This window comes from Stenella coeruleoalba (assembly GCF_951394435.1).
Source record: "Stenella coeruleoalba genome assembly, chromosome: 13".
NCBI classification, from domain to species: Eukaryota; Metazoa; Chordata; class Mammalia; order Artiodactyla; family Delphinidae; genus Stenella; species Stenella coeruleoalba.
Window position 1 is genome coordinate 35,743,215 of NC_137159.1, and position 144,179 is coordinate 35,887,393.

General features: G+C 46.4%; 1 protein-coding gene across 2 annotated transcripts; it reads right to left on the minus strand.

Moving 5' to 3' along the window:
* Positions 1-2,049: 2,049 nt before the first annotated feature.
* Positions 2,050-95,379, minus strand: SLC1A4 (solute carrier family 1 member 4). Of its 2 annotated transcripts, XM_079940696.1 has the most exons (10): positions 95,149-95,379; positions 92,882-93,129; positions 30,012-30,117; positions 15,225-15,267; positions 13,204-13,266; positions 11,442-11,608; positions 8,960-9,193; positions 7,237-7,431; positions 6,800-6,934; positions 2,050-4,984 (listed from the first exon to the last, which is right to left on the minus strand). In XM_079940696.1, the coding sequence occupies exons 6-10, from the start codon at positions 11,579-11,581 to the stop codon at positions 4,756-4,758; spliced, it is 933 nt and encodes a 310-aa protein (XP_079796822.1). In that variant the 5' UTR covers positions 11,582-11,608; positions 13,204-13,266; positions 15,225-15,267; positions 30,012-30,117; positions 92,882-93,129; positions 95,149-95,379; the 3' UTR covers positions 2,050-4,755. The 2 variants fall into 2 exon arrangements, with proteins under 2 accessions (XP_079796822.1, XP_079796821.1); XM_079940695.1 differs by lacking the exons at positions 30,012-30,117; positions 92,882-93,129; positions 95,149-95,379 and adding an exon at positions 25,662-26,721.
* Between the last annotated feature and the right edge of the window lie 48,800 nt (positions 95,380-144,179).

Genomic DNA, 144,179 nt, shown 5'->3' on the forward strand with positions numbered 1-144,179 from the left:
GGAGTGGGCCACCACTCACAAGATCCTTTTGTCACGAGATTGCTTCTCTTACATGGGCTTGGCTGGAGGTCAGGAGGGCCTGTGAGCAGCCCAGCCAACCAGCCCAGGGTGCTCTGTGGCCTAGAGATAAAATGTACATTCATGCTACAAAGTAGCTGGCAACAAACCCTTATGACAGGCACGCTAACAGGAAAACCAACCTGACCAGGGAAGTTGATTAAGGATGTTCCTCTTAACTTCAGCCTCATTGCCTCTGAGACTCATTAACCACTACTTATTAAAAGGAAAAAAAAATATTTTTACAGGGCAGACATATTCCACATGCTTTATGTTTGAGCGTGAGTCAAATCTTTTAACTGCAACTCACCTCCCGAGTTCAGGGCTGCCATGTATAACCATGAAGTCTGCACACTCCCTAACTCCAGGGGGCATCGTTGACAAAGAATATGATGTGCCTGGTGCTGGGCACGGAACCACACAGTGCAGGGAGCAGAATGTTAGCAGACTCAGTTGCCTGGATCCAGACCACATCGTAACTTAACATGTGGTCTGGGTACCTAGACCTTTATCAGTTATACATTTGGGGAAAAGTTCTTCAAATTAGTTGTGTTCTGGTTAATCCATTATTATTAATTAATTAATTACTTTATTTATTTTTGGCTGTGTTGGGTCTTCTTTGCTGTGTGCAGGTTTTCTCTAGTTGTGGCGAGCAGGGGCTACTCTTTGTTGTGGTGCACGGGCTTCTCATTGCGGTGGCTTCTCTTGTTGCAGAGCACGGGCTCTAGGCGCACGGGCTCAGCAGTTGTGGCGCGCGGGCTCAGTAGTTGCGGCGCACGGGCTTAGTGGCTCCGCGGCATGGGGGATCTTCCCAGACCAGGGCTTGAACCCATGTCGAGCATTGGCAGGCTGATTCTTAACGACTGTGCCACCAGGGAAGTCCGTTAATCCATTATTAATCCAGGAATCCAACCCCCCCCTTTTTTTTGCCCCAATAGGCTAAAATGATTGAATCTGTATTTGATGATTAACAAGATCTTACAGGCTCTCCTGTGGGTGTGTGGGGGGAGAATGGAAGTAGTGGGAAGGTGGGCAGTGTTTACATTTTGAACACCAATTCTCTTTATCTGGGATGTATCTATAAAAGAAGCATTTTGTATCTACATATACAAAACGTCCAGAATAGGTAAATCCAGAGACAGAAAGTAGGTAAGTGGTTGTCAGAGGTCCTGGGTTTATTTTCTGGGCTGATGAAAATCTGGAATTAGATTGTTGATGGTTATACAGCTCTGTGAATATACTAAAAACCACTGAATTGTATACTTTGAAGGGGTGAATTTTATGGTGTGTGGATTATATCTCAATAAAGGTATTATTTTTTTCAAAAGTGAAGAGACACTGAATCTCTACTGACCTCAGGACACTAGCTGAAAAAATTTTTTCAAAGAAGGAACACTTCTGAGATTGATGTATGGTTTTCTTTTCCCTCTAAAGGTGGAGCTATATTATAGGAAGGGCTGCAAATGTCCAGGTAAGACCAGAGATCTCTTCCTTCAGAGGCCCCAGGGTCTGGAAACTAAGGCTGCTAGTGGGAGCTTGTAGGATAATCGTATTATAAGAGGTTTCTAAGTTCCCTAATTGTGCTGGAATGCGGTGTCACTGAAAATGAGATGATATAAAAGAATGGGCTGGGTGTGGTGGCAAGGATGGTAGGCATGGGCAACTGTTTTAGGCAGGGACTTTCTCAGTAATTCTACAGATGGGGCATTCTTTCAGCTTGGCTCTAGGCTTACAGTAGATGGTCAATTAAGGCCTGTTGACCTACTTGTCCTAACGAGACTTGACTATGGAGGTATGCCGCAAAACCACTCACTGTTTCAAGATCCCTGCTAGTGCTGAGTGGGAGGTGCCCAGGAGCCTGGACGCTCACCACCGCAAGTCACATCAGTGACTGTCCTGCAGCAGCTCTGACACCTGAGTGGCCTGCCAGGCTTCAGGGGGTCGTGCTGGCTAAACGCTACTAGAAAAAATAATCAATTCAGTCACCCCCAGGCCCTCCCCTAGAAGAGCTCCAGCAGTAAATACCACTTCAAAACACAAGGAGGGAATAAAGGAACATGCAGATCCTAGTAGAAAGCCTGTATTCATTTCTGAGGACTGCTATGTTTTAAGGCAAGTGTCACACATACAAAACAGTCAGAGATGAACAGTATTTACGACAACATGTTAGAAGCGCAGCGGAGACATCTTCAGACAATGAGAAAGTGGCATTTTCCCCAGCCGGGTCACTCCTGGTCTGATTCTTGTTGCAGACAGAAAAACAGGGAGAAAGCCAAGGGAAGGGGAGCAATCACCATCTGGATTTTACAAGGAAGCACCCTGCCCCAGGCACGGCGCTCCCCTCACCGCAATCCCAGGTCCAGGATAGAGGATGCGCAGTCCCTGAGTCTGATTGTCCAGCTCTACTGTCCATGTTTTGTAAAATTCACCTTTAGAAACAGGAAAATCAGGATGCCAAAGACATGCAACTTGCAGTTAGTCCACCTCTGTCCAAATTCAAACTTGCCCGGACTGGAGCTAAAATATACACACACACATACATATAGATGTTACCCGCATGTATACCTCCCACATACATGCTGCATATATGTATGTGTACGTACATAGCCATGTATATATGTGGAAGAAGGAAAGATGAGATCTAATGACACCTGAAAAATAGTGAATGTTTGGGATTTGCAGTTTGGGATCCATCAGTGTGATTGTTTCCCCTTTGAAAACAGAAGGCATCAGCAACAAGCCAGAGGGTCGAGGCTTCCAGGCTCCTCTCAGCCCAGCTCCTGGTCACTCCTGCTTCACAGGAGACGGGAGTGACTTAGCTGGTTTAAAGAGGGCTGAAGGGAAAAGGGCCAGGTCTGCTCCGTGCCCCTTGGTTCTTCCCCGCCCGTTCCGCTCAGGCCCATGCCCCACAGTCTTAATACAGGGGAGCTTCACTCTCTGTCCCCCCTTCCCCCCATTCCAGTTGTGACAAGGGAATGAGCGAGGCTGAAAGTTTGGGAGTTTTAATGGCCAGTGTGCGGTGGCAGAAATGGTGCCTGGGTCTGGGAGTCGCGGGGAGCTCAGGTACCCAGAAGTGTGCTGGGAGGTGGGGTAGCTAATTCACAAAAAGATGAAGGACATCAGGAAGAGGCTGCATTTGATGCTAACAAGAAACTACTAAGAGAACAAGTGACGTGATAACAGTTGCTCCTGCACACAGAACAAAGCCCTGCTCGTAAAAGCTGTCCTCCCCAGAAGAAGGAGCCTCCTGGAGAACTTCGGTATCACTTAGGTAACGGTAAGGAGGGTACGGGGGCGTTCGCACTTGCTATCCAAGAAGCAAAATGCGAAATGGTCGTTTTTCGCGGATTCACTCAGTTTGCCTCACCAAATCCCTCTGAGGTAGGTAAGAGGCAGGTGACATCAGCCCCATTGTACTAATGGGGTAAAGTGAGGCTCCAGGGCTTGCTGCAGGTTACCCCACAGATACACACCAACAGCCACAGAGAAATAGCAGTCTAGTGCCTTTTAGGTTTTCCTTCCCTATCCCGGGCAATGCTTGTTCTCTCCGTAAAGCCCCCTCCCCTAGGTTCAGCTCAAGTCAGTAAGTAGCAGGTGGACCATTTAGCTTATAATTTTAAACTGATGTCCTGGAGGGAAAGGAAACCAAGTCTATGGAAATCAGCCAAAGCTAGGGCATCTGGGAACAGTGGTACCTCACTCCAATGAAGGGGTGGGTTTGTGGGGTTTTTAAAATTTTGTTTTTGCTGCAATGCAGCATTTTAGGGAGGGTCTAGTTGGATTAAAATCTGTTGCTAGACCAGCCAGGGTCCTGAATGTGATGACCACATGACACCTCCCCAGAGGAGGGGGGCCCCTCTCTGGCCTGTTGCCAAATCAGAGTAGATGGGTATAGAGCCACAGTGTTGACATAGGCCCAGGTCATGAAAACAGAAAACCTCCCCAGGGCTGGGGCCAGAATGGGGACATTAGTGTGAGTGTGTGTGTGTGTGTGTGTGTGTGTGTGTATGTCCTGGCCTGATCAGGCTGCTTCCCTTCCCCCTGCAGCCTGTACTCCCCCTCCTTTCTTTGACTTCAGAATATAATTGTTTACTTAGTGCCACTGACCAGAGACCCTAGCAGTGCTAACACCATGGAGTATTTCTAACTCGACAACGTGCAGCGCCTCCAGCCTAGTGACCCAGAAGCCAGTCAGGCCGATGTGTAGACTCTCGACACCTGAGGCCCAGCTCAGTGAATTCCAGCCGCGGCTATGAATTTGGGAATTCTTCCAATTACTATGGCTCACGAGGCAATGCGACAGATGGCTGCCACCCGTCCAGGTCTGCCCGGAAAGCACCCAAGGCTGAGCTTTCCTGGGTGCAGTGAAGCAACATGTGCATTTTCCAAGCTTTAACCACCAGGTCCTGTGAGCCTGTTACTCCCCCCGCCCGGCAGCTCGAGGGTGTGTTTCCAAACAGAGCTGGGGTGTACACAGTTGCACCTAGACATGGTAAGCCAAATGGCAGAGTGTCCTGGTCCTTGGGAACCAGGTCCCGCTGGGAAGCCCAATGCCTGTGCTGAGAAGTAATCCTCAAACCAGTGACTGGGCCAAAGCATTGCACGGGAGGCTAGAAGTCAGTGAAGGCGGTGCCCGGGTCTGCCGACCGGACCGATGGGGCGGGCATCCCCCGCAGGCAAGCTGGAAGCCCAGCCCCCTCACAGAACTGACTCCTTGGACTCGGGGGTGCTGGCCGCAAGGCCGGTGGGGTTTGGGTGTGTCACCAGGGGTGACGTCTCCTCCTCCGACTTGCAGTTGGGGACAGCCTCCACTTTGACCTCACTCAGCTCCTGCTCGCCTCTCTTCGTCGCCTTCTGATTCAGGTGGTGGAGGATGCCTGCACCCAGGGCATCGCCCTCCACGTTCACCACGGTGGTGGTGCGGTCCCTGGGGGGAAGAGAACAGGCAGGCATTACAGCCACCAGGGGGCGGATGTCACCTTGGGCTGAGCCACCAGGAAGCTGTGACACTGAGGGAGAGCAAGCTAGTAAGGGCACAGGGCCTCACTTGATGCTAAAGTGATTTTCTCCAAATACTTTTTATGAAACTAACAGATCCTCAAGAAAACTTGGGAAAAAGAAAAGTACAAAGGAGAAAACAAAAGTCACCCCGCCCCCCCATACTCCGCAACCCTGAGTGAACCAGTATTGACCTCTGGATCTGTTTCCTTCCAGAAATCTTTCAATGTATGCATTTCACGTGTGAGACACCATCGTATAAAAGTTACAGACAGCTGGGATGATCGCACAGATTCCGTCCTGGGTCCAGCTTCTCTCCCACTCACGGTTGCGCTGTGGGAACCTGCCTTCTTGCTCTCACTTTGACACTGCATCTCTACTGAATTGTAACCTCCACATGCTTTCCCTGGCTGGTGGCAAACACCATCTCACAGAGAACAGCGCTGTCCCTTCCAGAAGCTTGTCTTCCCAGACCCCCATAACCATCCCCTATCCCTGGGGCTCAGAGGAAGTATTGTGCCCATTCTGAAGAAAGGGGGAAAATGTGACCTTGCCTGCGGCATTGGAGAAGCTGAGGGCTGTGGAATCAGAGGTCACGGTGGTACAGGGCTCCTGTGACTGCAGGTCTCGCCTGGGCAGCCCGCTTGGCGCCCTGCGTCTCTCGTCCTGGCTAAGTGCCCCTTCGTGCCTGCACTCCCCACGTAGAGGAAACAGCGGGGTGAGGAAGGAGGCAGGGCCTCTGACACGCAGCTCTGGTCCCGTCCAGCTCACCGCAACGTACCATCGCAGGGACTGAGTTCCCTCCCAAGTGCTCTCTAGACAAGGCGGGTCTCCAAGGCACATGACACATTTCACCCCCGAGGAGCTGTAGGGATTCTGAGAAGCCCCTTCAAGTCTCCAGGGCTTGAAGATTTCCAAACACAAAATTTCCAACCACCATGGGTTGAGCCACGAGCCCAGGGCCAGGCTCCAGTGTTTAGGGTATCCCATGCCCAGCTCTGACTAGCCTGGCCAGGGGCGTCTTTCTTCCCCAGTGTTGACTGAATGCTCTTCCTGCATGTGCCTGGAACCCTTCTACGTGCTGTGCACGTGTTAACGCATTTAGTCTCCACCATAACTCTGGTGTAGGTTCTGTTCTTATCCCCATTTGACGGATGGGCAGACCAAAGCACAGATGGTTCATATCATACAACTAGTAAATGGCAAAGCTGGGATTTGAGCCCAGGTACCTGGGCTCCAGTGTTCATTTTCTTATTCACATGCTCTACTGTCCAACATCAGTACCTCAGCGGACCTTCCCTATAAAACAGGTATTGTTTGTATCTGAGAAAGGTATCATGGGACTCAAGGAAGCAACACTCAGAAACTGTTCTGTGTCTTTATGGGAGCCCAGGTAATGGTCATCTGGATCACAGCTCCTTCCGAACTCCGCTCCTGAGCCCAAGCCATGACATTCGCATTAGCTGGGCTCATCTTTCCTCCGCTTGCAGAAATCACTCCTTGGACATTCCAGGCCAAGGATGATCATTCCCGAAGGCTCGCTGCTCCAATGGCTATGACCCCTATGCAGCCACCAATCTCCATAGACCCTTGGGCCCCTAGCTTTCCTGAATGTTCTGAGCAAGTTCTCAGTAATGACATGTTTTAAGTTTCTCTGCATGCCCCAGGCCAGAGTAGTGCCAAGCTTCTAGGGAGCTCATTACAGACCTTCTTTTATTCGGTGCCCTTAGGACTTGCTACTTACACAATCCAGTCCACAGCCAGGATCAGAGAGAGGTCGTGAGTGGGTAGCCCGATGGCCTCCAGGATAATGGCGATGGTGAGGACCCCTCCAGCTGGCACGCCTGCTGCTCCCACACTGGATGCTGTGGCTGTCACTCTAGGGGATGGGACAGCAGGATCAGCCATTAGCCCAGAGGATGAGGGGGCACAGAAACATGCAGAACATGGCAGCCATGGCTTGGAAACTGAAGACCACACAACCCTAGAGTCTGTCAGCTGTGCCCTTCACAGAGGTTCCACTCTCTTCAAGTAATGAATTCACGCTGTTCTCAGTTTACAAATGAGACACCCGAACCATGGTGAGATTGGTATTCATGAAGTTTTTCAAAGGAAATCACAAGAAAAAGACCTCACGTTTTGTACCAGACCTGATGATGAAGGAAAGACTACAGAACTTACAGAATGGTGAAAATCTGGCCTGCTTTCAGCTCCACATTGTTGAGCTGGGCAATGAACACTGCGGCCACACACTGGAAGATGGCTGCGCCGTCCATGTTCACCGTGGCCCCGATGGGGAGGATGAACCTGCCGATCCTCTTGTCTACACCGTTGTTTTCTTCGATGCACTTAATCATAGAGGGAAGGGTTGCAGAGCTGGAAACGCAAACAACCAACCATGAGAATAGTCCTTGCTGCCCAGGCTAACACAGTACTCAGCTCAGACCTGGGAACAGAGCAGTTGGCACCATCCTAGTTTATGGCACTCTCCCCTTGAAATAAGAGAAATATCAGAATTGTTGCAAAGTTTCTGTCACACGTGGGGTTTTGTTAACTCCCAAAGTATTCAAAATTGGACTTCTTAGATTTACCTGTTTTTTTTTTTTTACCTGGATACCCCTGTTCCAAATTTCTCAAGAACCACACCTTGTCTCATGGTACAAAATGTGCGTCTCCTCTCTTGAATATTTTTCCTCCCAAAAAGTAAAAGGCAAACTATGATTTTTTTTTTTTTTTCTCTTAGACCAAGAAGCCGAGATGGCTCTGAGAGTTTGGAAAGAGTAACTGTATTCCTAGATTACAAAGAATAAGACCCGCTCTCTCCAGTGGGCTCTGCAGCTTCTGCAGGGTGTGGCTGGCACAGCCAAGAGTAGGCTTGTTTCTGCCTAAGCTGGAGAAACTTACCTCCTTCATTCTTTCCCCCCACGACCTTGTCATATACATAGCCAGTCAGGATGGGAGGAAACATGCAGTAGGGAGGCAAAAACTAAATGTGTGAGTGAAACGATGTGCTGCCATCCTTTGAAAGTTTCCTTTAGTGTATTTGGAAAGCCCAATTTTTTTGTGAAGGATTTCTAATAATGACAAGGTGAGATAATCCCACAATACTGTGGACTCCTAGAGAGCTGAGCATGCATCCCTCACCAAGATGACTTGGTCTTATTTAGGAAATAATTCACCCATCCAAAGGGAGAAAGAATTGGGCAGGTATCATTCTAGAAACTTCCCTGCAATGAGTTTTTCTTTTTTTAAACATCTTTATTGTAGTATAATTGCTTTACAATGGTGTGTTAGTTTCTGCTTTATAACAAAGTGCATCAGTTATACATATACATATGTCCCCATATCTCTTCCCTCTTGCATCTCCCTCCCTCCCACCCTGCCTATCCCACCCCTCTAGGTGGTCACAAAGCATCGAGCTGATCTCCCTGTGCTATGCGGCTGCTTCCCACTAGCTATCTATTTTACGTTTGGTAGTGTATATATGTCCATGCCACTCTCTCTCACTTTGTCACAGCTTACCCTTCCCACTCCCCGTGTCCTCAAGTCCATTCTCTAGTAGGTCTGCATCTTTATTCCCATGCAATGTGTTTTAAGTAGCTGCTTTCTTTCACTTAGGCAGAGGTCTAATTAGGGTGAAGACCCACAGTTGGACTAAGTAATGGTCCAGTTGACCGCTAAGCAGCAAGAAGAAGGGAACGAGGCAATCCCTCATTCTGGCGATCCTAAAAATCCACTTCCAAAGAGCTGTGGGGCTGGTAGTACAAAAAAATCAGATGACACCAATTTAGAGTCTTCAAGAAATTAAAATATGTCAAGGTGATGGTTGTGCATCCACCACAGGCTCATCTGGTTCCATATTAATACAGCTCAGGGCAGCCAAGGGCACCTGAAACCCACTCACCTGGAGCAGGTGGCAAATGCTGTTGCAAATGGTGTGAGGAGGCCCAGGAGGAACCTGAACGGGTTTTTTCTCGTGAAGACAAAATAAATAAGTGGCAGAACAATTCCTCCGTGAATAAAATGGCCCAATATGGATGTGAAGATATATTTCCCCAGGCTGGTCACCAGCACGATGATGTCCTTCATTTCCACAATCTTGCTTCCAACCAGGAACATGATGCCCACAGGTACGTACCTAGGACATGAGCAAAGGGCACTGGTCAGTAAGGGTGGTGATGCTGGGGCTGAGAGATGTAGGCCTTTCCTGTCACAGAACGCAGGGACTCTCAACTAGGTGGTCTTCACCTCTCCCTAGGATGACCCTAAGGAACAGAAAAGGATGGGGGTATACCGTGCCCATTTTACAGGCCGTGAAACTGAGTAAAATTAACATGATTGCTCATTGTGGGTGACGGAGTCAGGACTAGGACACAGACTTCTTTCCCCTTGGATATTGTATGTTCTTAACAGCTGGATGCAACCAACCATATGGGCTCCCAAGTGGAAAGGCAAGGAACTCTTCAAGAGCAAAGCCTCTGGGGCTGTGAGCTTGACTTTCAGCTTTGCTCAGGATTGTTCTCAGAACTTAGAAACACAAAAGACACCTATTTTGCAGAATTGCTGTGATACAGAATTGAGCCAAAGCTGGGCCTTTTGTGAAGTTTTAAATTCTTTGTGGTTTGGAAAACATGATTCTGTGGGAAAAAGGCATTAACAATGACCCTCTGGGAACACTCTTGGAGCGTGAAGATTTTTTTAATGGCAGGATGGCAGGAAGAAGGAAGGGAAGAAATGAACTATGGGCGCTACAAAGAACAAAAGTCTGCTGTTTTGCATTTAATATAAATTGAGGAAGAATTTTTATAACTATCAACTTTGTTTGTAAATTTTAATTATATACATAATAATGTCACATGGTTCAAATTTTAAAGGGTACAAAAGGGTGAAGTCTGCCTCCCACCTCTGTACCCAAGCACCCATCTTCCTTCCAAGGAGACAGCCAATGTCACTGGTTTCTTGAGTTTTCTTCCCAGAGATATTCTAAGCAGTATTATTATTTTAAAATCCCATAGTAATACATGAAAACATTCTCCTTTCAAAAGAATTAAAACATTATAGATTAGGCCAAAATCTTTAGGGACCATCCTCAAGCCAGCCCCATCCTCTGATAACCACTCCTACTTCCTATGCCTGCATAGGCACTTTTCAGGCAACAGATCTCTCACTGCGGTTAAGACACTCAGCTGGGTCTGCCCTTCCAAATATCTGCTTCTGTAACTAATACATCACATTGAAGGAATGACTGTAAATTGGTTTCCAGATTGAAAACAAATGTCTTAACATACGAACGTCACTTTCTTCCACAGTTTCCTTTAATCCAACCTTTGGGAGGATTTTAGACTAAAAAAATAAGCCAGGAAAAGAACTCGATGTGATGAAAACATGTTTTCCTTTCTGAAAATATTTTTCTCCCTTGAACAACAGCAGTCATATGAAGTGTCATGTTTACAATATAGAGTCAGACTCTGGAATTTTGGGGTGAGCAAGAAAATTTGGTTAAGCAAGATAAACATCACCAGGGGAGGCTCCGAACTTGGCTTCCCACCGAATCTCAAACTTTCTTACCAAATGCCAGGCTTCTCTCCTAAAATCAGTGCAGCTGCCATCCCAATGCCATCTAAGAGAGAGATGTTCTGGGATATTTAAGGGTTGACAATAAGGAAGATGCTTTGTGCACAAAAGGAGAAACTAGTTTCTCAGCAACGAATGGGTAGAAGCTAAAACCCACAAAGTTTGGCTTGAGTAAAACAGCAGGATAAAGCTTACGAGGCATTGGCACTGAAATCGGTATGATTTCTGAGAAGTTACTTTGAGAGATCTTGTCAACTTTTCCCTTGTTAGCCAGAAATCAATCTGATGGTTTTTATTAAACAATTGCCCTTGCATTGATATTACATAAAGAAACATTCACATAAAGGAGAGACCATTCCAAGTTCACATATATGTATGGAGTGAAGATGGATTTTCCCTCCATGTTGTAAAATACTATAGGAAGGGGCCCTTCTGAAGCTTGAAGTCTATCCTTTAAAGTGAAATGAGCCTTATTTTATACAGCAGATAGCAAATTTATGGAATCCGTTGCCCCACAAGATGATATGGGCATCTCATGGGATATGGGATGGTGGTGGGACTCATAGATAAATCCCCAATGATAAAACCCAGGGGTCATTGTGGGTGATGAGGAAGTGATTGGTAACCATGACACATGCCTGTTTCTCTGAGGTCCTTCACCCCTTGTACCAAGACTGGCCTGTGGTACATCAACCACATGCAGAGCACGGGTCCAGGTGGTCCCATAGGGGTGACCTAGAACAGCTAAGTCAGGTTCTTTTCTGGATGGCAGGAGAAATGAGAGAGAGAGCAGGTGGCAGGGTGACACTCACCACATAATCCACGACACCAGCACCATCGTCGCCTCATTGAGGGCATTGAAAAAACGAATGAGCTCTTCTCCTTCAGAGCCGAGTTTCTTCAGGGCCACTCCTAACACCAGGGCAAAAAGGACCAATCCTAAAATGTTCATACCTTCAATTTCGGTGCCAATGGGGATCTGTAGGATCAGAGGGGACAAAGGGTCTAAGTTTACAACAGATGAGTGAGAATTAAAGAATGCATTTGCTCCGTTGTCTCTGCCAGACTGAAACACTGTGCCCGGAAGGAGGAAAGGCTCAGATTTTCTTTAACCCGCAGTGATTTCGCAAATCAAGGGGCAGGAAACTCAAGGGGAGATGGAGTCTGAGGATATGGAAGTCAACAAACAAAATCTTCACCTAGTTGTTAACTCTGAAAGCTGTTCAAAACGGGCATAGGTTGAAGCAGAAAGTAGCGAGCTCATCATCACTGGATAAATTCAGCTAGAGGTTGGACAATCACTTCAAAGGGTTGCTTTTAGAAGAAGAGCTGATTGGTGAAAAGGTCCTTCAGATCAAGAGTCAGTGATTGGAACTCTGCCTCCTAAATGTCAACAAATTCTTTGTTGCTAGGCTCTTACCATAGTCTCCTCACTGACGAATTTCAAAAAAGATGTTCAGAATCAACGTGGGTATTTTCAGGATATTCTTTCTTAAATCACTGACTTAAAATGTACAGGTATAATGTATTCTTTTTTTCCAGCAGTGCTGAATCTCACTACTCTAAGCATATGTTAGAGGAACATTTTATTCCATCACAACACATTATGAAACTCTGAACAGGAAACATGTCAGCGTGGTAAAAACCGAAAGAGCATTTTTACCACTGTTCTAGTCTGAACCCTAGTCCCAGCTCTGATACTGAATAACTTCTTTGAGCTTCAGGTGCTTCATCTGCAAGATGAAGTGAAATAGACTAAACTAATAGCTTTTGACTTTTTTTAAAAAAGTAGAACTTTTCCTTCAATCAAAGAAAGGCTGGTAGGGCTTCCCTGGTGGTGCAGTGGTTGAGAGTCCGCCTGCCGATGCAAGGGACACGGGTTCGTGCCCCGGTCCGGGAAGATCCCACTTGCCGCGGGGCGGCTGGGCCCGTGAGCCATGGCTGCCGAGCCTGCGTGTCCAGAGCCTGTGCTCCGCAACGGGAGAGGCCACAACAGTGAGAGGCCCGTGTGCCGCAAAAAAAAAAAAAAGAAAGGCTGGTAGAACTCAGAGCCACTCAAGCCCTAAGGAGGTGTACTAGGGGGTGGGGAAGGGCAAAGTCCCTCCTTCTCCCCATGGCAGCTCCATGGCTGGACTGAATAATTCTTGAGGTCCCTTGTCCCTTCCAGCTACATAGCATGAAGGCTGGGACCTAGCTCAGTGTCTGGTAAACAACAGGTACTCAAAAATACTTGTGAATGAATGATGGTTATAGTGAATTAAACCCCCAAGACCAATTCTATGTGCAGGGGTAGGTTAAATCACCTATTAATTATATTTCAGAATAGCAGAAGGGGTGTTATAAAATTATTTTTTCTAAGAAAGGGGGCAGTAGTTCCAATTCAATGACATGGATCCACTAAACATGGTAAATGGCCAAAGGAGCAAACCTAACCCGTGTGTTTCAAACAGCCCATTCAAACCCCAAAGTCTTCAGTCCGGCTGAGAAAAACACGCATCGTGTATGCTCCCTCAGTTATGAGGCATTATTTGTGTTATAAGTATTTGCCACAAGTGATCTCACAAGAAGTTTTACCTTTTCACGGGTTATGTTTCCAGTGCTTGTGTTGTGGGTCACCTCTCTATAGTCGGTTGCATACTGTGAACAAGAGAAAGCAAAACTCCCGTCAGTTCACAGCTGAAGACCACCTGGAGGAACCGAGAGGACTGCTGGGCCTCTGGCTACTCTGTCCTTCTTCATTCCAGGTCTTCTGGGCACTCCTCACTTGGCTGGCCTGACAAGGGCCTCTGAGGACTGTACAAAAGTTACTTAAGACCAAGGCAGCATGCACTCCAGACTTCTGGTTTTTTAGGAAGCCAAGGAAATGGGGAGAATTTCCTATGTCCCCTGGTCGCTGGTTTGGAGAAGGTCTGCACACTTTCAAGCTGATGGTTTGATATCTCCAACAGCTCAGAGTTCACCTTATTTGGGGAAACTTGGAATTCGTTCCACGATGCCGAAGTACACTTTTCGATGTGTTATTTTATGTTCATTCATTTATTTATGCTCCACTATGTTCCAGAACTTATTTCAGCCTGACTGCTTTTCAGCATCTGTTTCTAATCTGCCTTCAGCCTCCACTCCCCAGAGCAAAGGCTGGAAGGCAAGACAGGATTTTCGGGCTGAGTCTTCTGGGAGACCACTCATCAGAGGTGAAAAGTCCCTCCAACTTTGGTCCTGCCAGTTGACTTCACACACTTCTGCCCAACGCACACAGTTGTCTCCCTGGGGCAGTATGCATTATCGTTGAGGGGACTCTGTTATAAGACACCCTTCCTGACCCTTCTAAGGACACCTGGCTTCTGAACTGTTAAGAGGAGCCCCTTAGAGGGTTCAGACCCAGAGGCTTGCTTTGAACCGGCCTTTAAAGAGCTCTGGTCTCTCTCAGCTTTGATTATCAAGCTTTCAGACGGGCAGAGATGTTCAGCTGTCCCATGATTAAGGATGGCAGGGCAAACAAAACCCACCCCACACCTTCTGTGCCAGGCACTGAAAGCCCCGCAAACCTTGTATTTTTCTCCTAGCTCACGTTATACATACAAGCCACAGCTATGTTTATATGCAGGGTTTTTTGTTGTTGTTGTTTGTTTGTTTGTATGTTTGTTTTAAAGAGAGGCTGTAAGTAGAAACAGAATAGTCTTGGCTTGAAAAAGGCAATCAGTTTAGTCCATCTATCTAGACCTTTATATTCTTTCTCTATATAAAGCATGGCTGCAGGGGAGTTACTTGAAGAATTGCTAAAATTAGGGAAAAACTGGAAACCACCATCAACAAGGGACTGGTTGAGTAAAATTATGATACTCTCATACAGTGGAATACAGCCAATAACTTATGCAGAAGGATATTTACCAACATGAGAAAATGTTAACAATAAGAGCAGGTTACAGAACAATATGTGTAGCACGGGTACATACTAACAATGTTATGTAGTATAATTATTTTAAAATCATGTGAGTGTGCACATGTATAGAAAAAACATACTGGAAGGATGTATACCAAAATGTTAATGGGTAGCTCTAGGTAGTGATTATGGGTGATTTTTATTTTCTTCTACTTTTTTCCACTTTATTTTTATTTTTTGCAAGGAGCATACGTTATCCTTATAATCAGAAAAAAAGATTAAAATGTATTTTTTAAAAATTCTAGGGAATTCCTTGGTAGTCCAGTGGTTAGGATTTGGTGCTTCCACTGCAGGGGGCACAAGTTCAATCCCTGGTCAAGGATCTAAGGTCCCACAAGCCACACAGTACAGCCAAAAAAAAAAAAAAAAAAAAAAAACCTAAAATATTTAAAAGCTCCCAAAAATGTGATTTGAGGGTATTAGGTGATATGAAAAGATACTGGAACTAGTGGGATATTTCGGAAAAATTTTTGGTTTCTTGTTGTTTTGTTTGTTTTCGCTCCAGGGGTATACCTATAAATTTTAGGCCAATGATACTAAGTGTTGTTAACAACACAACCCTCCCTGTTCCACCTTACCTAACTCTATAGCAGTAATTTATACGTAACCCACCCCTCCCCAAAGTTTCATATTTTTAGCAAAGCATCAAGCTTACCGTACGGAAAGCTGCAACCACAAGATTTGAGGGAAACAGGTTTCTGTTGGAAAAGAAAGCATTTTGTCAGTATTCTTAAAATTCAGCATTCAAAGTGTCCACTTTAAGATGCCCATTCCTGACAGCCTGACACACAGGGTTCCCTCTTTCCCCACGTCCAGCATTTACTGCCATCTTCTGCTTGATCCAAGCACCCAACTGTGCTTCGGCTGCGGGGCCCCAATAGATACTTTGAGTGCACTGATCTTTATCCTCATCTCCCTCGTGGTGCCCCTGGATATTGAGGTAAGCTGTGTCCAAGGAAACCGGAATAATTGCATCACTTTCCTTTCCCCTAGAGGCTAAGCCCTAGTGCAGTGGTTTTCAACGGGGAGTGGCACTGCCCCCTAGTGAAATCCAAAGGAGTGTTTTGTTGTTGTAATAACTGGGGGGCATTCCTGGAACTGGGGGAGTGTGTTCAGGGAGAAGTGCCAGGGCCCAGCCATTTGTTCTGCTAAATGTCTGAATGTAAAGCTGTCCCATTAATGGTGACTCTAAACTCGGAAGCAAGCACCTAACCATTTTGGTTTAGAGCATTCACATCCTGACATTATTTTTATTATAAATTACTCTCCTTTAGTATTTTTTCTTTTTTAAAATCTTATAGAATACTTACATTTTTATTTCTATTTTTAAAAATATATAATATCCCCTTCTACTTATTTCTCCCACTCTCCACCCCCGCCTCTGGCAACCACCAAGCTGGTGGGTTTTTTTATATTACAGTCAAGTCATATTGATGTTTGAAATTATGTGTGTAGGTAAATTCTATTTATGGATTTCATTTCAGGATGAAGGATAGTACAAAATATTTGTTATAAAAGGAGAGCAGTAGAACTGATCCAGTTAAGCTAGATTTTGAAAGCAAAATCTATTCACGCACACAGTTTTTATTGAGGGCCTCCTTTGGGTCATATATTGTACAGATGCTAGTCATGATATACAAGAAAATCCCACTGATAATCCGTTTGTTCTACCCACTTCCTATAAGAATAAGTCTAGAAGAGTAAAAGACCATCTTTTACAATTTGTGCCAATCTTATCCACTCATTCTTACTTCTGTGGTTGAGTTGTTCATAGCACTAGAATCTCTAGGCAACTATTTGCATGCATTCGGTTTCAGAGGTAGGCAGGTCTGACTGTAGCCCAGCTTGGCGAGCAGAGTCTAAGAGGCCTCCTGGTAGTCACACCTTTGTGTAATACCCTCCCCTTCAGTGTGTGTGTCATGGGGGTGGGGGATGGGTATGACTTGCTTCTAGCCAACAGAATACACCAAAGGTGATGGGATGTCACTTTTGTGATTTGGTTCCATAAACTTGTGGCTTCCATCTTGCTAGAAGACACTCTTTATTGCTTTCTGGGCTTGCATATTTGATGAAACAAGCTGCCATATTGGAAAGCCCCGTATGACAAGACATGGAGGGTGGCCTCTGGCCAACAGCCAACTAGGAACTGAGGCTCCCAGTCTGAACCTCAAGGAACTGAATTCTGCCAACAACCACGAGTCCTCAGAAGTGACTCCTTCCCCAGTCAAGCCTTCAGATGAGACCCTAGCTGCAGCCAACACTTTGATTGCAGCCTGATAAGAGACTCTGAAGCAGAAGACCCAGCTAAGCCGTGCCAGGATTCCTGATACCACAGATACTATGGGATAATAAATATGTGTGATTTTAAGCTGCTAAATTGGTGGTAATTTGTTAAACAACAATAGATAATGAACACACCCACCAAAAGGGTTAATGAGACACAAAAATGACTTCATTAGAACACTCAGGAAGCTTCCATAGACAGCCAGCATCTAGAGACTGCAACTCAGCCTTTCCCACCTTGCTTGTCTATGAAACCTGAATTGCTTTTAACATACTTAGAGAATACCCAAAAGTACACGTCTGTATTTAAACAGACAAAATGTGATCTTCTGTTGAATTAACCATTGCAAAACGGTGATCTGAAGTTTGATTCCTATTACAAGCATATTTACATTAAAAGAAAGGCAGAAACAGACTAGGCATTTGTATTGACTATTCTTTAGTGTGTAGATGAATAGCAACTTACATTTGCCTCTTATTTCCATTACAAAGCACCCTTCTCAGTCTTGTAGGAGTACGTTTGGTATCTCATTTCCATTTGCTACACTAGTTAGAAGCAGAAACAGGCCCTGAGCCAAGGTTTCGCCCATTCTGCATCTACCACAGTAGTTCTCAGACTGAGCTGGCCACCTGCTTCTCCCCCTAAGAAGACAGGGAAGTTAAGGAAAGAGCTGGGTTAGAAGCCCTCTGTCTTCTCCATGGGTGACGATTTCCCCTGCAAATACTTCGTATCCTTCAGGAATGAGCTGTTGACCTGCCTGGTGTCTTTAGCATAAGCAATAACCCAATACTGTCTCACCCAGAACGGACCCTAACCCAGAACTTCTAGACCGTTAAACGGCCACCGTTTGGTCAACCTGTTTTCAGACAGTCTACAATATCTAGTCTACAAAATCCAATGGGAACAGAGGGGTATATTCAATACTAGAGTCAAAACAGTGACTCCTGCCAAAAAATCAAGTTCCTAAGATCATGATGTGTTCTGACAGTTTCTTATAAAGTTAAACATACACTTACCATATGAACCAGCAATTCTACTCCTAGACATTTACCCAAGAGAAATGAAAATATATGTCTGCAAAAAGGACCTGTATGAATAACAGCATTATTCATAATAGCTCAAAACTGAATTGTCCATCAACTGATGAGTGGACAAATAACATTATGATAAATCCATACAATGGAATCCTACCTGGCAATAAAAAGGAATCAACCGCTAATATACACAACGTGGATTATCTCAACACCATCGTGCTGAGCAAAAGAAGCCAGACAAAGAAAAGTACATGCTGAGTGATTCCATCACTATGAAACTCTAGAAAAAGCAAAACTAATCCATAGTGATAGAAAGCAAAACTTTCTATCCAAAACCGCCTGAGGCCAGGGATGAAGAGTGGGAATTGCTGAGAAGGGTCATGGGAGACAAAAATGTTCAGTGTCTGGATTGTGGTAGTGATTAAATGGTTTATCTATTTGTCAGAACTCATTGAACTGTACCCCTGAAATGGATGCATCTTTTGTATGTAAATCATATCTCAAAATTGCTTAAAAAGTTAGGACAAAAGATACAGTGCTAACTGCAAAGGAGATCTGACAACCAAAAAAAATACGTACATTCAATGGGATGACTGAACTCTTTTTAGATTACATAACTCAGCTCTCAAATATGGATCCTTTGGAAGGAATCGCCTGCAGGCAGTGAGTTGAACCCACAGAATCATACTCCTTTCCTTCAGTTCCCCTGGTTGCCACAGGCCAGGAGCAGGGGCAGGAGCATGCCCCTGCCCCCACCAAGGGGCAAGGATGCGAGGCTGCAGGAGTAAGGCAAAACATTTTTCTCTACTCTTCATAGTTTGTGCCTTTGGTGTTGTATTTAAAAAGTCATTGCCATACCAGAGGTCATTTTATGTTATCTTTCAGGAGTTTTACAGTTTCGTGTTTTACATTTAGATCTTTGATCCACTTTTTTTTCTTTTTTAAGAAGTATTTTTTTTTAATTTATTATTTTTGGCTGCATTGGGTCTTCGTTGCTGCGCGGGGGCTTTCTCTAGTTGCGGCAAGCAGGCTTTCTGAGTTGCGGTGCACAGGCTTCTCATTGCGGTGGCTTCTCTTGTTGTGGAGCACGGGCTCTAGGCGTGTGGGCTTCAGTAGTTGTGGCACACGGGCTCAGCGGTTGTGGCTCTTGGGCTCTAGAGCGCAGGCTCAGTAGTTGTGGCACATGGGCTTCGTTGCTCCGTGGCATGTGGCGTTTTCCCAGACCAGGGATCCAACCCATGCCCCCTGCACTGGCAGGCGGATTCTCATCCACTGCACCACTGGGGAAGTCCCTGAATTTTTAATTTCATTTACATTTAAACTAGTTAAATTTAAACAGCCACTTGTGGCTCATGTCTATCATATTAGATAGTAGAGATCTGGAGTTGTGAGATCCACAGTCTGGAAATCAGAAGGATCAAATGGTCTTCTCAAGCTTACCTCTGCACAGCACTCAATTTCACTGGGTATTAGGCTGCTTCTAACCATTGAGGCTCTTCATTTTATTTAAATTCTCAAATATGTCATTTTTCTGTTATTTGACCCCGAGAAATTTCCTTGAATTACATAATACCAGGTATACATTAGACCAAAGTTTTTCAAACATTAGTTGGCCATGGAATCAATTTCCTGGCTCTAACCAGCATTTTATAAAAGATGTAATACATTAGACAGAGTAGAAAAGATCAGCATGTATCACACTTAAAATGTTGTTTTGTAGGACTTGTGTTTCAGATTGTATATGTGGGAGTGAAGGTGTCTGTATGTGGATATGCCATTTTTTTTTTTTTAAAAATTTATTTATTTATTTTTGCTGTGTTGGGTCTTCTTTTATGTGCGTGGGCTTTCTCCAGTTGCGGCAAGTGGGGGCCACGCCTCATCGCGGTGCGCGGGCCTCTCACTATCGTGGCCTCTCTTGTTGCGGAGCACAGGCTCCAGACGCGCAGGCTCAGTAATTGTGGCTCACGGGGCTAGTTGCTCCACAGCATGTGGGATCTTCCCAGACCAGGGCTCGAACCCGTGTCCCCTGCATTGGCAGGCAGATTCTCAACCACTGCGCCACCAGGGAAGCCCGATATGCCATTATTTAAAATGTATTTCTCATAGTGGGTCTAAGTCAAAAACGTTTGCAAAAAATGCCACGACTGTACTACTAAATCCAGAGACCCAAGTCAGACCAAATTGGGAGAGAATGAATGGACGAGCCTTTCCGGTGCTTTAGGAACCTTTGGACACATTACTTAAAGCAAGCAGAAAAACTGGTATGACAGAGTGAAGTAAGTCAGAAAGAGAGAGACAAATACCGTATGCTAACACATATATATGGGATTTAAGAAAAAAAAATGTCATGAAAAACCTAGGGGTGAAACAGGAATAAAGACACAGACTTATTAGAGAATGGACTTGAGGCTATGGGGAGGGGGAAGGGTAAACGGTGACAAAGCGATAAAGAGGCATGGACATATATACACTACCAAACGTAAGGTAGATAGCTAGTGGGAAGCAGCCGCATAGCACAGGGAGATCAGCTCGGTGCTTTGTGACCGCCTGGAGGGGTGGGATAGGGAGGGTGGGAGGGAGGGAGACGCAAGCGGGAAGAGATATGGGAACATATGTATATATATAACTGATAAAAAAATAAATTAAAAAAAAAACTGGTATGAGCTCAGGCTGAAGTTTTGAAAGCAGAACTTCTGTTAGTAGTACTGTACAGACTCGTGCAGCTCACACCATGAAAAACTTCAGAAATGTTCCTTCTTCATACATCTGGTGCTATTTGTTCTTCTGATCCTATTGTCAAGGGTGGTATGCATTTCCCTGTTCCATATGAGAAGACTGTAAAACAATTTACTTTGGCTTGGTATATTTTTTCTGTTCCAAAAGTATTTCCTTTCATTTAAGTTCAAAAATTCTTTACTGAATTTATGAAAATTTCAAAGACCCTTCGGAACAGGATACGACACTCTACGTACACCTGATAAATATTTATTATCCCTAGTGCTTATTGTTACAGGTTCAGTTAACAGGGATGTGCCCCTTCAGATCTTGGTACCCCCTACAAGGCTGGGAGCGGAGGAAGGGCTGGGGGTGACGGGCTCACACTATGGAGACAGTGGGGGGTAGGGGAGTAACCTATCCTCTTTCTGAGGCCCACATCCAGTTTTAGATTCCAGCCTGAAAGGCTAAGGCTGGGACCCTGGGGTGGGGGACGTTTGAGGAAATAAGGCTACGAGCAGTACTCATTCTCTGTATCAAGTAGCCCTCAGCTGTCCCTGAGAGGCTGGGACACACTAGAATATCAGCAACACACTCAAATATTAACTCATTTAATCCTCGTAACAAGTCTAGGTAGTAGCTAAACTGTTATTAACCTCATTTTACAGATAAGGCAACTGAGGTACAGAGAGGCTACATGACTTGTCCCTACAACTAGTAAGTGGTAGAGCTGGATTCAAAACCGGGTAGCTGATTTCAGTGTCTGTTCTTCATCACTATCCACACTACCTCTCTGGGTTTATGTTCTTTTCCGAACTATTCAGGCATGGTGTCGAGCTAAAGAATTTTTTTTTTAATATCCTAAGCTGCCATTGTTAGTGACTAGTTAGGCTGAGAAACCTCCATTAATTTGGATCCACGTTAGATTCGCTAAGAGTCTTCATCTTGCCTACAGGTTTCTTCGCACCGACTGAAGAAATGTGTTCTTTGCAGCCTGAGACGCGTCATATTCACCCAGTTCTCGGGAAGGAAGGTAAGTCCCTAGCACCACCCTGTGTGAAAGGAAAGGCTCCAAGCACTGTCCACTGTTGAGAAAGTGAGCGCAAGAAAAGCAATAAAGCCTAGAAAACTGGGCGACAGGCAAAATCTCAATTGCCTTTACCAGGCACGTGGTAGCCCCTTCTGCAAGACAGTGGCCCAGGATCATTTTTCTGGCTGCTAGGGCAGACAGTGTCCCGGGCCCAGGAGCTACCTGCCTCGTTGGCAGATAAGCCTCTGGTTTTCCATTTGAAAACCACAAATATTATCACTCAGAGGAATGTCTGAGGTCAGTCGCCTGAATCCTTTCCATTGACAGGTGAAGAAAACCGAGGTCAACTTTGGAGACCAGACACGTGTCATGCAGGGGAAAAAGAAACTGAGATGTTGGGGAGAATATGTGAGGATTTCTGCCCCATTTCAGAATGGAAGGCTCTTCTGTGTTTAGTTTTGATTTTCTCCGTTTTCCAAATCTCCTACAGTGTTGATTATATTAGTCCAAAACATAGTCACTGTTCACCTTTTCTCCAGGCTCCATGTGATTCCCAATATACCTAAAGGCTACACTAGCTTCAAGTCATCTTGAGGTCCCAAACATCCTTTTCTTCCCACTCACTCTCATTTATTTCAGACTATGAAGAGAGAACCATCCCCATTAACTCACGTGAACCAAAAAAACACAGTTGGTCTGTAACCTTGCCCCATTTATAACACGAGCAAGCCTCTATTGGGTCAGCCCTATTCTTAGATCTTTACAGACATAACTCATTTAACGCTCACCACGATCCTGGGAGGCAGGCACTCTCATGATCCCCATTATAAAGATGAGGAAGCCAAGGCACAGAAAGGTATGGACATGTCCTAGGACCCACAGTCAGTAAACATTGTTAGGGACCAAGAAGTTCCACAATGACTGGGTTCCTGAAGACCTGCTTAGAAGTCACTTTGGGTCACACCCAGTACTGAGTCCCGTACTCTTCCAGGTTCCAAAGCATGGCGCTTGGGCTGCTCAAGGGGAGACCATGACTTTCCCACCTGCCAGCTGCTGTCCACTGTCCTTTCTCAGCTCTCAAAGGGCCTGCTCTAGCCTCACCCCCATGCCCCAGTCTGCTATGCTATTTCTAATACATTGTGTTGGGAGATCAAACCACTTGGCAACGGCATTCTGAATTTCCTAAAAGGCATAATCAGTGTCTATTAGCTTCATTTCTCTCTGACTTGTAGTTCCATCTTGAAAAACTAAATTAGAAAACATGGCAGAGAGATGCAGTGGGAGTTTGGGGGCACTCCACGGTCTGGAAAGGTCGTGGACTTCAGCAAAGCCTTGGTGGCAGCTGCAATCACTCACCTGAGACTTTCCCCACTCCTTCCAGGCGTTTAGGTTCTAGGCAGTTACCAGGGGCAGGCCTGCGGGATCATCGAGGTGTTTGCCCACAGAATCTCATATTCACTCACTTGCCCACAGGCAGAAAGGACTGCGCCCTGCCTTTGCCAGGGAACATGCCTGGAGTCACATAAAACTGGCATCCGTAAAATTGAAAATTGGCATCCATAAAATTTTATGAAACCATAAAATTGGTTTCTTTGACGGAAGCAATTTTAAAATGTTTACCCAGAGAGTCCCCAGACTCAGGAAGCATTTCCATGTGGCTCAGGACTCCATTTCCCCTCAAAAGCTGCTCAATGAGAGTCCAATCCAACCTGCACGTTCGCTTTCCTTCACTGAAGAGGCTCGACTCCTCTGCTTACAAGAAGTGAGCGTCTGCCCCGAGCCGACTATACCCTTACCTGGTACACTTACATGCGCATCAGAACAAACACTTCTGAGATGGGACTAGGCCCGCCAGCATGGCCTCATTTCTATGGCATGTTGACTTGGGGAAGGGAAGAGTGGGAGAAATAGAGCCCTGAACCAGGGGGGATGAGACCCATAGTTCTTCTAATCTCTCTTTTGACAAACCACTCTGTGTCCTTGAGCAAATCACTTAATCTCTGTCTCAGTTTCCTCATACCACCTGCCCTACCTTTATCCATGACCTGCTGGATTAAATAAGCTTGGCCTTTGGAAGCATTATGAAACACTACCTACCCCCAACAAGCTACGACAAATGTTCTCTGGGTCCTTCCCTGTATTTGTGGCCCGAGTCACCGAAAGTCTGTACTTACACTGACCGCTAAGCCATAAGGATGGGTCATTCACTTCAGAAGCAGGAGCTGAAGGGGCTTGTATCTAAAACTAGAAAACCATGATCAGGAAATAAGTCCCTTCTGGGGCTGGTGGAATAAGGTAACCCCTCCTTCACCCCCACCCCCTGCCCCCTGTTTCTCGGCCATTGCCTCTCTCGGAGATAAAAGAATGCTACTAGCGTCTCTATGGGGTACCACCAGCAGGTCAGAGCATCCACACTCCGAGCCACTAATCCCTGCAAAAAAGACTCCCTTAACCCCACAACCTCCCTCCCTGACTGATACGCTGAAGGTAATAAGCCAAAGGTACTCTCACCCTCAGTAGACTTTTTCAGTACCCACTTAAAAGTTAGTCCTCCAACCTTAAGGATCTTTAAAGACTCCAAATATCAAGCTGCTAAGACATTAGACAAACGCTGTAGCTCATCAAAGTTCTAATAGGCCACCTTCACCTGCCATTTTGGTAAGAAGTTTTGGTAAGAACTTTTTGGTCCCCCTCATCAGAGAGGTTTGGCTTTTTGATTTTTTCAGTGTAAATTCCTTTGGGTTTTTTGTTGTTGTTGTTGTTGTAATTTTATTTATTTATTTATTTAGCTGCACCACACAGCATGTGGGATCTTAGTTCCCCGACCAGGAATTGAACCCGTGCCCCCTGCAGTGGAAGCGCACAGCCCTAACCACTGGACTGCCAGGGAATTCCTGTTGTAATTAAATGAACACTCGCAATCTTAAGTGGCAGACAGTCATCACATTTTCCAGAAGGAGAAATTGAAACAGCAGGGAGTCAAGTCACTTTGCCCAGAGTTTGCTGTTTTTCACAGCCTCAGCAATGAGGAGCTTTGCTTCGGTGACTCAAGACAAAACATATGTCCAAGGCTCTGAATCCAGAATTATTGGAAATCTGGAGGGGGAGCCAGCTGAGGTCCTCACTCAGCTGAACCTGGCCATGTCAGTAAATACCTCTAGGCTGCAGTTTTCCCACCTGTGAACTCTGGGCTAATGGAGAAACCAAAAGAGGCTGAGGCTTTGGCCAATCCACAAAGACTACACTACAACTCAAGGGATGAAATGCAACTTCTAAGAGTCACAAAAAACAGGCAAAGCTAAGTGAAGATGCTTCTTTCTCTCTCCTCTCTAGAATTCACATCTTCCCACAAATAAAGTCCCTTAAAACTCATAATACTCTACAATGTTCCTGACTATGGGGATTGACAGCAATCCGTCCCAAGTTCCCAGGAGAGGCATGTTTCTGGGCAATGAGCCCTGCACAACTACCTCCAGCCTTGTTATCCTTGGGTCCACTGACAACTCTTCAAAAAACTGCCAGCTTCCTACCAGCCAAAGGGCTGAAACAGAGGCCACAGATTACAGGCGAGAATGGTCCAACAGGCAAAATTTAACCAATGCTCCCAGAAGCTTTTGGGCACCGTTGGCGGAGAAAATTGGGTGAGGATATTGGGGCATGGTTGGAAAGTTTTCCCTAGTGTGGGCAGCCAGAGAGTGTAAGGAGTAAAGTACAGGTGAGACCGCTGCCTCTTCCCTAACACACTCCCACCTAATGGTAGGACTGGTTCTTCCTAAAAGATGCAGTACCGATCCTTGAGAATGTCAGGTGTGCCCCCGGCTGACGTCTGCAAAGGTGTGGTCAACATGCAAAGCCTCCAGACGTTATTTTGATATTTAAAAAATGTTAAGAGCCACCAGCAGCCAATTAAGAATGAACTCTTAGGAGTATATGAGGGTGTATGAGTATGAACTAGAGTGCATTAGAGAGCTGGAGTCTCCCACTGAGCACTCGGCGAGGTGTTGGCTGGCGGGGAAGGGAGGACGTTACCTGGCCAGGTCGAGGAATGAGTCCACTGTCTCTTTGGGGACCGGTGGGGGCCCCGTCTCCTCCAGACCCAGGTCGCTGGACTGAAGGGTCTGCGCGCCAGATCCAGGCTTGATGATGAACGCCAAAGCGACTGCGAGAGCCGAGGCGCCTAGTGTGGTGAGGCCGAAGTAGGCTATGGCGATGCCGCCCAGGCGCCCGAGAGAGCTGGCATCAAGGGAGGCGGCGCCCGATACCAGGCTGCAGACCACCAGCGGCAGGATGATCATGCGCAGCATGCGGAGCAGCATCTCTCCAGGAAAGGCCAGGTAGATGACCTGTGTGCGGTTCAGCTTGAGCCCACGCAGCGCCGCGCCCAGGCCGGCGCCCGCCACCACTCCGGACACTGTGAGCAGCACCAGCGCGTGGCGCCGTAGGAAGCCAGCGCAGCGCCGCGCGCGTCCGGCCGTGCTCCCCCGCGCGCCAGGCCCCGCTGCAGGCCCCGCCTGGGCGCTGTCTAGGTAGCCGTTGGTCTCGCTGCTCTTCTCCATGGCGCTACCCGCGGCTTCGAGCCGGGGACTGGGGCTCCGGGAAAATACGCGGCTCTCAATGAATGGATCAGGCGGAGCTGCCGAGGTCCGCTAGCTGTGCCTAGCGGGTTCTGGGAGCTAGCCCGCGGGGCTCTCCCGGTCTTGGCCCTGGAGCAGGTGCGGGGAGGGCCAGGAGAGACGCGGGAGAGCGGGCTGGAGCCCCGGGGTGAGTGGATCGCGCCGCGCCCAGTCCTACACGGCGGCTACGGTCCGAAGATGATGTAATGAGGGAGCTCGCAGTTGCGGAGGAGAGGGGGAGCTCTGAGAGACCTGGGCCGGCCCCCTTCACACCCACCGCCCCGCCCCCTCGGCTCTGGCCAATCAGCGCCCGAGAGTCTCCTCCGCGAGCCCCTCGCCCGGCTCCTGGCCACCGGCGCGGGGGGAGGGGCGGCCCGGCCCGGGACGCCTACTGAGGCCGCTGGGGTGCGGGTGTAGCCGGCCAGTCCCGGCGCCCGCAGCCTAGGAGGCCCCGCTAACCGAGGCCCGCTCCCAGCGACCGCGGGGGTGGCGGGGCCTGAGGGACAGCCAGGGCTCGTTGGCACCTGCCGGGGCCGCTCGGGCCGGCCGGGGTCTGGGCCCTCGGGGTCAGAGGGTCGGGGAGAACGTGGAACGCAGTGACGTTCCTTGTCCTGGGGGTTGGGGGAGGGGAGGGGTTGCCAACAAGGTTGGTGCTGTCGCCCCCGCGCGGCCCGTTTTCCGCCGGAGAGCCTGCCCGCCTCTCCTAGGAAGGGTCCTCGCGTGAGGGGATCCTGGGCGCGCTCCTAGGCGCGTGGCTTCGGGCCGCCGGGATAGGCCCTGGGTCGCCAGGCAGCTGTCAGCTGTATGTGAGCTGAAGACCAAAACTCTTCGAGAAGAAACAGAGCTCTTACCACTACCACTTCCAGTCGCGTTTCTACCTTGTAACCTCAGCTGAAACACACAAGCCACTGGGTTTTAACCTTTTCCATACCCTGGGCCCCAGCCATCGTATGAAAATAGTGCAGACAGCAGTTTAGCCAGGCTGAACAGATGGTTCCTTAGAAAATTCCCTGACGGTCCAGTGGTTAGGACTCCGAGCTTTCACTGCTGACGGCTTGGGTTTGGTCGGGGAGCTAAGATCCCACAAGCCGCGTGTCTTGGCCAAAAAAAGAAAAAAAAAAAAGTTCCTTAATGTTCACATTAGATTCGTTTACTTTTTATTTCAAATTTTATTTATTTTAACATCTGCTCTGGTCACAGCAGATATGAGAAAAACCTCTGCAGAGTCGTTTTACTGTCACATTTATTAGATTTTCATATTTTTTCATTCTGCTTTTGAAAGGAATTGTTCTTTTAAGACTTTTGTGAAAGGGAAGCCTTCTTATGTGTGGCCAACCTGAATTAAGGAGGAAGACAATTTACTATAGATCTCTTGCTGAAAAGGAGTCATCTTAAAACATGCCAGCACAGATATTTATGCAAATCAATACGCCTTAGTAAAGAACTTTAAGGAGATGTCCACATTTTGAGACAGTGAGGATTTCATGGCTTGAAGCCAGCCAGCCAGCTGCTGACTGGAGTTTGTAGGGTTTTTTTTGAGGGAGGGGGGTACAAATCAGGTGAAGAGCTTACATATTTTTATCTGGTTTTGCAGAGCAAAAGTTTATTTCTGTGTGCACTGAAGAAAGAGGAATTTCTACAGACACACTCTCTGTTTTGCCAACCAGCCCCTCCCTTCATTTTGACTACCACTTTTATGCAAAGGATTTGCCATTTCCAACTGCCTGCTTTACATCTCCACCTGGGTATCCTGCAGGCGTCCCAACTCAACATGTGCAAGACTGAACTCCTGGGGGCCTTCCTCATGCCTGCTCATCCTGCTGATTCCCCTATTTTTGTTACCAGCATCATTGACTTCCCAGTCAACTCTGCTTGAAACCTCAGAATGACCTTTGATTCTTCCTGGTGTCTCCTCTCACCTGACCCATTCCCAAGTCCCACAGACACTCCTTGCGCAATATTTATCCCATACTCCCCTCCCATCCGTTCCCAAAGCTGCCATACTGGCTCAGTTCTTATTTCCACACTTCTTACCTCAAGTATCAAGATCTTCCCACCTCCAGTGCTCATCCTATATTTTGCCTTGCCCCAGGCCTATCTTCCTAATGAATAATATGCTTGTTAGGATTAGGTTGGGCTTCCATCCAGCAGGGAAAAAAAAAGGCGCAGTGCCCTCTCCCTTTGAGAACACTTCTTAAAAGTGGCACACACTATTTCCTTTCTATCTCATTCACCAGAATTCAGTCACATGACCACACCTAGCTGCAAGAGAAGTTAGGAAAGCTAATCTTAATTTGCACAGGCATGAACCTGGTTAAAAACTGGGGCTTCTGTTACCACAGAAGTAGGAAAGAATGATATTGGAGGACAGCTTCAGATCACTTCTTTTTTTAAAAAATTAATTAATTAATTAATTAATTTTTGGCTGTGTTGGGTCTTTGTTGATTGGCTCGGGCTTTCTTTAGTTGCTGTGAGCGGGGGCTACTGTTTGTTGCGGTGCACGGGCTTCTCATTGCGGTGGCTTCTCTTGTTGCGGAGCTCGGGCTCTAGGTGCATGGGCTTCAGTAGTTGTGGCTCGCAGCCTTTAGTAGTTGTGCCTCGCGGGCTCTAGAGCGCAGGCTCAGTAGTTGTGGCGCACGGGCTTAGTTGCTCTGCGGCATGTGGGATCTTCCAGCACCAGGGCTCGAACCTGTGTCCCCTGCACTGGCAAGCGGATTCTCAACCACTGCGCCACCAGGGAAGCCCCAGATTACTTCTTGTTCAAAAGTTCTCAGGGTTCCCACTGAACTAAAAATATGCTCTTCAACCTGGCATTCAACATTTACCATGATCAGCTCACTCTCCAGCCTTGTGCCCTCTATACATGCAACAAAAATGAGACTGTGCTGCTTCCACATTTTCTGGCCTCTGCATCCAGTTCCAGTTCAGATACTACTTCTCTCCCAAAGCCTTTCTTAACGCCTCTTTGCTCTAACTCTGCCTGCTGCCCATAGCTTTTTGGGCTGGTCCCACACACTTCACAGCTGCGTTAATAGTTAACCCTCAACTGGGAGTAGGGAACTCCCTGCACTGCTGGTGCTTTCATTGGCTATAAGTATGGTGCTGAGTGGGAGAGCAGTGTTTGGAGGTGCCTTATGCCATGCCAGATGCATCTGTCATTGAATTAGCAAAACCTCTCCTTAAGGAGGAGCTGGTCTCTTGGGACTTCTTTCAGGGACTGGCTGCCCTGTAGCAGTTCCGCCTACATATGAGGCAAACCAAGAAACAGGTGTCTGCTCCTGGCCTCCCCAACAGCTGGTAAAGGGTTTCATTTTCTGCCTTCTTTTTCTCTTTCTTTTTTTTAATCCCTCTCCTTTTGTTCTATTACATTTTCTTTGTCTTTTCATAATTTTACATGCCTCCTGCTTGTAGGGATTTAGTATCAATAAATCATATAAACTGACAAATAATATTTATATTATTAATAGAAACATTATTTATAACATAATAAATAAAATAAATAATTATTGATTCCTATATTTAGACACCTTCCCCCACTACACTCACAAGTGTTCTCTCTGGGTTCTAGATGTATAAGTACCAAATTACAGAAATACCTTAAAACTGGGCCAGTCTGACACCACTCACTATCACCACCACCATCATCTGATGCTTGAATCTCTCAATAGGTTGGGGTACTGTTCAGCGAGTATCTCCTTTCTTCTTCCTCCCATTTGGATGGGCGTGTACTTACCCCTTTGACTCTGAGCTTGACCATGTGACCTACCTGGCCAATAAAATAAGCAGAGGAGTAAAATGTTTTTGCAGAGTTGCACTTGGATTCCTGAATATCCATCACCCAGCGTGCCCCAGGTAGATGCTCCACCTTCATCCTGGCACCAGAACAGAGAGGAGTGTGTCTCAGACCAGCCCACAGAGGTTTGCCTTGCCCAGCCCCCTCACAGCCCAGACAACGCACAGCCCCATGAGTCAGAAAAATAAACACTGTTGTTGAAACCCACTGAGTTTTGGAGTCATGCATTATTGTGGCAATAGCCAAGTAATACAAGTCCTCTCTTCGACATCTATCCCAGTTATCTATTACCATAACAAACCACTCCAAATGTTGTGGCATAAAATAACAACCAGTTTCTTATGATCATATATATATTTTAAATTTAATTAATTAATTAATTAATTATTTTTTGGGTGTATTGGGTCTTCGTTGCTACGTGCAGGCTTTCTCTAGTTGCGGTGAGCGGGGCCTACTCTTTGTTGCGGTGCGCGGGCTTCTCGTTGCAGTGTCTTCTCTTGTTGCGGAGCACGGGCTCTGGGCGCGCGAGCTTCAGTAGTTGTGGCTTGCGGTCTCTAGAGCACAGGCTCAGTAGTTGTGGCGCATGGGCTTAGTTGCTCTGTAGCATGTGGGATCTTCCTGGACCAGGGCTTGAACCCATGTCCCCTGCATTGGCAGGTGGATCCCTAACCACGGTGCCACCAGGGAAGCCCTGTGATCGTAATTTTGTAGGCCAGAGATTCAGAGAGAACACAGCAGAGGTTCCCATCTCTGCTGCATGCTGCCTGCAGCCCAGCTGGGGTGGCTTAATGCCTGGAGGTGCCTGGGATGGCTCAGCTGGGGCCATATTCACTGTGATCCTTGGTTCTTTTACACATTGCAACTAATGAGGCTGGACTGTCCAAAATGACTCATTCACACTCCTGACACCTAGGCTAGTGTGGTTAGAACAGCTGGGGCTGGCTGGATATCTCATTCATCGTGAAGAAGAATCAGTTTCCCTCATTAAAGCAATGATATGGATTTTTTACTTACGCGGTGATAAGAATGGTGTTTTTCCTACCTTGTCAAAGTGACTGTTTATCACTCCCAATATACTCGTGTATCGATGGATATTATACATGAAACTGAGCAGGACCCTGTGAGGCTCCTGGGCAAAAAAGCCTTTCTGTGTCCCTCATTTCTTGATAACAGGAAATAGGCTTCCTTCAGCCTCCATGACCTTCCCTGTGTTCCAACGGGCAGGTTTAAACAGTTGCTAATTAGGTAAGGGAGGGGATGTGGAGACAAGGCAGGAATAGTCAAGAAACTATAGAGTAGCCTTGGGGCAGGGTCCCGGTTCCCCCTCAAGGGATACACATAACAATATCTTTGAGCTGCTTTACAGATACTGAAACCTCCACCAGGCGGGAAAAGTTAACAGTATGCTGCCCACAAGCAGGTAGACTCCAGACTGGTTGGAACCAGAAGGTTGATGTTGGCTGACTCCCACTTACCTCACCACCAACCAATCAGAATGTCCACGAGCTGATCACGCCCTCTTTGAGCCATGACTATAAAACTCCTCACTACCCCCTCCAGGTCGGGACTCACAGTTTTGAGGGCATTAGCCTGCTGCGGCCCCCTTTGCCTGGCAAAGTAATAAACCTATTCTTTTCTACTTCACCCAAAACTCTGTCTCCAAGATTTAACTCAGTGTCGGGGTACAGAGGCTGGATTCGGCATCATACACACATGCTGGCTTCTTCTGGTAAAGAGATTATCTCTGTTCTAACTTTATATCTGATGACAGTTTCGTATTTTCCACATTATTTCACTAGAATTGCTAGTGGCATCAAGCATCTGGCAGGAATTATTTTCCGCCAATGAATGGGCTGAAAAAGGAAAATTGTGTCCTTCATCACAGGCAAATTTGGATTCTAGAGTGCTTCTTTACCTTCACTAAGAGACACCAGATATTTTAACTAACGACTATATTAAAAAGGTTAAACTTCAGCTTAACTCTTTCCATGTTAGCAAAACACAGCTTTGCAGAAAATGCAATGTGATTTTCAAAAAAAGAATATTTGCTTTTCACATAGATTACCTAGCAGAGCAAGCAAGGTGAAATTCCAAAATAATAAACAGGTTCTTTTTCTCCCATGATGGACAACTTAGTTCAAAGTGGCATACTGGAATCGAAGTGTGGGTGACTTTACAATCTGTAATCCTCTGGGCTCCCCTCCATATCATCTCTACCCACCAAAAAGAAAAAAGAAAAAAGGGGCCATAAAGATGTCACTAGAACCGAAAGGTCAGGCACAGACTCAGATAAACAATTTGAGTCAACACTAAAAGGGAATTTGGTCAGAGTGGGAGTAAAAGGCAGGGTGAGGCAGAAATAAGATGCCTGTTTCTATGGTTTTAGAGAAAAGCTAAGGCTCTGTGAAGGACATTTTCTACTGAGAGAATTGGTCAAATAGGAGCATTGAAAGAGATGAGTTAAAAGACGGGAAGAAAAGTTCTTTTGCTGTCTGTTTTGTGGGCAAGGGTTCTAAGCATAGAGGTTTATTTCAATGACACAACCAGAGGCTTACTGAGTTGCTTACTAAGAGTAAATCACCCTGAAAGGCCCTTAGAATGAAATACAAAAAAAGGGAGTACGGACTACTTAGGGAGCTGACTAAAATGCACATTCCTGAGCCCAGAGGAGGGCCTAGAAATCTGCATTTCAACAAGCCAATCCTTCCCTCCCACATCCCCCTACCCCCACCCCAGATTATTCAATTCAAAAGTATTTATGAGGTCATTAACAGAATTTGGAATTAAAGAGAAGTCCAAGATAAAGTCTAGGACTGGGCCTTCAAAACCTGCCACTCAAGTTCTTCTGAGTATAATGTTAAGGGGTAAGAAGCAGGTGGGATTAGAGGGGAGGGGCAATGGTTAGGGTACAATTAGAATGAGTTAGAGTTCTCCCAGCAATTTATTACTCCTGGCACAAGAATTCCCTGAAATCTGTTTGGGAAAACAGCCATAGACAGGTGAAAAGATAATTAACCTTCCAGGTAGAACTCAGTGATCCCCAAACGTGACTCTCATCAGAGTCATCAGAAACAGTTTTAAAAGGATAGATTCCTGGGCTCCAACCCTGGAAATTCTGTTTTTTGTAGCTCTAGGGTAAGACCCAGGCATCTATTTTTTATTCTTCCTGTTAATAGATTAATGAGATAGAACAACTAAATGCAATGGGATCTGGATTAAAAGATAATTTTCAGACAGTTAGGCAAATTTCATGTAAACTGTATGTTGAACTTAATGTTGAGTTTGTCAGGTGTGACAACAGTGTTCTCAGTACTAGGACAATGGCCTCCTTCTTGGGAAAGGATGGAGAATTATTTAGGGGTGAAGTGCCAGGGTGCCTGCCCACCACTCTTGGATGGCTTGGTAGAGAGGAAACGTGTATATAAAGAGAGAATGTATCGATAGTGTGGGAGGCAAGAGGTTAACAGCTGGTAAAACTAGGTGAGGAGCATATGGGTGCTCACTGTTTTGTTCCTGAAACTTTTCTGTAGGCTCAAATTTTTTTCAAATTTACGAAACGTTAATTTTTTTTTTTTTTTTGCAAGAGAGAATAAACAACGGAAAGGAAAGCCTCCATCCTTCACTTTGTTGCACAACAGATTGAGCAACCTTAGTAGGAAGGCATGGGTTACAGGGGCTTGGAGCAGAGAGGTCACTGTGGGCTAGCACTGTGGTTCTCCACTCATTCTCTGCGGCCACATACATGACAAGTGATGCTTACACACAATGCCCACAGCCACAGGTGCACCTCGACTTTGATGTAGTTCCTGGCTACCAACTTGTAACACAACAGATTTTCCTGCTTAAGAAAGAATGCAAGTAAGTGATATTATCCTAGGGATAATTTTGAATTACTCAAATTTATTTTAAAAATAATGTCTGAACTTCTCTACTTTTGTGTGGAAGGTGTTTGAAAATTCAATAAATCACTCTGAAGTACAAAGAAAATGTAGGTTATTTGCTATCTATAACTGATCTAATCTTTGTCATGGGCAGTCACAGCATTGGGTCATTGCAGGGAGGAGAAAATGGCTTTAACTTGACAATGAATGTAATGGAAACCTTAACCAGTTTAAATAGCCTTGTGTGGATAACTCAGAGTCTTTTGGTAAATACTCAGAAATTTCAGGCTTCCTTTCTACCAGTAAATGACTCTACCATGATGTGATTATTTTAAGAGGGGTTACAATTTTTAAAAAAAACTGAAGAGTGGTACTTCATTAATAAGAAAAATGCACGGACACTGTGGTAGATTACAAAAATAGTCCCATTCTTCACCTCTCCTTGTATCCCGACCCTTTGTCACATTACTTTTCAGGGTCGTACAACTCCATCTGGGCTCAACTACATGATTTTCTTTAACCAGTGGGTATAGCTGACCCTAGGCAAGCACAAATTTGAAATAGGTTTATACATTGGGCTTTTCTCTTGTGCCTGTGCCCTTGCCATCAGAACATACCTGGGCTAGCCTGCTGGAGGATGAGAGATGTGTGGAGTCCAGCTGAGTCCCAAGTCATCATAGGGGAGGTCATCCTAGATCAACTACCAGCCCGTCAACCCCGGATATGGGAGCAAGCCCAGCCAAGGTCAGCAGAGCCGTCTGGTTAGCAGCCCCGAAGCCTGCCCCCAGAAGCACAAACAATAAACTCCTACCGTTGTGTGCCATGGGGGTTTTGTGGTTCTTTGTTACTATGTTACTCCAAGTCCTCTAAGAAGCATATGCCAAGCTAGGATAAAATGTACAAGGATTTGATTGTGGAGACACTTCTGAGAGAAAACAGAGAGGGAGCGGAACTAGCAGAGCTGTCAGAGGGCAATGCAAGTCTGACCCCAAGTGAAGGAAAGAGGGAAGGAAGGTTGGGTGGAAACATCCTAGCCTCTCGTGCAGCCAAGAAAGGTCAGCAAGGCTACCAGGGAACCTCAAGGCAAAGTCAGCTGTGAGAGGAGTCTCAAGCCTTCCAGGAACAGGTTGGCCTTAGTATCCCACTGTGCCCAGCCATTGGCTGGAGAAACCTGTGGGACACATGGCCTTGGCATAAACTTGGCAGTGGATTTCAGAGCAAACTAATTGGCCAAATAGTCCAATAAGTCTGCAAGGTTTTTTTCCTTGTGCTTGCCACGGTTACACAGCTTTATTGGTTGACTTTAATAGAGACACAGAGACTCTAGTTACTTATAGAGCAGCAGTTTTTTTTTTTTTTAACATCTTTATTGGAGTATAATTGCTTTACAATGGTGTGTTAGTTTCTGCTTTATAACAAAGTGAATCAACTATACATATACATATATCTCCATATCTCCTCCCTCTTGCGTCTCCCTCCCAGCCTCTCAATCCCACCCCTCTAGGTGGTCATAAAGCACGGAGCTGATCTCCCTGTGCTATGCGGCTGCTTCCTACTAGCTATCTATTTTACATTTGGTAGTGTATATATGTCCATGCCACTCTCTCACTTTGTCCCAGCTTATCCTTCCCCCTCCCCGTGTCCTCAAGTCCATTCTCTATGTCTGCATCTTTATTCCTGTCCTGCCCCTAGGTTCTTCAGAACCCTTTTTTTTTTTAGATTCCATATATATGTGTTAGCATACGGTATTTGTTTTACTCTTTCTGACTTCACTCTGTATGACAGTCTCTAGGTCCATCCACCTCACTACAAATAACTCAATTTCGTTTCTTTTTATGGCTGAGTAATATTCCATTGTATACATATGCCATATCTTCATTATCCATTCATCTGCTGATGGACAGCTAAGTTAGAGCAGCAGTTCTTAATGTGTGTGGTGCTGCCTCCTAGAGGACATTTAGGAAATGTCTAGGGGCATTCCTTGACTGTCCTCATGACTGAGCAGGTACTACTGGCATTTAGTGGCATGGGCTAAAGATGCTAGATGTCTTGCAAATCACTGGACCATCCTGCATGACAAATCATCCCGTGTGTTCTTCACCAATTTCAATGCTCTATATGGGGAATAATCTGTTTAAAATGATCTGAGCCAGGGCTTCCCTGGTGGCGCAGTGGTTGAGAATCCGCCTGCCGATGCAGGGGACACGGGTTCGAGCCCTGGTCCGGGAAGATCCTACATGCCGCGGGGCAACTGGGCCCGTGCGCCACAGCAGCTGAGCCTGCGCTCGAGAGCCCACGAGCCACAACTGCTGGGCCCCGCGCGCCTGGAGCCCATACTCTGTAACGGGAGAGGTCACCGCAATGAGAAGCCCGCGTGCTGCAACGAAGAAAAACCCCCGCTCGCTGCAACTAGAGAAAGCCCATGTGCAGCAACAAAGACCCAATGCGGCCAAAAATAAATAAAATAAATTAACACCCCCCCCCAAAATGAATAAAAGGAAAAATATTTAAAAAAAAAGATCTGAGCCAAGAACCTACTTCTTTTTTACATAGAAACATCAATTATTCTTTGTCCAACATAAATATGCACTGCCTTTCTAAGATTACAATTGCCATGACATTGAAAAAAGTTGCTTTGTTTCAAACTTTACTGTGTTGGTTACCCATATTACGAAATCATGCCACCAAGCAACGCTGCTTGTGGTATTCAAATCTCCAATGCCATGCTCCTGAGACATTGAACGTTCGTGGCTGTGTCCACCGCGAGCAACGTGCAAGCGTATGACTATTTTGTTATGTGCTCTGTGTGATTGTTCTCAGGTATTTACTCACAATGAAATAGATACTTTATTATATTGATTTTCCTTAAATTATCTGGTAGACAGGCTATATTACTTATGAACTTCATTTTAGAATGAGAGAAAGTGCTAGGTCTGACATGTTAAGAGCCACTCCTATAGAATGAGGGTCTATAAAAAGATTACGAAAGAGGAGGGAAACGTACCCCCATGTTCATAGCAGTATTACTCACAATAGCCAAAAAGGAGGAAGCGACCGATGTCCACTGACAAATGAATGGATAAACAAAATGCTGTGGGTGTGTATACATATATATATAACAGAATATTAGAAAGCCTTAAAAAGGAAGGAAATTCTGACCTGTGCTATGACATGGATGAACGCTGAAGACATTATGCTAAGTGAAATAAGCCGTTCACAAAAGGACAAATATTGTATGATTCCACTTCTATGAGGCACCTACGGTAGGAAAATTTGGAAAGACAGAAAGTAGAAGGGTGGTTTCCAGGGGCTGGGAGGAGGGGGGATTGTGAATTATTGTTTAGAGAGTACAGAGTTTCAGTTTTGCAAGCTGAAAAGAGTTCTGGAGATTGGTTGCACAACAGTGCGAATATACCTAACACTATTGAAGTGTACACTTAAAAATGGTTAAGACGGTAAATTTTATTTATTTTTTAAATTAATTAATTAATTTATTTATTTTGGCTGCGCCAGGTCTTAGTTGTGGCATGCGGACTCTTAGTTGCGTCATGCATGCGGGATCTAGTTCTCCCACCAGGGATAGAACCTGGGGCCCCTGCATTGGGAGCACGGAGTCTTACCCACTGGACCACCAGGGAAGTCCCAACATGGTAAATTTTATATTATGTACATTTTATCATAATAAAAGAGAGAGAGAGAGAGAGAGAGAGAGGAAGGGAATGTAATTCCAGCCTAGGTCAGACTCTGAGTAAAATATAAATGGATACTAGTAAGTAATAGTGTCCATTAATGTTATATTGATATTTAAGTACATAGGTTTATATGACAGTATGTATATATTTGATATATTAAAATTGATAAGAAATGATATGAAATTTGAAGAAACTAGTAACTCAGAAAATATTTTATACTAAAACAAGACTCTTTTTTGAGAAAAGAGGACTTAAAGAAGTTGGAGTTTACACAGATATAGAAAACAAACTTATGGTTACCAAAGGGGAAAGGGGTGAGTGGGAGGGATAAATTAGGAGCTTGGGATTAACAGATACACATTACTATATATAAAATAGATTATAGCACAAGGAACTATATTCAATATCTTGTAATAAAGCATAATGTAAAAGAATATGAAAAAGAATATATCTGAATCACTTTGCTATATGCCAGAAACTAACACAACATTGTAAATCAACTATAATTCAATTTAAAAAAAAAGAAGTTGGAGTTTAATTGGAAGGTCCGGGTGACCTCATGACCTTTGTGCTGGTTATCCACTATTGTGCCCCAGTCCAGGCCACCGTCCTCTCTGTGATGTTCGGGCTGAGCCACCCTTCCCAGTTTCCCTGGCCAGCCGGCTTCCTGTGGTTCTAGTGGGGACTGGGAGGGTGGAAGAAAGGAAAAGAAGGCTGTTTTCTTGTTCCTGCCTCCTGTCGGGAGATGGCTAGCGGTCCTGGACAGCTCCAGCTCCGCTTCTAGCTTCCTTCCGCCGTCCCAGCCCCAGTCTCGCGCAGCCCCTTGGAGGTGCCCCCGTCAGCGGGGCCACGTCTTCCTCATCACTCGGAGTCCCACCCACCTGCCTCTTCATCCAGGACCCAGCGCACACCTGTGGACAGAGGCCTGGGTGTCAGGCCTGCCCAGCCCTCCTCTGCAATTCTGGTTTCTGGTAACACCACCCCTTCCCTTCTGATCCCCAGCCCAGTGGCAGTTGTGCCCTCAGTTATTAATCTCTGGTTTACCTCAGCATGCCTTGTTTGCTTTTTCCCCCCAGCTACCTAACACTTTTGTAATTAATCGTCTATCTTATGTCTCTCCTACTGGAAATTCCTAGTGTGATTTCTGTTTTCCTGACTGGATGCTGACTAATGAAATCTTTTAAAGATACACCAAATCTACCTGTCAATAAAGTGGTCTAGTAGTGATGCTGTCTCCACCTGTGTTCCTAGGGAGCAATCTGGTATCCATCCCTAAAGCACCCAGATTATGGTCTCTAGTATGACTTTCTGCTAAAAGGAACCAGGGCTCCTTGGAGAGCAGCTGAGTCTATTATTCTATGTTTGGGGCAGAGAAAGCAGAAGTGGGTTAGAAAATCCTACTGTTTTGAAAAAGCACAAATGCTTGCAAAGATCTCTGGGACTCCCATCGGTCAGATTGTGACAACCTGAACATTGAAAAGGAAAAACAAAATTCTATGCAAAACATGAGTACATAATGACACTTAAAAGGAGCAACTAAAGTATAGTACATTCAAAGAAAGGCAGTTAGGAGTTTCAGGTAGTGTTTGCAGAAAAAGCTCTTTATGCTAATGCAAACATACACACGCCACAGTCAGATTTAGTTAGCACCTAAGTAGTACCAGTAAAATCCAGGAAGTTAACAATTTAGCTCAGCCAAAAAATGCTTGGACAAGATTATCCTGGAAAAAGAACTCTGATCCTGTGTTCCAGTCCCAAACAGTAATTCATATATTTAGTATTTGACCGATTATTTTAATAAACATTTATTGGGTGCCTGTTATGTGCACCATGCCAGGAACCTGGGGTACAGCAGTGAAAACAACACAAAAATATCTGTCCTCAGGAAGTTTTACGTTTTAGGTGAGCGAGATCCGTATGCAATAAGCCTAATAAAAAAATAGACTACATAATAGGTTAGAGGGTGGGAAATGCTACGGATAAAAGAAAAAGAACAGGGTAAAAAGAATGAGGAGACCCTGAGGTGGGCAGTTTGCAGGATGAAACAGGTAGGCCTCACTGTGAAAGTGAGATATGATAAAAACTTGGAGGAGATGAGATGGGGAAAGAATATTCTGGGCCAGGAGAATAGCTAGAGCAGAAGCCCTAACTTGGAAATTTACCTAGTGTGTTCAAGGAACAGCAAGGAGGCCAGTGTGGCTGGAGTGAAATGAATAAAGGGGAGACTGATGGAAGCTGTGTTCAGAGAGGTGTGGAAAGAATCACACTGAGTAGGGCCTGGCAGGTCATTATAAAGACCCCGGCTTTTATCTTGAGTGAAATGGAGCGCTGCTGCAGGGTTTGGGGCATGATTTGAATCGTTTAAAATGATCTGCTGCGTTAAGAATAAGACTGTAAGGTGGACTTCCCTGGTGGTCCAGTGGTAAAGAATCTGCCTTCCAATGCAAGGGACGCGGGTGCGATACCTGGTCGGGGAACTAAGATCCCACATGCCACGGGGCAACAAAGCCCACGCGTCATAACTACTGAGTTCACGCTCCTCAACTAGAGAGTCGTGTGCCGCAAACTACAGAGCCCACGCACCCCGGAACCCACGCCACAACTAGAGAAGAGAAAACCCGCATGCCACAACTAGAGAGAAGGCCGTGCACCGCAACGAAAAGCCTGCGTGCCGCAACGAATAATCCCACATGCCGCAACGAAGATCCTGCGTGCTGCAACAAAAGACCCAACGCAGCCAAATAAATAAATAAATATTAAAAAAAAAGAAAAGAAAAGACTGTAAGGATGCGCTAGAATAGAAGAGGCGAGACCTGTTGGGAGGCTGTTGTAATTATCCAAGTTGAGAGGTGATGGTGACTTAGGTCAGGGTGGTGGCACAGGAGGTGATGAGAAATGGTTCAGTTCTGAATATACTTTGAAGGTAGGGCCGAAGGTGTTTGCTAATGAATTGGACATAGGATGTGAGAGAAAGAGAAGAGACAAGGATAGCTCTGAGGTTTCTGGCCTAAGCAACTAGAAGGACAGAACTGACCTCCCCCTGAGGTGGGGAACGCTGAGTGCAGCACGGTTTTTAGGGGGGAAGTTAAGAAATTCAGTTGTGGGCTTATTAGGTTTGAAATATCTGTCTTGACATCCCAGTGGAGCTGTTGAGTCAGTATCTGGAATCTGTGTCTGGCATTCAGGAGACAGGTGTGGGCTGATAAATATTAGGATGGGCAAGGCTAGGCTGCAGTAACAAAACTCCAAAATCTCACTGGATCAACTCAACAAAAGTTGATGTCTTATGTGTAGGGCTCTGCCCCATGTCATTTTCACTCTGAAAGTCAGACTGATAGAGGCTCTACTTCCTCTTGCTGTGGCAAGAGGAAGAAAAGAGCTGCAGAGTCTCACAGCAGCAATGAAATGCTTCTGCCTTGAAGTGGCCCATAACTCCACTCACATTTCCTTGGCCAAGGCAAGTCCCATAGCCACAGTTAACCTCAAGTTGAGGGTAAGGAAGTACAATTTTCCTGTGTTTCTAGAAAGAGAAGAACCAGAAATAATGAGTGAGCAACATTAATGCCTACCAGAGCTCCAGAAGTACAATAGGGAGTCATCAGCATGTAGATGGCAGTCAAAGCCACAGGACTGGATGAGATGACAAGTAAGTGAGTGCAGAGAGAGAAAATGAGAAGTCCCAGCGCTGAGCCCTGGGGACCTCCAACATCCAGAGTCCATGACCTCAGTTGCTATAACAACTAAGATGGCAATTGTTTTCGCCTTCGTTATGTGAGTAATCTGTAACTCCAGGGTGAAGTAATGAATCAACAGCATTGATACCTTAGTGTCCAACTGTGCTTAAGTACAGCAGCAAGTTTTAAAGATCTTGTGCTGCTTGTTCTTTACGATGCTCTAAGTGATTAAGTTAATCTGATTTATTTATTAAATTTGTAAATCTATTTTGATTTACAAGAGTAACTTGAGTCATTATGAAGATTTTACTTTTAAAATGTATAAGTCTGCCGCTTGATGTTTGAAGTTGTTGAGAGAATCAGATATGTCATGTTGGTGACTGTGGTTTGAAATCTGTAAATGAATTTAATTAGTCAAGTTTGTAAATGTTTAGGGAGAAAGTAATGTCAAACGTATAAGCTTACTGAGATTAAATCAAACAGAAAGAGAAAGTAAGTGTTCCTGGGCATATCCAGAGAAAACTCTAATTTGAAAAGATACATGCACCCCAATATTCATAGCAGCACTATTTACAATAGCCAAAACATGGAAGCAACCTAAATGTCCATCATCAGATGAATGGATAAAGAAGATGTGGGGTATATATATGTGATGATTAGCCATAAAAAAAGGATGAAATAATGCCATATTCGACAACATAGGTGGACCTAGAGATTATCATATTAAGTGAAGTATTAATGAGTCAGGGAAAGGCAAATAGCACATGATACCACTTATATATGGAATCTAAGATATGACACAAATGAATTTATTTACAAAACAGAAGCAGACTCACAGACAGAAAGCCAATTTACAGTTACCAAAGGGGAAAGGAGGGGAGGGATAAATTAGGAGTTTGGGATTAGCAGATACAAAGTACTATATATAAAATAGATAAATAACGAAGATTGTATAGCACAGGGAACTATATTCAATATCTTGTAATAAACTATAATGAAAAAGAATATATATATATACATATGTGTATGTATACATACATATATATAACTGAATCATCTTGCTGTACACTAATGCAACATTGTAAATAATAAAAAATTTTAAAGAGAGTATTTTTATTTCAACACAGAAATTGCTAGATTTGTAAATAAATAAAATCTGTATGTTGAGCTTAGAGGCTTTAGGAAAAATACAGGCTCACAGGTTTATAAGCTAAAACAATATTAATGAAAACATGAGTAACAGCTGGTGTTCTTTTCCACACACAATAATACTCTGGGGATGCTGAAAACCTAATCAACCCTCCTCCTCCTTCTAGCGTTCCTCATGATGGCACTGAGGGGCTCCTAGGTGACTGAGAGCACCCAAAGGGCCCCTGCTTCTCCGTCTCTGGGGGTTGTCTCAAGGCTAATGTCCAGCCCATCCCAGCCCCTCCACAACTGACAGTGTTCTGTCTGGCCTGTCCTCCATCATGATGGGTGTATGTATTTTCTGATGGGCTGGCACTGAACTAATTTTCGACATTTTGAATACTGTTAGTTATTTGGGATCATGGTCATGTTCCATGCCATTTCCTTTGGTCCCCAAATCATCACATGCTGAAATTCTGTATCCTGATTTGAGGTCTCCTCTAGATAGCCAACTCTTCTAGTACTACAGAGTTGGCTCGTGGGCATGTGGGAACTTCTGGATCCCCTGCACTTCTGGGGATAAGTGGACCAACAGTGAGATCCTTTTGGCCAGGACCCTGTTTTATTCATCTTCCTACTCTTGGCACTTCGCAAGTTGCTGGGAGCATTGTAGACACTACTGTATAGTATAGGGGCTTGCTGAGCAGGGTAGCGGTAGAGTGGGTGGTTAGTTGAACAGTATAGCAGTGGTGTAGCTGTTTTTGAATAGTATAGTAATATCGTGTAGTGATTTGTTCAACTGTGTAGCAGTACGGAGTGAGAAGTCAGGCTGTATTTATAACCTTCCTGGTCACTTATTAGCTGTGTGATCTTGGGCAAGTTACTTAACTTTTCTGTGTCTCATTTTATCCTCTAGAAAATAGGGCTAACAAACTCATCAGGTTGCTGAGAATTAAATGAGGTATGTACATAAAATAATTAGCACAATTCCTGATGCATTGTAAAATGCTTAATAAACATTAACTAAAATAATAGTTATATAACATACTTTTATTATTTTGTAAAATAATAGTTATATAACATACTTTTATTATATTTTGTGTGATCTAGTTCAGTTACTTGAACTAGTTAATGTGTCAGAATAAAGAGGGGGAAGACAAACAATGCTCCAAATCCTATCTGTACCAATGAAAAACAATTTGATGATACTATATATCGAAAACCCTAAAGACTCCACACAAAAACTACTAGAACTGATAAAGGTATTCAGCAAGGTAGCAGGATACAAGATTAACATACAGAAATCGGTTGCATTTCTTTACACTAACAATGGAATATCAGAAAGGGAATGTAAACAAACAATCCCTTTTAAAATAAAATAAAATAAAATAAAAAGTTAGAATAAACCTCACCAAGGAGGTGAAAGAATTATATCCTGAGAACTACAAAACATTAATAAAGGAAATTGAAGAAATGGAAAGATATCCCATGCTCTTGGATTGGAAGAATTAATATTGTTAAAATGGCCATGCTACCCAAAGCAAGAGACAGATTTATGGTGATCCCTATCAAATTACCCATGACATTTTTCACAGAACTAAAACAAATAATCCTAAAATATATATGGAACCGTAAAAGACCCAGAATTGCCAAAGCAATCCTGAGGAAAAAGAACAAAGCAAGAGGCATAACCATCCCAGACTTCAGACAATACTACAAAGCTACAGTATTCAAAACAGCATGGTATTGGCACAAACACAGACATATGGATCAATGGAACAGAATAGAGAGCCCAGAAGTAAACCCACACGATTATGGTCAATTAATCTTCAACAAAGGAGACAAGAATATATGACGGGGAAAAGATAGTCTCTTCAGCAAGTAGTGTTTGGAAAGTTGGACAGCCACATGCAAATCAATGAAGTTAGAACACACCCTCTCACCACACACAAAAGTAAACTCAAAATGGCTTAAAGACTTAAATATAAGACATGACACCATAAAACTCCCAGAAGAGAACATAGGCAAAACATTCTCTGACATAAACAGTACCAATGTTTTCTTAGGTCAGTTTTCCAAGGCAATAGAAATAAAGCAAAAATAAATGAATGGGACCTAATCAAACTTACAAGCTTTTGCACAGCAAAGGAAACCATAAACAAAACAAAAAGACAACCTATGGACTGGGGGAAAATATTTGCAAAAGATGCGACAGACAAGGGCTTAATTTCCAAAATATACAAACAGCTCATACAACTCAGTAACAAAAAAAACCCCAAACAACCCAATCAAAAAATGGGCAGAAGACCTAAATAGACATTTCTCCAAAGAAGACACACAGATGGCCAATAGGCACATAAAAAGTTGCTCAACATCGCTAATTATTAGAGACATGCAAATCAAAACTACAATAAGGTACCACCTCACACCAGTCAGAATAGCCATCATTAAAAAGTCTACAAATAACAAATGCTGGAGAGGGTGTAGAGAAGAGGCACCCTCCTACACTGTTGGTGAGAATGTAAATTGGTGCAGCCACTATGGAAAACAGTATGACAGTTCCTCAAAAAACTAAAAATAGAGTCGCCATATGATCCAGCAATCCCACTCCTGGGCACATATCCAGACTCTAATTCAAAAAGATACACACACCCCTATGTTCATAGCAGCACTATTTACAATAGCCAAGACATGAAAACAACCTAAATGTTCATTGACAGATGAATGGATAAAGAAGATGTGGTATCTATATACAATGGAATATTACTCAGCCATAAAAAAGAATGAAACAATGCCATTTGCAGCAACGTGGATGGACCTAGAGATTATCATACTAAGTGAAGTAAGACAGAGAAAGACAAAATACCATATTGATATCACTTATGTGTGGAATCTAAAAGACAACACAAATGAACGTATCTTCAAGGCAGAAACCAACTCACAGACATAGAGAACAGACTTGTGGTTGCCAAGGGGGGTAGGGAGGGAAGAAATGGGAGTTTGGTATTAGCAGATGCACACTATTATATATAGGATAGATAAACAACAAGGTCCTACTGTATAGCACAGGGAACTATATACAATATTCCATGATAAACCATAATGGAAAAAAATATGAAAAAGAGTTTCCGTATAACTGAATCACTCTGCAGTAGAGAAGAAACTAACACATTGTAAATCAACTATACTTCAATAAAATTTTTTAAACAAGAATTTATAAAGTGGGAAAAAAAGAGTTTAAATTCTTGTTCATGTTATGCTTGAATAATGTAAGGAAGAGTCCAGCAAAACTACCCAGTGTAACAGAGGGGCAGGTTAGACATTTTCTGGTGAACTTGCCAGATCTAATTCCTTTTGTTCTTTCCTCTTCCCTTCGCATTCTGGCCCAGCTTTTCTGGCCCCTTACTGCCTCTGAGAGTGCTGGGGGGTGAGTCACCACCCACAGAAGGCACTTGCAGAAGCTGCACCGTGAAAGGTCAACATTGGTGGATAGGAAAAGGACTGGGCACTTGGTGCTACTTGGCAGCTGACCTTGGCCCTTGGCAAGCCTCCCTGGTGGGTTTGGCATGTTGTTGAAGCGGGCAGGTCATCCTGAATCCTCTCCACCCTGCACCCTCCTCCCATACTCAGGGCCAGTGTGAAGGTCACATGTTTCTCTTTTGAATCATTTCAGTGTTTAGGCTGCCCAAGTCCAAGCTAACTGCGGACACTGTTACGAACTGGAATCAGATCCCCATCTTGATGTGAAAGGCAGAGGGATTCCATTTGGCCGTATGTGGGGGATGGTTAAATCTGCAAAGCAGCCAAGGTTAATATCAACAGCAATAAGTCATATGGATGATACATACCCTTAATGTGATGTGATGAGGATGACACTTTACTTCTATGGTTCTCCTCTCAAAAACTCACAAACCTGTCTAGTCATGAGAAGAACGTCAGACAAATTCCAATAGAGGGGTATTCTACAAAACACCTGATCAGCACTCCTCAACACTGCCAAGATCATCAAAAACTAGCAAAGCCTGAGAAATTGTCACTGCCGAGAGGGACCTAAAGAGACAGGATGACTAAATGTTGTGTGGTGTCCTGGATGGGATCCTGACCAGAAAAGGACGTTAGGTAAAAACTAAGGAAATCTGAATAAAGTGTCAATATTGGTTTATTAATTGTGACAAATGTACCATACTAGAGTAAGATGTTAAAAACAGGGGAAAGTGGGTGTGTGTATATAGAAACTCTCTGTATTATCTTCACAATTTTTCTGTAAATCTGAGACTATTCTAAAATTAAAGGTTTATTTTTAAAACTTTGTGTAGGAAAGGTCTGCAGGACAACACCTTAGCCTGTTAACCATGGAAAGGGGTGCTGAACCCCTACTGTGTGCAGGGTTAGGGCCTGGAGAGACTGGGGTAGATGAAACGGGCATGACTCTCCCCACAGAGTCTACAGTCCACCAGGGAAGGACTTTGTGCACTTCCATACAATTGGAATTTCTCTCAACGGATGTGACCTACTTTCATAACCTGCTTTGTTATGAATTAAAAAAATACAACAGGACGCTGAATAAAATTAATAAGTAGTGGGCTCTCTTTACAAGGGTTAACCTGGATTTCCTAGGCCACATCAACTCCTCAACTTCTTGGACTATGATTTTTAAACCTTTTTTTGGTGAGATTAGAGGGATAGTGTTTCCCAAACTTACTTAACTTTGACCATGGAATCCATTAAAAATGATAGTGTATTGACAGAACACTAGCAGGCGTGTATTTGCTACAACGAAAGCTGGTTTGAAAGAAGACGGGGTAAAGGGTCTCACAGATGAATTTCCTTCAGAAAAAAAATTAAAGCAAAACATCTTTTTACTTTACCTGTTCTTATAAAACTTTTAAAGCAGTTTGCACGTATTTCATATCTTTTGTATATTTGTTTTAAAATTTTTGTATATTTTGTGTCTTTCAGATATTTGTGTTTTAAATATTTTTGTGTCTTTTAAAAATCCGGGCTTCCCCGGTGGCGCAGTGGTTGAGAGTCCGCCTGCCGATGCAGGGGACACGGGTTCGTGCCCCAGTCCGGGAAGATCCCACATGCCGCGGAGCGGCTGGGCCCGTGAGCCATGGCCGATGAGCCTGTGCGTCCGGAGCCTGTGCTCCGCAACGGGAGAGGCCACAACAGTGAGAGGCCCGCGTACCGCAAAAAACAAACAAACAAAAAACCAAGATGTCGCCATTTCATTGAAATATGGGAATAGGATAGAATGAATGCCAGGGTATTGGTTAAGTTAGAAAATGATAACTGGTGGGTGGCAACAAAGGAGGACACAGTAAAATGATCAGAAGCATAAACAAAGGAAAAGGATGTCTGAACCAACACTGCTCTGGGGCCATTTCATGTATGGGAGATAGTTTAATAATCTCACCTCCTGTATTGATGGCATGGATGTTCAAGGTGATGATGCATCCCCATCAACAAGAAACTGAATAAGTTTCTTGTGGCGTGTTTAAGATGGCAAGGAAATAGGCGAGACATTTTAGGGGGAAAAATTCATCCAAAATGACTGGATCTTCTTTTTAAGCTTTAGGGCTTTGTGGGGAGTAAACGTGATCATCCAAATTGCATCTCACATCACATCCCCCTCCAGATGAGGGGCAAATGAGGTGGTGGTGCTGGGGAGGGGGTTTGGTTCAGCACATCAGTGAATTCAGACTCGTTTGGGGTTCAAGGCTTATCAAGTTCTTGCTTCAGCCCCAGTGCTCTGTGCTCTGTGGGCCTTCCCTATGCGTGTGTGGCTTCCTGATTCAGGCAAATGAAGCCTGCCCAGTGATGGGGGCCTTTGTGCAGGAATGGAGAGAAACCTTCCTGTTTTGTGCCTTTTACATAGAGCGTTATCATAATATCAGACTCTCAGATGAGGGGATGTGATTCCAAGTGGAGTGTTATGCTGACCAGGACTTACTTATATTTCCTTACTCAGCAGCTGATGGCATTTTTAGCCAATACGTTTCTGAATTCCACCGTTGACGTTTTGGTTCTTAGCCCCTCTGAGGAATCTCTACTGAACCATTTCTTAAATATTTTTCAACTATTATCCAATTAGTATCCATCATAGTTTTAAGAAGATTTGAATCAAGATCCATCTTAACCTATTTTTCTTTGTTACTTAGTTATCTTACCACATTTGTTATTTCATATTGACATGGTATCCCATAAAACAGCAAACCTTTAAACCCTTAACCATTTTTCCAACATGGCCCACATATCGAAGCTATGAATAATGATGACTAGCTTTCACCAGGTCCTTACAATGTACGAGGGATCAAGTTTTATACGACTCAATTTTCTCAACAATCCTATGTGATAGACACCTTTATGATCATCCTGTTACAGGTGAGAAAATTGAGCCTTGAAGAGATTAATTAACTTGCTCAAATCACAGCAAACAAAGCCCATGGGCCAAATCTAGTCCTCACCAGTGGAGACTGCTAGAGCCAGCTAGCACTGCATCCCCATCTGTTCCTCTCCCCCGTCTACTCCCAGAGCCTGCCTCCCTGGCTGGTGGTCATACCTTGCTGCTCTGGGGTCTGCTGATTACCATCTATATATACTGGGGACTCTACTGCTGGTAACCGCTGGACAACAAGCAGTAGAATTTCAGTTCAGAAGGCAGTGGCTCAGCAAGTTGTCTCATCTCCAGTGTGGTGCCCCCAGGGGACACAGCCAGGCTCTCTGGGAGGCAGGGATGGGGGCAGAGTGAAACTGACAGGGCAGCAGCCCTGCACTCCTTGCCCGAGGCCAGCAGCTCTCCTTCCCTAGAATGTCTCTGCTCACCACTGAGATGGCTCACCCCAGGCAAACCAGGAGGGGTGCGACAGGAATTTGCTCTCTTGTTATATAAGTACCTACATAATATACTCAATTTTGCTTCTTCGTCCCCAAAGCTTAAATATTTACTATCTGGCCCTTTACAAAAAAGTGTGCCTATCCCTGCTTTAAATCATATCAAGGAAGTTCTGCCATTTCACCTTATTGATTGTGGGCAACAGTTTGGTCCAGGTTTCAGTCAACTAACAAAGCAAACTGTTAAAACTATTTCTAGCCCCTTGAGCTAACATTGAATCTAGAATCTCTATATACTGAGCCCCTATCAATAAATCCAACCACATCCAATTGGCAAAATCATGCAGTTCTGTTGGTGTTTATCACCCCTCCCCATGGATCATAATTTCACCTTCTGGGGCTTTGTTTTGTTTTCTGTTTTTTTTGCGGTACGTGGGCCTCTCACTGCTGTGGCCTCTCCCGTTGTGGAGCACAGCCTCCGGACGCGCAGGCTCAGCGGCCATGGCTCACGGGCCCAGCCGCTCCGCGGCATGTGGGATCTTCCCGGACCGGGGCACGAACCCGTGTCCCCTGCCATGCTGGGGAGAGTCCGCCATCGGCAGGCGAACTCTCAACCACTGCGCCACCAGGAAAGCCTCCTTCTGGGGCTTTGGAGACTTGAGTTTAGTTATAGATCTAAGATGGAGTGGTGATGGGGGTTAGGCCTTTTGGAGGCTCACTACAAGATCTTCAGGCAACAGGAGAGTAACCTCTCAGATGGTGAAAAGCCTTCTTCTATGGCAAAGAAGGCTCTGCAGAATATGGGGTTCAAGGTCCCCAGCTTCACTGGAATCTGCTCGTATACCCCCATCCCAGTTGTCAGGGCCCCATTCCATCCCAATCAATGCCTAACTTTAACAAAAGAGGTACTACACTATTGGGGATACAATTTGTGTTGTAATTCAGCCACCCACAGGATTAGACCTTGGTTTTAGTTTCCTGGCGATAGGAGATTAGGACTTCTTTAAGGGCAGTCATTGGAGCTTCCAGGTTCTTTAATGTGGACCTTGGAGCTGGGAATTTGAAGTCCAAGCCCATCATTTTCTTTTCCTATGTTCTCCAACCCAATTAGAAGAATTATACTCCTTATTTCATTAAAAATACTCTATGGCATCAGATACTGCATCACCCAGAGCCTTGCCTTCTATAGACACCTTTTTTTTAATTTAATTTTTTTTAATTGAAGTATAGCTGATTTACACCTTCTATGGATATTTGATTGCAGGTATCTAAAGGTAATAATTTTACATAACTGTCTTGCCACTGCAGGCCATGGAGTATCAGTGCCCAGGGTGACTGAGTGTTACCAGGCCTTCTCCCTGTTTACTCTCCTTCCCCAGAACACCCTGAGTTCCTGCTCTAGACTTTGACGAAGTAGTTAAGTCTAAATTCTACCAAATATTGGGTTCTGGGAACATCATTCTTTGTGGGAACATTTTTTAAGCCCAAAGCGTTATAGGTGGTGCTGGAATAATCTCCCATGTCTTATTAACTTCTAAGGTCCATCCTTGGGAGGGACATCTGAGTCTGGAGTGACTAAGGCCCCAACTTTATCCAGGCATCAAAGACCTCTTTGAATGACCCTGAGCAGAATCTAAAAGTGAGGAGGGATTTATCTGAACTTTGGTTTCATTTCAGGATTTTGGACTTTAAGTCACAAGGCCATAATGATTTGGTTTTAGACTCTAATTCCTTTAGAATTTAACTTAATTTTGGACTTAGGTTCACTGGACCGAATTAAGTGAATTAATTTTTAAGAGAATTATTTTTACCCAAGAAATTGATAATGCCAGGAATGTTTAGTTCAGATTTGGGCCCTCTCTATTTTTTGGCATGTAATTATTGCAGCATCTTTTTGTGATTATTTAATCTCATTGCAGAAACAAGGATAGACAGTATTAGAGAGCATGGCTGGACATAATTTTAGAGGGGAAATGGAATAAAGAGTGAATTTTCAAGCCGTGGGTACAACTTGACTTTGGAGCATGTAGCAGATTATATTTTATAAAAATGACCCCACAGTGAAGTAAGCCAAATACAAAAGGAAAAATATTGTATGATTCCACCTACACGAGGTACTGAGAATAGTTAAATTTACAGACTAGAGGTTACCAGGGGCTGAAGGAGGGGGGCATGGAGAGTTATTGTTCAAAGTGTGCAGAGTTTCAATTTGGAAAAGATGAAAAAGTTCTGAATATGGATGGTAGTTATGGTTCCACAACAATGTGGATGTACTTAATGCTGCTAACTGGAAACTTGAAAGTGGTCAAAAAGATAAATTTTATGTTATGTATGTTTAACCGCAATAAAAATAAAAAAAAAAGGGGAAAGAAAATGGTCCCGTAACACTATTTCCAGTCCCACGTGCTCTTTCAGAACCTTGCTACTCTCCCATTAAGAGGCGGAGTTTATACGTGCCATGCCCTTGAACTTTTTGTGTTCTGCCTCGTGACTGCTCTTTTGACTGCCTTGGCCAGAGGACAGCAGAAGTGATGCTGTGCAACTGCCGAGACTCAGTCATAAAAGAGGTTACAGCCTCTGCCCAGTTCTCTGTGTATTTCAACCTGCACCTTTGGAGCCCTAAGTGTTGCCAAAGCCACCCTGCAGGAGGGACCACGTTGTGAGTCACACACAGATAGAAAGAGATGCCCAAGAAGCCCCAGCTGTGTGAGTCTTCCCAGCATAGATGCCAGACACATGAGTGAGGAAGGCTTTGAGATGACTCTGGCCCCAACTATTGCCTGAGAGGGACCCCAAATAAGCACTGCCTGCCAAGCCTCATCAACTCAGAACTGTGGGAGAGAATAGTACTAGATTGCTGGGTTTCGACACTAAATTTGGAATGGTTTATCAGGCAGCAACAGATGACTGGAATATGGTTGACTTAACGTATTCATCTGACCCATCCCAGAGCATTTGGGGGTAAAATGTACACTGCCTGTCAGCAGTCCTGGGAGGATGCTCAGAGGACCGTGAAGTATCAGAGGTGGGGCATCTAGCTAGTTTGCTGTTTCTTCTTTCCTGCATAAGAAGGGGGTTGTCGGGCTTCCCTGGTGGCGCAGTGGTTGAGAGTCCGCCTGCCGATGCAGGGGACACGGATTCGTGCCCCGGTCCGGGAAGATCCCACATGCCGCGGAGCGGCTGGGTCCGTGAGCCCGCTGAGCCTGCGCGTCCAGAGCCTGTGCTCCACAATGGGAGAGGCCACAACAGTGAGAGGCCCGCGTACCGCAAAAAAAAAAAAAAGGGGGTTGTCACATCCCTAGTTGATGGCAGACTTGATAGAGAAACCCAAAGCATTGGCAGAACAGAGAGCCAGATCTTATTATGGGGGCTTCCAAGTTTCCTGTGCAAGCGTCTACCCAGAGCCACACTCCCGGCCTTTCTTCCTCCCACAGTCTTCCTCTCACAAGTGACATCTGGTAGGTGGCTCTGAGAGAAAGCTCTGGGTGTGCTGGCCCCTTCCCTTCCTCTTTTCGGAGACGACTGTGTTCTGGCCGACATCTCTGCTGTGCAGCGTAAAACATTCACCCAGCTGGGTCCCAGACTGGGGAACACGTCTAATTCAGAGGTTAAGCCTTCGTAAACCCACTTGGCCAAAGACCTTAGCCATGTTATCTTAGTGGCTTTATGGATAATAAGAGTGATATTTTCATTTCCATCTGCCAGACTCCTGTGTGTGTATCTCAAATAGTTTAAAACTCAAGTCTAATAGGGAGAAAAGAGGGATATTATTTCTTTGACTTCCTAAAACCCTAATGATCCCTATCTACATGTCAAAGTTTTCTCCATCCTGTAAGGGCCAGACCAAATGCCATCCCTACAACCCCTCCCCCTGAAAGTAGACACGAGCTGACCTTGCTCCAGCCTCTTGCTGTCCTTCCTTGTCTCCCTTTCTCCCTTTCAGTTACTTGTCAAATTCGGCTTTAGAGTTAGCTGTGTACTTATTATACCTCACTACCTAGCATAGGTTGTTCTCAACATCAATGGTTGGGTTTTAAAATACCTAAACTCTTTTCACATGCTAACTGACACTCCCAAACTGAGGTTTATATGCCAAATTCAGACCCTCCTGCATCAGCTGATAAAAACAAACATTTCCAGCTATCACACGGCAGAGTTGCTTCCCAGCCAATTGTTCTGTTCTGCAGTTTCATCATTTTTGTCAGCATGGCAGTTTGGGGACAATTACTTCAATATTTTATTATATTTGCAGTGTTTATTTTATAAAACTAATATAAAGAGTGGGAAAATGAAAATGTTCATCCTGCTGATAAAAAAATAAAGAGCTCACACTTGATTCAGTTAAGGCAAAGATGGAGATTGTCAGGTATACTGAATGCTAGGAAGAGTTAACCTTGCTGTAGATATTTGTTATTTCTGGTAGTTGACTGTTGTGTTAAACTATGAAGGAAAAGAGAAAAAATGAAAAAAAAAAGTTTAACATGGTATATTAGTCAGCATTCTCCAGAGAAACAGAACCAATGGGATGTATGCATATACATAAAGAGAGATTTATTTTAAGGAATGGCTCATGAGATTATGGAGACTGGCAAATCCAAAATCTGCCATTCAGATGTGAAGGCCATCTGCTGACAGGATTTATTCTTGCTCAAGGAAGTTCAATCATTTGTTCTATTCAGGTCTTCAACTGATTGGATGAGGCCCACCTATATTAGGAAGAGCAATCTGCTTTACTTAACATCCACAGATTTCAATATTAATCTCATCCAACAATACCCTCACAGAAATATCCAGAATAATGTTGTCCACATATCTGGGCACATGGCCCAGCCAAGTTGACACATAACATTAACTATCACACATGGTGGGTATATATCCTCAAAATTATGTTCGAAAGACAAGGGATATTATACTTCTCAAACCTCTGAGAATATTTAAATATTATTTTTGTATAGTATTTTGAAATTCCTGGAAATACACACATTTTGTATATTTTAGCATAGTTTTAAGGAGAAAAAAATTAAGGAACTGCCTATAAACTCTTTGTTATATAAAATGGGGATCATTTGGGTGTAGATCTAGGTGTAAAACTGTTTGTGATGTTTAGCAAAAGGCTATTAAATCAAAGTGATTGTTAATGAATTTTATCAACAACAAAATTTTTTTAATGAGCACTGGGTTAACCGGAACCTTCAAGTAACCACAATTTTTTTTCTAAACTCTAAAATTATGGGAAAAAGCAAGTCACCTGACAATAAACTCAATTAGGAATATAACTAAAACAAATGAACCCCAAAGCCAACTCACAGTGCTGGTGTACGTCACCACCTCAGCCTGTGCTCCTCAACTGCGATGATCAACACTTACATCATAAGGACCCTGATTAAGAAAAGGCAAGAAGTTCTGGAGACGTATGGTGGAGATGATTGTAGAACAGTGTGAATGCACTTAATGCTATAGAACTGTACACTTAAAAATGGCTAAAATGGGGGCTTCCCTGGTGGCGCAGTGGTTGAGAGTCCGCCTGCCAATGCAGGGCACATGGGTTCGTGCCCCGGTCTGGGAAGATCCCACATGCCGCGGAGCGGCTAGGCCTGTGAGCTATGGCCGCTGAGCCTGCGCGTCCGGAGCCTGTGCTCCGCAACGGGAGAGGCCACAACAGTGAGAGGCCCGCGTACCGCAAAAAAAAAAAAAAAAAAAAGAAAAAAAATGGCTAAAATGATAAATTTTATGTTATGTATATTTGACCACAATTTTAAAAAAAAGAATATGGTGAGTCACTGACTTTCTTGGCTTGGTATGTATTATTCCTGTTTGTTAGTTAAGACTCCTTGGTTGTAAGCTACAGAACCAGTAACAGCTAGCTTGAGGAAAAAAAGGAGAATTGCAAGGATGCAGGGGGTATATCTCAGAACCCAAGGGCAGGAATACTAAGAGATCTCGGAGGACTAGAGTCAGGAACTGGAAGGCCATTGGGACTCTTCCTTGTCTCTGCTTTTCTCCATGATTCTACTTCATCCTCATTCTCTCAATAACCTGGTTTCTCTGTCTCTCTGGCTCACAGGATGGAATATGCTCACTGCCTTCCTCTCTCCATGACTCCCAAGTTGACTTGACCTGTTATACTCCTGTGTTGAGAATACCTTGCAGTCTCTCACTCCTAATTCCCTATTCCCAAGAAAGGGAAGCTGATTGGCACATCCTAGGTCAGGTGACCTCCCCTGGTCCAACCAGCCCTGGTCAAGGGGTGATGTAAACATGGCCAGTTCTGAGAGAGTAGCTGCTGAGCATATACCTCAAACAGTGTCTTAACATTTGGGAATAACCATCCCACTAAACCAGATCAAGCTCTTCCCTCAAGCTCTTGGCACACAGTTACATTCAGTTTAGTGAACATAGAAGAATCTACAGTGGTATGAATTACATGGTTGGGAGATGTGTCAGGGTCACTTCCTCCTCTACAGCCAAATCCTCCATCTTGGGAGAGCCTGTTACCTCACTCACCATGGCCAAAGACATGGATGGTCTTGGGATGTTCTGTTTCCATCCCAGTCTTCTGTCAAGCTCCAGCCCTGAGGGAGCACAGCAGATGCTCCGTGTTTGACCCTCATGTTCTAAGGCATTGGTCCACAGCCCTGACCGCTTGCCCTACTTTCTCTGAATCTCACAGACCACACACGGCACTGACAGACTTTCCTGTGGTAAAGGGCATCCTTTCCATTTTGCCTGTTCCCAGGGTGTGTCCCTCTTTGTTCCCGGCCAAGGAGAGAGTCTCTTTGCCTCCTCTGAGGGGTTTGTTCTCTGAGTCTCTGCAGGCTCCTTCCCTGTGGCCCTTCCCGCAATGCCTCTGAGTTGCCAGGAAGTTACAGGGTCACATTTATCTATGGTCAAGTCTAATAGGTGTATGTATGGATACCAAGGGGGAAAAGGGAAGGTGGGGTGGGAGGAATTGGGAGATTGGGATTGACACATATACACTCTTGATACTACGTATAAAATAGACAACTAATGAGAACATACTGTATAGCACAGGGGACTCTACTTAATGCACCGTAGTGACCTGAATGGGAAGGAAATCCAAAAAAAAGGGGATATATGTGTATGTATAGCTGATTCATTTTGCTGTACAGTAGAAACTAACACAACATTGTAAAGCAACTATACTCCAATAAAAATTAATTAAAAAGGGGCTTCCCTGATGGCGCAGTGGTTGGGAGTCCACCTGCCGATGCAGGGGGTGCGGGTTCGTGCCCCGGTCCGGGAGGATCCCGCATGCAGCGGAGTGGCTGGGCCCGTGAGCCGTGGCCGCTGGGCCTGCGCGTCCGGAGCCTGTGCTCCGTGGCAGGAGAGGCCACAGCAGTGAGAGGCCCGCGTACTGCAAAAAACAAACAACAACAGCAAAAGAAATTAATTAAAAAAACAAACAATACTGTATTGCATATTTGAAAGTTGCTAAGAGAGTAGACCTTAAAAGTTCTCACCACAAACATATACAAATGTAACTATGTGAAGTGATAAATGTGTTAACTAACCTTACTGTGGTAATAATTTTGCCATACATATGTATATTAAATCATTACATTGTGCACCTTAAACTTACAAAATGTTATATCTCAATAAAGTTGGGAGAAAAAAAAGTCTCATAGGTATAAATTTTCTTCACAACACTCCAGTGTGAAAACATCATATTTCTTCTTTTTTAAAAAAATCCAATTAATCCATCCAGCTGTGAGACCTGCCTGCCAACTGATGAGAAGCCCAATGTAGCCATTACTGGAGCTGGCCCCCGTCTCCATGGGACCAGATGGAGATCCTGGAGCTTATGTGATGCCAAGAAGCTGTGAGGACCCTGATCCTTGGTCCAGGGGAACGGTCGGCAGTACAGTTACACACTTTGCTGCAGGACACAGCTGCCAAGCTGGTCCCACCCTTGCTAACCTGAGTGGGCTCAGGGAAACTCTTTAGGACTTAACGGGGCTCACAAGGAACCTCCTGCAGGTCTCAAGGCCCTCAGGGCTTTGGAGAGGGCGTATGCAGGCCTCAGTGCTGTGGCACCCCTACTTCCCCCCTGGTCCTCCATCTCCAGAGCACTTGTCTCTCCTCTGTTCAGGTCAAATCCACCCTGTAAGCTTTGTAGCCTCACCTCACCCCCCTGTGACCCGAACCTGAGCTTTAGAAAACGAAGGCCTATTAATTGTTTCACAAGGCAAGAGAAGCTTCTAGTTTCAGGATGTAGGCATAGGGGTGTGGGCAGGCAGAAATGTGGGTACGATTTATTCTTCGATGAGTCTTGGAAACTGGACACTATTGATTTCTTCATCAAGAGAAGCTACCAAGAAACGTGCCACTCATCTGCACAGCCTCACAGTTCTCCCACCCTAGAAAGGAGAGAAAGGCGTCCACCCAGATCACAGACCGGTGACTGGGAGGAGGAGACCCCCTCACAGAGTACCTCACCTGCAGCAATCACCGGACAGCATCAGTGTCAGGGTGAGGACCCCCTCACCATGCAGCTTCCTACACGAAGTGGTGAGCATGGGAGTTATTTTTGGACAAAGTGTCCTAAGTATGCAGTGCATTCTTTATAATCATTGTCTATGATGGTTAAGTATTAAATCGTAGTTAGTACTTGTTTCAACCCATAATAAATGAGAGGTATTACATGGTGCATACAACCTTCCCCAGGACGCAAAAGACTTGAGTTTTCAAAATTTCTATTCCAACTCCTCTAAACTGTAAGCCCACAAAAGTCAGCGTCCCCAGTCTTAATCACCTCTGTCCTCCCACACTCAGACACCACTATAGGACTCTGTAATGACTCAGTGAATTGACTTCTTTCATTTAAGCACCCAAGTGAAGATAAAAGATAAAACCCTTGCCCACCATTTCCCTGTGGACCTGTGGGGAGGATGCACCTGTGATGTTTGTGTCTGAAATGAGGACGGAGGACACACTGCCAGGGGAATTCCATGAACAAGTGGTTGGGGAGTGTCTGTAATCCTTCCAGGGAGTAAAGAGTTAGCTCCTGAAATAAGCCCACTGGACACGGGCAGGTCCAGAATTGAGGCCAGTATCCATCTACCCAATGGAGATGATTTCCTCAAAGAGGGAGACCCATCGTTTCTCTCCACCCTGAGATATCCATCACCATCTGAACTCTCACTCTCCTAGTGTTTGCTATAAAGACTTGGCAACATTTTTACTCAAAATTCACTATCTGAATCAAAAATCATCCCATTATAGAAAAGAATTTGAAAAAGAACATACATAACCGAATGATGAAATATAGACACTCGCTACCCTAAAATCTCCAGCATATTTTTAGAACAGAATACATTCAGATAATCCACGATGCCTGTGCTGCCAACTTGCAGCCTCCTGGGGAATTTGTTGGGAGCTACCTTCTTGCCCAGCAGGCCCACATTTGGGACTGGACACTTTCTGCTGGGTGATCTGGGCTGGGAGAGAACAGCAGCCTGAAAGGGACTCCACAGCCCTGCAAGGAAAAGATTGAAAAGCCACTGCACTCTGCTGCAAGGCTAAGAAGGCCTTTCATTGCTAATGAAAACAATTTGGAGAACTTGGCCAGGAGCCTGGAGCTGGAGGAACCAGAGCCATGGGTAAGTTATTAAGTGCCCTATAAAAGCCCCACTGGGCAATTTAGAGTCCCTGGCTCAGCTATTGGATGAATCCATGGGGCCTGAGGAGGCATCAGTGCCCCAGCCTGGATGCAGGTTGGTGTCACTGGGGTCAACACCAGGCCAGGGAAAAGGAGAGAAAGAAAAGAAAGTTGAGAGAAAGCCATTTTCAGCTTTAGGCTGTCAAATGGGGTTTCAAACATTTTGGAGAAATGGAGCAGGGTAGAGAGCATTTATTTGCTCAAGGAGTCAGGAATCCTCACCTCTCTTACCCAAGTGTCATTTTCCAGAAGTCATCACCTACTTCTTGAGTCACGTCTCGAAACTAAGGTTTCTTCTTGGTATTAGTTAGAAGATGTGCACTTTCAAGCTTTCCCAACCCGTGAGAGGAGCTAGATAGAGGTTCTGGGAAATGAGATGGGGGCCTTTCCACCTGTGTTTCCTTAAAGGCTGTAGTATTCATGCTGACGTTCCTTTCTCCTATTTATTAGTGCTTAGTCTTTCCACTTGTCAAGTGGAGTGTTTAGCTGTCAGTCCTGACAGCCTCTCCCATTTCTGGCAGCGCCCGGAAAAACACACCAAGGCACTCAGCTCAGAGGCAGGGAGCCCCCCCAGCTCGGAGTGATTTCCAAGGCGGGGTCCTAACCAGAGGCTCCTAGAACTGTAGGGTCAGGAAGGACCTTTAGAAAATCCACCCCTCCCCTGGCACACAAGGAGACTGAGCCAGAGGGCTGGGTTGATTTCAAGGCCACCTTGCTGTTTGCTCTTTCCTGCTCCCTAGCCCAACCTCAAACTTGACAGTGAGGAAGACCTGTCCTATCCACTGGCAGGAGGGTGTTGTGGGAATCAATTCAGTCTGAAGGATGAATGAATGACTTGAATATTGATACAGAGTGGGAGTCTGTGTTGTGAGCTGTCCTATCCACTGGCAGGAAGGTGTTGTCCTATCCACTGGCAGGAGGGTGTTGTGGGAATCAATTCAGTCTGAAGGATGAATGAATGACTTGAATATTGATACAGAGTGGGAGTCTGTGTTGTGAGCTTCTTTGCATGATTAGCTCCCTGAAGGTAGGGGTTTGTTTGATCCTTCACTGATATCCCCAGCTCTTAGAACAATGGCTGACACAGCAGGCACTCAAAAGAATGTATTGAACAAATGAATGGGAAAAAAGAAAAAACATGGAACTATAGAGTTTAACAACTGGAGGGATCCCTAGGGTCAACCTCAAATCTTGGTTGATAAGCCCCAGCAAGGGTTATGCTTCTCTTCAAACTACTGTAGCCTCAAGGGTGGAAAAGTCAAGCAGGCCTCCATGATGGAGATTGATCAAGTCTCACATTCAGGTTCTCTTTCTGCTTTGCTGTGACATGAAACTCATTTTGAAAAACAAAACAAAACAAAAATTAAGCCCTAATTATTAGCTCTTTTTTTGGCACAGGAAAAAAAAATTCCAATCCAGCTCTGAGCATAACATGTCTGGTCATATTCACTCTTAAGTTAAAAAAAAACAACAACAATAAAACCCCCCAACTTTCTTGGCATTCCATGTCCTTATCCCAGGTTCATGGAGCAGTCAGAAGACACATAACATTTGTGAACATCTTCTTGGTCACAGCGAAAGCCAGCTTGGCCTCCCAAATGTTTCTCCAACATCTGGGACTCACAGGCAGGTCAGCTCTTGGCTAGAACAATCTGGGTGACAACTGTCCATCAGAAAAAGCTGCAGAGGTCTTAAGGTCCCTCTATCACACGGCTCGCCACAGTCCTCCCCCCTGATAATGAGAGACCCTCCCCATGTCCCAGCCCAAGGACACCTACTAGAAAGACCCTGCTCATTAACTGACCTTGGACACCCTGCAGACCACAGGGCCTGTTGGGAGATGGTGTGGGTGACGAAACTGGCAGGCTGTGGGCTAATGGCCAGGGAAGTTGCACATCTCCCTCTGCATCTCCCTCTGCAGCCTCTGACTGCCCTTCCCCACGCTCAATAGCACGAGGGTCTGTTCGTGTGGCACCCCTGGCTGCTCCATCCTTCCCCTGGCTCTTCCCTCAGCACTGGAGCCCTTGTGTATGTTGTGTGAGCAGAAGCAAAGGTGCAGAAAGATGGTTGTCACCCGTCAACAGTCGTTACCTTGGGCAGTGCTGTAGGGGGGTGGGGCAGATGGAGATGATTAAACTTTTCTTTTAGCCATGTCTGTGTGGCTCGACTTGTTACAACCAGCATCTATTACACATACAATTTTTTAAATCCAGTAAAATTAGAAAGCAAGTTGCAAAAGGATACCTGTCGTATGATATCATCTATATAAAATCCCAAACTACAAAAACTATGTACTGTTTATAGAGCTATACCTAGGTAGTAAAAGCCCAAAACCTGCCCAAACACTTCAACTGGATCTGTGACATCTTGTTTCCTTAAAACAAAAACCAAAACAGAAACCTCAAAACAAATATAGAAGGTTAATGTTCATTGGAGTGGGGGATGGGTACTTGGGTGACTGTTACAGTATTCTTCATAATTTTCCATATGTTTGAAATACTTCAAAGGCTAAAATTTTTTTTTTTTTTTTTTTTTTTTGCGGTACACGGGCCCTCTCACTGTTGTGGCCTCTCCCATTGCGGAGCACAGGCTCCAGACGCGCAGGCTCAGCGGCCATGGCTCACGGGCCCAGCCGCTCCGCGGCATGTGGGATCTTCCCGGACCGGGGCACGAACCCGTGTCCCCTGCATCGGCAGGCGGACTCTCAACCACTGCGCCACCAGGGAAGCCCCAAAGGCTAAAATTTTAACTACAATAAAGGGGAAAAAAAGGACTCAGTTTACTTTATTTGTAACTTATCATCTTAGCAAGTCGCTATGCATCCTCCAGATATAAGAGAGAGGGGAAGGAAAGAGGAAGAAAGGATCACAACAAGTCTGGGAGAGCTAGATTGCTCTTCTGATTTTCCTTATTCTTTGTCTTAGTCAGTTTGAGCTGCTGTAACAAAATACTATAGACTGGGGGGCATAAACAACAAATATTTATTTCTCACAATTCTGGAGGTTGGTTAAGTCCAAAATCAAGGTGCCAGAATAATCTATGTCTGGTAAGGGTCCTCCTCCTGGTTTTCAGATGGCCACCAACCTACTCTAAGCTCTTCTTATAAGGGCACTAATCCCACCATGGGGGCTCCAACCTCACAATCCCATCTAAACCTAATTACTTCCCCAAAGACCCACCTCTGATACCATCATATTGAGGATTAGGGCTTCAACATATGACTTTTGGGGGGACACAAACATTCAGTTTATATTATTCTTCTACAGTGTTTTATTTGGCAACAAACAAAGGAGAGAGCCAAAATTAATGTCCTCTGGCTAAATGGCTAGCTGGCTGGCTGGATGGATGGATGGTGGAATCTTGCCTTCATCATGAAGGCTCACAGAGGCCATCCCCCAAGGCTGTGGAACTGCTCACTGCTCACCTCTGGTTCTAATACAATGCATTCATGAAACTGAGCCCCTTGTGCTTTTGCCTGTCAGACCACAAGAACCTACCTGTGCTAATAAGTAGTTGGAAGACAAAGAGCACTTGCTACCGATTACCCTCCTTGTGCAGTGGGGAGGGGGAGGGGTGAATATTCCTTGTCCTTCCCCCGTCCTGAGTGGAGACCTGTAGCTGTGGCTGTAGGGACCCAAGGGGATGGTGGCTCCCCTGCTCTCAGAGGATAGGAAATAATAATGAACTGTGTGGCCATTCCAAATGCACTACCTCAATTTTTTTCCTCCATAACAAACAAAAAAAGTCCCCGAGAAATAGCTGGCAGGGCAGGTGTTCTACATCCCCTTTTCTTGGGGAGGGGGCGCGTGTAACTTGGATACAGGGAGTTGAGGGCCTGGCTGGGGTCACAGTTAAGAGCGTGTCCCCTGGCTCAGAGAGCAGAGTACCACTGGGCTCTAGAAGCCAGCCTGGAGGGGAAGTGCCCAGCCTACCAGAGCAGCCAATGTTTACTAAGCAGTTCCTATGTTCCAGGTGCCGTGCACATCGGCTGGTGTTTAATTCTTGCAGCAGCTTTGAGTTAGGCGGGCTGTGTGGCTGGGAGGTCAGTTGTGCACATTACGAACGACCCTGCTGAGGGAGGTGGAGACTGGGCTGCAGAGGACCAGACTCCACACTAAGGATCCATCCACTGGGTGAGCCGGAGCTATCTGGGGCTTTTAATAGAGCAGTGGCTTAACCCAACTTGATTTTTGGAGAAGTCTCTCTGGCTTCGGGGTGGAGAGTGGATTGGAGGGGGCAGGAGTGGAGGCCGAAAGGCATCTGTGAGGTTGCTGCTGTGGCTGGGAATGAGCAAAGGTGGGGAAGACTAGAGCTGGGACCTTGGCAAAAGGGGATGGCTCCCAGGTCTGGAGTGGGAAGCAGCGTGGAGAATCACCGGGGAAGGGAGCCGGGTAGGAGGCAGCAGCCAGACAAGGAGGAAGAAACCACTGACAGAGAGGGGGTCTTGCGTAGGCTCGGCCACCAACTAGTCTTGGGACTTTGGGCGAGTCACAGCACCCCTTTGGGACTCAGTTTCCACTTCTGTAAAATGATGGGGCTGGATGCAGCCTCTCCCACTGCAATGCCTCTGGGTCCTGGTGCCCTGTGCCGTTGGGAGTGCCAGAGAAACTGCCAGGGTGGCAGGGAGTGGTGAGCACCCAGGAGCCAGTTGGCATCCCGGCAAGCAGACTGGCAATGCTAAGGCAAAGGGCAAGCAAACGCTGCCAGGCTCGCCCGTGTGGCCAGGACACTGAAGTCACCACAGCAGGGTTCCAGCCGGGCATGGGCTGGGCCATGAGCTGCATCCTCTCTTTACATAACCGTCTTCACAACAGCTTGTTCTCTCAGTCGGGTGGTGCCAGGCCTCTGATCGAACGGCTTTTGCAGTTCCTCACTGTCAAGTTTGAGGTTGGGCTAGGGAGCAGGAAAGAGCAAACAGCAAGGTGGCCTTGAAATCAACCCAGCCCTCTGGCTCAGTCTCCTTGTGTGCCAGGGGAGGGGTGGATTTTCTAAAGGTCCTTCCTGACCCTACAGTTCTAGGAGCCTCTGGTTAGGACCCCGCCTTGGAAATCACTCCGAGCTGGGGGGGCTCCCTGCCTCTGAGCTGAGTGCCTTGGTGTGTTTTTCTGGGCGCTGCCAGAAATGGGAGAGGCTGTCAGGACTGACAGCTAAACACTCCACTTGACAATACACATTTTACATATTTCCAGCTGTATAGCCATGATAAGTGTCTTAAATTCTCTGTGCCTCAGTTTCCTTGTGCCTGCAGAGATAAACGTGGTGGGGCCCATTATGGCCCTCTACACTGGGGATGGTAATGCTACCTACTTTGCTCTTAGGAATATTAAGTGAGAAAATACTAGTAAACCTTTAGCACAGACCTAGGCATACTGAAGTTTGCAGTTACTGATAGCTATGACCATAATTACAGCTTCGCCGTCAGTACTTATGGAGCGCCTGACACCACGCCAGGCTCAGGGGACACAGTGCTAACCTATTAGCCTGGCACGCAGGGCCCCTGCCCTCAGAGTTACTGTCTGGAGGGGAGGCGGACAAGTTAACCCGTATGCATTAACTAGTACAGGTGCACTCTGCTAGGCATGCAGGGGGTGCTGCGGGAGCACATACGAGAGGCTGAACCCCCAGCACTTACTATGGTCTTTTCACTGTTAAGCTCCACCCAGTGGAGAAACAGATACGTGTCACCCAAGGGTGGGGGGTGAGACAACGGGTTTTAGTCTTAGAAGCATGAGGCTGGGAAATTAGTGTTCCCATGATCAAAGGTGGTGGTCCGGGCCAGGGTAGTGGTGTTGGAGTTGGAGAGAGGAGGACAGGGAGAAGGGACAGGACCTAGTAACTGAGTGGACAGTGGGGACAGGGTGTGTGTGTGCTGGTTCTGTGTGTTCACAGGAAGGTCAAGGATGAGGCCCAGGTTTTTGACTGGCAGGGGAATGGTGAGGCCATTCAGTTCCACTTCCAATCCTCTTCCAGCCCATAAAGTACTATAGTGATTAATTTCATGTGTCAACTTGACGGTGCTCAGATGGGCCATGGTGTGCCTAGATGTTTGATCAAACATTATTCTGGGTGTGTCTGTGAGGGTGTTTTTGGCTGAGATCGACATTTGAACCAGTTGACTGAGTAAATCAGATTGCCCTCCTAATATGGGTGGGCCTTGCCCAATCAGATGAAGACCTGAATAGAACAAAAAGGCGGACCTTCCCACGAGTAAGAGGGAACTCCTCCTGCCTGACTGATGGAGCTGAGACGGGGATCTTTTCCTGCCTTTGGACTCCAGCTGAAACATCAGCTCTTCTTGGGTCTCCAGCCTGCTGACTTTCAGACTAGAACTTACACCAACAGCTCTCCTGGGTCTCCAACTTGCTGACTGCAACTCTTGGGACTTCTCACTCTGCAAAACTGTGTGAGCCAATTCCTTGTAATAAATTTCTTTCTATGTATACATACGCATCCTACTGGTTCTGTTTCTCTGGAGAACACTGACGAATACAGGTACATTTGTGAAATCTAGAAAAAGGGCCCTCTAGGCAGCTGCAGCCACTGACAAGGTGAAGGCCTGTGAGCGGAACAGATGGACCCCGTCTCCCTCACTCCCTCCTGGCTGGGAGCACGGCACAACCTGCACAGACACACACAGTGTTCTGGACACCACGGACTGAAACAGGGGACAGAGAGGCCAGTTGATGTGATGAGTTTTAAACATGTTGGTTTTGAAGTGTCTGAAGGTAATGGTGAGACTGAGAGGCTTTTTTGGTTTCTTTTTTTCCTTTTTTTAAATTGGGGTGCAATTCACACAACATGAAATTAACCATTTTAAAGTGTACAATTCAGTGGCATGGAGTACATTCAGAATGTTGCGCAATCAGTGATGTGACAGACAGGGCTTACTTTCCAAAACATAAAAGCAGCTCATACAGCTCAATAACAAAACAAACAAACCAACAAACAACCCAGTCAAAAAACGTGCAGAAGACCTAAATAAACATTTCTCCAAAGAAGACATACGGATGGCCAATAGGCACATGAAAAGATGCTCAACATCATTAATGAAAATCAAATGCAAATCAAAAGTACAATGAGGTATCACCTCACGCCTGTCAGAATGGCCATCGTTAAAAAAAAAAGTCTACAGGGCTCCCCTGGTGGCGCAGTGGTTAAGAATCCGCCTGCCAATGCAGGGGACACGGGTTCAAGCCCTGGTGCGGGAAGATCCCACATGCTGCAGAGCAACTAAGCCTGTGTGCCACAACTACTGAGCCCACGCGCCACACACCACAACTACTGAAGCCCATGCACCTAGAGTCCATGCTCCACAATAAGAGAAGCCGCTGCAATAAGGAGCCCACGCACCACAACGAAGAGTAGCCCCCGCTCTCTGCACCTAGAGAAAAGCCCCCATGCAGCAATGAAGACCCAATGCAGCCAAAAATAAAAAAAGATAAATAATAAAATATTTACTAGAAAGTATGTTTAAGAATAAATAAATAAAATAAAATAAAATGCTGTTATGGAGACAAGATGAAAACAAATTCCAACCCATTCAATAAAATTGCTGTATACTTTAAAAAAAAAAAAAGTCCACAAATAGGGACTTCCCTGGTGGCGCAGTGGTTAAGAATCTGCCTGCCAATGCAGGGGACACGGGTTCAAGCCCTGGTCCGGGAAGATCCCACATACCGCGGAGCAACTGAGGCCGTGCGCCACAACTACTGAGTCTGCGATCTAGAGCCCACGAGCCACAACTACTGAGCCCGCATACCACAACTACTGAAGCCCAAATGCCTAGAGCCCGTACTCCACACAAAAGAAGCCACCACGATGAGAAGCACACGCACCACAACGAAGAGTAGCCCCTGGTCGCCGCAACTAGAGAAAGCCCACGTGAAGCAACGAAGACCTAACATAGCCAAAAAATAGATAAATAAATAAATTTATTTTTTTAAATGTCTACAAATAATAAATGCTGGAGAGGGTGTGGAGAAAAGGGAATCCTCCTACACTATTAGTGGGAATGTAAATTGATGCAGCCACTGTGGAAAACAGTTTGGAAGTTCCTTATAAAACTAAAAATAGAGTTACCATATGATCCAGCAATCCCACTCCTGGGCGTATATCCAAAGAAAACCCTAATTTGAAAAGATACATGCACTCCAATGTTCACAGTAGTACTATTTACAATAGCCAAGACACGGAAGCAAGCTAAATGTCCATCGATAGATGAATGGATAAAGAAAATGTGGGATAGATATACAATGGAATACTACTCAGCCATCTAAAATAATAAAATAATGCCATTTGTAGCAACATGGGTGGACCTAGAGATTATCATACTAAATGAAGTAACTCAGACAAAGACAAATACCATATGATATCACTTATATGTGGGATCTAAAATATGATACAAATGGACTTATTTACAAAACAAACAGACTCACAGACATAGAAAACGAATTTTTGGTTACCAAAGGGGAAAGGGGGGTGTGGGATAAATTAGGAGCTTGGGATTAACAGATACTACTATATATAAAATAAACAATAAGGACCTACTGTATAGCACAGGGAACTATATTCAATATCTTGTAATAACCTATAATGAAAAAGAATATATATATGTGTAAAACTGAATCACTTTGCTGTACACCAGAAACTATCGTAACATTGTAAATCAACTATATTTAAAAAAAAAAAAATGTTGTGCAACCATCACCTCTACCTAGTTCCAAACATTTTCATCACCCACAGAAGTAGTCACTTCCCATTCCCCCCTCTCCTCAGCCCCTGGCATCCATTAATCCACTTTCTGTTTCTATAGATACACCTGTTTTGAATATTTCATGTAAATGGAATCACAGTTTGTGACCTTTTGTGTCTGGTTTCTTTTGTTTAACATCCGTTTGTTTGTTTCTTTTGAAGGCTGAGGAGATGATGGAAAGGGGCCAGCAGAGGTGGGAGATGTTGATAACACAGGAGAGAAAGAGGATATAGCCAATAGAAAGCGACGCTGAGAATGCACCGGAGGGGGTGGGATGAGAGGAGCCCAGCAGGGACTGCCTTCTGCACGAGTGGGGGGACACCTCTGTCATGGAGGGAAGGAGAAGGGCGTGGGGGAAGATGCACACATGGTCATAACTATAGGTTTGGCAGCAGTGGAGGGGATTTCCATCTGATGGTTTCTATCTTCTCTGTGAGAGAAGAGGTTGGCCACCTGCTGAGAGGCAGAGAAGTTGGAAGGTTTGAAGAGAATGAGGATGATTTGAAAATATTTGCTATGGGGAAAGGGGAAGATCTTTCTTGGGAAAAAGAAGGACTTTTCCAGGCAATGTTGAGGGACCGGGTGAGGTTGGGGTTAGTGAATTCATAGTGACATTAATCCGTAGTGTTATCTAATTTTATCTACAGATCTCAGCAACCTGGACATGACAGGTGTCTACATGTAACACTTGGAGCTATGGCAGCTATCCTGTAACCATGAGGACACAAGTTTAAGAGCTAAGCCAATACACTGAGGATGGCAGAGCAAAGGTTGGTTGTAACCTCCAGTGTACTCTGCATACAGTAATTGGGATGTTTCTGTCCATAAGTCAGATCTTATTGTTTCTCTCCTTAAAGTCCTTTAATGACTTTCTGCTTCTCCAAGAAAAATTCCAAGTTTTTACCTTAGTTTGTAAAGCCCCACTTGATCTGGCCCCCTGCTGCCTCTCTTGACTTCATCCTTCCACTCGCTCCCACTCCCCCTCCATGCCACCCTCTGGCATCCTTGCGGATCCTTGACTTTTTCCAGCACATTCCAGCCTCAGAGCCTTTGCCCTGGCTGTTCTGCTTTGCCTGGGATGCTCTCAGCCCAGATGCCTGGCTTGTTCCCTCATTTCCTTCAGTCCTGTTTAGATGCCACCTCATCAGAGAGGCATTCTCTGGCCACCCTCTGGCACCTTCATCGCTCTATTCTCTTTTCTTGCTTTATTGTTCTTTGGAGCCCATGTTGGCACCTCACACTGCACAGACTTATTTGTTCACTTGTTTATTCACACACACACACACACACACACACACACACACACACACACACACACACGAATGTGAGCTTCCTGGGAGCAGGCCTCTGTTCAATCCCCCAGCACCTAGAACAGCGCTCGGCACCTAGTAGTTGTTCAACAAATCTTTACTGAATGAATGAATGAATGAAAAGAAAAGGCCAAGGTCCTTGATGACTAGTATTGAGCCACTGCACTGACCCTGGAGCCACCCAGGCCCACACTTCTCATCACACGAGAGAGTTGCCAACTGCCAGGATGTAGGGGAAAGTGGCCAAGGCTGAGGCAGAAGGGACAGGGCACTGGGGACCGGGGTAAAACTTGCCCACTTCACCATGACCTGGTCTGGCTGGCCAGTCCCAGCCCCCATAGAGAAACTGAAACCAGAAATCTAGCTCTTAACCTTGGCACCTCACTTATACAATGATCCGCATACTTGGTTTCAGTAAGAGAGAAGTCTCACACTTCTTCAACCAGGACAAACCCCTGTCCCCAGGTACACCAGTTAGGTTCAGTTGCAAACCACAGGAACATGGAAATTAGTGGCCTACACAAACTGAGGGTTTGAATTTCCTACCATCACAAGTCTAGGCTAGAGAGGCTAGCATGCAGGTCAGGGCGGGTACAGCCACCCTCATGTTCTCAGTGACCCTGGCTCCTTCCGCCTTTCTGTCCCACCATCCTGAGCATGTGGCCCTTAGTCTCATGCTCCCATGATGGCTGCATTCCCTCCAGCATTTGTCCACAGTCCAGGGAGGAAGGGGGAGAAGGGCAATGGAGCAAAGCCACAGGCCAGGAGAGCTTTCCTAGAAACCCCACTCAGTGACTTTAGGTTTGCATCTCACTAGACAGAACTATGTCACATGGTCACCCCAGCTGCAAGACAGTCCACGTACCTGTCACTCCAAACAAAACCAGGATTCTGTCATGAGGAAGAAGATGAGAAGAGATGGTGCGTAAGCTGGTGATTTTCAAACTTGAGTGTGCCTCAGGGTCACCTGGAAGGCTTATTAAAATCCAGATTTTTGGGCTTCCCTGGTGGCGCAGTCGTTGAGAATCTGCCTGCCAATTCAGGGGAGACGAGTTCGAGCCCTGGTCTGGGAGGATCCCACATGCCGCGGAGCAGCTAGGCCCGTGAGCCACAACTACTGAGCCTGCACGTCTGGAGCCTGTGCTCCGCAACAAGAGAGGCCGCGATAGTGAGAGACCCGCGCACCACGATGAAGAGTGGCCCCCGCTTGCCACAACTAGAGAAAGCCCTCGCACAGAAACGAAGACCCAACACAGCAAAAAAAATTAATTAATTAATAATAAAAGAAATCCAGATCTTTGTCCTTCCCCTCGTCCCCAACCAGTTTTCCAGTTGATGCTGGTGACAGGGAACATACTTTGAGAACGGCTGGCACCCCAGCGCATAGCACTGTGAAATACGCAGAGAGCGTAAGTTCACGCTGAACGCTGACTGGCTTAGTCACAGAGTGGTCGCCATGGATTTTCCGGGACAACGTCACTGTGGCTAATGTGTCAGCTGGTTTGGCTTTGCGTTACCTGCCATCCTCCCATTTCCAACAGCCCATCTGCCTTCCCCTGCAGCCCACACAAGAAACTGCCTTCAGAGCCTCCTGGCCAAGCCTGAGTGTGTCTGCAAAGACTTTTAGGTGAGGAGGCACTGAATCCAACTCGCAGGTGCCTGGAGACGTCAGGATGGGCTGCTCCCTGCAGACCTTCCTGAGAGGCTCCAAGCTGCCCTTTTGACAGGCGGGTTCTTCCGGAGAAGTGCCACTGCCCCTGTCATTCACGTCTGCAGAATTCATCGTTACATTTCACCGTCAGCTTCTAGTGACACGGGCCACGTGAATACCTAAACGTCCTGCAGCTAGAAAAGTCTCCCACACAGACGTGCCCACCTCTGCTTTTGAGGATGAGGATTTTTATTTTTAATTGAGAAAAAAAAATCACATACCACGCAATTCACCCTTTTAAAATACGGTCTAGTAGCTTTCAGTACATTCAGAGTTCTGCGGCCATCACCACTAATTCACAGAACATTTTCATCATCCCGTAAAGAAATCCCATTTACTGTCCCCGCCCCCAACTCCTCCCCCCACTCGCCCCCCTAGAGACCTTCTGTCACTAGGGACCTGCCTATTCTGGACATTTCTTTTAAATGAAATCATACAATATGTACTCTTCTGTGCCTGGCTTCTTTCACTTAGCATAATGTTTTCAAGTTTATACATGTTGTAACATGTAGCGGCACTTCATTCTTTTTTTATGGCCAAATAATAATCCATTGTATGGATATACGGCATTTAGTTTATCCATTCATCAGGTGATGGACATTTCAATTTTTTTCTACTTCTTGGCTATTACGACTAATTCTGCCATGAGCATACCTAGGAGTGGAATTGCCGGTTCTCAGAGTAACCCTGTGTTTAACTTATTGAGAAACTGCCTGACTGTTTGCCAAAATTACTGCACTATTTTACATTCGCATAGCAATGTGTGAGGGCTCCAATTTCTCCACATCCTTGCCACCACTTGTTCGTACCTGTCTTTTTGATTACGGACATTCTAGTAGGTGTGAAACCAAGGCCAGATTAAAGTCTCCATTTTTACACAGAAAAACCTAGGCCTGCAAATAAACAGGTCTGTGAACCAGCCACTGACCAGTGAATTGGAATACAAGAACATTATTCATGATTTTATCACCACCAAGTGATGGTGTCCCACATAGGGGACGTGGACTAGCTTGGTTCTTCTTTTCCATGGAAACAGTCATCCATTGAGTTGCATGGTGTTCCTTCCTTGACATGATGTTTTCAGATGAAAAAGCTCTCGTCTCCTGCAGCGACCCAGAGGTAGGTCTCTTTGATCGGTTTTGCATTGTGTGCTTCCTGTCACACCAGGGTTGAACAAAGACCCAGAAAGCCAGGCTGGGACAAGAGGCTGCCTGCGTCACAGCCCACGTACAGCCCCTCCGGAGGCCAGGCTCCCTTGCAATCTCCAGCCGGCTCTCCTGGTTGACCAGGCTTCTCTGTGAAAAGCTAGTAGAGCACACACAGCCCCGGACAGCATTTGGAGACTAAAGGAAAACACACACAGCGATAGAAATAAAACCTGGCAATAACTGTATGCGGATCTATGTTTCTTAAACTTAAAAAAAGCTATGTCTTCTTTAGAGCAACATAAAAACCTCAAGGCCACTCCCCACCCATGATTCTGATACATTGAGAAGCACCTCTCGTCTGTGTTTCCCCTCTTCCAAGAATATTTTATTGAATTTTATTTTCTGTACTTCGGCTATAAAGATACATTTTCCAAATATAAAATTATGCTCTAAACTTGAATGTTCCTTTAAAAACACCCATGTTTTTGCACGCATTGGAAGTATTCCCCCCAGGGATAGGAACCCTGAGAACCTTGGAGCTCCAGCATAGACGCTGACCAATGGGTGATTTGGCATATTGATTCAGGGTGAAAATTTGGAGCCCAACAAACATAGTTTCAAATCCGAGTGCTGCCATTCAATAAATGTGTGGTCTTGGGCAACTTCCATAACCTTTCCAGATCTTTCTGTTCTTTCTTCATCTATAAAATGGGAACACCAACTACAGTACTACCTATTCCACATGGGTCACCAGGAGAAGCTAGATCAGATAATGCATACAGAACACTTAGCACCCGGCACATAAGGCACACGCAAGCAAATGGTAGCCACACCAAAACTTGTTGCCCAGCATAGAATATAACCAGTGACCACATGGAACTGAGAATTTTCACAATGTACTATTTTCACATCTTTCTCTGCTTCCTCTTTTAAAGAAAAGGCCTCACACCCACTTGTTTTTCTAGAAGAGGACGACTGTGGGCCAAAAAGAGGTTAAGAAGTTTTGCAGGAGCTCTTCATGGAAACAAGGCCAGGCCAATAAAATACTGTGTCAGCTGAGTCACAGAACATTGGAATGACAGATCTACAGGACTGGAAGGGACCTCAGAGATCTGTCACTCTCACCTGACTGATGAAGACACTGAGACCCAGAGAGGTGAAGATCCCACCTCCTCAGTCCCAGGGCCAGCAGCGCAGTCTGGGTGAAGAGCTCCTCCCAGAGTTGTGCAGTGCGCGACCACCACCTGTGCAGCCACGTGGCCCTGCACATCCTCCCCGGGGCACAGTGACGGAATAAGGTGGTCCAGTCAGAGGGCATCTCAGGACTTCTGGGAATGTTGGCACAATGACTCCCACGCTTTTCCCACTCCCTGGAATAATGAAGCCCAAGAAGCTGCTGGTACTGTCGTACAGCCACAAGGGGAGAGCCTGCCCGAGGTCATGTGGAGGTCAGAGATGAAAGAAGAGAAGATGGCTTGGTTCAGTCCCTACAATCCAACCATGCCTGAATGTAGATCTGCCTCATAGACTGCTTTCTGCTCAATTGTTTGAGCCAGTTAGTGTCGGTTGTTCTGCCACTTGCTAACTTGCTATGACAAGTTATAACAGAGGGGTTCAAAGTGCTGTAAAGATCTAAGGAGGAAGATTTCAGATCACAAAAGCCTTCCTGAGCCACGTTACATCAAAGGAGGATCTGAAAGGAAGAATGGGATGTGGACATGCTGTGAAGGGAGAGTCAATTCCGGGAAGGAAAAGACCTTGAACAGATGCCTGAGATAGGCAAGCCTGTGGTGCGGAGCGTTCGGGGAATTAGATTAAGTCAATTTGGCTAGAACGTTGGGTACCTGAAGGGAGTAATGGGAATTAGATTAAGTCAATTTGGCGAGAACGTTGGGTACCTGAAGGGAGTAATGGGAATCAGATTGAAGATGTACGTTCCTACCAGTCTGAAGTTTGTTCTTTTGTGTGCAGATAATTAGGAGTAGAGCAATCAGGGTTGGGTTTCCGAATGAATTCAGTAAAGGAGAGAGATGAGAACGAAACGAGAGAACTGTTTGGGAGGCTATTTGTAATTGTCGATGCAAGAGAGTCCATGGCTTCTAGGGTGCCCATAGTCCCAATTTGCCCGGAACTAAGGCATTTTCCAGGATGTGGGACTTTTGGTGCTGAAACTGGGACAGAGTCGGGCAAACTGGGATGCTTAATCACCCTAAACCATAAAGGAAAATGTTGATAGATTTCATTGAGTGAAAATAACATAGGACTAAAAAGATAGGAAACAGTCTACATACATCAAAATTTCAGTATTTTTCTCCAGAAGAAAATTAAAATAAATGAAAATCCCTTTTGAGACTTCCTGATTCCTATCATCCAACCTCCCCGTACCCTGGATACCACCAGCACCAGGAACCTCATCACCTCTGAATTCCCAAATTTCAACATCCTACTTTAACCAAAGCCATTCATATTTTCAGCACTCTCTTGTCCTTTCAGAGCCCTCCAGTACCTTCATTGCTCCCCTTTCTCCTTTCTGTCTTCACCCTCTTCTTTATCTAGCCAAGACTACTGCATCAACCAACTCAGTCAATATTATACCTTTTGGTCCTCTGCCCTTGGCAAAACTTTGGACTCTGGGTCAGTTCCACCATCGATCCCCCTTCTACATAAAGACTGTAGATAAACCTTGGATGAAAGCTCAATGCTGCCCACCAATGCTTCTTTCCCTTCCTCTCTCCCACTTCCCCACTCAACTCTTCAAGCCCTGCCCTACCACTGATGTGGCTGTGTGACCTTGGGCCAGTTGTGAGGGTTAAACACATTTACATGTGGAAAAACACTTAGCACAGTGCTTGGCAGGTGATAAGTACCCTGTAAGTGTTAGCTTTTACTCACACAAGGATTTCAACTGCACACTTAGAAGGGTTGAATCAGTGTCTCAAGCAGTGTAGGTCACACCACTGGGGTGTTTGATAAATCAATCACACGGGGCATGAAATCACTGTGCAAAATTTTACTTTTGCAAAGATTTAACCAGACATTTCATCAAGGAAGACAGAAATAAGCTCATGAGAGGCTGCTCAACACCATTAGTCATTAGGGAAATGAAAATTAAAACTACAGTGATCTCCACTACGCACGTATTAGAATGTCTAACATTTTAGAAACCAATCTTAACCAAGGATTGGCAAAGATGTGGAGGAATTAGAACTCTTACGTGCTGCTGGTGGGAATGTAAAACGTTTGAGAAAACAGGTTTACAGTTTTTTTCATTTTGTGGCAATGTCTTAAAATGTTAAATATACACCTACCATAAGACCTAGCCATTCCCCTCCTAGGTATTTAGCCAAGAGAAAAGAAAGCATACGTCCACACAAGATGTGTACACAGATGATCATAGCAACCTTAACTGTAATAGCCCAAGGCTGGAAACAACCCAAATGTCTCTGGACAGGGACATGGCTGGAGAAACAAATTGGGTACATCCATGCTATGGATATAACCCTCAGCAATAAAAAAGAATAAACTATTGATACAACAACATGGATAATTTGCAAAATTATTATGCTGAGTGAAAGAAGCCAGAAGAAAAAAGAGGACATACTGCATGATTCCATTTGTATAAAATTCTAGAAAATGCAAACTAATCTATAATGACAGAAGGCAAGTCAGTGGTCTCTTGGTAAATAGGAGGGAGGTGAAGAGGGACAGAAGTGAGTAATTACAAATGGGCTTGAGAAAACTTCTGAGGGTGATGGATGCGTTATCCTGATTGTGTTGGTGGTTTCATGGGTGTATACATATGTCAAAAGTTATCAAACTGCACACTTTAAATATATGTAGTTTATTGTGTGTGAATTATACCTTAACAAAGCTATTTAAAAATTACTTTTGCAGGTGAAGAGTCTCAGCTTTTAGGAACACCAGTTGCAAAAAAGGGAACCTGGGGCTTCCCTGGTGGCGCAGTGGTTGAGAGTCCGCCTGCCGATGCAGGGGACACGGGTTCGTGCCCTGGTCCGGGAAGATCCCACATGCCACGGAGCGGCTGGGCCCATGAGCCATGGCCGCTAAGCCTGTGCATCCGGAGCCTGTGCTCCGCAACGGGAGAGGCCACAGCAGTGAGAGGCCCGCGTACCGCACACACACAAAAAAAGGGAACCTGGCTGACTTAGATGTGAAATGAGTGCCACCTTATTGCTTAAACACCCCAAACTAGTGAAATAAAGAGACTGGACAAAAATCCATAAGAATAAGAATGTACAATTACTGTTTGGAAAATATTTCTTATAAGTTATTTTATAATTGCATCCAGAATAAACCCTTAAGATACATATTTTCCAGTGCTAAAATATTTGCCCTTTGAACAGTCCTGGATGGATTATTAATATTTCCAAACAATGATTATACATTAGTTTAACAATAGGATTAAGAGAAATACATCTCTAAAAGAAAAAAAATGAAACAAGCACATGTTCACAATAGAAATTAGCATTAATTTAGTAAAATTAAGATTAGGATAGTCTATGACTCCTTGAATGGAAGCCATTTCCTGGGGTTTCTGCCCACACTTAAATCTTTGAGTCTGAGGCAAACTCCTCCTTTGATTTAATTCAGCCTTTCACAAAGAGCAGCAGCTGCTAAAGAGCTCCTGGCCGCGTGAGACAAATTGTAAGTAGATGGCTGCTAAGAGACTGTTTTTCCCCAAAGGGGAAAGTGTGCCAAACCTGAGTAGGAGAGGGCGGCCAGGAGGAGAGGATGCTCACCACAGAGCAAAACAACGATAAGGGGGAAGTGCCAGGCCTGAGTGTCCTACAGAGCCCCTGGAAACTGGCACCAATGTTTCCTATAGAAGGAGAGTGAGGGGCAGAGATCACAGTCACCAGCCAGCCCTGTGGCGTCGGGTGAGCCACCTGGCCTTTCCATGCCTCGGCTTCCTTGCCTGTCAAATGGGGACGCTGGCACCCATCTCACAGGGTTGCTGAGATGCTCAAAATTGCCAAGAACTCTGAAAGTTTTTAAAAAGCATTTTACAAATTAGCACCATCTGGGTACCTATCAAAACCAGAGGGAACTTGGAGAAATTAAGTCTATATCAAGCTTCTCCAGCTTTTTCAACAATATCCCAGCAACCAAGAAGGCTGAACTTTCATTCTGCCTGTAGCGTTATGAAGAGAAATAGGTATTTGTCTTGTTTCCCAATCATACAAACTCCTGCCCCTCTAGAGACCTCAGTCCACTCCTCTGGTCCCACCCCCATTATGTGTTTAAGTAGATTCTGAGACTGTACTCAAGGACTGAATTGTGGTTGGTGTTAAGGTCTGTCTGGAAACTGGCAGTCCGTAAGTTACCCCTCCTCTCTTTCCTCCCCAGAGCCGAAGTCACAGCGCCCACCTCTGGCCCCCCGCTAACCGCAGCCCTCAGGCCGTCCTGCCCCATCTCTGGCATCTGCCTGTACCAGCATCTGGTATTTTGTTAAGTTAGCAAACAAATCCCTACCCAGTCTCATTTCTGAGTCTCAGTCATCAGAACTTGCCCGGGAGCTCCAGACTCTTAGGACGGGGACTTTGCAACACTTTGATTTCCAGACACTGTTCATTTCTCCTGTTCCGGCCAAGGGAGTGGAGTCTGGCCCTGAATCCTGGCCAAGTACCCAGGCTGTTGTCCTCTGTGAGCAGGCGTGCCTGGTGAGCCGACGTGACGGTTGAGGACCTCGGGATAAAGCAGGTTTCTCAATCTCAGCACTGTTGACATTTGGGTGCAGATAATTCTTTGTCGGGGGTGGAGGGAGCCTTGCGCGCTGCAGGATGTTTAGCAGCATCCCTGGCCTCTACCCACTAGATGCCACTAGATGCTCCCTCCTCCGGAACTGTGACAACCCCAAATGTCCTCAGACATCGCCCAAATTGTCCCTGATTAGGAACCACAGGGACAAAGCTTCTCTGACCTGCCTCCTGGAGCCCCTGTTACTCTGGGTTAGAGCACCCTATGGCCCCTTGAACACCTTCCACCTCCGGCCAGGGAGCACAGCTCCAGAGTCTGATTGGCTGGCCTTCCGCTCTAAAGGACATTTGTTGAAGTTTTGGCCACCCAGCCTCTGAACTCCCTTCCTGGGTGATCCTATCCAACATGAGGCGGAGGCAAAGATCACATTGTGGAATGCAAAGACCACTGCTGAGGTCATGGCCTCTCCCAGCTTCTCTTGTGGTGAGGACAGTGGCTAAGGCTTGCACCTATCCAGGTCTTCAGAGGATGAAAATGCCTTTTTGTTTCAACAATCCTTGTTAAAACCCTTCTAGAACATAGGCAGCTTCCAACTCACAAACAAGGCTTGTAAGGGAGCCTCCGGAGCATAGGCTGCCATGGAAACTTCTGGAGGAGGCATGTGTGTTAGTTTCGCGTGGAGTTTGGAGGACCTGTGGATCCAGAGAGGGAAGAAGGATGGACCTGCTTTACAAGCTCTGACTCCAAAGAAAAACGATTCCTCTCTAGCCCACTGCTTTCTAAGGAGCAATGGAATAAAGGAAGCACAATGGTGGTGGTGGGCAGGGGGATCAGTAGATTTTACTAAACAAAAATGAAGAATGGCTGAACATGAAACAGTGCTTTGAATAAAATGAAACTGTTCATAACCTGAGAAATAGTTGCAATAAATATAACATGCAAAGGTTTGAAGCCTTAAGGTATATAAAGAATTATTCTAAGAAAAACATCAAAATCTCAATGAAAATAAAGACAAATAACACATCAGCTTATTTGCTGAAACGAACAAACAAAAATACAAATGACTGGTAAACCTAAGAAAAATGCCTAGGTACATGTTGGGCTGCACCCCGCGGGCCTCCAATCCCTGTAGCTCTCTAGCCTCGAGACTGAAGAAAGAGCCCAGTAACAGAGACATCAGTGATCTGTTGGACGGGGGATCTTACACAAAGGGTCTTGGATCAACACCCCACCATGTGCAGCAGAAGGCGGGCAGGACATGGCAGCAATCTTCACTACTTGGAGAAAAAGCTACCATTGATAGGGGGAATTGATGTCACGGGGGCTCACCAGGTACCAGGAGCTAATTAAGCCCTCTAATCTGAGGATTGAATAGTCATGTGAGTGAAGCAGGGCCTGGTGGAGCAGGGGATGTACAGAGAGCAAGAGAACGCCCTTTTTTTATTTTTTTGCTGTACGCGGGCCTCTCACTGTTGTGGCCTCTCCCATTGCGGAGCACAGGCTCCAGACGCGCAGGCTCAGCGGCCATGGCTCACGGGCCCAGCCGCTCCGTGGCATGTGGGATCTTCCCGGACCGGGGCACGAACCCGTGTCCCCTGCATCGGCAGGCGGACTCTCAACCACTGCGCCACCAGGGAAGCCCAGAACGCCCATTTTGAATGGCGTACCCAGAGGGGGACGACAACAGCATCTCAGTGTAAACTCAGCAATCAGACTCATTTTACAGTGAGGCCACCATTGTCACCCAGTCCACAATCAGATGCCCTTTGCTCAGACTACAGACAAGATGTAAGATGTGTAACAGGCACAACACAGTGAAGATCATGACCATTAAGCAAAATACAAGAAGTAACAGCATTCTGAGATCATACCACCCCTGCCTGTGGTTTACGTCCTGGCCAGCAGTACTATACCACCCATCCACCCTCTGTCCCCACAGCCCGTGCCGGATACTGGAGAGGCGGTATGATATAATGATGCTTTTCTCAAGTAGGGACCTGGGATTAATTACCTTAGTAGTCTTAAGTGGGCCTGGGTAGAAGACAGGTGAAATCTGTTAAGTCCCTTTCTAATCTTATTCCCCATGGGACAGCACCCATGGGCAACAGGATTAGAAACCGAAACCACCGGGGACTTACCTGCCAGTTCCAAGGCCATTTGTAATACTTTCCCCTGGGAGTAGATCCTAGGGCAAAGGCAAAAGTGAGTTACTGTCCTGACAGATAGTTGGCAATGGTCCTTCGGTGGTCAACAGTTGAACTCGGATGGTATTGACTAGCTGCCTTTGGGTTAACATGGTGTAGGCACTAGGACAATTGCTCCTGGGATGTCCAGTTATAGTTCGTAGGGTTTGAGTTAGCCTCCTGTCCGCATGTTGACAGAGAGTTTCTGTTTCCGTTGTTAAGTAGTCCATTCGTCCTTTCCATTAGCCTGGCAGCAGTGGGGTTGGAGGGTAGGTGGAAATGCCCGTGTAGATCATTTTTATCAGCCCATTCCTGAGCTTCACGGCCAGTAAAGCGGGTTCCTTGGTTGCTGTTGACGTCCATGGGGGTCCTGTATGTCTCGCACAGCTCTAGACCCTAAATAGTGTGTGTTTGTTTGTTTGTTTGTTTTAGCATTGCTGGACAACTTGGGTAGGCCTTCTGTAACGTCTTCCACCTGTTGTAACACACTGTAGACTGGACATAGCTGTTGTTCCACTATGTAGTTGCTCTGTCCCCTTCCACAGCTGGGACCAGAAGCCCAAAGTTACTTTATTATTATTTGGCCATTGCCACAGGCCCCAACCAAACCCTTCCAGATAACTGGCCATATCCAATGCACAAGCCTGTCCCTGAGTTAATATACCTAAACCTTGTGTCTGTGATTGTTTAGGGGTGGTGAGTCAGGGGCCTGCCTGTCTTTTGTAGATAATCCAGGTCCTTGCATTTGTCTGTATTCACCAGCAATCTGCGTGCAGTCAGAGGAGCCACGTGCCTAGGGCTGCTACTTTGGAACTGGAGAGTCTCTGAGGTTAATAGCATATCATCGATGTAATGGAAGAGGAAGACACCTCTCACAGTAGACAGCTGCCACAGGGCCCCACAGGCTAGTGGACAGCCATCTGGGGATCACCCCTACAACTTGCCATTCCCTGTCCTATTTCCCGACATCTCAGCACTCATGGGAGTTTCCTCAGCCTCCTGGCTCGTTCACCAATTTTTGGGCTGCACCCTGCAGGCCTGCAAGCCTTGTAGTTGCCCAGCCTCAAGACTGAAGAAAGAGCCCAGGGACAGTGACAGAGACATTAATGATGTGTTGGACAGGGGGATCTTACACAAAGGGTCCTGGAGCGACACCCCACCGTGCGCAGCAGACGGCAGACAGGACATGGCAGCAGTCTTTACCACTCAGGGGAGAGGAGGCTTCCATCTACAGGGGGAATTGACGTCAGGTGGGTTCGTCACTTATCAGGGACTAATTAAGCCCTATCTCACTTTCCCCCATCACATAGAAAATAAGAACAAATACAGCGCTAAGTGTGGGCCATGCTGGGATGAGTCTGGCCCGGCAACTGTGCAGGAGGAGGGTGAATTGTGCCACTGCCTGGAGAGAGGCTTGAGCACATGCATTATGTGTGGCCAGAAGAATGTTCGTGTTCTTTTCATCTGGAAATTCCTCTTCTAGAAAAGGAGGAATAACCAGCAATGCATTTCAACTTAGCACACTGGATTTGAGGACAGGGGCTGCAGCCAGACTAACTAGTTCAAATCCTGGCTCTGCTCTCTCTAGGCCTCAATTTCCCCATCTGTTTACCCAGGGATTGTAAAATGTTTTAGGGCTGTTATCTAGACTAAATATTTGTTAATACTTGCAGAGTACTTACAACAGTGCCTGGCACGTAGTGGGCACTGGGTAAGTATTAGCTATACATGCGGTGTTATCTATGATAGCAACATACACACACAAAGGAAATAAATTAAATATCCCATATTAGGAAAACAAATAAACCATGGTACACTTATACACTAGCATTTTAGGAAGGCATCGAAATATCAATAGTATTTTAAAAGAGTATTTCAAGACATGGTGATGATGAAAATAAGTAAGCCTCCCCACCATAATGAAAAGAACTTTATGTCGGATATTAGAAAAGTTAAAAAATTTGAATGAACATCATGATCTCCACCCCATCCTTTTTTTTTTTTTGCGGTACGCGGGCCTCTCCCTGTTGTGGCCTCTCCCGTTGCGGAGCACAGGCTCCGGACGCGTAGGCTCAGCGGCCATGGCTCACGGGCCCAGCCGCTCCGCGGCATGTGGGATCTTCCCGGACCGGGGCACGAACCCGTGTCCCCTGCATTAGCAGGCAGACTCTCAACCACTGCGCCACCAGGGAAGCCCCCATCATTTTTTTAATAGACTTTATTTTTAGAGCACTTTTAGGTTTACAGCAAAATTGAACAGAAAGTACAGAGATTTCCCATATACTCCCCGCCCCCATTCATGCATGGCCTCCCCCACTATCAACATCCCCCACCAGAGCAGTATATTTGTTACAAACGATGAACCTACATTGACACATCATTATTGCCCAAAGTCCATAGTTGACATTAGGGTTCACTCTTGGTGTTGTACAACCTATGGTTCTTTACAAATGTATGATGACGTGTATCCACCATTACAGTATCACACAGAGTAGTTCTGCCACCCTAAAAACCCTCTGTGCTCCTCCTATTCATCCCTCTCTTCCCCCTGGGATCAGGCAACCATTGATCCTATTACTGTCTCCTTACTTTTCCAAGAACGTCATATCGTTGGAATCTTACACTAAGTAGCGTTTTCCAACTGGCTTCTTTTACTTAATAATATGCATTTAAGATTCCTCCATGTCTCCTCGTGGCTTGATAGCTCAATTTTTTTTAAGTCAAATAATATTCCACTGACTGGAGGCACCACAATTTATTTTATCCATTCACTTACTGAAGGACATCTTGGTTGCTTCCAAGTCTGGGCAATGATGAATAAAGCTGCCATAAATATGTGTGCACTTTTTGTGTAAACCTAAGTTGTCAACTTATTTGGGTAAATACCAAGGAACACAATCACTGGATCAAATGGGAAGAGTATGTTTAGTTTTGTAAGAAACCTCTGAACTGTCTTCCAAAGTGGCTGTACCACTTTGCATTCCCATCAGCAAGGAATGAGAGTTCTTGTTGCTCTACATCCTCACCAATATTTGGTGTTGTCAGCGCTTTGGACTCTAATAGGTGTGTAGTAGTATCTTGTTGTTTTAACTTGCAATTCTCCCATGATCATGATCCCTTTTAAAAATTAAATTTATAATGTATCTCTTAACTTTTTCAGATGTTTGCTTTATTTTGTTTACTGAGATTCTCCTTGTTTTATATAGAATCTCTCTTCAAGAGTATATTTTACCTTGTTTACTATTATTCCACCTGCTTTCAAAATATCTACCTGTCTTTCAAATGTCAAATAAAAGTTTGTTTACTTCTAAGTACAAGACTTCCCTCCTCTGCGAATCCCAACACCATTTCTGGAGGAGTGTCTGTTGAGGGTCTTGGGGGGGACCCTTTATGTAAACGAGGAGTCAAAATGTTGGGTTTAAAACTGAGAAAAAGGGGCTTCCCTGGTGGCGCAGTGGCTGAGAGTCAGCCTGCCAATGCAGGGGACACGGGTTCGTGCCCCGGTCCGGGAAGATCCCACATGCTGCGGAGCGGCTGGGCCCGTGAGCCATGGCCGCTGAGCCTGCGCGTCCGGAGCCTGTGCTCCGCAACGGGAGAGGCCACAACAGTGAGAGGCCCGCGTATCACACACACAAAAAATAAAACTGAGAAAAAGTAGTTAGCACTTTTAGGTTGCTGGCTCTTCCATTCACTTCTGCCTGCAGAATTTAGTAAACTGCAAAAGTCACATTTCAAAATATTCTGAGATTATGGTCTTATTTCCGTACAAATTAGAAAATGACAAGTGAAAACAGCACAGAGAGGTAAGTGACTTGTTGGAAGGCCACACACCTGGTTGGCGATGAGTTCCCAGCTGGGCCACCTGCCTTGCCTCAATATATTTGTTCTGAGCCCTGATACCTGGGGTTCAGAGATAAACACAAGACTGATCTCAGGGATCTGGGTTTCTTTCCAGAACCTCCTGCCCTACCAGGCCCTCAATGAGCTGTCAGAACTATCAAACAGTTCAGCTACAACAAGAGTTAAATGGTGTGCTAGGCTGGAAGAATTGACCTGGTTTAAATATTGGCAGGAAGGGCAACAGGGGCTCAGCTAAGGTTGTCTTCCCTTTGTTGACCGCTGACCTAGCAAACAAACAGTGCTGGGCTGTAAAAGTCCTGAGAGCAGCGGGTAGGGTTTTGCTCCCCACTTGCCCAGAGCAGGGATGATCAATATTTGTTAGCTGTTTGAAGGAAGGTAAAATTAGGCACAGGTGTCTTGGCCATGCCTCTTAGCCATTATCTGTGGAGCTGTTAAATAAATAACCCAGTGAAAGGGGCTGAGCCCTGAGACCTAGGGGCTTTGAGACAAAGGCAAGGCTGACCCCACTGGCCCAGAGGTCTTGGTTTCTTTCCAGAAGGTCATGAGTCTCCGGCAGTAGTTCAGGGAAGCTGCTGGCTTCTGTAACTGGGCATTATAGGGAGATCACAGAGGCTGTGACCACTTGAAAGGCTTGGACAACAAAATCAAAACGGGCCCTGTTAGCCAAGATTTCCCAGCAAGGTTCAGCTGTTTACTGGTGCTGAACTAGAAAGAGTTGAGAGGAGCCCAGCTGCCCTGCGGGGAGGTGGAGGCTGTTGGAAAAACCCATTTAGTAACCACTCAGGGAAGCCCCCCAAGAGAGGGATTTAATTTTCCTTAGGTCTGAGGTCAATGGCTGCCACAGGAAGTAAGGGACAGGATTTAAACAGTAAAATTACTGACTGTACTAAATGGCTACAGATCACCAGGCATTTGCATCTACAGTAATAACCTCCACAACATGTCTGTGAATCCAACAGGGGAAGGTCGTGACTTGCCCAAGGTCACCCAGATGGTCAAATTGAGAGCTGTGATTCCAGGCCATCTGCTCCACTACAGAGCCCAGCTCTTCACGATGCCAACTTCCAATGATGAGAACATGACTTAGACTCTGTATCAAGACAAAGGGAGCTTTAAAAGATAAATGCATAAGAAGACAAAAGGAACACAGCTTCTCAAAGAACAGATTTGAAATATTCTGCTGTGTTCATAACAATTTTCTTCCCCACCTTGGAAGACTGGCATTGGTTCTATCCTCCCTGACAAGAGTTAGCCCCTGCCATGGCTCATCAGGCTCCCCCAAAGATACTCCCACACCCCCCAGTTCTGGGGGGAGGTTTGTGCCTCCCTCCCTATAGCAGATCGACTAGGGAGAATCTAATGAAGTGGGGAGATGGGTTGTTAATTCTACCTTTTCCTAAGTGTTTCCTGATTTGCCTTAGACACAGACTAACTTCTTCCAAGACCAGTGCCACTGGTATAGCATAATCGTTTATGTAACCTTGAAAATGGTGCAGTGGTTTTAAAGTTATGTCCAGTTGTGTTTTGGAGTTAAGTTTTATTTCTTTAAGACCCTCACAACATTGCACAAAAAAGCAGTTGCTGAACCATATATATGGTATAATACCATTTCTATAAAAAAAAATCTCTATATAATTTCATGTATTTTCATAGGAAACAACTGAGAGGATGCTTAGTAAACTGCAACCACAGTTAGCTTCAGGGAGCAGGTTCACAGCTCTGCTGTGTTTGTGTAAAGGGCCCTTACACTTCTTCCTCCCCGTACTTCTATATCGTTTGACATTTTTATAACAATATGAATTATTATTTTAAGATTTATATACAGTAAAATGCACTCTTTTTGGTGTACAGTTCTATGAGTTTTGACAAACGTGTAGATTTGTGTAACCACCATCACAATCAGAACCACATGATCCAGCATTTTCACTTCTGGGTATTTACCTGAAGAAAACAAAAACACTAATTTGAAAAGTTATACGCAGGGGCTTCCCTGGCGGTGCAGTGGTTGACAGTCCGCCTGCCGATGCAGGGGACACAGGTTCGAGCCGTGGGAAGATCCCACATGCTGCGGGGCAACTAAGCCCACGCACCACAGCTACTGAACCTGCGCTCTAGAGCCCATGAGCCACAACTACTGAGCCCACGTGCCACAACTACTGAAGCCCGCATGCCTAGAGCCTGCGCTCCGCAACAAGAGAAGCCACTGCAATGAGAAGGCCGCGCACCGCAACAAAGAGTAGCCCCCGCTCGTCACAACTAGAGAAAGCCCGCATGCAGCAACGAAGATCCAACACAGCCAAAAATAAATAAATAAATAAAATGTATTTTTAAAATAAATAAAATAAAAAATAAAAATTTAAAACTAAACAATAAAGAATATAGTCCTATCACCTAAAAAAAAATCCCTTTACAGTCAACCCTGTCTCTATCCCAACCATTGGAACCAGTGAGCAGTTCTTCATCACTCTAGTTGTGCCTTTTCCAGAACGTCACGTCAATGGGATCTTACAGTATGCAGCCTTTTGAGCTTGGCTGCTTTCATTCAACATAATTATTTTGAGGTTCATTCATGCCATTGTGTGTGTCACTAGTTCATTCCTTTGACTGCTGAGTAGGATCCCACTGGATGATGTATGCAGCTTGTTTCCCATTCACCTCTTGAAGTATATTAGGCTGGTTCACTGTTTTTGACAATTATGAATAAAGGAGCTATAAACACTCATGTGCAGGTTCTTACATCAACATAATTTATTTTGGGTAAATACCTAGGAGTAGGATTGCTGGGTCATATATTAAGTATATGTTTAATTTGATAAGAAATTGTCAAACCACTTTCCAAAATGGCTGTCCCATTTTACATTATGAAATAAAGAAATGTATGAGGTTCCAGTAGCTCTGCCTCCTCTCCAGAACTCGTACTTGATATGATAAGTGTTTTGGATTGTAACCATTCTAGTAGGTGATAACCTCATTGTGGTTTTAATTTGCATTTCCCCACTGAGTAATGGTATTGAGGATTGTTTCGTGTGCTTCATTTTTTTGCTATCTTTCTTGGTAAAGTGTCTATTCAATTTTTGCACATTTTTTTGAATTGTTTGTTTTGTTATAGTTGAGTTGCATTACTATTTTTAAGAGCTCTATTGATACTAATTGACATACAATATACTGCATGTATTTAAAATGCATAGTTTGATAAATCTGTCATAAGCATACACCCATGAAACCACTGCCACAACCAAGATAATGGACATATCCATCCCCCCCCAAAGTTTCCTCATGCCACTTGGTAATCCTTTTTCCATTCCTCTTCCTGCCAGCACCCACTCCCCAGGCAACCAGTGATCTGTTTTACGAGGTAGTTTGCATTTTACAGAGTTTTATATAAATGGAATCATACAGTATGCACTTTTAAAAATCTGGCTTCTTTCACTTAGCATAATTGTTCTGCGATTCATCCATGTATGTATCAATAGTTCATGCCTGTTTTATTGCTGAGAGTATTATTTCACTGAATTGGATACACCTCAATTTGCTTATACATTCACCTGCTGCTGGACATTTTCAACGGTTACCAAAACAGCTGCTATGAACATTCATGTACAAGTCTTTGGGCATATGTTTTCATTTATCTTGGGTAAATATAATACAATAAATACCCAGGAGTGGGATGACTAGGTCATACAGTAAGTGTATGTTTCACATTTTAAGAAACTACTAAACTGTTTTCAAAATACTTGCATCATTTCACATTACTCTCTTAATAAAAGTTTTTTTTAAATGGTTTTACTGGTATTCACTGATCACTGTGTATAAACTTTCCTCAGTCACAGAATTTAGGGTGAGAGTTGAGAGAGAGCTAAGTTCTTTCTCATAATAAAAGGAAAGAATTGGATGGGTGGTGTAGGGTAGGGCCTCCAGATGGAGCTAGGAATTTGGGCCCTGATGGCAGAAACACAGAAGATTAAAAGACCCAGTGACTGTGTAGCCACAGTCACTTGGGAAGAACACAAATGTCTCCTGTGGGATTTTATGGCTGTGTGAGTTGTAAGCTGTGCTGTATAAAGACCTCTTCAATCATCTGCCATGAAATCTCCAGTGAACTCTGTACTGCTCACCACTGCTTTTGAGTAAGTGAATTCTGTGGGCCAGTGTTTTCCAAACTGCAGATAAACACCTATTCCATGACTATTATTCTTCTCTAAAAGATTCACTTTCACCAATTCATTTCATCTTTGTCTCAATCTTAAACTGATAAAGTTTTTTAAACTACTTAAATTAAAAACATGAGTCCCTGAACTCCTGACTCACCTCACGGGCCACCAGGGGGACTCACTACACACTCTGTGAAAGGCTGTCTTGGGGTACCGGGGAGGTTAAAAAACCCTTCCCTCTACTCTCTTCGGTTCAATACATTGGTCATTTGAATCAAACTGATTAAAGAGAGATTAATAGGAGAAAAGATTATTTTGCATACATATGAGGGCCTTACAGAAAAAAAGTGAAAACCCCAAAGAAGTGGTTAGACCTGAGGACTTAATATACCATTTTAACAAAGAGTAATAAACTGTGGAGAAGTAAGTAGACAAAGGAAGGAATAGGGGTTGGACTTCTAGGGGCATAAGTTGTGGGAAGGTAAATATATGGGGGAAGCTAATGGATTATAATGGATAATAGGGTTATTTAGTAAGGTTTGTTATGTTCAAGTTGGTGCTTTCTCCGCTGAAAAATCTTCTCCTCTCTGGTGATTGAGTCCTTCTCCTCTTTCTGGTATTTCTGGAAGATTTATGTTACTTTAACAAAGGGAAAGTTATGCCCTGCTTTTAGACAGACAGCTAATTGTCTTCAGTTAAAAACAATCCTTGCCAAAGTGGCATATTTTGGGGTGGCATATTCTGATCCCCTTCAAGGGAAACTTGAACAAGGCTCAGAGCCCAGTGGCTGCATGAGGGGTGTCAGCAGCAAGAGATAAGAGGACAACTGCTTACATACACTTCTACTTATGTGTGTTCTATTGTGAGTATGTGACCGAATGCAAGTTCGTGTGCCCGACGCACAGTGAGGCCAAACAAACCAAAACGTCTGTGTTTGGAGCAGAGTGAGGTTTATCTGAAATTCATCAGAAACCTGCACTTGTCAGAAAGTCCCTCCTATGACTCTTCCTGACGGTGAAGCACTTTTGCAAAAGCATCAGAGTACAACGATAACTGTCTATAAACAACCAAAAGACTTTAAAAGACATGGTTAAACACCTGCTTACAATGTAATCGATAAAGAAACGAACTATGACTGTTAGCATTTTATCAGGACATACCAGGTGTTTAGAAATTCCATATCATTTTTAGAACAATCTGTATTAATATCATTTATCCATAGAGTATAACCTGAGAAGGCTTATCATTCATTTGGTAAGGCTTTCCGCGTAATTTAACATTACCAAATAATCCTAGTTAACTTAATCTCTCTCTCTCAGATGCATCAAGGGTCCTCTGAAGCATCTCAAAGTTAGCTTCAGGTCAAAAGAAATTCAGTTAGAATTTGATATTTGGGAAGTTTGTCAAAAATATCAAAGAGGTTTCAAAACACTTGGTCAAATAAGATCACAGGTCACTGTGAAACAGTACTTAAATTCACTTAACCAAAGTGGCAAAAGATTTCAAAAGCAAACACAGATCACTTAAAGGCAAAGAACCTCACACAATCTGTTATTGAAAGCAGTATTCCAAGAAAACTTTGCTCTCTTAACAAAGTTCTCTCTCTAGTCTTGCACCAGCCTACTTTTAATAACAAAATTCATTTACCTAATTAAATTTAATCCAATCTTGGCTAATCCTGACCATGTACAAAACTCTTTTCTTAAGGTTCCTTTTCCACAAACTTCCCATCACTTTCTGTATCCACATTATATGTCCCCCTCCCCCGCTTTTTTTTTTTTTTTTTTAACCATCTAGAAACAACCAGGTCTAGGACAAAATTACTTTCTTTTCCCTTAACAAAATGCAGTTCCATTCCTCACACTCTGTTTTACTGAAAACACACATCTTACTTTCCTAACATATTGAAATGTTTCTCTTGTTTTAGTAGATTTAATCACATATAATTTTAACCCTTAGAAACCTTAATCTCCAGCAAAAAACCAAGGAGCAAGTAACTGTGAGCTATCTGTCACACCAGCATTTCCTGATTAGAAAACGTATGCTTTAGTCTTCCTCTCCTAAGAAGGCAAAGGTGGGTAAACTTACCACCCAGCAATTAATGTTCCAATATTTTATCCTATCTGAAATGACCCAGATAGTCGATGAATTCTCACCACTCAACTTAATTTAGTTTCAAGTTATCAAGTTACTTTCCTTGCTGACAAATTCACAACAGCTAAAATAAGGTCTTATTTGACCTCTAGTAAACCTAGGTACAACAGAAGTACTATACTTAACATGTTGACACTAAAGACATGTCAATATTAGTCAAACCAACAAGCTTAAGCTAGCTTCGATACCAGATGTTGATTCAGCACTGAATATCTCCCAGATCACTTGAAACTAAAATTCATTCTGACAAGTTTCTTTTTTATTTCTGAGAATTTAGATAAGCACTTAATTTCTTTTAAGCCAATTAAACAGAACTCATCCACGAACCAATCTTGGCAACGCCACTTTGGAGCCAGAGACACCTCGTATTTATATATCTATTTAGACAGAGATCTTACAATTGTTCTCTGTTCACTCATACCTAATTATTCATGGACAAACAGCAAACCAATGCAACGCAGAATTGCAGGTCTCTCAGGGTCACAATTCCCTGACTCCAGAAAGGGAAATTCCCAACCAGTCCTCTGCCATAGAAAAAGCCAATGCAATAGGGAAGGATACCCTCGTGTTGTCAGAGACCAGAGACGTCTCAACCAGCCAACACAAGTACTGATATACACACATAGACAAACAACAAATATCGTCCCACAAACAAAAGATAACACAAGGTGTAGCCCCCAAATTCCACTTCAACTCCGAGATGGAGGCTGCCAGAGTGTCCTGGCTCCCGAAAGAGAATGGGCCCAGAGTGGCTTGTAATGAGCCCTGGATGGCTCACTCCCTGAAAGTGAAGTGAGCCCTAGATGGAGCAAGTAGAATTTTCCCATCCTGCACAAGCCAGGACGATACACACAAAAACACAAACTACAAATAAGGTATGGTCACACAGAAAATCAGAGGAGGTGTAGTCTAAACATTCCACTTCCACTCCCAGACAGAGGCCTCCAGATTGGCCCAGCTCTTGAAAGAGAATGAACCCAGAGTGGCTAGCCCAGAGTGGCTCACTTCCCACAAGAGTGAGCCCAGAAGGAGTGGAGAGAATTCCCAGCCTGCATGCATACTGGAGCTACTCACCCCAAAGCCACACCGAAAGTGAACTGTAGCTTAGGACGTTCCTTGGCTCCAAACGGACTTGGGCTGAGGCGGCCAGTGCCTGCCACGGAGAGTCTCTCTGAGTTCCCCAGAGCAAAATGAGCTCCGGCAGCTGCTGGGGATTCGGGGAAAGGGCTGCTCCTGGCCAGGGTCGACTTGCCACAGGCATGAACTCCTGGGCTGGCTCACCAAAACTGTTACCGAATGCAGGTTTGTATGCCCACCCCACGGTGAGGCCAAACAAACGGAAACGTTGAAATTTGGAGCAGAGAAACGTTTACTGCAGGGCCAGGCAAGGAGAATGGGTGGCTCATGCTAAAAACCGTGAACTCCCTGATGGTTTTCAGGGAGAAGTTTTTATAGACAAAATTTGGGATGAGGGTTGGCAGGGTGTGTGACTTTCTTCTGATTGGTTGGTGGTGAGGTAACAGGGTAATGCTCAGCCTGAAGTTGCCATCCTCCACCTCAGTGGAGGCCTTAGTTCCTACAGAAGAGCTCAAAGGTATTGTTATGTGTATCCCTTCAGGAGGAACCAGGATCCTGCCCCAGGGTTGCACTATTGTTTCTCGACTGCTCCTTCTTTGTTTCTGCACCCCTCCCATTCCCTGATTAGCAACTGTTTGAATCTGCCCTTTGGAACTCAGGGAAGGTCCAGGAGGCTGAATGAAGCCTATTTCCTACAAACAAGAAAAGGGGGACATGGAAAGGCTTTTGTGTCCAGGAGGGCCCCACAGGGACCTGCTCAGTTTTCAGGATGTGGCCTCCTAGTGGGCACAAGCCCATGACGTTGGACCTTCGGCTTTCCAGCCCATCAAACCTTGGTGCTGAGCTTGGTACATCACGCGTGCTCTATACACCCTTTTCCAATAAATAGCAGAGCTCACAATTCGTAACCAGGCAGTAAGTGGTCAGTGCCACCTCTGCAGAAGCCCTGGCGCTGGAGGAACTCAGAGGAGGGACCCAGGCTTTTTTCCTATGACTCCTTCTCGTGACATGCACTCCAGTCAGCCCATATCAACCACTGGAGGGGCCCATACGATTTGTCTGCACTTCCTCTGTGATATCCAACACTCCCACCAAATCCAGGCCCCTGCTATTTCCACCTATTTCTGGGGGGGGAGTGACTCTGCCTTGAACTGGTGGCACCAGGCAAGGAGCGTGGTCTCTGCAGGTTTTGTGCTCAAAGTGGGGCTAAGTTTGCTCTGAGCGTCTTAATCACCCTTCTTGGGCCAGCAAGGATTATGAGTTATGGCAAAGGAGGGAGGGGGCCTATCACCTGCGAAGAAACTCTGGCTCCCAGCTAGCCTTCCAGACCACGTTCCGACTAGCAAGTACCTGCCACGGCCTGAGGGTACTTTGAAAGGTTTCTGAGACAGCTGAGGCCTCATCGCGGGAAGGGGTGAGGGCAGTGAAGAAGGCAATGGGGGGTGGGGGGTGGCGATTTGGACTAAGTTCCTTTGGAGTCACGTCTTTCTCTAGAACTGGGCTTATATAATTTGTTGCTTGAGAGCTTTTCGAGAGTTTAGAGTCGTGGTTCTCAAAGGGCAGTCAGTCTCTGGGTCAGCAGTCTCCGCGCCACCTGGGAACTTGTTTGAAATGCAAATTATCAGGCCACCCCAGACCTCTGGAGGTGGAAGCCAGCCCTCTGCGTTTTAAAAAGCCCTCTGGGTGATGGTGATGTAGGCTGAAGTTGGAGAAACTGTAGAAAGTGACTCCTTAAAAACATTCCCCACCAACCCACTCCTGATCACCTCGTCTCTCTCTCACACACACGCACGCACGGACGCACTTGACTCGGAAAGAGCCAGAGCGTACATCTGTGAGATGTGGAGCCCGGGTCGCTCCGAAGCTGACTTAAAGAATCGCAAGGCGTACCTCCCCCTGCTTGCCAACAGGAGCCCTTTGCTTCCGCCACGACTTTCACACAGTCCGTATTCAACTCGCTGTGCCGACCTTGCTTTTGCATTCCAGCGGGGCACAAAGCTGAGGCCTGTTTTCCCATTGTCTGTCAGATGAATGCTTGGATTGGTGTCCGGCTGCCCGCTCGTGCTTGGTAATCCGAAACAGAGACCTGGAAGTCTCGGGGCCAATTCAGGCTTCCTGCCGGGGAGCCAGCTGGAAGCCTGTTGGAGAAGAAAGGACGTTGGTGTCACAGCGCCACCCTGTGGCGGGGAGGGAAAGAGCCACTCTGCACGGCGGTCTGCATTGGGCTTGGAGTCTGCAGAGACCTTAAACCTCATCAAATCCAAACATAACAAAACGCCCATTTAAAGAGCATTTACTGTGTGTTAAGCACGGTAATCATTGCCTCAGAGTTTCCTACGCGGTAGATAAGGTCACACAGCTGCTAAAAGTGAGCCAGGCTATGAGTCCCCAAAAGTCTGTAGAGAGGTGACACAACTAAGTACCAATCTGTCCTTTCATGCTCTTCCAAGTTCCAGTGGGGAATGCTCTTTATAGCCCTGCTTCTCAAACCCACAAGTGCAGGCAACACCTGGAGATCCTGTTACAATGCAGATCCTGATTCAGCAGATCTGGGCAGGCACCCAAGATCCTGCATTTCTAAGGGCTCCCAAGTGATGCTGATGCTGGATCATGGACCACACTAAGAGGCAAGACCCAGAGCAGTGCTGTCCGGTAGAACACGGAAGGCTCTAACCCCACGCTGTCCAACACTTTGGCCACTAGCCACCTGTGGCCATCGAGCACTTGAAATATGGCTACTGCAACTGAGAAACTAAAATTTTCATTAATTTCAACTACTTTAAAAGTAAATAGCCCCTCTGTGGCTAGTGTATCCCATACTGGACAGAGCAGGGTCCCTCATGAGGGGGGGCTTAGGCTAACTTGTTATAGAAGAGCCAAAATTCCATGGCAGGTTAAAGCAGGATTATTGATTAACAGATTTTTAGAGCCATGGGAGATTAATAGACTCCAACCTTGAAGATGTGGTATATATATACAATGGAATATTATTCAATCAAAAAAAAAGTGAAATTAAAAAAACAGTGAAATAATGCCATGTGCAGCAACATGGATGGACCTAGAGATTATCATACTAAGTAAAGTAAGCCAGACAAAGACAAATATCATATGCTATCGCTTATATGTGGAACCTAAAAAAATGGCACAAATGAACTTATTTATAAAACAGAAATAGATTCACAGACAGAGAAAACAAACTTATGGTTACCAAAGGAGAAAGGGGGGGAGGCATAAATTAGGACTTTGGTATTCAAATATACATACCACTATATATAAAATAGATAACCAACAAGGACTTACTGTATAGTACAGGGAACTATACTCAATATCTTGTAATAACCTATAAGGGGAAAGATTCTGACAAAGAATATATATACTCTTCTTCAACATGGCTGTTGCCAGGAGGCCACAGGTGGGCCTCCCGATAGGGCTGCTCATGACAACTTCGCCCCCGCCAAGAGCAAATGATGAGAGAGCAAGAGAGAGGGCCTAGGATGGAAGCTGCAGCCTTTCGTAACCTCAACATGATGTGCTGTACCATCAATCCTGCTGCATTCTGTTGACCACAGAGTAACCCTGTTGCATTGTGGGAAAGGACTGCACAGGTGTGAGTACCCAGAGGTGGGGGCCACTGGGGGTCATTTTGGAGGCTGCTCATCACAAATATGAAAAAGAAGATAAAATTCACCTGAACCCTCGCTCTCCATAAACGATCACTGTAGCACTGAGAGGTAATTCCTGTATGTGACACGTATATTTGTATGTGTGTGTATGGCAGATTTTTTTTCTGACTCTTAACTCATATATTAGTCTCTGTATTTTTCCTCCATTTCCCTTTCAGCTGGAAATCCAGGCTTTGTTTAACCTCCTTCCTGCATGGAAGATATGCACTCAATTTTTATTATTCTACTGGATACCCTAAATTGCAAACATGCTTATTTGATGCAACAAAATATAAAGTGAATCAATGTCTTTATTCTCCTCCTAAACAATTCAATGATATTAAAACATTAAATCAGATCATTAAGCTCCCATTTTATAATTACTGTTGTCTAGTGGTTTAGTCCTATCTCATTTTTACATATCCTAAATTAGTTTTATAAATCATTATTATTGTTTTTAGATTTACCCCCTGGTTTACCTGTTTCTTTACTCACCAATGCTTCTTTCATCCCAAAGCAAGATGAAGTCTTGGCACCTGAAGGTTTCTTTCTTTCTTCCTTTCTTTTTTTTTTCTTGAAAGCTCAGCATTTCTAGGAGTTTGTAACAGGAGAATTTTCAAATCATCTAATTCCCATGTTGCTGGTAATCCCTTTATTCAAGTATTGTAGCAGGGCTAGTATACTTCTTCCTTTTGAAAAACTTAAACCCATTGAAGAGATTATGCGTCTGAAGGGGGCAGGCTGGAGAGAGGTCTTGAGGCAGCAGGGAGTTAGGGATGAAGGGAAAAAGGAAAGGCAGGTATTTGAGGAGGGAGGTGGCAAGACCTCAGAGGTGATACTTCAGAGGGTGGGTCTGAGGAAGCCAGTCTCCAGGATTTCCAAGATTCCTGCACCCAGGCCAGGCACTAAAGCCCACAGGGACCGAGTGGACAGGGGATGGGGAGGGCTGCAGTGGGATCTGTGTGTATATATGGTCAAAAATCACAGAAGCATACTGGTGTTTTGCTGCTGTGGACCACGGATCCCAGCACAACTGTGGTGATGGGGACACCTGAGAATCACTGAAGGCAAATTCCCATCAGGACAAGTGAGGGTTAGGAGGCAGAATTAAATTGAGTAAAAGGAAATAAAGGACTTAAATATTTCTTGCTCATATAGTTTGCAGGCTGAGATTCATACGTGCTACACACACACACACACACACACACACACACACACACACACACATTTAAACTGTAGTCTAGTTGTACTTTTGTATCCTGCTTTTTCACCTAGCTTATATTACGGACATGATGCAATGTGATTATCTACACTCCCCAACCATGTCCACAAAGTTTCCATGGAGAGAGCCATACATCAGGGGATGCCCTGCTTCACTGGCTGTGAGGGCAAAGTGCAAGGTCACATTCCTTTCACTCTTCAAAGACCCAACGCCCCCAGAGAATCTATCAGGAGAAGCCCTTTCTTCGATCCCCGGGAGTCCTCGGCCCTATTATAACCTATTATAACCCCGTGCGTCTCAGCCCAGCAGGAGAGGCCTGTTCTGGTGACTCTCACCTGGAGGCTGGGACACCTTCTCCTCCCCGGCTAGTAGGTGGCTGCTTCTTGGCTGTCACAAGATGTCACCAGCGACTTAGCAGGTGGATGCATTTCCTGTCCTTAAGGATGGCAGCGACCCAGGCTATTTCCTCAACCCTGAAATGAAGCTATTAGTTACCATTACAGGTTTTCTGTGAATTCAATGTAAAAAAAAAGGTTAAAAGTATTGTGATGATCACTAAGTCTGACACCCATGTTCTCATTCTCCCCCTTCTGGAAATGTGGTGGAATTGCACTTCCTTACCCTCTCAAGGCCTCTTTGAGTTTTGGGAGCCCAAGAAAAGTGGGTGAAAGTGACCCATGTCACTTTGACCCTATGAGCCAATCCATAACTTGTCACATTTTCCATCTTCCTACCACTGCTGCCGTCGCCATTCCACATGGTGGCTACTGCATCAGCTGTGGTCCCTGAATGAGGCCCATGGAAGTGAGGCCCCAGCCACCTCAAGATAGGCAGGTGGAATGAATATAAAATAAATCTTTGTTGTTCTGAGCACTGAGATCTGGACATCATTTGTTACCACCTACCCTAACTGGTTAAATTTTTTTTAAAGGATGAACCTACTCAAGGTTACAGAGGCTTAATATTAAAGCAGAAGAGAGGAGAGGATGCAGACTATTTTAGGGTTCTTCCCCATTCCTCACTCATTGACAGGGGGTTACAGCTGCCTTGAGACAGAACAGCTTCAATGCCTGGACATTGCGTAGAACACTCTCCTTTCCACCCCTGGGTGAGTCCAGCTAATTATTTTGAGGACATCTCTGCCAGGCCTCCATCTTGCCTGTGAAATCTATGGCCCTGGTGGAGATCTGGATTCCCATTCTGCCCTTGGGCTTTACGACAGCCTGGGCACCATGCCCGTGGCCTTGGTGGTGTTGACCTGCATCTTCTTTTGATCCCTCTTGCTGTGCTTCTTGGCAAAGTGCATGTTTCTGAGGAACTTGGGTCCATGCCCTTACGAGATTCAGATCTTTTTGATCAGGGTTTCTTGATGCCATTTCTGTGCTATATGGGGAAGGGTTGTACATGGTGTGGTTCTTGGCCTCAGCCATGTCTGCAAGGAAGCCAAAGGCTCCTGAAGCACCTTGAACCAGAGGAGAAATGTAACTTCTTTTTTAAATTAGGAGGAAAAAAGTGAACTTTTAAGTTGGACAAAATATTTTCATATATAATATTAAAATGATCACTTTTGGGGACTTCCCTGGTGGTCCAGAGGGTAATACTCCGTACTCCCAATGCAGGGAGTCTGGGTTCCATCCCTGGTTGGGGAACTAGATCCAGCATGAAACTAAGAGCCCACATGCTGCAACTAAAAAAAAAAAAAAGATCCCACATGCCACAACTAAGACAGAGCGCAGCCAAAATAAATAAATAAATATTTTAAAATAAATAAATAAATAAAATGATCACCTTTATACCAACCCAGTAACCTCCTTCTTCTATAGTAATAGAACCTCTGCGCAGGCTCAGCGGCCATGGCTCACGGGTCCAGCTGCTCCGCGGCATGTGGGATCTTCCCAGACCAGGGTTTGAACCCATGTCCCCTGCATCGGCAGGCAGATTCTTAGCCACCGCACCACCAGGGAAGCCCCAAGCCTACTTTCTAATAATAAAGGGGGAAGAAGGTTCTTCACTTTTTTGTGTGTAATGAATTATGAATGCGTTCCAAGTTCAATCGGAAGAAACCAGGAGAAGGAGAGGTTGAAAGCAAAGAGTGACCCAGGACGATGGTTAAGTGCAAGGGCACTGAGAAGGCAGGACGAAAGGGAGTGCAGAGCCCAGGTGGAGGGGCCTGGCCCTGATGGTGGGAGGGACACCACTCCACTCGGATTAAGGGGAATGGCAGATGAGGGGATCTGCGAGCAGGAGACTTGAGATTTGGGAGCAGGAAGTTGAGGCAGTCCCTTCCTTTTCTCAGGGAAGCAGGAGGGGAGAGAGAAGTAAGAAAGTCAAGCCGGGGGGCTTCCCTGGTGGCGCAGTGGTGGGGAGTCCGCCTGCCGATGCAGGGGACGCGGGTTCGTGCCCCGGTCCGGGAGGATCCCACATGCCGCGGAGCGGCTGGGCCCCTGAGCCATGGCCGCTGAGCCTGCGCATCCGGAGCCTGTGCTCTGCAACAGGAGAGGCCGCAACAGTGAGAGGACCGCGTACCGCAAAAAAAAAGAAAAAAAAAAAAAAAGAAAGAAAGTCAAGCCGGGAGAGTTTATGTAAGTGTTCAGGGGTGGGAGAGTGGGCCCTGCATCCTCCCCATCGCTGTCGTGTTGCGTTGTCTAAAAGTACAAGAACTAAAAACCAGACACAATTTAACTCAATCTGTCAAGTACCACACAAGGCCATCCCTGAATAGGACTGGAGAAGAAGAAGTTTTTTCTATGATTCGATCATTAAAAACAGGAATATAGAACAGGTTGGTGGCCTATCCAAAAGTTTCAAGCCAAAATGTATTCATTGTCTGTAGTTATCAAATTAAAATAGATCCTTGTGATAAAAATATCAGGATAACTGAGACCCAAATAAAACACACAAATGTGGCCATTTCAGCTGTGAATCAGGCACGGCCAGACACCACGCTAAGCTTCTCACATGGCTTAGCTCTCGATCCTGTGAAACAGGTATTTTCATCCTTGTTTTATAGATGAGAAAACTGAAGCCAGGAAAGATTAAATAACCGCCCTAAACCATACAGCTACCAAAAGAGGAGGCCAGAATTTGAACCAAGATGGATCTGACTCCAAAACTCCGCTCTTAACCACTGCCCACTGCCTTCTCTTATCCCAGGAGGAGTGTGCCAGGACCTGTCAGTCCCAAAGTCTTGCTGGCCTTCTAGAAAGCTATGGAGACTTTATGGAAACAGAACTTCTGGAGGTTGGCCTGATATCTCAGAGTGGCTAGTTGAGAAATCAGGTTAGACACACCCTCTACTCCCTCACCAGCCCAGCAATTGTTCTACAGTAAAAGTCACCTAGCTGGTCGGCGGCCTTGCACTTTCTTCTAGTGGATGTCATACCTGGTGGCCAAATGAACATCAATAAGTCACGGCTTTTGTCATGTCACTCTGCTACTCCCCACTGACCCACAGGATAAAGTCCAGACTCCTTGACCTGGCACTCAGGGATCCCCCCCTTCCCCAATAATCTAGGCAGGCTACTGCAGTTAGGAACAAATTCAGCTGTATGTGATAGAAAACCCAAAATAACCATGACGTAAACAAGAAAGAAGTTTCTCCCTAGTACCTAAATGAAAGTCGACAGATTGGCAGTCCAGGGATAGTACAGCAGCTCCACAGTTATAGGGGTTACAGTTTCATCACTACATCATTTCTAAAGTGTGGCCCTTGTAGCCGTTGTCTCAGATAATGCTAGAGGACCAGTCATCACATATATTTCCCAGACATCAAGATGGAGGAAGGGAGGAAGAAGGGTTAAGGAGGAACTTGTTCTATTTTAAGAGGTTTTCCCAGAAGTTTCTACAAAACATTTCTGCTTACATTTCATTGGCCCACACCAAGTCACATGAAAACACATAGCTGAAAGGGAGACTGGGGCAAGTAAGCATTGTTGCAGGAAGGCTTTAACTAAGGAATAGGGTAGAACCGATATAGGGGTTGACCATAGCAGCCTCTGGCATTTCTAGAGCTGCCCCATCACTAGGTGCTTCCTTGGGAACCCTCTCCAGCTGTCTGGTCCATTCCTGTCTCCTCAATATGAGCCATGCAGGGACTCCCTACCCCGGTCCCCTGGGAGCGTCCCTATCCCTATTTCTGTGTGCAGGTCAAGACTTGATCTCTTTCTTAAGCCTTTCCTGGCCACCCTGACTTCCGGTGACCTTCCTTCTTCCTTCTACAGGATCTCTTGGGAAAGGAAGCAGAGCAGTGGAAAGTGCCTAGACTTCAGAGTCTTGTCGTGGCTCTTCTCCCACCCCCTGTGTGATCCTGGGCAGTTTATTTAGCTTCCATGAGTCTCAACTATCTCTTCTTAACTTCAACAACCTGGAATAGGGTGCATAGTGAGGTAAGGTCTGAATTAATTTTTAAGTCACTGACTCCTTCTCAGTACAGTTAGGAGAGAGTCATGTTGGAGCAAGGCTTTTTTTTTTTATGAGAGGAGCTGCTATTTGCCCCTTTTAGTTAAAAATTTTTTTTTGGCAAACACAGCCTCCCCTGCCCTGGGTGTAAGATCTTTGTCTTTGACAATTAAAAGGAATAACAGGACCTTTGCTTGATTTAGCAAGGCAACCCTTCGCTAAGACCCCTTGTTAGGCAGAGTTCTGAAAAGGGAGGGACGCATTTGCAAAACCATCTCAGAGTCTTAAAGGAGGGAAGGAACGAAGACCCCTTTACCCCAAGCTCTCTGAGATTTAAACTTACAAAAGCTCGTTGGGATGTCATCGACCAAAGTCTGAGAGCAGGAAAGGACACCCGGGGCCACAAAAGGGGAAGTTTGAGGGAGGTTATGGGGATTCTGGGATGGTGACCTTCATACAAATACATAATGGCAATCCAGAGGCAGCCACCCTGGCACGGGGTCAGGCTTTGGGAATACATATGTGTACTTTTTTTTTTTTTTTTTTCCTTTGGCTGCACTGTGCAGCATGGGGGATCTTAATTCCCAGACCAGGGATTGAACCTACCCCGTGTGCAATGGAAGCACAGAGTCTTAACCACTGGACCACCAGGGAAGTCCCACATATGTGTACTAAGAAAAAGTATTGCCACCTTAAAAGCTGGAATGTGGCACTACGGTGGCTGGCAAGGGACCTGTACGGGCAAGGGCATCGCCAAAATCTAGAGCAAGTGCTGTGCTGACCTACGCAAAACCAGTCTTCAACAGCGACACCTTGTGGCGGAAATCGAAACAACAGCGCTGGTGAGCTGGTATGGCTCATAGTACTGACCTCTTCCGACTAAAAATATAGGATTCTTGCAAAGTTTAAAGGGATGGCTCAATAGGTAGATGATTAGATTTTCCACTAATAAAAGTAAATGGGAGTTATTAATGGTAAAAATAAGAAATGTGACTACATTTGTACCCCAAAGGAGACATACATCATACTTGTAGAGTGTCGCCCCTGGGTCTGTCTGCAGAACAGGAAACAGAACTTGGAGAGAAGGGTTTCAGCTGGCTGTCTCTCCTGGGCTGCCTGCCTTGTTGTGTGCTGTCTCCCAGAACTTCTTCGGCTCCACTTACAGCCTGGCTTCTGGACCTTGTGATCCCAGCAGTGACAGGGCAGGGAGCATAGGACGGCCCCAGAAGGAGGAATCAGCCCCAGAAGCAGTCACTAAGTCTCCAACTAATGGAATCCTTTTCAGGGTAATGAAATTGCAGTTAATGCAACTTGTGGCTAGTTCCTCTCAAACTGTGGCGTCGTCCGTTTGTGGCTTCTTGTCATACCCCTGGCAGGAAAGGCCGCTTCTCTGTAATCAGATTGTAGAGCCATGGGGCCTCTTCTAAAACAGGAAGCAAGCTCTTTTTAGAGCGTTCATTTTATTTGTTGTACATTTTAGCAGATTAAGCACTTAGGCTTGGGATTTTTTAAATATTTATTCTTTGGGCCAAAGGAGCATTTTAATAAAGCTAAGTTCTTTGTATAAAGCTTCTCCAAACCATGACTTATTAATTCCTAAAGAAGCAGCACGTGGTCCTCGATTACTGGCAGCCCCTCCTTCTACAGGACGATACCAGGGAGAGCGCCAACAACAGCAAAGGGGCCCCGAACGGTGACCCTTGCACTGAACTGGCCCACCAGATGTGTTTTGTTCGGGACATTTCACGTGAAAATCCAGATTTATTACTCCTTTTGGACAAATGGGCTTGAATTCTCAGAAGGCAACAAAGGGCAGCTGCAGCCTTCCGAGGGGCGTGGTGGGTGTCCTGTTCTGCCAAAGCTGCCGACACCCCGATTGTCTTACGCTTGCCCATGTACACGAACCTGCCTGGCTGCCGTGGGGATTTGCATTTGCTCCCCCTTGGCTGGCGTGAGCTGTACACGAGCTTCTGAGCTTCTCTTGTACTGCTCAGCAGACAGCAAGAGCCTGGAAGACAGGAGGCGTGTTCTTTTCCTGCTCTATCACTAGCGCTGAGCACGGATTCTCGGTAAATGTTGGATAAAAGAATAATGGAGTAAATGGGCAGATATCCCCTGTGTGCCTACTGTGTGCCAGGTATGGAGCTAGGCACCAAAGGGCCACAAAGGTGTTATAAGCCATGATATCAAGGAGTTTAGAGCATAAAGCGGTAACAAGATTGTGTAGGGGGTGCGTGTGTGTGTCTGGTATTTTAAACAAACACAGTGCATAAGCAATCAGAAGGACAGCTTTGCCAGCCCCTGATGGAAACTCCAGCAGGGCTCTGGACTGTCCCCCCACTCTAGGGAATGGCAGTGTTACAGCCCCTAGCCCCTTTAAGGCCCAACCACAGTCACCTGTGGATAGAATGTTCCTCCTATATAATCAAAACTCTGAACTTGATGTGGCCTTACCTTTTCTTCCATCTCCCCGGCGACCTGAGCAGGGAGGTGGTGTAGCTTTTCTCCTCCCCACCCCCTTTCCCACCAGCAGGCCAACAGGGTTCCTGCCCACAGGGAGAAAGGGCAGAATCCAAGATGGTACCCTTGTCTCCAGACCCCAGGGTCCTCTGAATGGCAGGTGGGTTAAGGTAACTCTTGAGCTCATGGGCACTCTGGGGGTTCCTCAAAGATCCCCCAAACTGGGGGCTTACCCCCAGTTCCCAGGACTCTGTCACTGCAGAACATGGAATCTGGAGGTTCCCACTTCTTTTTGGCTGCCCCCCTACCATCCTGACCATATTGGATGGGATTTAAGATGTTCCCACAGTGGCTTCCTTGGACACTTTTCTTGGTCTACAAGGAAAGCAACACTCCCCTTGCTGTGCCCTGGGTGGAGGGCAGTTCCTTCCCTCTCTCTCCCTGGCCCCAGGCTGCTTCAGCTCTCTCAGGCAAGCATTGATCTGGCCCTGGTCCATAGAGGCCCCCAGCTGCAAAGACCCCACATTAAGCTCTCAAGCAACCACTGAAGCCCAATTTCTCTGGGCTTGAGGGGAAAGAAGTGACACTCCCATTTGGTCTCACCTTTCTCTCTCCAGGTTTACAGCACAGCCCACTCCTAAGAAATTCTAAAAAAATCCTATCAACCATTTTATGACCAGGGAAAGTCCAAAGGTCTGGAAACCTAAATTCTGCATTTAATGATCTCTTAAACTCACCTTAGGGTCTGATATCTCTTTAACAAAATTGTAAAAACCAAAGAAGAAAGAGTTCCATTTAACATCCCATTCTCATAAATAACAGGTGCCCTTAGAAGGCTCAGACAAACACTCCTATGAGAGCCTAAAGGAGCAGAAGGTTCCTTCCATATAGGGAAAGAACCAAGAAAGACTGCCTGGAGGAAGCAGACATTGAACTGGGCCTTGGATAAACAGAGGTCAGGGAGGAGAATAGCCCAGGGGAAGAAACCAGCATAGGGAAGGGCCATCAATGGTGTCCTAAGGGATATGTCCATTGCCAGGAACAGATGCTCAAATTACTTCAGAAAAAAGGGGTAAGTGTTAAATGTTCCCATGAATACCTTCAGAAAAGTGGTTCTCAGAGTGTTGTCCCTGGACCAGCAAGCCGCATCAGCATCAGAGAGAACTTGTAAGAAATGCAGATTCTCAGACAGCACTCAGAGCCTCTGAATCAGAAAAGAAACTCAGGGGTCAGTTAGCATTCTTTGTTTGAACATATCTTCCAGGTGATTCTCATCCACAGGGAAGTTTGAAAACCTCTGCCATGGAGAATTTCTGGAAGGATATGCAAAGAACTAATAAGAGGGGTTATTTCTAGGGAAAATAACGGGGTGCTGGAGCCCAAAGGTAGAGGGTGGGGGAGATTTCGTAATTGGGTCCCTTGTGCATGTATGTCTATTCAAATAACCCAAGAATCATGAGACTCCCGGCCCTCCCATCTACTTCCCTCACCCCATAGCTGTCCTAGCACCCCGCTCCTCACACTGCCTCTCCCCCAGGCAACTTGGCTTGCTTTTCTCCTCTCCCCATTCTTCTCTTGTCTGGTCTTTATTACTATGTCTTCTAACCCTCATAAGGAGAGTTGAGGGAAGGAGTAGAGAAACCAGGCTAGCACTTACAGAATTCTCCTTGAGGAGCTGGAGGGGCAGGAAGTCTATGCACCCGAGCGTGCTAATAATGTCTGTTGGGTTCCCCTCTACTAAGGAATTAAGAGAAAGCCCGTCTCCATCCTCTTTCCAGTAGTCAAACAGGCATTGTTTTCTTCTTCCGTTGTGCTTTTGTTTCTGTTCCACTCTCCTCCTGACTCAGCCCTCAGAAGCCTGAGCTCTCAGCCTAATTCCAGCCACACAGAAACCGTGGAGAGGGCTGCTCAGCGTCTGGAAGATGTTTTGCAGCTGAAACATGTCGACCAAGAAACACAGAAGGCTGCGAATTAGAAGAGAGCTTCTGTGGAATTAGGAATTGCAATTCAGGAGATACCGGTTCAGGTAAAACCAAAAGAGTGTTCCAGGGAAGAGAAAGAGTCAGGGGCTTATAAAGGTAAAAGGCACCGGGTTGTTGAGTTTTAAGAACTAGGATTGACCCTGACGCAAGAAAGGAAATATTTGTCCTTAAGGGATAGGTTGTCATGGGTTATTTTAGGGTGAGGGTCTGATAAGTATCTTGAGTTTCTGGAACATGGGGCAGATGTTCTGGATGCCTGCGTTAAGACAATAAATGGTCAGAGCTCAGATTCCATCCAGGCCGAGGCGTGTGTAAATCATACTTCTTCCACGGTCTCTCAGCTCCATTTTAGAGAACGCTCTTAGCGACGCTGACTCTACGTTGACTTTCGTCACACAAACAGGAGCAAGAAGAACCTTCTAACAGGTCACCCACACCCCAAAGACAGCCACATGGAAGTGGACGATGTGGCAAGAATATGTATCCAGGGAAGTAGGGCGAATGCCCATGGTGCCCAAACATCCCTGCTGATCCAGTGAGTGGCCCTTGGCTTGTGGTGTGGGACTGAGTTTACAGATACCACCTCCACCCCAGGAACTCAGTACCTTCGATGCAGTGATAAGCTAGTAAGTTAACTTTTTTTTTTTTTTTTTTTTGCGGTACGCGGGCCTCTCACTGTTGTGGCCTCTCCCGTTGTGGAGCACAGGCTCCGGACGCGCAGGCTCAGCGACCATGGCTCACGGGCCTAGCCGCTCCGCGGCATGTGGGATCTTCCCGGACCGGGGCACGAACCCGTGTCCCCTGCATTGGCAGGCGGACTCTCAACCACTGCGCCACCAGGGAAGCCCTAGTAAGTTAACTTTTAAAAAAGTCCTGATTAATGGTGTTTGCCAATTCCCGTTGTGTAAATACTCATGCCTCAGCCAATTTCAAGTTACCGGTGTGAAGCGCTGGGAAGAGATCCACACAACAGAGGGCAGAGTTAGCGGGCTTCCCAGAGGGAGTGGCTGAACCACATGCACCCCTGGGGGCACAGAACTCCACTGCTGGACAGGACTGATGTGTATGGCGCCCAGTGCGTGTCCCCTAGGAAGAGGCCAACATCTCTGTGTTACCTTCCAGTGTTGCAGAGAGCACACAGCAAGCCTTAAGAGTCCCTGACTAACATTGTTGAAATGTGATATTCATTAGCACAGCTGATTTTATTGATTTTTTTCTGAGATCTATTATTTAAAAAAAAGCATTAGTTATGGTTTTTCCCTTCTCCAGGATTAGTCATGCAGTGAAGGATCAGAAGAGGTGTCACTCATTACACATGTCCTAATATGAGTCGAGTGGGTACATTGTTATTAACAACACTCTTAACCATCAGTGTTGATAACAGGACTGCTCCCTGCCAGGCCCGGTGGTAAGTGTTTCACTCACGGTGTCCCAGCCGGTTCTCTCAACAGCTTCTCCCCGTGGGAAGTAGGTATCTGTATTTCACCAGCAATTGTAACCTGTGTCATAATTTTATGCTTGCCTAAAAAAGAAAAAGAAAAAGCCAATTAATCGACACAAGAGTTTCTTAGTACTTACAAGTTTTATTTTGTACTTACTGAAAGAGCGAGCTCTTTGAGATTTATTTAAAGATATTTGCCATACATCACTCCTGTGCATAGATAAAAAGCAAAATACCAGTGAAATAAATTGGTTATGGTATTTCCAAACTTCCTCACACTTGGGGTCCACTCTTCTCGTCACGCTTTGACTCAGAGTCATGGTGGCCTGTTTTTCCCCACATTGTTGTCCTGGGTCCCAAGAGCTTGTGACACAGCCTCATTAAAAGGAGGCTCCACTACTGTCTCTGGGGTTTTCTCCCTGGCAGCTGACTGCTGGTCAGCAAGTTTTGACGTCCAGGCAGTGACAACAAGGTCCCGACTTCAGCCTGCCTGACATACACGTTAAGACACATCATGGGCTTCCCTGGTGGGGCAGTGGTTAAGAATCCGCCTGCCAACGCAGGGGACACGGGTTTGAGCCCCGGTCCGGGAAGATCCCACATGCCGTGGAGCAACTAAGCCCGTGCGCCGCAACTACTGAAGCCCATGTGTCACAACTACTGAAGCCTGTGTGCCTAGAGCCCGTGCTCCGCAACAAGAGACGCCACCTCAATGAGAAGCCCGCGCACCGCAACGAAGAGTAGCTCCCGCTCACCGCAACTAGAGAAAGCCCGGGGAAAGCAACGAAGACCCAACGCAGCCAAAAATAAATAAATAAATTCATTAAAAAAGAAAAAAAAAAAAAACTAACGGACGATAGCAAGCGTTGGTGAGGATGTGGGAAAATTGAAAACCTCATACATTGCTTCTGGGAATATAAAATAGTTGCTGCTGCTGTGAAGAATACCCTGGCAGCTCCTAAAATGTTAAGCAAAGATCTACCATATGACCCAGCGATTCCACTACCTGAAAGAACTGAAAACATAGATTCACACAAAACCTTGTACGTGAACGTTCCTAGCAGCATTATTAATTACGGTTAAAAAATGGAAACAACCCAAATGTTCATCAGCAGATGAATGGATAAACCAAAGTGGTATATCCAGACAACAGAGTATGATTTAGCCACAAAAAGGAATGAAGTCCTGATACGTACTGTAACACAGATGAATCTTGAAGGTATTCTAAGTAAAAGAAGCCTGTCACAAAAGGCCACATACTGTACGATGCCCTTTATATGAAATGTTCAGAATAGGCAAATCTATAGAGGCAGAACGCAGGTGAGTGGTTTCCAGGGGCTGGATCGGGGCTGCGTGGGTGGGAACGGGAACGGATCGCTCACAGGCACGGGGTTTCTTTTGGGGATGATGAAAATGTCCTGGAATTAGACAGTGGTAATGGTTGTACAACGTTATAAATATACTAAAAACCACTCATTTATACGCTTTAAAGTGGTAATTTTATGTTATGAGAATTATATCACAATAAAAAATCATTTTAATAAAAGAACTGATTTACTTCTCCACCTACACTCCTTTGGGATAATAAAAATGTAACTGGTTGCCCATCAAATGGAAAACACTGATGTGGACAAGACCCCTCGGGCAGGGGCGGTACAGAGGCCGAGCTTTTAAAATTCACACTCTGTGTGATCTCCAAGGACCTTATGAAAGTGGTGTTTGTTTCTATTTCCTTACCTCCAGTCACTTGCCCTATTTTGATAATGCTCTAAATTACAGGACCCAGAACTGGTCTTTAATTACAGAGTGCTTTAATAGGGCTTTGCTGGCAAATACCATAGAATTAAAGGAGCCACTAATGAAATACAGCATCGTTTTATCTGTGCTCCGGTGGCAGCCTTTAAGACGCAATTAGTACCATGCAAGGTATTTATTTAGGATTTTATCTCATTTATTCATTCCATCTCCGAAGGAGTGTTGTGCTTGCAGCTGTTTTTTACTCCTTCACACGGCAATTTTCTCACTTTCAATCGACTCCTTTCTTCCCTCTTAGACTCCAGGGAACCAGAATGTCAGCGGCCTAAGGGGCTGATTAAGGGAAGCCAACATCTTAAAGATTTTCACCCATTCCGCCCCCTGCTCTTCCCTGGCATGGAGCGAGGGGAATCAAGGTAAAACACTTGATGGGCGCCCAAACATCACCTCCAGGAAAGCAGCACATCTCCTGGGCGAAGCATGACAAGGCCTGTCCAGCCTGGTCCCTCCCCTGCATCCCAGCTCCAGGCACACTCGTCATGCCGACTACTCCCCACTCTCAGAGGGGACCAGGCACTTCCTCGCATCTCAGTTATGCCTCAAGTGCCCACGATAGTGTCATATCCTCTGTAAAGCCCTCTTGACTCACCCTCCCACCCTAATCACTCAACCTACCTTCCCACCCCAGACAGAATCCATTCCTTCTGGGTCCTATAGTCCATATCCAGTAATTCCCATTTTGGTCCCCTGATAGGCTGTAAGCAGTGTGTGTGTCTTCCCCTCCATGGTGGGACCCTCGAGGGCAGAGGAACGATTTCATCTTTGTATGCCCCAGTGCCACAGGCCACTGCATGCTGCACACAGGAAATGCCCAACAAATATTTGCTCTATGAAATCATTTCAGGCCTTTCCTGTGCACAGGAGCCCTCAATCAATCAGTGTCTCTTAAACATCCTCCTGAAGACACTGGGTTTATTTGGCTATGGCCTGCGTCTAGGCTGCTTTGGAACAAGCAGGATTTGACCAGTTGCACAAGTGCCCACAGCGCTAGGTGCAGTGGACATCACAGAGACCAGGACAACATGGTCCGGCTTGCAAGGAGTTCGTAATCCAGCCGTGGGAGACAAGTATCCGTACTGAGAATGACAACGGGGGAAAGCTGGCTATTTTGAACTCACCTGCCTTGTAAGGCGAGCAGACTGTGCCCGATGGGGGCCCTTGGTTCTTCCCAGCTCCCTGAAGAGGCCAGATGTGCAAGTTTGAGGGAAGGAGCTGGGAAAGCTGAATTTTTTCCACCATGAAGAGAGAAAAAATGGAGCTCCCCAAGGAACCCATGAGGGAGGGGATCAAGAACAGAGTTGGGAGGAGGGAAAGGAAAGCAATGAGACAAAGTGGCGGAAGACTGCAGCGTGAGCCCGCCTCACCAGGACTGTCTACGTGAAGGGCTGTAGAAACCAACGACGGACTGAGCTTCACACCAGCCATGACTTGGCAGAACAACTAAACCGCTCTTAGAGGTGGGAGCCCGTGAGGCAGAAATGTCCATGAGAAATGAAAACCTCTTCCCTGCTTCCCCAAATTTGTAGAAATGGGGCGGGAGCTTTGGATAGCCATTGACGTTGGAATCCATGTGTCTGTGTGTGTTTGGTGTTTCGGGGGGATCAACGTGATTTCATATAGAAAACTTCTTTAAAATCTCCCAGATCTGCTCCCCCATAACCTCTCACCAGAACTGGTCCAGTAGCACCTCCAACTGCAACCACTAACCCAGCTCCCCACTAACCCATTTCCACCTTGCAGCTAGAGCTCAGGGCAACCATGTGATGCAAATCTGATCATGTCACCCTCTTCCTGGACTCTCCCTGCTTATACCTTGTAATGACTTTCCACTCTTCTTGGGGTAAATTTGGTCCTGAGGGTCAGAAAGCCCCACCAAATCAGGCTTAAAATACAAGGCAATTTACTGGCTCCCTAACAGGTAACTGGAGTAGAGTAAGCTTCAGGCACTGCACGATCAGGACACTAGCACCATATTCTGCTATTCTCTTAGCTCGGCCTTCCTCCATAGGTGTCAGCTTTATCCACAGCCCAGCTTCCTTTCAAACAGCATCAAGTGGAACACCCCCAGGGAAAAAAAAAAAAAGAACATCTTGCCCAGCCACGAAATAAAATTCCTTCCCTTCAGCCTGAGTGAGCCAACTGACACCATGTACTCATTCCCGACCAAAAAAATTCCTAGTGATATGCCTCTCCGCTGAATCCTTTCCTTCCCTGCTCCTGGTGGGAAATGGGTCCTTTTGTATAAAAACACATTGAGGGCTTCCCTGGTGGCGCAGTGGTTGAGGGTCCGCCTGCCGATGCAGAGGACACGGGTTCGTGCCCCGGTCCAGGAAGATCCCACATGCCGCGGAGCGGCTGGGCCCATGAGCCATGGCCGCTGAGCCTGTGCGTCTGAAGCCTGTGCTCCACAACGGGCAAGGCCACAACAGTGAGAGGCCCGCGTACCGCAAAAAAAAACAAAACAAAAAACAAAAAAAAACCCCACATTGAAATGATGCTAAAATATACAATTGGCATTAAACCTAGAAAGTTTTACTTTAATGATGCTCAACTATGAAAAAAATGAAAGAACTAACTATCAACCTTAAAGTTCTCCACTGTCCTTGATGAAGGATCTGAGACCGCAAGTCCCCAGGACCTTGAACTCAAGGTAGTGAGGAGTAAGGGCAGAGGGCTAGAGCCTGGAGAAGGGAAGACAGCAGGGGACCAGGGGCTGCTGGCCTCATAAGAGATGGATTTTGAATGGATGGGATAGAAGAGATAAGAAAATGTTGCTGTAGCGTCTTCTGCACCCTGGGTGGGATCTCATTCGGCTTAGTTTTTTTTCTTTCTGAAAATGAACTTAGCCAAAAAAAGAATTGAAATGAGGGACTCAAACAGCCGCCGAAGTTCAGAACAACATTATCCACGGTAGGCAAAAGGTAGAAACAAACCAAATTTCCACTGATGGATGAACGGATACACAGAATGTGTATATACGTACAATGGAATATTATTCAGCCTTTAAAAGGAATGGAATTCTGACACATGGAGGAACCTTAAAGATGTGCTAAGTGAAATAAGCCAGATACAAAAGAAAATACTGATTCCACTTACATGAGATTCCTAGAATAGCCAAATTCATAGAGACAGAAAGTGGTTGCTAGGGGATGGGGGGACGGGTACAGAATGGGGAGTTACGTGTAGAGTTTCAGAATATGGGAAGATGAACAAATTCTGAAGATGGACGGTGGTGACAGTTGCACAACGATGTGAATGTATTTAATGCTACTGAGTTGTGCAGTTAAAAATTGGTTAAAATGGGGCTTCCCTGGTGGCACAGTGGTTGAGAGTCCGCCTGCCAATGCAGGGGACGCGGGTTCGTGCCCTGGTCCGGGAAGATCCCACATGCCGCGGAGCGGCTGGGCCCGTGAGCCATGGCCGCTGAGCCTGCACGTCCGGAGCCTGTGCTCCTCAACGGGAGAGGCCACAACAGTGAGAGGCCTGCATACCGCAAAAAAAAAAAAAAAAAAAAAGTTGGTTAAAATGGCAAATTTTATGTTATGTATATTTTACCACAGTTAAGAAAAAGAACTTAGTTCATCTTTCCAGGCATTGGGGGCACAACAAAGGGGTGACAGGAGATTCTCAAAGAATGACTGTTGGTTGATTGGGCTATCTGGATAAAAGACACATTGATAGGGATACACTTCCCTTTCGGTTCCATGACGCTGATCAGGATGACCAAGATGATGAAGAGACGCGGGCCTCCCACAGAGGAAGCCTTGAGGCAGCCCAGAGTGAGAATGGACGCCTCCCACCCCTGCACAGACGAATCCCCAGCACACCCAGTCCCTCCGAATCAGGGCAGGCTCTTTTTGCGATGGGTGTGTTTCCCCCTTCTGTTCTCTGCAGGGAAGAGGCTGCAGGGTAGCGGAGGGGAGGAGAGGAGGTAGGGGGAATTTCCTTCTGTCGGGCAGGAAAATAACGCAAGGAAACAGAGCTATCCCTACTCTGTGAATGGAAAAGGTCTCTTTCAGACCTCCTTTTAGAGAGTCCCCTCCTGCCGTCTTCCCAGAGGGATGATGGAACACCTGTCACCAGTTGGGTCTGACTCATTCGTTTATCATCTCTCCCCACCCCTCTCTCTAACCCCCTCCCTCCAAACCCACCCACCCCGAAAATGCCTATGCGCAGTTGACTATTTTAAGAACTGAATTCCCTGTCGGCATGGCAACTTCGGCTGTACCTCTTGTCACTGCTGCCTGGATGGAAGAAAAGCCACCTTTCACCAGGATTCCTGCAGCCAACAGAAGAGATGGTTCACAGCTCACACATGGCCACAGGGTGGACATCTAGTTTCTGTCGCATATTCTCCTTTGTGTGTTTGCTTGTTTTATAGCCCTTTAAGAATGTAAAAAAACATTCTTAGCTGACTGGCCATACAAAAACAGGCCCTGGGCCAGAAATGGCCCAAGGACCGTAATTTACCCAACCTTTGTTTAGGACAAGAGCAGCAGGTGTTCTCACTGCCTGGGTTTCTCATTGTGGAAGTTTTAAAGGTTGTGAAGGGTGAGGGGGCTGCTGGGGAAAAGATGGGAAGGCGTTGTGGAAGGACAGCGTGATTAATTGATTTTTAAAAATTTCCCCCTACTATCTATACTTTATTATACTTTAAAGGTTTATTTATATTCTTCTTGTGCTTCAAAGCTAAAATGTTAGGCTATGCCATTTTCACCATAGCCCTAATAAGGATTAAGGCTTACAATCTATGAGTTCCTCTTGTAGATAATGGTGTTTATTTCATAACCTCTTACATTCTTCACAAAGACCAGATTTTCTTCAAAAATGTTGAAAGAACATTTTGAATGTTTCTTTTCTGTTTGAAAATTTTTTAGAAAAAATTTTTTAATTTTAATTTAAAATGAATTATTACACAAATAGGAATACTAAAATAAACTCCCATGTACCTGAAGGGCGTTTCTGTGTAAATTAAAGAAACAGTTTCTACTTTCTTAAAACATGGATTGAAAGGGGGAAATGATACATTTGCAAATAGTATTTGTATGGAATCCAGTTCTAGGTCATATCTGAAAATGACTATTGGGGGCAGGGGTGGGAGAAACATCTGTGGGAATGAAAAGGGGATCATTCTTTGATGGTTACCATGGAAACCACTAGGTTAAGATGGTTGAGTTTGCTTATGGGGCAGTGAGGTTCCTGCTAACGGACTCTGGGTCAGAACTGTAGGAGAGCCCTTAGGCTGGTCCCCAAGGATGCCTTGCTGTCTCTGAAGCTCTCTCCCAACCCCCAATACTGTTTGAGGGTACTCTCATTCTGAATTTCTAGGGTTTGATGAAAAGAAAGACACTGTAGTGTTTCGTTCCTCAATTTTAGAGCTTTGTTTTGTATTGAGTAAGCTAGGGTCAACGTGTTCATCTGCATACCCACTTTGAGGTGTTCTGGGATTTTATGGTAGACCACTCCTGTCCTGTTTATAATAGGAGGGCCCCTATGTCCCTGGAGAAAAGCCCTAGGACTGGTGGGGGTCTTGTGGTATTGATGCCCACCTCAGAATGCGGAAAGTACGACCATGAGCCCCGGAGGAGCAAGGAATCCAACTTAAGCCAATGAGATTCAGAGGGTCCAGACGCATTTGCCCTCTCCTGAGAGAATTTGACCCCAACGTAGAATATCCCTCAGTCGCCAATATCCAGAGCTGCTTTAGACATCAGATAATTTGCTCTTAGGCATATCAGTAAGAAGTGGAACTTTGTCATCGGACTCCTTGAACTCGGATCCATTATCTCTACCATGGCGTACTCTGTCACCTAATGGCATCGGTGGTGGGGAAGGAATCCACAAGACGCCTAGCATCCACAAAGGGCAGGCACAGAGGCAGAAGCGGGCTGGAATTAGTCACCAAGGGATAAACGTGCGCAGAGTGACAAACAAGAGGCCGCGGAGGACCGACGTAGATCCTAAGCGATGGGGCCACAGCGCATCGATCCCCAAACTTGAGGATCCCTAGGGCGCTCCCGCAGCTCCAGAAGGAAGAGCTTGCACAGACGAGGCACGGCCACCAGGGGGCGCGCGGGCCCCGGGATCTCGGGAATCTGGGGCAGCGGGAGGGAAAGAAACTGGAAGGCTGGCGCAATACCTGCTTTCTCCCCAGGATGTAACTGGCAAACAGCAATGACAGGTATCTCCTGGGCAGCTGCTTGCCCGTCCGTATCTCCCACAAAATCAGAAGCCCCTCGAGGGCAGTGACTGTGTTTTCATTCCCTTGCTTCCCCCGACTGCACATGAGTTCCCTTGTCCCCATCCTAGGTTTGCTGAGTGTTAAAGGAACACGTTCTTACCCTGGAAGGTGGGAAGGGGGCACCTGGAGGAGGGATGCTTTGAGGCAGCTGTTTGAGACATGTCAGATGGTCACCACGGTGAACTCCAACAGTTGGCGCGGAAGGCGAGCTTGTACACTTGAAAATTTGGGGGCGGAGCCTAGGGGACGGGCAAGAAATAAGACAGTGGTTCTCAAACTTCTTAATCTCAGGACCCCTATATACTCTTAACATTACTGAGGGCCTCGAACAATGTTCTATTTACCATATTAGAAATTAAACTGAAAAATTTTAAATATTTACTTAAAATTACAATAATAAATCCACTACATTAACATATATATATTTTTTTAAACCTATATTTTCCGAAACAAAAAAAGTTAGTGAGAAGTGTGGTTCCATTTTACATTCCTGCAATTTAAAAAAATGTTTAGCTTAATAAAAGACAGATGGATTCTCTTATCTGCTTCTGGACTCACTCACTATCGGACTGAGTTTTTGCAAAGCACATAGCTTCATACATTCACGAGAAAATGAGAGTGAAAAAGGCAAATAACATCTTATTATGAAAACAGTTTTCATCTTGCAGACTTCCTCCCCATTTTGATGTTAAATAGAATATAACTTACATACAGTGTAATTTTTGGATAAGAATTGAGAGGCTTTTTGTAAAAGGAAGTTTGCCTGAGGTGAAGGTTGAGGGCTGAAGGCCAGATTGCCTTCAAGTTCACCCACTGGAAAGATGTGGCCTCCGTGGCCAGTGGTAACAGAAAACAGAGCCTCAGCCAGCATAGACACACGTGTATTGTGTGAGCGTCAGAACCCTGTTATAGCTGACTTTTCACTGTCTGCTGTTCTGAATTGCAGAGGGCAGAATTGTGGCCGGACTCCCTCTCTTGAGGCCAAAAGCATATTAGAAAGTTGTTTCTCCTTGGGGACGGGCTTGTTTTCCTAATTCAGATACTCTGCTAACTTTGAACCCACTGGGGGGTTCTTATCAATTCAAAAATGTTTCAAAACAATGGTCCCCCCTCACCTCACCTGTTAGAACTGCTATCATCAAAAAGACAAGAGATAACAAGTGTTGGAAAGGATGTGGGGAAAAGGGAACCCTTGTGCACTGTAGGTGGGAATGTATTGAATAAATTGATAGAGCCACTATGGAAAACAGCATGGAGGTTCCTGAAAAAATTAACAATACAACTACCATATGATCCAGCAATCCCACTTCTGGGTATATATCTAAAGAAAGTGAAAACAGGATCCTGAAGAAATGCCTACACTGCCATGTTCATTGTAGCATTGTTCACAACAGCCAAGATATGGAAAGAACCTATGTGTTTGTCAACAGACAAATGAATAAAGAAGATGAGGCATATATATACACAATGGAATATTATGCAGCCATGAGAAAGAAGGAAATCCTATCATTTGCAGCAAGATGGATGGACATTGAGGGCATTATGCTAAGCGAAATAAGTCAGACAGAGAAAGACAAACACTGGATGTTATCACTTCTATATGTGGAATCTAAAAAAGCCAAATGCATAGAAACAAAGAGTAGAATGGTGGTTACCAGGGGCTGGGGTGGGAGGGTTGGGGGAAGATGGGGAGATATTGATCGAAGGGGACAAACTTCCAGTTATAAGATGGATTAGTTCTGGGGAATCTAATATACAGCATGTTGATTATAGTTAATGAGACCATATTGTATACTTGAAAATTGCTAAGAGAGTAGATCTTAAACGTTCTCACCACAAAAAACAAATACTAATTATGAGATGTGATGGAAGTATTAGCTAATGCTTTGATGGCTAATCATTTTGCAATATGTAAGTATCAAATCAACGTGTCAAACACCTTAAACTTCCACGATGTTATATGTCAATTATATCTCAGTAAAGCTGGAGGGGGCAGTGTGGAACGCCACCACAATGGCCCCAACATCTCCATGCCCTAGGCCTGCCCTGGGGTCTGTGCAGAATGCCCCAGTCTCAATGAAGAGGCAATGTGGGGAGACTTCCAGAGTCAAGTAACAGATCAGGAAAGCTTCTTCCCAGTTAATTCCCTCCTGGGACACCTAACCTGAGTGATGATCACAGTCATCCTAGGAATGTCACAGGTCCCACCTCACATCCAGCAGGGGCGGAGGCTGGCTCTTAAAGCGCCAGGTGTATTCTTGAACCCCCAGGTTTGGGAGCCGCTGGCCTCCTCTATCCCCATCTACCTATTCTACAAGGGCCCTCAGTCCTTAGGCACCTTGGGGTCGCTAGGGGCATATATTTAAAATTTGGCGTTCCCTGGCCCAATCTCTAGAGAGCCCAATAGCTGGAGATTAGATAGACCTGGGATGGGCCCTAGAACAAGTTCTAAACAAGCAGCCCACTTCATGCTGCTATAAGTGGCCCAGGACCACTCTGTGCCTCAAGGGTTTTTGTAGCCTGTGTGTTACAGTCTGAGTGTCACAAAGAGACTTGAGGGCCCAACTCAGAATCAGTGCAACCTTCGCCTTACGTCCCTTATCCTTTGAACAATCAGACCCCTTCTTGGGAACTGAAATTTAATATCCAGCGTTTAAAATTCTCATTTGATGAAGGTGACAGTCTTCCCCCACAATCCCAGGATGATGTGTTCCAAGAAGATCCTAGTCTTCTCAGACTCCAACCGGGCTGCGAGCACTGCCCACTCACCTTCTCCACACTTTACTACCACCCTTCTACTACGGCATGAGTCGATGTGTTTGTGGATGCATACACATCCATCTTTCAAAAGAGCCAGGTTAGGGCTTCCCTGGTGGCGCAGTGGTTGAGAGTCCGCCTGCCGATGCAGGGGACGCGGGTTCGTGCCCCAGTCCAGGAAGATCCCACATGCCGCGGAGCGGCTGGGCCCGTGAGCCATGGCCGCTGGGCCTGCGCGTCCGGAGCCTGTGCTCTGCAACTGGAGAGGCCACAGCAGTGAGAGGCCTGCATACCGGAAAAAAAAAAAAAAAAGCCAGGTTAAAGGTGCAGCAGGCAGGAAAAAAAGGGGGGGCAGATTTATGAACTCAGCTTTCTTCATACCAGGAGCCCCACTCCCACCTTCTCCTCCAATTCGGTAGAGGATATTTCAGTTCCGTCATCACAGAAGGAGCTGCTGCTCCCTCTCTGCCCACCCCCTGACAGGGCCACTGGTTAGAAGGGCCACCTGCCTGACTGGCTCACGGATTTCCTAACGGGGCTCCTGGACTCTGGCTCCCTCAGGACAGTCCATGGCCCCGGATCTACTCTGCAGCCAGCCTTATCCTCATTCTCATCCTCATTCTCTGCCTTTGTCCCTGGCTTTCACATTTACTCTGCCTGGCACACATTAGTGAATATTAACTCATTACATGAATCGCTTAAAGCGTCAAGTTGCAGAAAGTAGCTTTATTTTCCCCTCAATTGTGTCTAGGCACACACAAACACACACTTAGGAATGGAATTGGGTTTATGGTGACCTCTTTTTTTTTTTTTTTTTTGCGGTACGCGGGCCCCTCACTGTTGCGGCCTCTCCCGTTGCGGAGCACAGGCTCCAGACGCGCAGGCCCAGTGGCCATGGCTCACGGGCCCAGCCGCTCCGCGGCATGTGGAATCTTCCTGGACCGGGGCGCGAACCCGTGTCCCCTGCATCGGCAGGTGGGCTTTCAACCACTGCGTCACCAGGGAAGCCCTGTGGTGTCCTCTTTGACCTCTGGGCAGCCTAATTCATTTTCTGCTGTGGTCTGAACTCTGTGGGAACCCTCAGCGGAATCTGGGGCTCTTCACCATCAGCTTGGGGAGACTCGATCCTGGGGGAGACTTGATGGAAATGATGAACGTGCACAGATCAGGGCTAACTCCCAATTCTGGACACCAAGGCAGGTCCCATGCCAATTACACCTGCGTCCCTGGGTGGGCCTGGGCTTCCCCAGTGATTGCAACTGGCAGCCAGGTTGAGGAACGCCACCCAACCCAATTCTTGGGAACATCTTCCCTTCTGCCCTAGTGGCCTGGAAGTCATCCCCCCAACAGATGGCTTCACCAAGGAAAAGAGAAACTATCAGAAGTCCTTGAAGTGACATTCCCACAGGAGTTCAGGACACCCCAAAATACGCCACTTTGTTATTCTGATTATTTTGAGCTGAGGGCAGTTAAAAACCAGCAAAGGTGGAGAGAGGCTTTCTCCAAACCCCCCTCATCTGCCTAAGACAGATCCTCTGAAAGGAATTCAATTGTCATAAAATCTCCTCGCTGGGAGTTTCACCAATCAGGGAAGATTGTCACAGGAGAGGACACTAGGAGTCCACACAACACCCTGACAAACTTTGTCACAAACTATCGTATCTCCCATCTGTTCTTCAAAGGGCCCATTCATCTTGCCCCTAAATTGCCCCTTCCCTATAAAGACGGTATATAAGCTCTCAAATGTCATCACCTTTCTGGGTACTCACGTCTTTTCCTGTGATGTCCCTGTCCGCGTAACGTTAGAAATCCACAAGTGTGTATACCTTTTCTCCTGTTAATCTGCCTGTTGTAAGTTTATTTCAGAGACCCAGATATCGAACCTAGGGGGGTAGAGGAAAAGTCTTTCCTCTCCTACATCCTCATCCATTCCTTCCTTTTTTCATCAGATATTTATTGAGCACCTACCATGCTAAGTTGTCGGCTAGGTATTAGAGATACTAAGTTGAAAACGGAACATGGGTCAGGCCTCAGGAGGTAGAGTGGAGGGACCGGACACTAAGCCAGCAGGGAAAGTTCAGCCCGCTCCCCAGGATCCTGGCCCATCGCAGAGGGAGGGAGGACGCTAGGAGCGACTAAGGATATTTCTGGGAAACAGGGCTCATCCGTGGCAACTTCTCAGCACCTACGGGAGGGGCGACTTCAGGCACAACACGGTTCTGTGTCCTGGGAGCGCCAGCATCTTTTAAACACAGGCTCTTAACGTTATTCATATTATGCCTCCTATGCTCTGTAGGAGGTGGTGCTGTTGCCTCCATTGTACAGAGGAAGAAACTGAGACTCCGCGAGATGAATCAGCTTGTCTGAGCTTGTCACCTCCAGTCTAACTTCAGAGCCCTTTTTGTAACAGCTCTAGAGAGACGGGCTTCACTGAAGGAGCTGGTAAAAACGGACAGGGCCATTTCCCTGGCATCTCAGTGCGGCCCTGGAAACACCAGGTGTCGTCGGCAGAGCTGGCAGCTGGGGGTGCCGGTGTCAGCAGTGTTGGGAGAGGGCTTTGGGGCAGCTGTGGAAGGTGGCGCTGGCGGCCTCAGCAATCCTGGCGGGCGGGCAGCCAGCCGTCCCCCCGCGGCACGATATTTGATATTTATTGAACATTTACGGTGTGCCAGACACTGTGTAAGTACTTAACGTGGATTAACGTTTTTAATATTTACAACAACTCCCACTTTTACGGATTAGGAAACCGAGGCCCCAGGAGGCAAGGTAACTTTCCCTGGTCAGCATCTGATAAGTGAGAAGCCAAGGTCCGAACCCAGGCACGCTGACGGCTGGGCTGGTGCGCTTCGGCGCTGCGCTCTGAACATCCTAGGGGAGGCTCAGGGATCTAATATCTTGACGTGTTTACTTATCAGTAGCGTGCCCGAGGGATAGGAGGGCCAGTGTGTGGATCGCAAAAATGGCTACAATACTTTGCAGCTCCTTCCACCAGGAGCTGAAGTCCGTTTCCCACCTCTTGAGTTTGGCCTGGCCTGGCGACTGGCTTTGACCAAGAGAGTGTGGCGGGAGTGAGGGCGGCCGGTTTCCAGCCCAGGCCTCAAGAAGCCTTGTGGCTCTGCTCTCCCCATCCTTGGAAGCCCGCTGCTACAGCAAGCAGCCTGGGGTCGGCTGTCCTACCTCATGAGAGGGACGTGGCCCGGTCGCCCTTTCACCCTAGCTGACAGCCTGCTGACCATGAGATATGTGGGTGAAGCGGTCCTAACCCATCCAACGACCTGCCGGCTCACCACGGACACACACGCAGGCCCCGCAAAGCCAGGCTAGCTAGACGCTGCCCCACTGACACCCACAGAGTCAGGAGCCAATAAATACACGTTTCTTGTTTTAGGCCGCCGGGTGGCTTGTTGTGTAGCAATAAACACAGCAGAAAACACCTCAGAGAGAAGGAAGGTATGAAGTTGGAGGAATTCCCACCAGACAGTATGAGTAAGTGGAAACCCTTCAGGCAGGGAAAAGAGATTCAGAGGAAAACAGTGAGGGCCGGGGGAGCACCTGCCTGTTTCCTCAGAAACCCAGCACGCTCACCCCTTCCAGCTTCCACCAGGTGGAGGAGAAGCCATTCTCTTCCGAAGAGAAACTCCAGAGAGAGAAGCAGCTGAAGCAGGAGTACTCTGCTCCTGTAGGGAGGGTGTCCACAGTCAGCCCAAGGCGGCTGCCTCTTGGCAGACACGCTGGCGCTGCATGTCGAGCAGACGGAGAGAACCCAAGACAGTCCTGTGGACCTGGGATCCCGGGTGTCATGGAAGGGTTCCAGCTGCTCCACTGGAGGAGCCCCGATCCAGACAATGAGCTGTGTGAGCCTAAACTCAAGCAGCGGCCGTAAGAATGAGAAGAAGCGGGGAAAGGGGAGAAGCGTTTAGGAGGTACAAGGAACAAGAAAACTGGGGGCGAATTGAAATAGGGGGAAAGGTCAGTGGGAGTGGGGCAGCCTAAAATAACACTGCTGTTCAGAGTACAAAAGGATGCCCCGGGAGATAACAATAGGGGGAAAAAAGATTCGATGATACTTACCAAATGTCATCATCATATAAAATTTACATATTATGGTATAATCATGCCTTTTGGTGATGACAGTGGTGATTTTTGGACATAGCCTGCCACTGGCCCTTGTTTTAAGGATTACCCCTCCTTGAGGCATTTGAATTTTAAAGAGAATCAAAGCCTTCGGGTAAGGGATGACGCTGTATTCACAGGATTTCAGGCAGCCATTGAGAGTAGAACAAGGGTTTTTCTTTTATGTTGGCTCCTTCCCGGGGCTCTTGGCCTGGGCACTAGTCCCGGAACCACAAATATCATTTCCCAGGACCTTGGCGTCGCAACACCTTAAACTCCCTTCCTCCCAAGTTTTCCCAGTGTTTCTCAGACTTGGGGAAGCGACTCTCCCCGCTCCGGAGCCTGGGGGTGGGGGCGGCCGATACCCCGCACGGCCGCCAGAGGGCGCTGCTCCGTCGCCGGGAGCGCCGCGGCCGCCTGGGCGTGTGGCCTGGGGTGGGCATTTTTGTGTTGTTTAAATGCCAGCATTGATTGCTCACTCCTTTCCCAAACATGTTTCTAATTTACCCGGTATCTCGTCTACGTGAAAGCCTCAAGAACAACAACAACCAAAGAATGCACACTTTAGTTACCGGGTGAGCAAAAGGGGTTTGACACCAAATGCAGTTTCGTTCCAGAAACCTCTGGGACTGGGGCAGAGCAGCCAGCAAGGGATCTCCAGAGGCTACTCACCGGTTAGGACAGAGGCACGTGGAAACAAACACACCGAACCTCGACCCTGGATAGGTTCTTGCTAGCACCCAACAAGCCGGCAGCTTTCCGCTCCAGAGGACGGGTTCGTTTCCGGCTAAGTTCAGGAGCTGGTGCCCGAAGAGGGTGCCGCGCGGGACCGCGGAGAAGCCACCCGCGGCCCTGGGCAGGCGGCGGGCTCCGGCATCCCGCCTGGCCCTTGGTTGCATTCGGCGTCCTGGGGAGCAGAGGCGCTCGGATGCGGATGAGGGGGAGGGACGGCGGGCGATCCGGGAGCTCGGGGCAGCAGTACCCGCACAGGGTGAAGGCGGGGAGGCAGGGGCAGGGGGACGAAGAGGGGAGCAGAGGGAGAGTCCTGTCTGATGGGGGTGGCAGGGACGGCCCCTCGGGCTTGGGTGAAAGCCTGACCGCCACAAATAGAAGTTATCAGCGAAGAGACCTAAGGATGCGTTTGGCTGCAGGGAGGTCTCTAGGAGACAAAGCTCCTAATCCCGGGGTGGGGGCTGGGATGGGAACCCGGGGCGGGGGGTGGGCTGGGGGGAGAGGAGTGTCTGACTGACAGCTGTTTTTCGGACCAGAAAAAAAAAAATCCCCTGGCCCCTGGGGAGATTGCTCAGTCACTTTTCTCCTGCAGGAAGCTGCTTCTTGTTGGAGCCTCCTGGGATTGGCAGAGTTAAAATCCTTTAACCCAAGATGCCTTGGGCCTTTTGTTCAGCTCTGACAATGGAATTGGCTGGGAGAGGCTGGGAAGGCAAGGAGCTAGGTCTGGGGTGTATCCGTGGGGTGGGCGTCTGGTGAAGCTGTGTTCAGTCACAGGGTGAAAAAAAGCGATTTGGTCGCGTGTGTGTGTGTGTGTGTGTGTGTGTGTGTGCGTGTGTGTGTGTGGTGTGTGTACGTGCGTGTGCGCGCGCGCGCGCGCGCGTTGGGGGAAAGTGTAAGGAGGCCCAAGGCACGGGCACCAGCTCATTAACACGTGTGTATGAGTACCTGCTGTGCAGCTCAGCAAACCTTTAATTACCCAGGGAGAACTTCCAAAACTGAGAACTCAATATTGGTCCCTAAAAGGTTGGATAATGGGTTTTTCTTGCATCTCAATCCCAAGGGACAGATCTCCGACTCCCCTGGGCTCCCAGATTCTTCTAGATGTTTTGTCTTCTAAAATTCTGTGCTCCCATGGGACAGCACTTAGTTAAGGACACTCAGAAATGTAAATCTTTCTATCATGTTAATCATCTTTAAATCTTTGCTTTGAACCTATCACGTCCTTGAGTCCTAATCGTCAGCAGCAGCCACTCCAATTCAAAGGACTTGGAGTGACAGTCTGCAAGCCCTCTCACTATGCAGAATCTTCTCCTCCCATTCCCCATGTGCATCTTCCCCTGTAGCCAGCCTGGCCCCTCAGGGTCCCTTGGTATATCTTGAATTCTCCAGCCTCCCTATCTCTGGCCCTGCAGTTGCCTTCCTGGCCATCTAGCTGGTCACTTCCTTCTCCATTCAGTTCTGGCCTCAGTCGATCAACATGCATTCACTGAGAGCCCCCTAGGTGCAAGGCATCTATCCCCTGGAATATATCAGAGACTAAGACAAATGCCTGCCCTTAAAAGATTTTTTTTGCCTTAATGGGAGGGAATAAAGCCAAACAATTTCACGTGTTGATAAGTAGCTAATCAATGTGATAGAGTTGTGGTGGGGTGGGGTTAGTGGGTGCTGCTTTATTTGGGTAGGAAAGGCCTCTTTGAGACCTTCTGGGCAGGAAGAATGCTCCAAGCAGAAGGGATAGCAAGTGCAAAAGCCCTGAGGCAGGAATGCACTCCGTTACATTCAGGAGGCACCATGAAGGCCATTGTCCCTGGAGCAATGTGAACAAGGAGATTTCAAGGGCTCTTGAGACATAGGCAAGGACTAGACCATCATGTCCTCACGGGTCAAAATAAGGAGTGTGGGTTTTATTTTGGTTGCAGTGGGAAACCTTTGGAGGATTTTATGCCAGGAGAGAAGAGATTCCACTTACCCTTTAGAAAGATCACTCTGGCTGCTTGGCAGAGCAAGGAGTAGGAGAGAGGAGAAGAGTGAAGCTGCAGTTGCAGACGTCCTGGCAAGAGGAGGTAAAGGCAGGGTTGCGGCTATGCAGATGGTCCTATGACAGAAGAGAAGAGTCAAGGATGACACCTCCATTTTTAGGATAACTGGGTGGACAGGATGCCCATGTTAATCGGGAAGGGTAGATCAGCCGTTCCGTTTTGGCCATACCAAGACCTATCAGACATCAGGTGGATATGTGTAGACAGGTTTGAGTCTGGAGTTCAGGGGCATCTGTTCTTCAGATTTAAATTTGAGATCTAGCATATATATGGTATTCAAAGCCATGGGCCATGGGACAATTCCACTTCGGGAAAAAGTAAAGCTAGAAGAGAGAGGGATGAGACTGAAGCCGCTCTAATATTTAGAGGTCTGGTAGCGGAAAAGTGAGCAGGCGATGCTGAGACAAACAACCTGTGACGTTGGAAGAAAACCAGAAGATGGTGATTCTAAGGAAACTAAGCAAAGGAAGTATTTCAGGAAGGAGGATGCATCAATTAGCTAGGTAAAAAACAACCATAAAAATCTCCATGGCATGTAACAGTAAATATTTATTTTACTTATGCATCTGGGAGTCGACTGGAGGTCAGCTGCATGAGGCTGACCTTGGCTGGGTCTGAGTCTTCTCTAGATACATGTTCCTCATCATCCTTGCACGGGTAGGCCAGTTAGGGCAGGTTATCCCCTGGTGATAACACTGGCACAAATAGGCAGGTGGAAATGCCTCCTAAGGCCTAGGCTTAGAACTGTACCATGTCACTCCTCCCACGTTCCATTGGCCAAAATGGGTCACGTAGCCATGTCCAAAGTCAAGAAGCAAGAACATATACTCCACCTCTAGTGCAAAGAGGGACTGCAAACTCACATAGGATAAGAACACAGAGAGGAGTGACAAGAATTAGGACCAATAATTCAATCTACCATGGAGTGGTCCAACATGTTCGATGCCATTGGGAGACCAGACGAAATTGGGACTGTAAACTGGCCATTAATCTAGTCGAGATGTCAGTCACTGGCATCCTCCTGAGAGCTATTACAAGGGAATGGTAAGGACAAAAGCCCAGCTGGAGTGGGTGGAGGTGAGAGGAAGGTGAGGTGGGGAAGTGTGAGTATATAGACAACTCTCCCAGGACCATCTGCCCAGCAGAGGGGCAGAAAAATGGTGCAGGAGGAAACGGGCTAAGGCTAATATGTTTTTAGATTGAGGGATATTAAGTCCTGTTTGACTTCAGTGGGAAGGATAGAGTAAAGAGCCAGAAATTGATGGTGCCTGAAAGGAAGGGAATACTTGCGCTGGTGAAAGGGAAAGGGGCCCAGGGCACAGATGGAGGGATTGGCCACAGCTGGGTGGAGGGAATGCAGAGCTGCAGGCATTCTGGTGGCTTTGGTGGGAGGAAGAGCAGGAAGTTGGTCTGTTTATACCTTTTCTCTATGAAGGATAGTCCCAGGCCAGGCTGAGAGTGAAAGAGGAAGGGGTGTTGAAAATATGAGGAAGAGGAAAAAGTGTGAAATTGTTGCATGGTGGAGAGAGAAAAGGACTTTTCTAAGAAACAGTAGTGGGATTGTCCAGCAGTTCAAATGCCCATTGGAAATTTATGGTCATAAATTTGATGTGAGTACATCCACAGTAGCTGGGTAATTTTCTTTTCTTTTTTTTTTTTTTTATAAATTTACTTATTTATGGCTGCGTTGGGTCTTCGTCGCTGCGCACAGGCCCTCTCCAGCTGCGGCGAGCAGGGGTCACTCCTCACTGCGGCACGCAGGCTTCTCATTGTGGTGACCTCTCCTGTTGCAGAGGGCTTCAGTGGTTGTGGCACGCAGGCTCCAGTAGTTGTGGTTCGCGGATTCCAGAGCGCAGGCTCAGCAGTCGTGGCCCATGGGCCCAGCTGCTCTGCAGCATGTGGGATCCTCCGGCCCCAGGGCTCGAACCCGTCTCCCCTGCATTGGCAGGCGGATTCTCAACCACTGCGCCACCAGGGAAGCCCTAGCTGGGTAATTTTCTTCAGCGGTGTTCAACTAATCGGTTGCAGGTGTGAAGTAACCAGGTTGATTTAACCACAGCTGGGCATTCACCAGGTGAATACAACGGAGAGAAACTGGTGTAAGGAGTTAAGAGTGTTTGCAAGGGAGATTTCTCATGCCGGATCATGGAATCTCAGCTGGCTGATAAGTGAAGACCTGAGGGGAGACAAATAGTGAAAAAACAGTAGAGCGATGGACTGGAGGTCTCAGGTGGGAGAGCCAGTAGACTGGAAGGACCAGAGTGAGTGAGCTGGTGGGCTGGCAGGTAGTGGGATCTTTGAATCTGAGATTTTAGAGATGGTGTAGATATTCACGGTTCCCAGGTCTAGGGTATGACCAGGAGACGAGGATGGGGCAAGAGATGTATTGCTAGGGCTAAGGTAGTCAAGCGACTTAGGGACTAGGGTGTTGGGCGAGTCATCAGAATTGATGCTGAGGTCACCAAGAATGATGACAGTGGAGGAGAAAGAGCCCAGTGCTGAAATCATCAAGGGACAGAGGAAGTAACCAGAAGGATAATAAGGTGACACTAATGAGAAGTGGTGGGTAGCAAGCTCTGTTGCCATGTATTCCATAGGAGCTGGGTTTTTGAAGGAAGAATAAGAATCAGATTGGAAGCTTCAATGGTGAGTGAGGAGACATCTCCAGGCCCTGAAGCATGGCCTGAGGAGCAAAGAGCCTCTGTTGGAGAGGGCTGTGGAGCAGCAGTCTAGTCAGGGGTCAGACAGCCTTCAGGAGGAAGGAAGTGAAGGTCCCAGCCTTGGAGGGGATGGAGAGTAGAGGCTGGGGAGGGCGTGGGAAGGCAGGGAGGGCTGGGGATGGGGCCGAGGCCAGTGGCCCTGAGGCATGATAGGATGGCTCTCCCTGGCCATTGGTGGCCCCCCGGGGAAGGTGTCGGGGCAGCCACAACTGGCCCCTTTGGGGAAGCTTCCCAGATTACCCTGCCTGGAGGGGGACTTCCTTTTCCAGGAACCCCCATAACTTTGGTTGCTCATGTTTCTCCGTTAGGCCATATCATCTACTTCCTGGTGTCTTCATCGTTCTTCTTCCGTGTGGATTTCTTATTTCCTCAATTAGAGGCAAGTTTGGGCAGAACCCCAGCTATGCCATTTTTGCACGCGCTCCAGGCCAGCACAGCACCTGATACATAATGGGCCTTCAGAAATGTTTGTTACAGGAGTTGGATACAAATGCGGTAATGGTTTCCCTTTAAGGCCAAGAAAGGGGCCTGTCCCGGGGGTGGGGGGGAGGGTCCTTCTGCCCGGGGCCCCGCCCCCTCCCCGCCCCCACCCCACCCCCACCAGGGCCAGCTGCAGCTGCCGCCCCTCCCCCCTCCCGCAGCCGCAGCCGCAGCCGCAGTCGCTGATCCGAGTAACCGGACGCCTGGGCCCGCTCCCCCTCCCGACCCAGGGCTCGGCGGCCAATGGCAGTGGCCCGAGCCTCCTCCGGGAGCCGCGGGGGCCCTCCCGGCGCCACCCGGCCAGGCTGGGGCACCCGGAGCGAAGGCCTGCCCGGCTGCGAGCCCGGCCTCCAGCTCCCGCTCGCGGCCTGTGTTCTCCGTGCCCTGCGTGCTCTGCCGTACGCCCGGCCCAGCCCAGACACACCCGATCTCTGCCCCGACCCGAAACGGGGAGGTCAAGGCTGTGAAAGGGGATTGGGCAATCGGCGCAGAGCCGGCACCCAGAGGGCCAAGCCGGGACCCATCCCCAGCCCGGGGAGTCTGGACACTCAGGTTCTTGGGCGTTTGACAGGCTGAGAGACCTTGGGCAGTGGTGGAATCTCTGAGCCTCAATTTCCTCATCTGTGGCTGAGGCTAGTCCCTGTCCACCTCTTAGTGGGGCGGTGTGAGGACCTATCCAGGCGAAGGGTGTGCAAGTCCTTCTGTATTAGCCAGAGGACAGGCCGAACCCAAATCATTGGGACCTGTCGCCACCGGCCCTGCAGCGGATGAAGACTGCAGCCCCGCCTCCCCACCATCCGGGTCTCACCCACCATCCAGGGAATTCCTGGGTTCAAGGGAAGGGCCTGACACAACTTTCCTTAACACCCCAGTCTGGGCGTTTTCTGCAGCTCTTCACTCCCAAGGCAGAAGTTGGCTGGTGGAGTTTAGCAACCCCCAGGGAAGGGAGTGGGAAATAAATGCTGGGCTGGAAGGATGGAGCACAGGCACCTTTCCAACTACCTATTTTATCGCCTGTGCTTACTAGAGTGGAAGACGTGTAAAGAGGAAGCTCTCACCAACAATGCCTTTTTCCTCCTCCAGTGATTACGACTACACACTCGTGCCTGTTACCTGCCACAGGCTACAAATACTCAAGTATTTATCTGTATACCTTTGCTCCTGGTACCTTAAACAAAGCTAAGGAGAGCTCAGAAAATGCATTATAGTCCGAAAGCAAAGAAAGAGAGGAAGTCTTTGTCAAGGATGCATTATTTTAACATTCCTAGCTTTCCCACATCATGGCAGGGCGTGGGTCACCTATGGTGATGAGGACACAACAGGGGTGCCCTGAATCTTTGCTTCCATGTCCAGTTCCTGAACAGGCTCCCAAGTAGGTTCTGGAACCTGCAGCCTTAGCTCACACCATTTCCCGCACTGGGCTGGCAACCCTCGGGCACCTTGCCAGGGCACAGTGTCACGTGGCAAACTGCTCTCTCTTCCCTGGCACTTGGACTCCAGGGCCCTGCACCCCATCAGGCCCGCTGCCCCAGGCGAATCCAAAGGCAGGATGTGGTCAGGGAGTCTGGGGGGGGGGTCCTTAAGTGGGGAGGGGTAGAGGCGCTCACCAGCCCAGGCCTGATGTTCTGCGGGTTTCTTGAATTCATTCGCTTCCAGACCTTTTCAGCCTTGCCAAGCCCTGTGTGAAAGATCAGAACAGCTGGAAATTTCTAGCAGGAGAGTGCCAGGTGCTGAACATGTCCCGGTCTGACTTAGAAACAGTTAGGGGCCGGGGCTGTTTGGGGTTGGCATTCTTGCCTTTGCCAGACAGGCAGGAACTGCTCTCTCTTGGAAGGAACTGCCACCCCCGAGCCTGGGCTGGAGCTGCAATAAACCCAGGACACCGGGCTGGGGACGGAAACCAGGAGCCTCCAGCCTCCCAAGCCCCAGGAGGACACAAAGGGCCTCCTCTCCGGGCAAAGCAGAAGGGGACGGGCTGACCAGGGAGGGCCGGACCGTCACCCAGTCAAAGCCAGGCGGCTGCAAATGAAACACAGGCCTAGAAGGCTCCAACAGGCACTCTGTCTTTCCCAGAGCCAAGAAATCCTGGCTAGAAACTTGACTATGGAGTAAGGCAAGGCACCGGGAAATACTTGAAACCAGGCGAGACCCCTGGTAATGTTGGACTCCGGACAAACAAGGGCTGAGCCAAGTGCTTTTCCCCCACCTGGCCCAGACACAAAAGCTGAGCTGGCCAGCGAAGACCCAGGGGAGGTGGCAGAGGAGCAGGGGAGGGACCCAGCAGGAAGAGGAAACCTGGCAGCAGGGTCATTTTTACCCTGCTCAGACAGCAGAGCTCTCGCACAGCAAGTCTGCAGAGGGGAGAGTTCCCACTTGGCTTCACACAAGGCCAAGGTCACCCAGGCCTTCTGGAGGCTCTCACGAGGGGCTCTGGAAACTGCAACGCAACACGCGGCAACCAGGACCAGGCTGCAGGAGCCAGCTCCCGTGTGAAGGAGGGGAGTTGGTAGGGGCAGCTGCTGAGGAAGCCCAGCACCCCGCCCCCAGCCCCAGGCTGTGGCAGGACTGAGCTTTGCCTTCAGGACTAGCTCAATCCTTACATTGCAGGCTCAGCCTGCTTCATTTTATTTTATTTTGAAAATTTTATTTATTTATTGTTATTTTTAAGAATAGATTTACTTATTTATTTGGCCGCACCGGGTCTTAGTTGCTGCACGCGGGATCTTCACTGCCCCATGCGGGATCTTTAGTTGTGGCATGCGGGCTCTTAGTTGCGGCATGCAGGATCTAGTTCCCCGACCAGAGATCGAACCCGGGCCCCCTGCATTGGGAGCACGGAGCCTTAACCACTGGAGCACCAGGGAAGTCCCAGCCTGCTTTATTTTAAATGCATCTACATAGTAGCACATGTTATGGGTAAACTTTATAAACCTACTAAGGAATGTTCTTTTATTCACATTTCTCGTAATATGTGAAGGGAGGGTTACTTTTTAGAAGTTCCAAAATTAAAGAGAAAAAGAGAAATCATCCTGTGTTGAGGATGGACTCGGGGTCTCAATTTCCTTTATCCTTTGCTGGATCTTGAAAAAAAAAAAAGAATAAAAAGAAGTGGTCCACAGCACGAAATCTTCTTGAAAAAAAAAAAAAAGCTAGAACATGCTCTATAAAAAGAAATTCAGACAAAAAGTATAAAGAAAAGAGCAAAAAATCACCTATTAATCCCCCCCCCCAGTGATAGCCCTGATATCATTTTTGCGTATTTTTCCCAGACTATTTTCTATGCAGGCTGATACGTATTTTTATATGAGGCACAATTACTAACATCAGAGTGTCTTCTCCTTCTTCCTCCCCGTGCCCACTGCAGAAAATCCTGAATATGCCTATCTGGTTTCCCCTCACTTGTCTCTTCCAGAGAGAGGAAGAATTATCACTTGCTGAGAAGAGCTAAATTGATCTACATAATAAAGGAATGCAGTGGGACAGACCGAGTTCCAGAGTAGGGAAAAGCCTTCTGGACTAGGGTTCAGCAGAGTGTTCAGATTGTAGCACATTCGAGGCTCTGGAGCAGCTACAGGGTGCAGAGAATTGGGCTTGGAGGATGGGGCTTCTGAGATGGGCTGATATGGTTCTGACCTGGAGCCCTTTTAATGTTCTTCCAGAAATGTAATTAAATAATGGAATTTATTTTGTATTAATTTTGGCTATTAAGCTATGCATTAAGTCCATATAGAGACTGAAACTTATGGTCTCCCCTCTCATTTACAAGGGTTATGTTTTTTAAATATGGGGACGCACTATATTTCCTTTTTTTTTTTTTTTCCGGCAGTACACGGGCCTCTCACTGTTGTGGCCTCTCCCATTGCAGAGCACAGGCTCCGGACACGCAGGCTCAGCGGCCATGGCTCACGGGCCCAGCCGCTCCGCGGCATGTGGGATCTTCCCGGACCGGGGCACGAACCCGTGTCCCCTGCATCAGCAGGCGGACTCTCAACCACTGCGCCACCAGGGAAGCCCCCTATATGCTTTTTTTAAAAATTAAGTTTCGTGGTCAAGTCAATAAATGGAGATATTTGTTATCCTCTTAAACAGCTGTATGGCTGTCCTTCATTCATCTTCACCATAATTTATTTAACCCGTCCCCTGTTGATGATCATTTATGTTATTCCATGTTCATTGTTATCAATAATTACCCAGAGACTATCCCTATGTGTATACATCTTGGCACTCTTGCTGAATTCTTCCTTAGGATGTATTCCTGAAAGTATAACTGCAGGGTCAAAAGAAAAGAACATTCAAATTTTAGTGCACAGTGCCAAGTTGCTCTCTGTAAAGACTGAACAAATTAAAACAACCACTTACAGGGACGGATTCTGCTCTTGAGTGTAGTGCTGTTGGCAAGGGAAGTCCCAGTGGGCCAAGCAGCCAGAGATGCTCTGGGAAAGAGCTGAGCTGTGGCGCAGGGTAGGGCGACAAAGAAGGGTCTTCCAGGGAACATGGTAAGAAAGCCAGTGAAGGCACTATGTAAATTACTTTTGCTACCCAGCATCCCTTCCCTGGGGGAATCACCTTCCCCTCCACAGTACCCCATTCAGCCTATGAGCTTTGGATGGCGCTGACTTCCCACCTTCTCCAAGACCCCTATCCTGGGCTGGCCACAGAGGTGACCATGACTGGAGCCAGATCAGTCAGAAGTCTCCATACCCTGATGGGGGTGATGGGTCCAAGCCAGGAAGAAGTCTTTCTTGCTCACTGAGCATGATGTGACACCAGAACTGGCAGTGACCCTCTCCTCCCATCCCATGCAGATCTGAGAGATGGAGACAAAACCTTGACAGCCTTGCAGAGCCGCAGGACCTAGCCATGTTTGAAGGCATGAGGCCCATCCCGGGCTTTTTGTGTGCCACCAAAAGTCCTTTCTCCCCCTCAAATTATCATGAGATTTTATTTTTTAAGCATTGGCTTTTTTTTTTTTAAATAAGGTACATTTCACATAATATCAACCATTAACCATTTTAAAATGTGCAGTTCAGTGGCGTTGAGTACATTCACAATGTTGTGCAACAGTTGCCTCTATCCAGTTCCAAAGACATTTTCATCACCATGAAAGGAAACTCCATACCCATCGAGCAATCCCTTCCTATTCCCTCTTCCTCTCGGGAAGTTTCATATAAGTGGAATCATACAACATGTGATGCTCTGCATCTAGTTTCTTTCACTTAGCATGCTGTTTTCAAGGTTTACCCATATTGTAGAGTGTTTAAGTACTTCATTCCTTTTTAAGCCCGAATACTATTCCACTGTCAGGAATATGCCACATTTTGTTTGTCCATTCTGATGGACATTTGAGCTGTTTCTACATTTTGGCTATCATGATTAATGGTGCTGTGAACATTCATGTGTTCATATTTGTTTCAATGCCTGTTTTCAATTCTTTGGGGTATATACTTCAGGGTGAAACTGCTGGGTCACATTGTAATTCTATGCCCATACATTCTACATTCTTTTTCTAGTTTAAGCCCACGTGAAGTGGGTTTCTGTCCTGGGCAGCCAAAGGAGTCCTGACTTACTCCGGCCTTGAAAGACGAACCAGCCTGGCCGAAGTGGAGAGCGGGGAGGAAAGTGTTCACCCTGGAAAGGGTGGGCAAGCAGCAGCAGAAACACGGAAACAGAGCGGGAGGAAGTACATTCTCCGGTGGGAGTGCCACATGAGAAAGTCTTTTCTGGACACGTAGCCGGGCCACACTGTCTGGAAGACCCACAGAGAAGAGGAATCTTAGAGCAGTTACTTTGGCAACCCAGTCTGTGAGAGGAAATACCCTCCTTCCTCTTTTTCTTCCTCCCCCCACCCCTTCCTGCCAAGGCCTGTGCAGGATGCACCAACGGGGAGTAGTCTGGGTGGGAAAGAACACGTTTTCCTTTTTATTTTATTTATTTACTTATTTTTTGCGGTACACGGGGCTCTCACTGTTGCGGCCTCTCCCGTTGCGGAGCACAGGCTCCGGACGCGCAGGCTCAGCGGCCATGGCTCACGGGCCTAGCCGCTCCGCGGCACATGGGATCTTCCCGAACCGGGGCACGAACCCGTGTCCCCTGCATCGGCAGGCAGACTCTCAACCACTGCGCCACCAGGGAAGCCCCACATTTTCCTTTTTAAATGAGAAAGGTTTGTTTCACTCTGGGCCTCCTACAGCTCAGCCAGGGATCGATTTCTCCATGGCGGTGGGCCACAGGTCGGCCCTCAGGACCACGTTTGAGAGGGCCAGCCACCTTCACACCTGCCCGCTCTGCCCGGGACTCCAGGCAGAGTGAAGCCCCTGATCCAGCGTAGAAAAGAAATCTGTGAGGTCTCTGCTCCTTTTCCTTCATTCCTACCACCCACCCCTCTCGGCACCCCGATGTCATCAGTACCTTTGGGGGGACCGAACAGGACAGTGGAGATCTGTGTTTCTGCTCACTCTCATTGAAGTCCAGTTGCTCACTCTAATTGAGATTCTCCTCAGAATCTGCATCTTCCCCCCTGTGGAATGGAATGCAGGTAGGAAGCAATTCTATTGACTTTCTTTGGTGTTGAACCCCTTCCGTGTGTGTCATGGTGGGCAAACTCCTGGGCAATGGAAGAAGAGGGGGGCTTTGGAAATATTAATAACCCAAGGCTCCTGACCCTGAGGTACATGCAGCTCAGTGGGGGAGATAGATGTGTACCCAGAGGAGACAGGGGGCAGCATAAAGTAGGGCAGACGACATTACAACGGTAGGGAAATTTGGTTTTAGATCCCTCCTAGTGAATATTTATTTACTCAGTTGACTCTGTATTTTAAAAATTTAATCAAAAAAAATTAATCAAAGTAATACCTTCACATAGTTTAGGAGCTGAGACAGCAGCACCAAGTTGCCAGCCAGGTGAGGGAGCCGTCTTGGAAGTGGATCCTCCAGCCCCAGTCAGGCCTTCAGGTGACTGCATCCTCTGCTGATACTGTGACTAAAGCCTTTCTGTAAGAGACCCTGAACTGCATCTGCCAAGCTAAGGAGAATTTCCGACCCACAGAAACTGTGTGAGGTAAGAAATGGTTATTGTTTGAAGCAGTTAAGTTTGGAGATAATTCATCACACGACAATGGAAAACTAATACATAATGGTTGCTATTATTATTTTCTCGGGCTAGAACAAGGACGCCTTGCTCGTAGGTTGTGTATTATGAAACGGGCTAAGGACTCTCGGACAAGTTACACAGCTTCATTGGAAATGATAAGTCTCACACCAATCCGAAGTATCCTTCAGAAGCCAGTGGTCTCAGGGAGGCGATGCCTGGGCTGACAGACCTGGTTCACAGATGACCTCAAGTGCTCAGGTGACAAACATCCAAACGAGAGTTATGGGGCTGTGGATCTAATGCAGTTCCCGCAGTTAGGAACTGACCGAGCACTTTCAGTAGAAAAGAACAGTCCCAGCTGCAGGTTCACTTGAGTCTGGCCCTTGTTTCCAGCGTGTGGAAGCTCGGACCTTCCCATGAAAACATGGTAAAAACCTCTGCAGTATTTCCCAGCGAAATTGGCTTCCTTCCCTGCCACCAGGAGCTAGACAGAGCTGTGGGCACATGAGCAGCATTTCATCAGTTAATGTGAGCTCATGTCCAAGAAGTCCCCACCCCTCTCCCGTCTCGGTACCTGAGATTCTGGGAAATCTGCTTTATTTTCAGCCTCTAGGTTTCCTTGTCATTATGAGAACTGAGCTCCTCAGAAACAGGTGGCCACGGGGGAGCTGAAAAAAGAGGAAGATGAAGCCAGACCCACACAGCCTGGCAAGGAGATAGTTCTCAGCCTGAAAACTCCAGAAACCTTTGTCAAAAACCCACTGTTTGGGGGAATACGTTTGGTAGGGCTTCTCTCAGTGACCAAATGGTCAGCCCATTTGAACCCCCTTCCTTGAAAGAAATTTGCTATAAAACATTTCAAAGAGTGTTTTAAACACTTCTTAATTTTTTTTGCTGCTTATTCCTTTCTTTTCTGGTTTTGCTGCTTCGAGACAGATCTTAGATCCAGCAATCTCTCCCTCCCCATGGCTATAAGGAAAAGCCGTTGAGAAATGACCACTTTTCAATTTTTCCACGTCCCTGAGAAAAAAGAACACAAAACTCAAGTTTGAACCTTCTAAGGACCAAGTGCTCATAAGTCTTTCCTCCTGCAGCAGAGACCCTGAGAAGGTAAAGGAAACAAATCCAGCGACTGGTTATTTAAAAGCCTTCGCTTAGCATCTGATGAAGGATGCCTTTCGGAGTAACTGTTAAAATTGACATCCAATTCCCAATGGAAATTGAACATGTCCAGGCACTTCCCAGAGGGTAAATGAAGAAACCAATGTTGAAAAAGTTAAGTCTGAGTTTCTTAGAAATAACCCCAGTTTGTGTGGATAAAGGGACTCTTCCACAGACCCCTTGGCCTCCACTCACATCCTCCTCCAGTGAACAATATCATGCCATAGCTGAAGGGTAAATGGTGCGTGAATAAGGTGTCTCTAGCAGCAACTTAAGACAAGGCTCGCAATGAAAGAAAAGCAAAAATGAAATCAAAGTAGGGCTTCCCTGGTGGCGCAGTGGTTGAGAGTCCGCCTGCCGACGCAGGGGACACGGGTTCGTGCCCCGGTCCGGGAAGATCCCACATGCCACGGAGCAGCTGGGCCCGTGAACCATGGCCACTGAGCCTGCGGGTCCGGAGCCTGTGCTCCGTAACGGGAGAGGCCACAACAATGAGAGGCCCACGAACTGCAAAAAAAAAAAAAAAAGAAATCAAAGTAAAACACTGCCGGTGCTTCTCTTGCAATTTGCATCATATTACCCATAATGATTTGTAATTTTACATTTAAAGCTATTATCTTTTGGCAGACACCTTGACTTTAAATAAGTGTCTGTTACCCCAACGGGCTGCGACAAACTGTGCCTCGAATCCCACAGTAAGATCCAGAGTGAGGTTATCCACACCAGAGTACGGCCACCCAGGAAGGAACACTACCAGCCTGAGGCCATGCCTTGCTCCTTGGCCTGAGGCTGTCCCCTGCATTGGCACTTACCATGGTCACTGCTTTGGTGGCTGTCATCCTGCCAAAGGGCTTTAAGTTACCACCATCCATCTACTCCCACATCTTTCTGCATAGAAAGAATTGGGTAGCTTGCCTTCTTGCCTCGGTTTCCCTAGGACTGTCTGATAAGTGCGCTAAAGGATCATCTCTTGGTCCCTGACATCTAGGAACCTACATATGCTTAAAAACAGCAAGAGGTTCCCCAAGGAGCTGCTGGCAGAATGAGACGTTGGATGGATTCCAACTGGAGTGCCATTCCATAACTCCACACGCCTTTAAGTGACAGGAGACTGAGGAATGAGAGGGGGTTATCGCAGAATATTCTGATCTTCTTGTCAGAGCCTGAAAGCTCCTTGGAGCAAATGACTGCACAGAAATTCAATCAGAATTTCAGGCAGAAGCAAACTGAGGGGCTGGCTGGGGGTGATTTCTTCCCAGAACACATATTCTTCACATTGATAGGTACTGATATAGTTTAAAGTAATAGGACCATGACATAAAGTACACGGCCAGTGTCGGGCACACAGTAAACCTATCAGTTCGCTCTTTCTGTTTAACTAACCAGCCAAAACTTAGTGGCTTAAAACAGCAACTGTGGGCTTCCTTGGTGGCGCAGTGGTTGAGAGTCCGCCTGCCGATGCAGGGGACACGGGTTCATGCCCCGGTCCGGGAGGATCCCACATGCCGCGGAGCGGCTGGGCCCGTGAGCCATGGCCGCTGAGCCTGCGCGTCCGGAGCCTGTGCTCCGCAACGAGAGAGGCCACAATAGTGAGAGGCCCACGTACCGCAAAAACAAAACAAAAAAAACACAAAAAACTAAACAAAACAAAAAAAAAACAGCAACTGTTACTTAGCTCACTGCTCTGCAGTTGGGCATATTAGGCCGGCTCACTCCTGCTCTGCTGTCTGCTGCCCCATCAGCTGAGGGGTTGGCTGGTCTGCAGTGGCCTCAGCTGGGGCAGCTCCTGTGCGCCACGTGGCCTGTCATTCTCCGGCAGCCCAGCCCGGCCCGTTCACCTGAGTTCCCGAGAGAGAAGAAACAGGAACCTTCTTTGGAGGCCTAGGCTCAGAACTGCACAAATAACACCCACTGCTTTCTTCTGGGCCAAGCGAGTCACTGGGCAGCCCGAATTCAAGGAGTGGAGAACTAGCCTGTGGCTCTCGTTGGGAAGGGCTGCAAAGCCATCTTGCAGAGCAGTAAGCATAGGGAGTGGTGGAGGGTTGTCTCCATTTTTGTGATCTACCGCTGCAGGTAGCAACAAAGTCTGTGAGTGTGTGTATAATTTTCAAGCATTTCCAAAAGGAACTACATTACTGTGTTAGTTGACAAGCTAGGGTGAAAAGATATATGGAAAAGCAAGACCATCAGACTGCTAAGGAGGTAAAGGGTGACACCTTTGTTAAGGTACTTGCTCCCTTGATAGCCAACTCCCTCCCAGGCCCCTCCTCTGATCCAGCCCCTCTCCCCTCCCCTTCATATGAGAACCCTTGACCTTGCTCAAGACCAGAATCTTGTCCTCAGGACACTGGCATGTGGTTAAGGAGACTTTCTCCATCCTTTAGCTTCTCATCTAGCAATGCTCTTCGCTTGTGAGTCACTCAGCTTCTCAATGGGGTTTCAGTCTGTCCAGGAAGAATGGAAGCTCTGCTCTGAGACTTGAGGGTTCATTACCCTGATGTAGAATGTTTATTTTCCTCTCATTTGGACGCTAGTAAGAGGTTAGTGACATATGGCCAGTGTCCGTGAGACCATACTGTCCCTCGTGCTGGCTGGATATTTGGAGGCAAGTGTGAAGAAACCCAGCTTTGTCTCAGTGTGTGTTGACTGGTTTCTGTCACATTTTCAGGTGGGACAAATCAGTTTAGCGATTTCCCTTCAGGGTAGTCAATGTATTCTCTCTTCCTTCTGATTCCCACCACCAGTGCCATTACACATATATACACAATGCACTCATGAGAGCTGCATTGTTCTGTTTCCTCAGCAGAGCAGACGCTGTCGTAGCCAAAGTCAGCCAAATGATACTTCTAAGAAAGCTTGTTTCCCTGACTTAAGAAAAAAAAAAAAAGGATGATGAACACTTTGCCCTTCCTCCTTCTTCCTGTCTGGAACATGGATGTGAGACCAGGAAGTACAGCAGCCATCTTGTGACCACGAGGACTAAAGTCATTAAAGTCATGAGCTGAGGATGGTAGAGCAAATGATAGCAGAAGCCTGGGTATGTGATGACTTATTTAAGCAGCTGCACCAGCCCTAGGATTATGTATGTTAGTGTAAGTCACTATTGGTTGGATTTTCTCTTATTTGCAGCCAAATTCTTTACTGATAACAGGCAGGATCCTCATTGGCTTCAAAGGAAGGTGGAGTCACAGAAACATAACTGAGAGAGCTGAATATTTCTAAACAAGTCCCAGGAATAGATTAGTTAGAGAAATCCTTGTCCATTTCAGGCCTCAGGTTTTCACTGTAACTTGCTTGGAAGGAAAATAAATCAGTAACAAGGAGAGTTAGAATGCCATCACCTGAATCATATTATATTTTATTAAATCTCAGATGCCATCCACTGAGGTACATCATTATTTTATGTATCACTATGAAAGAAAAAATGTTCTCAGGGCGTGCCACTGATTATAAGATGTATTTGCTCCAATTTCAGAGATTTTAAAATGCCGGGGTTGGGGGGAGGATCTTAGAATCAGTGAAATATGGCAAATATTGGGACTTCCCTGATGGTCCAGTGGCTAAGACTTGACCTTCCAATGCAGGGGGTGCAGGTTCGGTCCCTGGTCAGGGAGCTAAGATCCCACATGCCTCACGGCCAAAACACCAAAACATAAAACAGAAGAAATATTGTAACAAATTCAATAAAGACTTTAAAAATAGTCCACATCAAAAAAGGAAAAAAAAGAAATATGCCAGATATTTGCTTCCTTGATTATTGCCTGCAGCCCTGTTAGGTCAGAGACTCTACCTTGCTTTCTGCTGAGTCCTCCATACCTGGAATTGGGCCTGGCACAGAGCAGGCTCCACAGATACTTGTTATTGAATGAATCAGGGGTCTAGTGCCCGCCTTTCCAGTAACTTGCCATACCACCCTGGCTGAGCAAAGCATTTACCTTTCTCTGTGCCTCTTTTCTCCATAATGTATTTCAACTGAACCTCACCAGAATTGAAGAAATACAAAGCCCCACATAAATGCAAAGTGGACCCACACTCTGCATCACCATGGCGATGCCTCCCAGTGCCTCGGATGGATGCAGGAAAGCCTTATTCTCTACCATCCCTAGAAACCCATCTTTCCCCAGGGCCTAATTCCTTCCAAGGCTCCAGGATTAACCCTTTCCAGCCAATTCTCTTCTGACACTTTGTCTGGGTTATTAAATGTGCTCCTTGCAAATGGACAAGAGGTAAGGAAATAGGCAAGATCCTTCCAGGAAAGAGATGGTATTTTGTAACTTTCCTGAATCTCTCCACGAAAACGACAGGCCAGTGTGCCATTGCCACAAAATATTTTGAAGTAATATCAGCGTGCATGTCTCCGGGCAATAGTCTTTTCTAAACAAAATCTTGAGTTGTTGCAAGGCTCTGTGTGCCACCCTCCTGCTGAACACCTTATTCAGAAATAATGAAGAAAATAATAATTCATACATGAGTAACAAACACTTTGCATATGTTCCCTCATTTAAATTTCAGCAAAAATGTGTGAGATAGGAAGTATCATTATCCCCTTTTTACAGGTAGGGAAACTGAGGCATGAAGATGTTAAGTCACAGTAGGTTGCAGAGCCTGGCTTTGAACCCAGGTGGGTAGCACCAGTGCTTCACAGCCTTGCAACTACCTTAAACTGAAAACCTAGTTGATGCTGGGCTCTGGGCTTAGTACAGACACAAATAAAGCCTAATCCCTGCCCTGAAAGGGTTCCTGCTCTGGTAGAGAAGACAGATCTGCTGGCAGAGATGGGTAAACAAAGGATCACAGGAAAAGAAAGAAAAAAGGCCTGTGCCTGTGGATAATCAAGGAAGGCTTCACAGAGGAGGTGGCTTTGAGCAGGGCATTGAAGGGAAAGTAGGAGTTTGCTAGGTGGGCAAAGAGGGGGCAGGGCATCTCAGGGAGAAGAAGCTTCTTGGAGGCTGGATCTGGGGAAAGGGAGGAGGCAAAAGGCAGGGCTGAAAATAAAGGAAGTGGCCCCAGGGGGAGGGAGTCTCCCTGCCTTGGTCAGAGAGCCAGAAAAGGATTTACACAGCTAAGGGGTGGGCTTGCTTTGCATTTTAGAAAGAGCTCTCAGGTAGTTGCATAAGGGGTGATTGCGGTGGGAAAAGGGGGAACACAGTTCAGCACTGTAGGGGACATTGTGAAGTGGAGGAGAGAAGGGTGGACAGATATGTAGATCAACTTTGCCTTCGAGCGTAGGAGGGAATGGACATCCACGCCTACAAAACGCGTGCAGTGACTGGCTAGGCCTTCTGCATGTTCATGTGGGATGACAAGGGTCTCTGGCAAGGTCTCTACTCCCACTTCTAAAACACCATCTCTCTGGGAATTCCCTGGTGGTCCAGTGGTTAGGACTCCGTACTTTCACTGCCAAGGGCCCGGGTTCAATCCCTGGTTGGGGAACTAAGATCCCACAAGCTCCACGGAGTGGCCAAAAAAAACAAAACAGAAAAACCCACCATCTCTCTGAGGCCACCATTTCAGGGCAGCCATGGCGGGGTCACACGCAAGCTGATGACTGAAAGCTGTCTGCTGAGAGAAAAGACTGAGGTAGACACAGGCAGTAGAGACGAGAGACCAGGACACCCCAGAGAGTGAAAAAGAGTTGGAGGGGGGGTAATTACAAAAAAAAAAAAGTTGAAGAGAATAATTGCCTGAGAACTTTTCAGTTCCTTGAGGCCACACCACACTACCTGCAATCAAGTTTCATGCAGATTACAGCTTTCTAGTAAGTTTTTTTCTTTCTTTCTTGTTTTCCTTTCCTTTTTTTTTTTTTTTTAACTTGAGTGAGTTTCTATTTCTTGGAATTAACAGACCCCTAACACAGCCTTACGTACTGTCCTGTAATTTTCTTTTTCACTTTCTAGGTTCGCTTTTAAAATACAAATCCTCCTGAGGAAGTAATGCTTACGTCACTAATACTTTAGGATAAATGCCTTTTGTCATCTTCCTGAGTGACGGAGGTAGCAGGCTGGTAACACGAGCTGCAGGGGAGAGGATGCGGATGGGGCAGACAGTGGCTATGAAATGTCAAAGACAGAGCTGGCGGCCCTTACCATTGTCCTTCGGCCCAGCCCAGCATGCAGAACACGCTCACTGCGTTTGGGTCTGCAGGGGCTGGCTATAAAATTCCTGGAGAGAGTTATTCCAAAGCACAGGGGTATATTATAAAATGTAAAGAATTAGCTGGAAGTCTGGTATCTTCAGACTGGATCTGTGAGCCATTCCTAATTCTGCAAAAATTTAAGTTTCTTATATTTGCTCCATCTCAAAGAGTATGGCGGTTCTTCATTCTGCTGCACCAAAAACTTGTACGCTTGAGTAGTTTCTTCCACCTTCTCACATCCCAGACAATAAACTGTTAATTCACGAGAAGAAAGGCAGCATTCTTAGTTACCTACCCAAACACCTACACCCTCAAAGAGCCTACAACAGCAAGTACCCAAGCCACATTCTTGTTTACTTGAACTTATTTATACCCTTTCTCATTCCACAAGGGATCTGAGGGGGCTGCCAACTTTCTGTGTCATCAGATCACTAAACCAAACTCCTAGCAAACATATTTCTAGAGGGCTGGAAATATAACAATGACTAACATGAATAGAACACTCACTGTAGGCAAGACATTGTGCTAAGTGGTTCAAACGGATTCACTCACTCAGCCTGTGAGAGGTCCTACTGGGTCCCATTGAATCCACACCAGCCTCATTCGTGGGTTGCACCATTATGGACCACTAAGAAAGAAAGAAAAAAACCTGTCAACTAACTGGAAGATGCAGTACCAGTCAAGATGTGCTAGGCTGTGCTATCAAAACATAGAATCCGAAAGTTCCATGGCTAAAGAAGGAAGGTTTATGCTTCTCTCTCCTTAAATGCCCACTGGCTACGGCTTAGCTCCATATCACCTTCACCGTGAGATCCAGGCACACGGAACAGCCTCCATCTGGAACTTTGCTGGCTGTTGAGGTGAACCTTCTAAAGCTTCAGCCTGGAAGTGACACATCACTCCCCTTCACACTCCATTGGCCAGAGCAAGTCACATGGCCGCCCCTGGGCTCCTCCTGTAGGAAGGGGCAGCAACAGAAATACAATTTCCTACTCTTGTATTAATTGAAAGGCATGTCCTGGTTTCCGAGTCTAAAAGGTGAGAAACAGCACATCCTGGAATTGATGAAATACGGAACTGGAGGCTTAGGTGGGTCTTACAATGTGCCTGAGACCTCAGAGTGGCAAAGCTGGGGCGTCAGCCCAGGTATCACCAACTCCACCTCTAATCTGGCCAGAATAAGCCCTTATGGAGGTGGTAGAATCTGTCAGGTCCTGGGGAAGCCTGGGGGGATGGGGCCTACATTACTCTCCATTTATTCATCTCTCTTTTTTAAAGACTCTTTTCTTTCAACATGTGTCGAGCCAGCACTGTGCTAGTAGCAGACTGAAGAATAAGTCTCTAGTTCCCTTCAACAAAATGTCCCAGGTCAGTCAGGGGTCAAAAGGAAGAGTCACAGAGGCTAGCTATTAGCTGTGCAGAGGCAGGCGTGCCCTTGGAGGCTAGGATGCACGTGGCCCCTTCCCAAACAGGGTTGGCTCTGGTCGTAAATCGTCCCACAGAGAGGACTATTTACTCTAGGCAGAGGCCTGTGCGTGGTGGTCGGGTGTCAGGAAGTGAGCTGGCCATCGGAATGGAGTGTGGGTGGGGTGAAGGGACGTGGTCACCGGCTTCCACTGAGTCACAGAGGGCTGAGGTGGGGAGGCTGGCGGGGCCCCGCCCTGGTGCAGCAGGAAGGACAAGGTCGGGGCAGAGTCAGAGGCTGGGAGCAGGGAGGAGGTGGAGGGCTGTCTCAGGCCCCAGCAGGTCCCCGAGGGGGCTGGCAAACAGGCCTTTGATACAAACGTTGCCCTGAGAAAACCACCCAGGATCCAGCTGGCAACCCGGAAGGCTCCTTCTGGTATGTAAATCAGGGTTGCCATGAGAACATCCAGAACCTTGCCTTTGTCTGGTTTGAAATTCAGAAGCTGCTGGCTGGGGTGTCCAATACTTACTTGGAAAAGTCATATTTAGGGTCCTTTAGCTGTCACCCCTGCTGCCCAGGGTGAAGGTCTCAATGGTGAGCAAATTTTCAGACATTTTCAAAATGGGAAATAAGAAAAGCTGAGGGTTAGAAGGAAGTAGAAAGGATAGAATGGGTTGGAGGGGATGAGGACAAAATATGAATGTGAAATGAGGCCAGCTATAGGATGACATTGCTGGTTAGTCATGGTATATAATCTGAGTGTGTAGCCCCAGCTCTGCATTATAAAGGGAAAGGGATTACTGCGTGGAAGGAGTGTGCAGGGGGGCCAGTCAAACAGCTGCTGGCCTCCTGCCGAGCTCTGAGGCCAGGCTGGCTGGTCAGGGTCCCGCCTCCCTCAGCAGAAGCTCAGGCTGCCCTCGCAGGGATCCCTGAAGCAAGGGTTCACCCACACGCTCTGCCCAACTAGGCCCTAGCCTCCATGGTCACCCCCTCAGACCCCCCGCTCTGGCCTTTCTGGCCACTGTCCCTGCTCATGCCTCCTCTCCCTCCTTCAGGGCTGACCCCTGGAATTACTCCAGCCGTCGCCGTACAGGTGCTGGGTGTTCATTCCTGGGGCTCCTTTGACCGCACAGCATGGGGACCTGGCCTGCACTGGCTTAAAGGAGAAAGTGGAGAATGTGTTGGCTCATGTAACTGCAGGGGCTGCAGAGGAGGAAACCTTTTTTCTTGACCCTCTTAGGGTCCCTGGCTGGGTCTGCAAATTAAACTGAGACAGATTAACAGGAGAAAAGCATACAGATTTGTTTAATCTAAGTTTTACATGACATGGGAGC

Coding starts and splice junctions, on each gene's coding strand:
- SLC1A4 (XM_079940695.1), bottom strand. CDS start 26,188: ATGGAGAAGAGCAGCGAGACCAACGGCTACCTAGACAGCGCCCAGGCG. Junction 11,609..13,203: donor GAAACATAACCCGTGAAAAG/GTAAAACTTCTT, acceptor CTGATCCTACAG/ATCCCCATTGGCACCGAAAT. Junction 7,432..8,959: donor GCATTTGCCACCTGCTCCAG/GTGAGTGGGTTT, acceptor TTGCGTTTCCAG/CTCTGCAACCCTTCCCTCTA.